At 41.2% G+C, this 134,470-nt stretch overlaps 1 protein-coding gene across 3 annotated transcripts; it reads left to right on the forward strand.

The window, feature by feature from the left end:
• The first annotated feature begins 475 nt into the window (after positions 1-475).
• LBHD2 (LBH domain containing 2) lies at positions 476-79,029 on the forward strand. 3 transcript variants are annotated; one of them, XM_067463014.1, is made up of 5 exons: positions 476-813; positions 53,037-53,143; positions 65,179-65,266; positions 72,127-72,322; positions 74,406-79,029. In XM_067463014.1, exons 3-5 carry the CDS (start codon positions 65,180-65,182, stop codon positions 74,471-74,473), a joined length of 351 nt encoding a protein of 116 aa, XP_067319115.1. In that variant the 5' UTR covers positions 476-813; positions 53,037-53,143; position 65,179; the 3' UTR covers positions 74,474-79,029. The 3 variants fall into 3 exon arrangements, with proteins under 3 accessions (XP_067319115.1, XP_060611092.2, XP_067319116.1); XM_060755109.2 differs by having other exon boundaries at positions 476-769; XM_067463015.1 differs by lacking the exon at positions 476-813 and adding an exon at positions 1,042-1,180.
• The last annotated feature ends 55,441 nt before the right edge of the window (positions 79,030-134,470 follow it).

Below are 134,470 nucleotides of genomic sequence, written 5' to 3' on the forward strand. Positions count from 1 at the left end.
TGGAAGTCCAAAACATCTGGAGGGCCCAAGTTTGACCATGCCTGATCAACCCTGTAGGATCAATGCAGTTTGACAGAACTCTGCCTGCTACTGCTCAGTGAAGTGAGATCCTGGGCGTTGTAGTTTGGTGAGGCACAAGCACTCTTTGGCAGAGAAAGACCTTGTAAACACCACAACACTTGGGGTTCCATAGCATTGAGCCAAGGAAGACTAATGTGGCACCAAACTGCATTGGTTCTCCGTTGTGAGGGGGGTGAGAAGAGTTGTGGGCCATGAGGAAACTTCCAATGGAGAGAAGGGAAACTTCCTTAGGAAGCTTCCCCCTTTCCTAAAGGAGGTACACCCCACGGTGGGCTTCGAAGGGGGCGAAGGGGCGAGGTGGGAAGATCCACTCCCCAGAAGGGGGGGGGGAATCGGGGAGCAGAGAGGGAGGGGTTTGCGCCCTCCGCCCTGGGCTTCCTCTTTCTCTCCTCCTCCTTCCTCTTGGCTTTCCTGGAAGTAGCTGTTTTGCATCGCCGGCGGCGAGGAGGAGGGAGGCAGCCTCAGGTCCGGGAGATCGGCGGCATGAGGCGGCTCTGGTGCGGCTCCTTCTCCTCCTCCTCCTCCTGGTTCTCCTCCTCCTCTTTCTTGGGCTGCACCAGCGACTGAGGTTCCTTCCTTCCTTTCCTTTGCCCTCCTTCCCGTGCATGGGAGCTCCCAGGCTCTGCGCCGGCTCGCACCTCCGCTTCTTCCTTTCGCTCCGGAGCAGAAGCGCCTCCGATTCGGGCAGGTAAAAACTCTCCAGCAGACAAGAGGCAGCCCAGAGTTAGGAAGGTCTGTGCGGACGCTCCGTGGCATCTTTGGGGGCAAGAAGGGGGATATCGGGAGCAAAAGGAGGAGGGTGGGAGGAGAAGAAAGTGGTCAGAGGAAGGGGGGAGGAAGCAGGGGCAGAAAAAGGGATTGGGTGGCTGGGAAAAAGTGGAAAGGACTGAAAAGAAAGGAGAGGAAAAGAGAAAGGAAGGAGAGAGAGGCATTCATTCCTCTGCCTTCAGCAAGGTCCTCGCTCCAAAGGGAAGGAAGGAAGGAAGGAAGGAGGAGAAAGAGGCAGAAGCACGCTTCTCTTGAACCCTACTGTTCCTGACTGTGGAGGTCCCCAGAAACGGGATGGAAGGAGAGAGAGGCACTTGACCACTTTGGGAAGGTAGGAGTCCCATGGGCAGCTTTCCTCCAAAGACAGGGAAGGGAAGGAAGAGAAAGAGGCAGAAGCATGCTTCTCTTGAGCCCATCTGGTCTACTGCTCCTGAATATGGAGATTCCCAGAAACCTCCATAGGAAGAAGAGAGGAGCACTTGGCCACTTTGGGAGGGTAGGAGTCCCATGGGCAGCTTTCCCCCAAAGAGAGGGAAAGACAGATTGAGAAAGAAAGAGAGAGAAAGACTCCAAAGAGAGGGAAGGAAGGAGAAGAAAGAGACAGAAGCACACTCTTGAACCGATTTGGTCTTCTGCTCCTGACTTAGAAAGGTTTCCAGAAACCTCAGTAGGAAGGAGAGAGGGGCACTTTGCCACTTTGGGAGGGTTGTAGTCCCATGGGCAGCTTTCCCTCAAAGAGAGGGAAAGACAGATTGAAAAAGAGAGAGAGACTCCAAAGAGAGGGAAGAAAGGAAGAGAAAGAGGCAGAAGCATGCTTCTTTTGAGCCCACTTGGTCTACTGCTCCTGACTATGGAGATTTCCAGAAACTCTTTCCAGGAAAGAGAGAGGGGCACTTTGCCACTTTGGAAGGGTAGTAGTCCCATGGGCAGCATCCCCTAAAGAGAGAAAGAGAGGGAAAGACAGATTGAGAAAGGGGGGGGGGGAGAGAGAGGAAAAAGAGACTCCAAAGAGAGGGAAGGAAGTAAGAAGGAGAAAGAGACAGAAGCATGCTTCTCTTGGATCCATCTGGTCTACTACTCCTGACTATTGAGGTTCCCAGAAACCTCCATAGGAAGGAGGGAGAGGCACTTGGCCACTTTGGGAGGGTAGAAGTCCCATGGGCAGCTTTCCTCCAAAGAGAGGGAAAGACAGGTTGAAAAAGAGAGAGAGATTGAAAGAGAGAGAGAGAAGTGCACCTTAGCTCTTAACTCATCCTGGTATCCTGCTCCTACCTATGGAAGTTCTGAGGGCCCTTTCACACAGCCATATAATCCAGAATATAAAGGCAGGAAATCCCATATTATCTGCTTTGAACTGGGTTATCGGAGTCCACACTGCCATATATTCCAGTTCAAAGCAGAAAATGTGGGATTTTATTCAGCTGTGTGGTAGGGGCCTCAGTCCACACTCAGACTGTGGGATTTTCAGCCTTGACATTCTGGGATATAGGACTGTGTGGAAGGGCCCTGGGTTATCTGAGTCCACACTGCCATTTATTCCAGTTCAAAGCAGATAATGTGGGATTTTGTTTAGCTGTGTGGAAGTGGCCTGAGAGAAAAGGTAGCCACAGGAATTGATGAGAAGCTTTCAACCCATTTGTTGGTGTATTTGCTCAGAAGTTGGTCCTGTTGATTTCTGTGGAGTGAAGGATGGAAGGAAAGGCAGTGGAAAAGGATGGGGGCAGAAGCGTGCTGGCAATGACTTGTTATGAATGGAAAGGAGAGAGCTTTGGAGATGGGAGGAAGGATGAAGCTGAAAAGCCTAGACAGTGTCGTGCTCGAGTGTAGGAGGACAAAACGGGAGAAATGAAGAGCCTTCTCGGTGTCTTTCATCCAGAAATAGAGTTCTTTGATACCGTCAAAAGATTAACACATTAATTAAGGCATGAAGAACTTAACAGTAGTGTGTAGATGATAAAGTGTTACAACCCATGGATTCAAAAACGGGCAAGAGCAGGATGATGGTGGAAGGAAAAGAATGTGACAAAAGTAGCCATAGTGTTAAGACAGGTAAAAGGAGGAAGGCATCAGGTGGGGGGTTGTAGAATAATAGGGTGCATCTACACCAGGCATGGGTAAACTTTGGCCCTCCAGGTGTTTTGGACTTCAACTCCCACAATTCCTGGCCTCAGGCCCCTTCCTTTTCCCCCTCAGCTGCTTAAGCGGCTGAGGGGGAAAAAGAAGGAGCCTGAGGCCAGGAATTGTGGGAGTTGAAGTCCAAAACACCCGGAGGGCCAAAGCTTCCCCATGCCTGATCTACACTATTAATGCACTTTGACACCACTTGAACTGCCGTGGCTCAATGCTATGGAATCTTAGGAATTGTAGTTTGGGGAGGTACCAGCTCTCTTTGGAAGCAAAGGCTAAAGACCTTGTAAAGCTACAGCTCCTAGCATTCCATAGCCTTGAGCCAAAGCAGTTAAAAGTGGTATAAAACTGCATTAATTTTACAGTGTAGATCAGGCATGGGCAAACTAAGGCCCGGGGGTCGGATGTGGCCCCCTGTGTGCTTACCTCAGGCCCTCCTTATTTTCCTTGTCCTCTTGGCATAAGGACATCCTTATGCCAAAAAGACAAAGGAGGAAGGCACACAGCAGCTGAGAGCCCTCTGGAGTGCTCTCAGCCACCGCGTGTCTCACTCTCCTCCTGGCATCAGGACAGTGCAAGCAGCCCTATTCTTATTTATTTATTTACAAAATTTATATGCCACTCTTCTCACCCCGAAGGGGACTCAGAGCGGCTTACAGTGTGTGTGTGTGTGTGTGTATGTGTACACACACACACAACATTATATTATTAGCATAGTACAATATCAGTATAATATATTACTATATTGTACTATACCATTATGTTGTAATATTATTAGTAATATTACATGTAATATAAATATATATAATTATAATATCATATTATTAGTATTGTATTACATTATGATATTATAAATATTATATTATATTATTAGCAGAGCACAGGAGACAAGGAACTGTCCCCTGGCCCCCTTTCTCTTTACCTATGCCACAAGGGTGGCTTGAAGAAGGCATGTGGCAGCTGAGAGCTTTCCAGAGCACTCTCAGCCGTCGCCTGCTTTGCCCTCCTCCTGGTATGCTGCTAAGTCAGTGGTTCTCAACCTGGGGTCCCCAGATGTTTATGGCCTACAACTCCCAGAAATCCCAGCCAGTTTACAAGCTATTAGGATTTCTGGGAGTTGAAGGCCAAAAAAAAAAAAAACATGTGGACCCCAGGTTGAGAACCACTGTGCTAAGAGAATAGCCTGAGGATCAGGAGAGGAAGATTGAGGCAGTTGCCACATTTCTTGCCTTTCTCCCAGCATAAGGAAGGGGTGAGCAGCCCAATCCTTATGCTTGGAGAACAAGTTGAGGAAGACTTCTGCTCTGCCCTTTCCTGGCCGTCTCCACCCAACATTTGCCCGGCCTCCTTGCCGGGCCGGCAGTGTGACCCCAAGGCAAAAAAGTTTGCTCATGCCTGGTGTAGATGCACCCACAAATTAGGAAAGGACACCAAAATTATCTAGTCAACACTCTGCTAGTCCAAGAACTCACAACTTAAGCCTCTCTTAAGCCGTGGAACCTTGTTTAAAAATCTCCAATAAAGGAGTTTATCTCCATCTAAGGCAGTCTGTTCTGTAGTGTCCAGATTGATGGAAATGTGGAAAGCATTAACAGCAGGAGAAAAACAATGGGAATCCTGGAAACTGAACAAATTCAATAGATTAGAAGACTTGGTGATTTTTTTTTTTGCAGTCAGATTGGAATGTTGTGGGATCTGTTCATTTTCTTCCTCCCAGTGCCTTATCTTTCAAAAAGTTCCCTTTTTCTGATTAAATGTTGGGTTTTGCACTTTTGTGCTAATTTGCCACATAGATTGGTGTGAAGTCAAAAGGTTAGCAGAGAATTACAATTTCACCATTGCTTCTCAAGCACGAATCCATTGGCATGACACTTTCCTTAAGAAAAAGAAATTGAAATCTTATATGCACTAACCTGGGAGTAAGTCCAACTAAAAGCATTGGGACTTGCCTCTGAGTAGACCTACAGAGTGGCATTGCCCTTGGAGGTATAAGAGCCTATGGGAAGTTGACAATTGTGGTGGAGGCTCCTTGAAATTGAAATCTTATATGCACTAACCTGGGAGTAAGTCCAACTAAAAGCATTGGGACTTGCCTCTGAGTAGACCTACAGAGTGGCATTGCCCTTGGAGGTATAAGAGCCTATGGGAAGTTGACAATTGTGGTGGAGGCTCCTTCTTTGGAGGCCTTTAAACAGAGGCTGGATGACCATCTGTTGGGGGTGCTTTGAATGTGATTTTCCTGCTTCTTGGCTGGGGGTTGGACTGGATGGCTCATGAGGTTTCTTCCAACTCTGATTTTATAAAGTGGGAGAGCAAGAATGTAGAAAACTGTACATAAAACACTTGTAGCTTCCATCTCTGGTTTCTGAGTTTATCCTTTCATTCATGGAACTAAAATACATCCATTTTCCTTTGGGTATATATATATATATATATATATATATATATATATATATATATATATGATGGTTTTCTATATCCATCTCTTTTCAGTAGGAGTGCTGTAGTGTTCACATATAACTTAAGTGAATTGTAACCTGAGCTATAATCTGTGGCTTTTCACTCCCACATATGAAACACCCTGTGTATCACACAGAGAAGAAAGAAGAAACAATTTTCAAATCAGAAGAAATCTTTAGCAATGTTAGAGAAAACAAAATAATTATGGCGATATTAAATTATCTGTTGTAAGCGGGGGAGGAAGCAATCACTGCCTATAGGAATCTAGTGAAATGATTGTATGCCTTTGTTTGAACAAGGGTTCCTCTTACATTCATGTATTACGTTTCCATGGCTTTCTTTAATAATCCAGGATATTCATAAACCTGTATGTAGAATCTCTGTTTTCTATTTGTGGGAGCAGGACATCAAGCCAGGAGCCTGTGGTTCACTGGAAACTATGGACAAGAGCTTTATTTATTTATTTATTTATTTCCAATATTTGTATCCCGACCTTCTCATCCCCGGAGGAGTACTCAGGGTGGCTTCACAACAAAATACAATACTGTTTAATGTTGGTTTCCAAATCCTGGCTTGCATAAATTATTATTCCTGGTTCTTAAATAGCAGAATATTACATTTAACAGTGGATCTGTTCAACATCTTTATTAATGACTAAGATAAAGGGTCAGAAGGCATGATCATCAAGTTCACAGATAACACCAAATTGGGAGGGATAGCCAATACTCCAGAAGACAGGAACAGAATTAGAGAGATTGGAGCAGGGGTCCTCAAACTAAGGCCCGGGGGCCGGATGCGGCCCTCCAAGGTCATTTACCCGGCCCTCGCTCAGGGTCAACCTAAGTCTGAAACGACTTGAAAGCACACAACAACAACAACAATCCTATCTCATCAGCCAAAAGCAGGCCCACACTTCCCCTTGAAATACTAATGTTTATATTTGTTAAAATCGTTCATTTTAATTATTGTATTATTTGAAAGTGTTTTTTGCACTACAAATAAGATATGTGCAGCGTGCATAGGAATTCATTCATGCTTTTTTCAAATTATAATCCGGCCCCCCAACAGTTTGAGAGACTGTGACCTGGCCCTCTGTTTAAAAAGTTTGAGGACCCCTGGATTAGAGAGATAAGCCAAAACTAACAAAATGAAGTTCAACAGAGACTAATGCAAAATACTCCACTTAGACAGAAAAAATGAAATGCAAAGATTTAGAATGGGTATGTGTGACTCGAGAGCAGTACGTGTGAAAAAGGTCTTGGGGTTTTCGTAGACAAGAAGGTGAACATGAGCCAACAATGTGATGCGGCGGCAAAAAAAGCCAATGGGATTTTGGCCTGTATAAATAGGCATCTAGTGTCTAGATCAGGGATCCTCAAACTAAGGCCCGGGGACCAGATACGGCCCTCCAAGGTCATTTACCTGACCCTTGCTTAGTGTCAATCTAAGTCTGAAATGACTTGAAAGCACACAACAACAATCCTATCTCATCAGCCAAAAGCAGGCCCACACTTCCCATTGAAATACTAATAAGTTGATATTTGTTAAAATTGTTCTTCATTTTAATTATTGTATTGTTTTAAAGTGTTTTTTGCACTACAAATAAGATATGTACAGTGTGCATAGGAATTCATTAATGTTTTTTTTCAAATTATAATCTGGCCCTCCAACAGTTTAAGGGACTATGACCTGACCCTCTGTTTAAAAAATTTGATGACTCCTGGTCTAGATCCAGGGAAGTCATGATAGCCCTCTATTCTGTCTTGGACAGACCACACCTGGAATACTGTGTCCAATTCTGGGCAACATAATTGAAGGGAGGTGTTGACAAGCTGGAACGTGTCCAGAGAAGGGCGACTAAAATGATCAAGGGTCTGGAGAATAAGCTCTTAAAGAGCTAGGCGTGTTTAGCCTGCAGAAGTGAAGGTTGATAGGAGGCAAGATGGTCATGTATAAATATGTGAGGGGAAGTCATTGGGAGGAGGGAGCAAGCTTGTTTTCTGCTGCCTTGGAGACTAGGATGCAGAACAATGGCTTCAGACTACAGGAAAGGAGATTCCATCTGAACATGAGGAAGAACTTTCTGACTGAGTGAACTTTTCAGCAGTGGAACTCTCTGCCCTGGAGTATGGTGGAGGCTCCTTCTTTGGAGGCTTTTAAACAGAGGCTGGATGGCCATCTGTCAGGGGTGCATTGAATGCAATTTTCCTGCTTCTTGGCAGGAGGTTGGACTGGATGGCCCATGAGATCTCTTCCAACTCTATGATTCCATTATTCTAATGATTTCTATGCTTCCTGGCTTTGCTTGCTTATGCGAAGGGAGAACTGAAATGGAAGCAAAAAAGTTGCCTGTAGGTGTATCTTGGTTTTTAGCCAGCATTTACTAGACCAATATGACAATATGTACTCCTAAACGTAGTTAGCAGTTGCTGTTCCTGGTACCATATACCCAAGCCAAAAAGCTGACAGTTTGCTTAATAGAGTAACCATTAATTAAAGTGTAGAATTATAGAGGCTGAAGAGACCGCAAGGACCATCCAATCCAACTTCCTGCCAGGCAGGAACAAGCATGTAGGAACATAGACTCATGCATTTCCTACGCTGAATTCTGAAACCCAAAATATTCCAAAATTGTCCAGTTGGGATAACATCTTAAGGTATTCTTAGATCTGAAAAAAAAATCACAAACACGTTTCAACCTGTATTCTTGAAGCTGTCTTCTGTTTGAACTATTGCTTAGTACTTGGATCTTGTGAGGATCCTGTCCCACCTTTAACCGTGATTTCGCTGATTCACTTTACTTGGGTTCTAGCTTCTTAGAAGGTGTGCTGTGTTCCTTCTTGTTAGGCATGGATAGGACATTAAGTATAAACAGAATAAATGAAGAGTATTACATCTTGCTTGCAGAAGGAGTGTGGGTAAATAATAATAATGACAACTACTACAACTTTATTTTTGTACTTGGGTGGCTTACACATGGCACAAAGTGCCTAAAACAACACATAAGATAAAATAAACACACAATACAATACAAGATACACCAGTAGTATATGAAACAATAATTTGAACTCAAAACAGCCCCCAATAACTTATAGTGCTGACTGTCATAAAGACATGGTCAAATGTCTTTATGACAAATGTAAACAAGAAGAGGGAAAGGGATAGTGCAAGTTGTAGCTAAGGAAGAAGGGCATGGGATGAAAGTGCTGTGCTGTATCATAATTGCAGACCATTGGGCTAGATATTTTCAAAGCTTTGTCTGAACATCCAACTCCCTCCATAAGGGGAGTGGATTCCAAAGCTGGGGGGCCACCCTCTCTCTCATCCTGATCAACCATACTTGTGTCGGCGGAGGGACCATGAAGAGGGCCTCCCCAGCAGATCTTAACGTTTGCACAGGTACGGGGAGGGGATGTGGTCCTGAAGATAGGCAGGGCCCAAACCATTTAGGGCTTTATAGGTGATTACCTGCACTTTAAATTGGGACTGGAAACTTATTGACAACTAGTGGAGCTGTTTTAATAGGGGGTGTTGTCCGCTCCCTATAATTAGCTCCAGTTAGCAACCTGGCTGCTGACCTTTTCACCAGCTGTAGTTTCCAGGCCATCTTCAAAGGCAGTCCCACATAGAGTACATCACAGTAATCCAGCCTGGATGTAACTAAGACGTGGACCACCGTGGACAAGTCAGCCCTCTAGAGGTACGGTCACAGCTGGTGCACAAGCTTTAACTGCGGACCAGTATATTCAGGGGAAGTGTAACCCCATCGAGCGCAGGTTGCCACTCTATACCCTGATCGGCCTCGCAACTGACCAGGAGGACCTCTGTCTTGTCTGGATTAAGCTTCAGTTTCTTAGCCCTCATCCAGTCCATCACAGTGGCCAGGGACTGGTCCAGGATCTGGAGGGTTTCCTTGGAATCTGGTGGAAAAGAGTAGTAGAGGAGAGTAGTAGGAAGAGGGAATCTTGATTGGAGGTATTGGCATTAAAAGTGGTTATTCTAAGAAAAGAAAAGAAGTAAAATTGGTCACTTGGAGAACCCCAAGTACAAAAATTCCTACAGTGAGTAACCAGAGATGTTTAAAAGGTAGCCTTTTATTATATTTTAATGTTAGGTATCTGAGAAGCCCATCCTTTAATCTTTATCTTTTAAGATTCAATATATCTTTCTCTGGTCACAAAGGGACTATGTGAAATCAAGGATAGTACTCTTTAATGGTTGTCTAGGAGAAATTTCAGCAATTGTTGCTTGTATGACAATTCCCACTTCTACACAGCCATAAAAGAATCAGGAGGCTGTCTCTTATTTTACCTGGCAATCCTAGGTATATTGTCTATCCTTAAAAGCTTTTGGAGTGTCAGTTTACCTTTAAGCAGGTTTCAGGGATCCTTGCAATGTTTTATGAGGGGGAAAAACATGTTTTTCCAAATCAGAAGTGGACCTCCTGAAATGATCTGGCAAAACGGGACTACCAAGGCTCCAATGAAATTGTGGCTCCTCAGTTGTTGCTGAGCTTTCTGGAACAATAAAGGATGCCTGCAATCTATTGTATGAATGCTTATTTACTGAACACCTAGAGGGGACTTCTAAACAGACGTTATGCATATTGAAGGATGCTTGATTGTAATGGGTAGGAAAAGTAATTTGCTCTCCCTCTGAAAGTATCTGCAAGTAGGCAAAATTAATAATAGCATGCTGGCCGAAGTTGAAAAATAGTTCAAGGGTCCTTGTTTCTAGCTCTTTCTAGCTATTTGTGCAACTGCTGTTGGGTCGAAAAATAGGCCCCTGGATCTATTACATTTGTCCTTATAAAGCAGTATTAAATGATAGATTTTGTCATGTTGAGCTAGTTTACATATGTTTACTGTACAATGCTGTGAATGTGTATGTGCAAGGGAATACACATTTTGGGTTTGTGTGTATGTATCTGTGTGTCAGGAGCGACTTGGGAAACTGCAAGTTGCTTCTGGTGTGAGAGAATTGGCTGTCTGCAAGGATGTAGCCCAGGATACACCCAAATATTTGATGTTTTATCATCCTTGTAGGAGGCTTCTCTCATGTCCCGGCATGGGGAGCTGGAGCTGATAGAGGGAGCTTATCTGTGCTCTCCCAGGATTTGAACCTCCAACCTGTTGGTCTTGAGTCCTACCGGCACAAGAGTTTAACCCATTGCACCACTGGGAGCTCCTCACATTTTATTGAAAATGCATCAAAATATATCAGCTCTGACATGCATATTCTATTACACAGCCCAACAACAACAACAAAATGTATTGGTATCTTAGTTTTTAGGTGTGTTCTGGGGTTATTTGGGGCACTGATTCAAAATATTTTCATTGGAGAGATGGCATTAGTTCTAGTTTCTTAGATATGGTTATCATGGTTTTCTATGAGTGAACAGATGGCAACTGATAGATGCCATATGTTCTATATCTCAAAAACCAAAGGTGATAGGTTAAAACTGGTGCCATTTTTGGAATCAGCAGGTCAGATATACCCAGGAAGAGGTCTAACATTTCAGGCACCTAAATGTGAGTTGGCCAGAGTCACACATCACTGGGGAATACAATTTACTTTGTGTTAGATCTTACACTTGTTTTTGACTAATTTGGGCATCTGAACTCTAAAATAGCATCAGTTTTTTTCTGTCACATCAACTTTTTAAGATACAGGGAACCCCCACTTGTCCCAAATATCATACACAATGTACATATAAAATAAAATAAAATATATAGTATTTATTTAGAGTTATTTTATTCACACAAAGGCTACAAGTCATAAAATTCCACTACCAAACATACATATTAAGGTAAAAAATGCACTTATAGCTTTTCCTGGAATGTTTAATCTGTTGACATGAATGGCCAATTGAGACTACACCATATACATTGCCATTGTGGAAGAGGACACACCTCAAGCTCTGCTTTGAGCTATCAATGAACAGTCACCATTCAGTTGCATTACTGATTGGAATTCCCTATTCCTCCATTAAACCATGTGTGTTATAGTAGTACACAAAGCCTCCGTCACTTCAAAAGTACTTCAGAAATGCACATTCTCTTGATGGAAAGTAGGATACCTTCGAAAATAGGATACCTGTTTTCAAGCAATTTTTTCTTGTGAAAAGTTTATGCTAGGAGTTCTGATGCCTTTTTGGATAGTCTCAAATCGTTCAACTCATGCTGATCAAATCCCTTATGAACTGAGCTATCTTCAATTTCAAAATCTTCATTGTTGCTGTCACTTACATTTACGTAAGTACATATGTAAATAAAAAAATAAAGTTTGCTAACTCCTTGTATACAGACAAGGACTCGGAGTACATTTCAGTATACGATTCACTACCTAGAGTGGCACACAACCTCTCACCACACTGTCTCAAGTGTAACCGAATAGCCTAGACAAGAATGAACCTTTTGCTGGTCTCCAAGATAATTGTTTCATTCTAGCACTGGAGCACCCTTTCATTCAGCACCATGCCAGAGTCCAGTAATTCAATATAAGAATGTTTATTAAAGAAAATATATAAAAAGGGGGAAAGGGGCAAATCTGAATAGAAAGTACAAAATAGCAGTCATTCAAAAATATCAAGGAACATAAAGCCAAGGAATTAAAAAAACTGCAGAATTAATCCAAAGTTATATCCATGAACATGAAAACAGAAACTTTCCCAAGGTAACACTCCAAGGAAACTCAGGCATATACAGGGACAGGAAACTTGACAATACTTGAACCAATAATTTGAGAGCAGAAACAGGAGAACCATCTCTTTTAGCAACATTGTCTCCTCTGAAAGGCCTAAAAACAACCCACTTAATTTAACTCCCCCAAGCCACCATGACATCATGTCTAATGCACCTGGATCTCTGGCCCTTATCTCTGAGAACATCTAGTTTGCCTACTGTTCACACCCTTTGTTCTCAGGTCTAATCTATGTTCCTTTGAAACTTCCCTGTTGTCCCAAGAACGTTTCTTCAGGGAACTGGTATTTTCATTTTTCCATTGCCTGGGAATGAGCTGAAGAATCCAAAACATTAGCTTCATCTGCCTGCAGTTCCCTCCAATCACTCACATACTCTGAATTACTTTGAAACTCATCATCCTTGCCCGACTCATCCCCTGAACAGTCAGAACAATCCTCTGATTCTTGCCAGACCTCAACAGTCACCCCCACACTTACCCACTCAAGGGAGGTTTGCTCTCAGCCAATAGGTGGTAAGCACTACTGCTTCCCTCGATCCAGTCTAGAGTGCTCACATCCAAATAAGCTGTAGAAAAAAACCTTGATGTGATAGAAGAAAACTAACTTCAGTTTTGAAATCAGCATGCCTATTTAAGTCTAAAACAGTTGAAAAATTTAATTCAATGGAAATATGTTTAAAAATGTTTCTCAGTAATCTGTCTCTTGTCTTGCTATCTCAGGATCCATCTATATTGCCATATAATGCAGTTTCCAACTGCATTATATGGTCAGTATAGACTTATGTAATACAGCTCCATACAGTTAAACTGCATAATAATAATAATAATAATAATAATAATAATAATCCTTTATTTGTACCCCGCTACCATCTCCCGAAGGACTCGGTGCGGCTTACAAGAGGCCGAGCCCAAATACAACAATAAAACAGCAGCAACAACAACACCACAATAACTCAAAAAACACTGACCTATAAACTAGATTGAACTGCATTATATTCTTACATATATATACATTTACTATATATAAGAGTTCACACAACTAGTTCCTTCTCTCATGCTTAGATGAAATTAGACTTAGGTTCAGTCTGAGATAGTTTTTCATCTGAGAACAATCATAATTGTGTCACTAACTGAACTGCCATAGCACCTATATTTAGTAATAACTTGTTCCAACTTTTCCCAAGTTTCCATTGGAGACTTCAGAGCATCCACATTTCTTTTTGGCATGCTCAAGTTTATCATCACATGCTTCTCTTTGCAGTTAGGCTGGTGGCGTGATAGAACAAGCCTTATTTGTGTGTGAACGTTTGACGTTTTTCCATCAGGTTGGTTAAGATCACACCTACAATTACATTTATAGAAATAATGAATCCATTATGCCTTGTAAAACTGGCACATTGAGCGGAAGGTGTAAAGTTTCCTCCCTGAGTTTTGGAATCTGATTGGCAACCAGAAGCACTGTAAGGATTTTCATGTTGGTGAATGTAGAGATTTATTTGAATATTACTCTCTTTTCATTTCCTTTCTTTTTGCTAAGGAAAAGGGTAGTATTTTTCTTGTGTGGTCACAGATGTAGGGAAGTTAGTAGGTGGGGGATTAAAATTAGTACTTATTAAGAATTAATGAGGATTTGAATTAATTGAATTTAATTGGTAGGATTTAAAATCATTAAAACCAAGTTGCAGCAGTTTAGTTCTGCTTAATTGAAATAATCAGGAACCATTTCTGTTTCTTCAACTAGAGATGGGTGATTTCCCCCCTTTTTGTACAACTGAAAGTAGCATGAATTAGGCATTGCTAAGCATGTTAAGCACACTAATTTCACTAAGATTTAATCCTTGTATTTTCAACCATGTGAGGCCTTAATTAGGGTTGGCGCTTATTGTTTATTTCCTAACACCTTTACAGCAAACAAGTTCAATTGTGACCCTTTCCATGCTGGGAATGACAATGCCAATTAAATTTCACCCCATGGGCCCCATCTACACTGTAGCTGAAGTGCATTGTGTGCATTAGAATTGTGCACGGAACCACTTTCCTTCATTTCACCCATTCTTTCGTTACTTTCGTTACCTTTGGGAACACGTAATGGGAAGCCACCTCCCAGTACAAAAATCAGCTTGACACAAAAGCAAGTGGGAGCCAGACCTGGCTCTTTGCCTGCTTTTTGTAAGCATGTGGTATTCCATGCCTCATTCCTTTGAAAGAGAGTGCATGTGTGTGTGTGGCATGTAGGCCCAGGAAGCTCACACACCTTCCTGCAGCTGAGCACCTCTCCTCTAGACTAAAACATCTTCAATGCCTCAAATGATGGGAAGAGGTGCATGGGAAGCCCCCCTCCCATTATGGACTGATAGAAAACAGATGTTTTGGCATCCCTGAGTGAAAACAGATATCTGCCCTTCCGATTTTAGGAGGCTCCCAAAAAACAGATCGGGGCCGCCACCAAAAGCTTGGACACGAAACAGGTCAAGGTGTACCCCGAAAGCACAACTCTAGTATGCATCTACCCTGACCATATAATGCAGTTTATTTATTTATTTACTGTATTTCTCAGCCAATTGGCGACTCAAGGTGGTTTCCAACAAATCAGTGCACATAAAACATAATATAAAATTAAGACATTAAACAGTATAAAACACCACAAGAGCAATAAAAACAACATTGTTAGCATCTCCTTATTATCAAGCTTTGTCCAGTTTCATTGTCAAGTCATTCGATTTCCTATATTAGCTACTCTGCATTTATGAATGCTTGCTCGAACAGCCATGTTTTTACTTGCCTACGAAATGTTAAGAGTGAGGGAGCAGATCTGATCTCCCTATAATGCAGTTTAAAACTGCATTATATGGCAATGTGAATAATGTCATTGAGAAGCGGTTCATTTCAGGAGTTTTTGGCAGAATTTACCCAATTTTGCAATTTTTTTCATATTCAAGATGGAAAGAACTTGGATTTGGAAAATAAATCTGAATGTAGTTATTAAAATGCTAGAGACAGATTTTCCTGTCCCGAAAATTTAGTGGCTGTCCCACCCAGTGTTTGGTATGTCCCTACCTTATTTGCCATTGCTAAAAATCCACCCTTTAACTAAGCACAATTATATAATGGCTGTTTGGCAGGAGCCAGGAACCCAAAATAACAGTTTTCTCCACTGAAGTGCCTTGGGAGAAGAGGAGGTGGAGGAAAAGAGCAAGGAAGCTTGTGCCTTGCCCACCCACACATAATCTGGACAAAGGCAGTGTTTTATGTCCTTGAGCTTGGCAAGCAGTACATTTTCGCGCTTGGTGGAAAAGGTGGAAAAAGTTTCACACAGTATAACCTTTTAATAACTAATTCCAGTCTTTAAAGGGGGAGAGAGCGAAAGACCTGGAGCTAACTTTAGAGTCAATATTATGGATACAGTGTTAGCTGGCAGTTTGGTGTTAAACAGCTTGATTGGTTTTTTTGCTCCCCAGCTCAATCCAAAAGCTATAGTATGGAGAAACGGCCAATTTAACATGTAGGTTTTTTAAAACATAAAGATATGAGGCTTCATTTATACTCAACTGGGGCATGTCCATATGTATGTGCTGTCAAATTGCCAGTTGACTAAAGGCAACCCCATGAATTTTATAGGATTTTCTTAAGTAAGGAATAGTCAAGCTTTATACAACCTGCAGACCAGAGCTTTCCAGATTGTGTGACACAACATGTTACTGTATCGGCTGCAGTGTGTAGATGTGTTGCACACCCCTGAATCTATGTGAAATAAGCAACAAATCATATATATATATGAAAAGTTTTCATGAGACATTTTATGTCCCCATACATTTCATCATGTGTCTGTATCTCTCAAAGGGGTTTAACTCCCAGTTTGCTTGTGAATCTGAATTACCGTGTCACAAAATGATGCATGTCTAAAAAGTGTGTAAACCAACATAAAATGTTTGGAAAGCTCTGCTGTAGACCTTTATATGATTCAGCATTGTATTCTTTGGCTTCCAGTGGTCCCCAAAAGCATCTTTCTTGAAATTCTTTGGCTTGAAATGCTGGAACTGGGAATTACAAGTGAGGCTTTGCAGGGCGTATGGCCCCATCACTGGTTTGTGAACCCGTCTTCATTTTATCAGGCTTTAAAGGGCCATTAAATCCATGGATGGAGAATCCATGGATACAGAAGGCCAACTAGATTTTTTTTACATAGTGGTTGGCTCTCTTTAGTTTTTACCCAATTTGGACCATCAGATTTTTTGAACAACAACCCCCATCACTGGGTTGTTGTAGGTTTTTTTGGGCTATATGGCCATGGTCTAGAGGCATTTTCTCCTGACGTTTCGCCTGCATCTATGGCAAGCATCCTCAGAGGTAGTGAGGTCTATTGGAACTGGGAAAGTGGGGTTATATATCTGTGGAATGACCAGGGTGGGGCAAAGAACTCTTGTCTGTTGGAGCTAGGTGTGAATGTTTCAACTGACCACCTTGATTAGCATTTGATGGCTTGGCAGTGCTTGGGGCAATCTTTTGTTGAGAGGTGATTAGATGTGCCTGATTGTTTCCCCTCTGTTGTTTTGCTGTTGTAATTCTAGAATTTTTTTAATACTGGTAGCCAGATTTTGTTCATTTTCATGATTTCCTCCTTTCTGTTTGAAATTTCAATTCTGGAATCAAATTCTAAACCAGGTTGAATTACATACTAAAACAAAATTTGATATTAATATGCAAATTTTGTTAATAGAGATTTATGGTGATAGAAGAATTAAGGACCAAGACCAAGAATTAATGATGATGATATTTAGAGCAGTACATGCAGTAATAGCATGTTGGTGGAAAGATAAAAAGAAATGGACACTTGAAAAATGGTATAATTATGTGTGGGACCAAATACAATGGGATATTATAAGAAGCAAAGAAACATAGTCAGACAAACAGAAAAAATTAAAGAAATTTGGACTCCATTTAACAGATGGTTACAGGCTGTTAAACCAGATGATGAAAGCTGGGAGAAATAAATTGGATAGAATTGGAAAGAAGGCTCATGTAACGGGAAACAAAAGGATTAAGTTGTCAACAGAGAAGGGATGGGTGTGAGGAGGGAGAAGGGAATGAAAAAGGAAAAAAAGTATGATAATTATGGTTATGTATTTTTTTTTAAAAAAAAGAATAAATAAAAAACACAAAATGACCCCAAAAAACCTGAAAAAAACCAATAACTGCAATTTGTGTGATGATCTTAAGGTAGTTGCAAGTCTACTGGGTCTGCAGCTTGGTTACACAAAGTATTGCTGTTTCCTTTGCAAGTGGGACAGTCGAGCAAGGGATTTGCATTATATCAGAAAGGCCTGGCCTCCCTGCAATAAATTGGTTCCATGGCAGAAGAATGTTGCACGTGACCCATTGGTTGAGCCAAATAAGATTTTTCTTCCACCTTTACATATCAACCTTAGGCTTAATGAAGAACTTCATTTTTGACGATGAACAAACAAAGTGAAGCCTTAATTTGTTTGCAGCAGATGTTTCCATGCATTAGTGATGTGAAGATAAAAGAATGCGTTTTTGTTGGCCCACAGATCCGAGATATGATGAAGGATAGCCACTTTGATGGTCTTCTATAGGGTGCAGAACATGTTGCATGGACAGCCTTCGAAAATGTTTGTAACTTTCTAGATAGCTACAGCATAAAGCACCAGATTATGTCCAACAGGTTGAAAGTTGGCTTCAGGCATGTTAATCAATGGAGTGCAACATATCACTAAATATACATTTTCTTCATTCCCACATGGACTTCTTTCCAGCCAATCTTGGTGCTGTGGGTGACGAACATGGTAAAAGCTTTCATTAGGACATTGCCAAGATGGAGAATGGTATCAGAGCAAGTGGGATCCATCTATGTTGGGTGACTATCTGGAAGTGTCAGGACAGTGATGACAAATGAAAATTTGCAGCAAAACATTATTATTTTGTTTCCTGATGACATCATTACTGCCATAGTGTATGCCACTATAGACATAATAGTATTGCTTAGGATGTATCACCTTTTTCTGGAAAACTGTACATGTTACAGACATAATAACTACATAGTTGTGCTCAGTGTGTTAAAATCTACTTGGTTCACCCAAAACTGTGGAGGGAAAATTTGTTGACCAATGTAATGTAAGATATCCTGCATTTGAGATTCAGCCTTAAGGCTGCATAAACAACTGTCATCACTTGAGGAAAATTTTGCCCTGTAACTCACATGTGAAATTCCTTCCTATCATTTGCATGGCCACTGTTTTGCCTTATGTTCCTATTGCAGCCTCCCTCTTGGGTTAAACCCTTCAGGAAATTGGCATGAAGCGATGCTTGGAATGCATGAGTTAGAAGTAACTGATCCTGCCAATTTTAAAATCTTAATTATGTTTTATCAGCCTCTCTCACCTTTTACGCCTTCCTTCCTTTGGAGAATTAGCAACCATTGTTGTTACTTAGCTTGGGACAGAAGAATATTGGCTCCAGTTCTCTGTTGTGCATTATATTGCCCATAAAAAAGCTTGGGCAAGTGAGTCCCTTTGGGGAGATAGGGAGGAATATAAATAAAGTTTATTATTTATTTATTATTATTATTAATCCTCTCCTGTAAGTAGGAGTTACCACCCTTCCTAAAGGAGAAAAAAACAATTTCCCAGGCATACTCATTAGCATGTGCTAATTGATTCATATATATATTTCAATTATCTGTTGACCTACAGTGAAGAAAGATGCAGAATAAAGAACAAAAAAAAACCTCTGATAGAATCAGTATAAAACAGTCCAGCTGGAAGCCCAGCAGGGTTTGATTTTCAAAAGAAACATAGAGTGCAGAAGAAAGTCGTATTGAGTTACCAGGCTGGGAGGAGAAGATTATAAGACTGTAGATGTGGTTTAGGTCTAAGTCTTGGTGCTGGTTCTGATCTTTACTGCTCTATACATTTGACTTCTGTATCTACGGTACTTGTAGCTGCAGTTTCATTTATCCATGTCCAACACATGCTCTCTCTAGAAGCATATATATACATATATAGCATATACATTAGACATGTGCATGAAATACATTTCTACCATTTCTACCATTTCTTTCATGTCTTCCATTTCTTCGGAAGCACGAAACGGGAAAAGCCCCCTCCCCACTCAAAAATCTTCTTTCATGTGCATCCAAACTTGCCTCTTTGCCATGGAAAGAGAGTGCCTGTGTGGCAGGGCACGCAGGCAGGCCAACCTGGTGTGCTCCAGACCTCCCTGCATGCCCTGCCACACACGCACTCCCGGAGATTGTGGCGGGGCATGTGTGGCAGGGGATGCAGGCAGGCCCAGAGAGCACCTGCAGCTGAGCATCTCTTACTCTAGAGTAAGAGATGATCAGCTGCAGGCACTGGCAGGCGCGCACGCTTTCTAGGCCTGCCAACACATCCTGCCACATGTACTCTCTTTCAAAGGAGAGTATATGTTTGCCAGGGTGTGCAGGCAGGCCCAGAAAGCATGCACACCCTACCAGTGTCTACAGCTGAGTGCCTCTTACTCTAGAGCAGAAACAGCATATGCCAGTTAAAAAGAACACACGCTGGGAAGCCCCCCCCCCCCCCATAATGGTCTGATTTTTGGGCCTCAAAATGAAAGAACTGAAAATAATCCTCCCAATTTTGGGAGGCTTACAAAAATGGATTGGACCCTCAACAAAAGCCGAGACACAAAATGGGACAAGGTTTACCCTGAATGCACATGTCTAATATATATAGCATATGCATATACTTTGTATATATACAAAGTATGTGCATAGCATATACTATGGTGTTTTAGGTCTGGAAGTTCTTCATTTCAATAAAAGTCACTATTATTCACAGTTTTGTGTATCCATGCAAAGTGCAGGAATGTATCCCCTGCGGATTGTATAATCAATATAAAGGTCCACATAATTGCCTCACTAATCTACTTAAATATTTCCAAAGCATTTTTATAGAAACTGTTTGAATACTTCTTCTATCAGATAGTGATTGGGAAGAAGGATTTTGTATTTCTGACATTCTAGTTTTGTTCCTCTCTCCCTAAAAGAGCACACCTTGTGCCTCCTATGTTACCATGTTCCCAGGAAACATATTTCACTGAAAAGCTCTTAGTATCAGGAAGTTCTTCGTAATGTTTAGGTGGAATCTTTTTCATGCAATCTGAATTTATTGCTCTGCGTCTTAGTCTCCAGAACAGCAGAAAACAAGCTTGTCTCTCCTCAATGTGGCCATAATTTATTCTTATTTTTTTTATTTTGTTTATTTATATCCCACTTTTTCTCTCCATACGGAGACTCAAAGCCACTCACAACTAAAAGCACTTATTAAACAACATTAATATTAAAACAATCCAGGTTAAAACCATAAAAGCATATAAAATCACATCAGAAGATCACAGCAGCCCTTGATGATCTTAAACAACACGCCCTGCTCAGCCTTCTTTTCTCCAAGCTAAACAGACCCAGCTCCCTCAGACATTCCTTATAGGGTTTCGTTTCCAGAGTCAGACCTTTTACCATGTTGGTTGCCCTTCTAGATTGGGCACATTCTAGATTGTCAATATCCTGCTTGAATTCTAGGTGAGGTCTAACCAAAATATACTAGAATTGGACCTTTATTTATTTCCCTTTATTTAAACAACGTTCCTAACATCCCAGAATCATATTGGCTTTTTTTAGCTGCTGCATCCACAGTTGACTCATGTTCAGTTTATGGTCCACTAAGACCCCTGAGTTGGGCCATTTCATGTCTACTGTTGTCAAGTCAAGTGTTACGCATCCTATATCAGATTAGTTCATTTTTTTCCTGTATGTACTACCTTACATTTCTGCTTTTGCTTGGAACAGAAAATGCACTGGATCAGACCAAGGCGTAATTCACTATCCAGGTCTCACATCGAGCAATTAGATTCCTTAGCAAGTAATAGATTGCTTCTGGTGCTGGTGGTAATATATCACTCACTTATGGCCATGAATAGTTCCACTAGACAACTCCAGGTTCTACTATTATGTGATTGTGAATGGTTGGTTGTTATATTTTATTGCTTTTGATCTTTAACTCTCCCTTTGATATATGTTGTAAAGATCCCCGTATAACTCCTTTATATCAATAAAAATGATTTAAATGAATGTTGGGTGGAAGTGAGGAACACGCAGACCATCGTCCCCTATGTGGCAGTACTTTGTCCTGCTGTCATAGCAACGACTTAGCCTCCTTTGCATGGAGCCTATAGGTCTGCGCCATTCAGAAGGACTCATACTGTCGGCATTGTATCTGAGTTGGGCCATTAAGCAAATCCACATCAGATGTGGTTTGTCATATTGAGCATGTGCTTTGGTTTGATTGAATTAGGAAAACCTGAGTGTGTTCTTCAAGGACCTGGGGCTTCCTTCCTCCAGTTTTTTAAAAAATGAAAGCCATGCTGAGATGCCATCTTTCTTGTAAGCTACACATCTTCACCCAAAAGTTACAGAAGGTTGAGGGATGTTGGCTGATGAGGAAGTAACAACAACAACAACATTGTCATTATACACCTCCTTCATCTCTCCGAAGGGACTTGGGGCATCTTACATGGGGCCAAGCCCAATCAACAGAGTTAAAAACATAGCACATTAGAATGCATAACCTCAATTTAAAACAACGTAAACAACATTATAACAAAATATAAAACAAGCATCAAAACCAACAACAATAGTATAATTCAATTCTCAATATGGGTGTTTCTGAAAGCCTAAAGGTGTTATTCCTCTCAATTTTACTTAATTTTCACCTTTCCTTTTTCTTTCTCTCCCCCTCATTTTTTTCCTTTTTATCTCTCCTTTCTTTCTCTCCTTTTTTCTTTGCTCCCTTGCTTCCTCCCTTCCCCTTTCTCCCTTCTCCAGCTCCAAGAGAGCCTTCTTCACAATGTTTCCATGACATCACAGAAGCCTACTTCACCTATTAACAGCCTTTGTAGTACAGTTAGGCATACAAACATACATACTTTGACAGATAGATAGATAGATAGATAGATAGATAGATTGATTGATTGATATTTTGATATCCAACCCTTTTCTGACACAGAAGGTGACACAGAATCAGAATTGGAAATCTCATGGACTGTTGAGTCTCACAGGCTAGTGAATCCAACTCTTTGCTCATTGCAGGATCTCCAGCTAAAGCATCTCGAGGAAGGAGCTGTCCAGCTTCTCTTTGAAGAAGAAATAGAGGCCACCACATCTCTTTGAGAAAATTGGTTCAATTACTGAATCAATATTTCTTCTAAACTTCAATTGAAATCTATTATCCTGTAACTTCAAAACATTCGGCCTGGCCCTACCCTTTGGGGCAGCACAGAGCAGGCCTACCCTATCCTCTCTGTACTAAAAAAGTATGAAGCTGAACATGTCCTGCTCCTTCAACCTTTCCTCATACGTCTTGTTCTCATCGCCTCTTCCCATGGTTGAAACATCATAATGTTTCTGCAGAGGTAGCTGTGCTAGCCATGCAGCAAAATATAGAACAATCTGCATGGGATCCAAAACAGATGACAATAAAGATTGAAACCAAATACAGCTAAAAGCATAATGGTGAAAATGCTATCAAAGCAGCGCTGTAGAATTAATATAGTTGAACACTACTTTAATTGCCTGCCTCAATGCTATGTAATCATGGGAGTTGTAGTTTTACAAGGTATTTTAGCCTTAGTACGTTTGGCGGGGATGAGAGACAGGGCCTTCTCAGTGGTGGCCCCTTAGCTATGGAACACCCTCCCTAGGGAGATTAGATCTGCTCCCTCCCTCTTAACTTTTCGGAGGCAAGTTAAAACATGGCTGTTCGAGCAAGCATTTACAAATGCAGAGTAGCTAATATAGGAAATTGAACTATTTGACAATGGAACTGGACAATGCTTGATAATAGTGAAATGCTAATGATGTTGTTTTTATTGCTTTTGTGGTGTTTTATATTGTTTAATGTTTTAATCTGTATTATGTTTTTATATGTACTGATATATAATCTCGCCGATTGGCTGAGAAAGGCAGTATACAAATACAGTAAATAAATAAATAAATAAATAAATAAATAAATAAGCTGCCAAGGGGTGTTAATGCCTCATCAAACTACATTTCCCAGGATTCCATAGCATTGAGCCATGGTAGTTAAATTCTTTTGAAAGAAAAAAATCACCAATTTGTCTGCAATTAATTCTACAGTTCAGATGCACCCTAAATCCCACTGATGTACAAGTTGAATTCTTCAGCCCCTGGTGATTTGATGCTGGAACATCAAGGGAAGGAAATGGGATGGGATAGTTGGCACTCAGCTATGGTGCTGAACCAACTTCAAAGTAGTTTTGCATATTAAGCAGAATCAGGCCATAGAATAAACCAAAGCTACTGAAAGTGATGCCTGTGTCGGAGCTGTTAACTGGGAAAGAAAATGTGTACACCACTTTAACTGCCACTATTCAATGATATGGAATGATGAGAGCTGTTGCTTTGAAAGGCCTTTAGCCTTCTTTTGCAAACAGTACTGGTGCCTCATCAGACTGCAACTCCCATAATTCCATAGCATTGAGTCATGTAAGTTAAAGTTCACCCCATGTGCTATTCCCTGGTGTACTGGAAAACAATAATTTTTGATCCCCAACATCAAATAGCTAGAGATGCATAGGTACAAAAGTTGCCTTCTCTTTTCTTTTTCTTAACTTCTACTTAAGAGGCCATTTTTGGGGGGGAGCTGTTACAGCTAGGAAGTCAAGGATTACATTTCTCATCTCTGCCTGCTGCTTCCTGCCCTGATCAGGGGCCCATACTTGTTTTTGGGGAAAGAAGAGCAACAATATAGATAACAGCATGTTATGGATCTTGTAAAAAATGAGATTTTATCATAAGGTGGTAAAAACCTGAATTTTGACTACTCCAACTGCAAGGACGTGTGTCATATTTCTGAACGCTTGGAGGCAGACAACTTATTTATTTATTTTATTTATCATGTCATCAGCAACCAGACATTTGTATTATATTTTTAACAAAAACAAACAAACAAACAAAACACAGAATTTGCAAGCTTGGTAGTTGATTAGAAGCGACCAGATGAGGCAGACAACTACAAATAGTCTAGAACAGGCATAGACAAACTTTGGCCCTCCGTGTGTTTTGGACTCCAACTCCCACAATTCCTAACAGTCTCAGGAAAGAAAAGGGCCTGAGGCTGTTAGGAATTGTGGGAGTTAAAGTCCAAAACACCTGGAGAGCAGAAGTTTGCCCATGTCTGGTCTAGAAACTAAAAAGAGGGAAATAGGTGGCTGAGATAGTAATACCCTTTCTTTCTGATGGTTCAATGTACATAATTTTTTGCTTCATGCACAAAATTACTTAAAGTGTGTTGTACTTTCAGACAAGGTGTGTAAGATGTATATGAAACATAAATGAACACCATGTTTTGACTTGAGTCCCATTTCCAAGATCTCTTTTTATGTACCTGCACGTATTCCAAAATCTGAAACGTGGAAGATGGAACACTTCTGCTCTCAAGCATTTCAACTAAGGTAAACTCAACCTGCACTTAGTTGTTTTTTGATGCTAATGTTGCAGCCCTAATTATAGAAAATCTGAATTAAGCCCTGAGATCAGAATAAACATACGAAAGGTTTGCCTGTGTCTTCCACTGGGAGATGATCTTTGCAACTGTTTACTCCCCTTTGACATCCTTTCCTCCCTCCGCTTTCCATATGCTTCAAATGGAGGTGGCAAAAATAGCCTACTCCCTGTTCTGTTGACAGCAGACTCTTCAGGATCATAGATCCCGTGACCAGTGAAGGAATATGATCAGATACAACACATATCCATGAAATCTATAGCTAATTATGTGACAGATGTGCCATTAATTTCAGTGGATTGCAGCCTAACCCATCTGCCACTTCTTCTGTATTACTGTGCAAGCTGAGCCGATGCTACTCCCCCATATTCAATTTTGGTGATGTTGTTGCCAAAAACTTCTGTGTTTTTGGCATTTATGTGTTAGACTGCTCAAAATGTTTGTCCACGTTAGACTGCATTTTGAATTGTACATAGCCAACATTGTCATTGTGATAGACTGCACAATATGATGGCACATCGGTGTCAGTGTGGCTTGCTGTGAGCTGCCTTGACCTGAATACCAGCTGAGCTTTGGGTAAGGAGAGCATTCATTTACGGAACTGTCTCTTTCTATGGCTCTCTTTCAGGCTGTAAATTTCAAAAACAAGTTAGACTTTTTGCTTTGGGTGACTGTAAAAGCCATACTTACTCAGCCCAAAGGCTAGTCCAGCATTCTGTTCCCTTATTCAAAAATCAGATGCCTATGGTACCGCTGGCCACCATCTCCATGGATTCTGTATCCATAAATTCAAGCATGCATGGCTTAAAAATATTCCCATAAAAGAAAATTCTGAAAGGCAAACCTTGGTTTTGCCATTTTATATAAGGAACACCATCTTACTATGCCATTGTATAATGATGCATATCCATGGATTTTGGTATCCGTAGAGGTCCTGGAATGAAATCTCAATGGATACCAAGGGTCCTTTGTATAGTTATTTGCATAGGTATTGGTTATGTCAGTAAGTGGTCACTTCATTCTTCATCCTTGCTCCCAGATTATTTGTGACCATTTGTGGACCTCACTGTCTATGTTCCTTACTGTGAAAATTGTCCATTTATTATACAGCTATAATAATAATAATAATAATAATAATAATAATAATAATAACTTTATTTTTGTATCCCACCTCCATCTCCCCAGAGGGACTCAGGGTGGCTTACATGGAGACGAGTCCGATCAACATAGTTAAAATATAACACATAAAAATACATAAGCAATAGCATAAAACAGAATAAAACAACAACAAAACCTCCTTGAGTCACCTTCAGGCTGAGAAAGGTGGTATATAAATATGGCAAATAAATAAATAAATAAATAAATAAATAAATAACATGATAACAAAATATCAGGGCATGCATCAAACCAACAACCAATGAACCTGCAATAATGATCAATTTCTGGGCATGGGTGGGCGGGCTGATGATGACCCTTCGTATTCAATAATAGATGGCTTGAAAATTTTCCATGCACAAAAATCTTCCAGAGAGCAAACCTTGATTTTGCCATTTTACTACGCTTTTGGATTTTGGTATCCAGGAGAAAAGGGGATCTTGGAACAAAACTCCAACAGATATCAAAGGCCTACTATAATTTCTGTTCTTTAACCTGTCTATAAGAGGATCTGTCTTCTTAAACCAAGACTTGTTTAGAAGTTTTAGGTGAGAAACTTTGTGGGAAGCCTTTTGAAAGTAAACAGTGTGTCAGAATATTGTCAAAGGCTTTCAGTGTGTCAGAATGTTTGCATCCACATGTATTGACACTTTCAAAATAACTCTGAAAGTTTAGCAAGAAGGACTTATTCATGCAGAAACTGTAGTGATTCTTCTTTTGCAAGATTTTTCTTCTTCTATATGCTTGATCATTTTACTTCCAATAAACTTTAATGGAATAGATGTCAATTAGTTAAACTTTTCTAGATCTTCGCAGAACTTTTTTTTTAAAAAAAATCAGCATTAGATTAGCCTTTCTGGTGTGGATCACTCTTTATTTAATCTTAATGTTTCAGATTGTAGTTGTCGTGTTCCTTGAAGTTGTTTTTGACCTGTAACGACCCTAAGGCCATTGCCTTCTTCTGAGGCCAAGAAAGTTCAACTTGCTCAGTCCCCCAGTGGGCTTCATGCCAAGAACTGGATCCCTAGCCCCAGAGTCGTATTCCAATGCTTAAACCAGTACACCACCCTGGCTCTCTAATGTTTGATCTATTTGCTGATTATTTTAAATGAAACAATCATACAAGTGTCTAGTTATTGGGGTTATTTGTCATAGTCACTTAATATCCATAAAAAAATACTGATGCTGCAATGATAGAGTAAGTTTGATGGACAACAATTGGTTTTCCATCTAAGTAGAACCATTTAGGATTGTAAGATTCTAATTGTATGGATACTTACTTGATAGAAAGATTTATTGAACCAAATGGACCTTGTGCTCATCTACATGTACAACTCTGGACTGGCTTCAGGAGCAGCTACATTGCCCATCTCCATCTCTGAGTGGAGGTGAGGTAGAGTCCAGGCCAGGCATGGGCAAACTTTGCCCCTCCAGTGTTTTGGACTTCAACTCTCACAATTCCTAATAGTCTATAGGCTGTTAGGAATTGTGGAAGTTGAAGCACAAAACACCTGGAGGGCCAAGGTTTGTCCATGATTGGTCCAGACTATCTAGCAGGGCTGAAAACAGTTTGCCCTCCTGGGCTATTACAGAAGTATAGGATACTGAAGTTGGAAGAGACCACAAGGGCTTTCCAGTCCAACCCCCGCCATGCAGGAACACACAATCAAAGCACTCCTACACATAGCCATCCAGCCCGATTAAAAACCTCCACAGAAGGAAACTCCATCAGACTCCAAGGCAGTATATTCCACTGTCAAAGAACTCTTACCATTAGAAATTTCTTTCTAATGTTTAGGTGGACTCTTTATTCCTGCAATTTGAATCCATTACTCTATGATCTAGTCTCAAGAGCAGCAAAAAACAAGCCCCCCATCCCCAATGTGACATCTTTTCAAATATTTACACATGGCTATCTTTATTGTATAATGACCAAGTAGCAACAGTATGTACAGATCATGGAACAACAGACTGGTTCTAGATTGGGAAAGGAATATGGCAGGGCTGTATACTCTCACTCTACCTATTCAGCTTGTATGCAGAACACATCATTCGATGTGCAGGGCTTGATGAATCCAAGGCTGGAATTAAAATTGCTGGAAGAAACATTAACAAACTTAGGTATGCAGATGATACCACTTTGATGGCCGAAAGCGAGGAGGAGCTGAGGAGTCTTCTAACCAAGGTGAAAGAAGAAAGTGCAAAAGCTGGGTTGCAGTTAAACATAAAAAACAAGATTATAGTAATCAGACTAATTGATAACTGGCAAATAGAGGGAGAAAATGTGGAAGCAGTGACAAACATTGCAAAGATTACTGCAAATGCAGACTGCAGCCAGAAAATTAGAAGACATTTACTTATTGGGAGGAGAGCAATGACCAATCTCAATGAAATAATTAAGAGTAGAGACATCACACTGACAGCAAAGATCCAGATAGTTAAAGCAATGGTATTCCCCATAGTAACCAATGGATGCGAGAGCTGGACCATAAGGAAGCTTGAGCGAAGGAAGATAGATGCTTTCGGACTGTGGTGTTGAGGAAAATTCTGAGAGTGCCTTGGACCGCAAGAAAATCAAAGAAGTCCATCCTCCAGGAAACAATGCCCAACTGTTCACTGGAGGGAAGGATATTAGAGGAAGAGATTAAGTACTTTGGTCACATAATGAGAAGACAGGAAAGCTTGGAGAAGATAATGATGCAGGGGGAAATGGAAGGAAAAAGGAAGAGGGGCCGACCAAGGGCAAGATGAATGGATGTTATCCTTGAAGTGACTGGCATGAGCTTGAAGGAGCTGGGGGTAGCCATGGCTGACAGGAAGCTCTGACATGGACTGGTCCGTGAGGTCACGAAGACTCAGAAGTGAAACTGAAATAGCTGTTAGTCAATGGATGGTGGCGATCATGTCTCCTCTCAGCCTTCGTTTCTATCTCTAGATGCCATTGCCAATATTAGCAGAGGGGTCCTCACAACTAGGGAGATGAGATGTGTGATTTCCCTCTCATTTTCCCTGGTTGCACAGGCATGTGGTTGTGCAACATCCAGCAATGGCCAGGAGCTCCCTGGAGCTAGCGATCTGCCACAGTGACGTAAGGTCAGTCTGAGCCAAATCTGTCCCCTTTTCCCTGTGCTGACAGAGAGCACCAATCCTGCTGTCCACACTAACCCCAAAGTACATGACACTGGCTAAAACCAGGTTAACCCATTTTACCCCACATCTTAACCCTAACCCTAACCCTGAACATCATTTAGACATCCAGGAGCAAGTTTTGTCACTGTCCTACTGTATGTATTTAATGATCCAAATTTAAGTATTTTCAGGTGCCACTGATTTGATCTGCTCAGCTTGTACTATAAATTAGTTGCATCATGTGTGGGATGAACAAATGGGAACATTCTTTTCTGAAGTTTTCCTGGGAAAGACAGACAGACGGAAACATTTGGGAGTATCTCTCATACTTCTTGCTTTTCCCCAGTTTAACAACTCCCTCCCTCCCTCCACCCGCTGCCGCTGCTGCCGCCACCAATAATTGTCTGGTCTGCTCCTGTTCTGTAAGACTTGCCCACACATCCTTATGTTAGGGGGAAGCCATGTGCAGACATTTGGTAGTCAGTCTTCATGTTCAGTAAAGAACAGCTAGCATGCTTCTCTATTTGACGGATTGGGAACATTCAAATCTAAAACCCTGTCAGGAAAAAATGGGGGGGGGGAGATGAAGTGGGGGAACTGGGTTCATGCCTGCTATCATTTCCCACAGCTACTACAAAATGCAGTACCATCCAAATGAAAGATATAAGACATGACAGGTCAGTGCAGACCTTTATAATGGTATTAGATAGTGAGAGCATTAGTGCAAAAACTCAGCTATCCAATAGAGCTTATATTTATTTTGAAATGCTTAAACACAAAAGCCATATGATCATTTATTTATTTGTTTGTTTACTGCTTTTCTCACTCCTGGGGGACTCATGTGGGAAAACTAATTTTGATGCAGGGCAATTCTATATATATCTACAGTGTGACCCTTGTACCTCCGGAAACCAGTATCTGAGATTTCACCTACCCAAATTTGACAAAATACAACTTCTGTAGTGATTTTCTAGCTCTTGATTCTATATTATTAGGTTCTTGTGGGTTTTTTCGGGCTATAGGGCCATGTTCTAGAGGCATTTCTCCTGACGTTTCGCCTGCATCTATGGCAAGCATCCTCAGAGGTAGTGAGGTCTGTTGGAATTAGGACAATGGGTTTATATATCTGTGGAATGGCTGCGGTGGGCCAAAGAGCTCTTCTCTGCTGGAGCTAGGTGTGAATGTTTCAACTGACCACCTTCATTAGCATTTGAAGGCCTGGCTGAGCCTGGGAAAATCTTTTGTCGAGAGGTGTTAAGATGTGCCTGGTTGTTTCCTCTCTGCTGTTTTGCTGTTGTAATTTTAGAGTTTTTTAATACTGGTAGCCAGATTTTGTTCATTTTCATGGTCTCCTCCTTTCTGTTGAAATTGTCCACATGCTTGTGGATTTCAGTGGCTTCTCTGTGTAGTCTGACATGGTGGTTGTTGGAGTGGTCCAGCATTTCTGTGTTCTCAAATAATATGCTGTGTCCAGGCTGGTTCATCAGGTGCTCTGCTATGGCTGACTTCTCTGGTTGAAGGAGTCTGCAGTGCCTTTCATGTTCCTTGATTCGTGTTTGGGCAATGCTGCGTTTGGTGGTCCCTATGTAGACTTGTCCACAGCTGCATGGTATACAGTTGACTCCTGATGCAGGCGAAACGTCAGGAGAAATGCCTCTAGAATATGGCCCTATAGCCCGAAAAAAACCCACAAGAACCTAGTGATTCCAGCCATGAAAGCCTTTGACAACACATTCTATATTATGCTTCTGCCAGTTACTATATGACTCTATAGAAGTTACTATAGAGTCATATTAGAAGTCCTAGAACACACGTGTCAAACACTTCCTTTTATGTGGCTTTGAGGCTTTCAGTGCCAGGAAAACAAGCTGGAATGTGTTCAGAGGTAGGTGACTAAAATGATCAAGGGTCTGGAGAACAAGACTATGAGGGGCAGCTTAAAAAGCTAGGCATTTTTAGCCTGCAAAAGAGAAGGCCGAGAGGAGACATGATGAGGGCCATGTATGTGAGGGGAAAGTCATAGGGAGGAGGGAGCAAGCTTGGTTTTTGCTTCCCTGGAGACTAGGATGCGGAACAACGGCTTCAAAGTACAGGAAAGGAGATTCCATCTGAACATGAGGAACAATGTCCTAACTGTGAGAGCTGTTCAGCAGTGGAACTCTCTGCCCTGAAGTGTGGTGGAGGCTCCTTCTTTGGAGGCTTTGAAACAGAGGCTGGATGGCCATCTGTCGTGGGTGCTTTGAATGCGATTTTCCTGCTTCTTGGCAGGGAGTTGGACTGGATGGCCCACAAGGTCTCTTCCAGTTCTATGAGTCTATGATTCTATGATAAAATATCCTTCCCTTTATACAGTCTTATAAAAATGGCACTTTGAAGGCAACCATAAGATGGATGTGGTCCTTAGTGAAAATCAGGTTGACACCCTTGACTTAGAATATTCCTAGGGAGGATACTTCTCTAGGAATTTTCTAGGTCCTTCAGGGAGATGCTATGATAACCTCTAGTAAACGTTCAGGAATAGATCCTTTGTGGATACTGTGGCCATACTGTATAAAGCCTTGACATCTTCAATGAGATTTATTTCCAAGTATATATGCATAGAACTGCAAACTTTTATTTGCTTGCTTATTTAATTCAAATATACATTCTGAGCGCATATACCTATAAAAGAGATCTTGTGACCTTGGTGGTAGTGTCTCTTAGAAGAAAAATAGCTGATAACTGATATTTGTCATAATTAGGTGAAAGAAGAATGTTGGTCAATACATACATATCAAACTAGACATCATAATCGTATTGAAGAACAGCAAATGTGGTGATAAAGGTGAAGGTTTGCCTTAACATTAAGTCTAGTCATGTCCGACCCTGGGGGGTGGTGCTCATCTCCATTTTAAAGAGCTGGCATTGTCCATAGACACCTCCTAGGTCATATGACCAGCATGATTGCATGGAGCACCGTTACTTTCCCACAGTACCTATTGATCTCACATTTGAATCTTTTCAAACTGCTAGGTTGGCAGACGCTGGGGCTAACAGTTGGAGCTCAGCCTGCTCCCCAGATTTGAACCGCTGACCTTTTGGTCAGCACGTTCAGTAGCTCAGCGGTTTAACCTGCTGCACCACCCAGTGGCCCCTAATGTGGTGACAAAGCTTCATAAATGATACACTGTTCATGCAAAATACAAGTGTGAGAGCCGTTCAGCAGTGGAACTCTCTGCCCCGGAGTGTGGTGGAGGCTCCTTCTTTGGAAGCTTTTAAGCAGAGGCTGGATGGCCATTTGTCAGGGGTGATTTGAATGCTTCTTGGCAGGGGGTTGGACTGGATGGCCCATGAGGTCTCTTCCAACTCTTTGATTCTATGATTCTATGAAGTGTGATTTAATAGAGCTCAGTTGCTCTTGCATGGGAGAAACATGAAATTAAATAGTCAGACTCACAAGGCTGTGAGCATTTGGAGTTGCTATGAAAGAGGGGAAACGAGGATTACAAAATAGGGACAGTATATCTTCCATAATCCATGCATATGCCAGAGAAAGAAGAGGGAAGATTAGCAGAGCTGCAAAGTGCAGAGAAAATACAGGTATCAAGGGCGGTGAAAGTTACCCCTCCTTGGTCCTGGTGGAATCATGCAAAGACAAGGATGACAAGCTAATCAAGGTCTTCTTTGCCAAATGCAGGACTTTGAGAAAGACAACAAACAAATAAGACTGCTTGACCAAAATTCCAGATTGTAGAAGATCTAATACAGTGGTTCTCAACCTTCCTAATGCCGTGACCACTTAATACAGTTCCTCATGTTGTGGTGACCCCAACCATAAAATTATTTTCGTTGCTACTTCATAACTGAAATTTTGCTACTGTTAACGAATCATAATGTAAATATCTGATATGCAGGATGTATTTTCATTCACTGAACCAAATTTGGCACAAATACCAGATACACCCAGATTTGAATACTGGTTGGGTTGGGGTGGTGGTGGTGCTTTTGTCATTTGGAAGTTGCAGTTCCTGGGATTTATAGTTAACGTACAATCAAAGAGCATTCTGAACTCCGCCAACAATGGAATTGAACCAAACTTGGCACCCCACTCCCATGACCAACAGAAAATACTGGAAGGGTTTGGTGAGTATTGACTTTGAGTTTTGGAGTTGTATTTTACCTACATCCAGAGAGCACTGTGGACTCAAACAATGATGGATCTGGACCTAATTTGGCATGAATCCTCAATATGACCAAATGTGAACACTGGTGGAGTTGGGGAAAATAGACCTTGAGATTGAGGAGTTGTAGTTGATGGGATTTATCGTTCACCTACAATCAAAGAGCATTCTGAACCCCACCAGCAATGGAATTGGGCTAAACTTCCCACACAGAACCCCATGCCAACAGAAAATACTGTTTTCTGATGGTCTTTGGCGACCACTCTGACACCCCCTCGCAACCCCCCTCCCCCCAGGTCCCAACACCCAGGTTGAGAAAAACAGGTCTAAAGAGGAGTTTCAGTTTTAAAGGAGTAGTTGGTGATTAAGCAAGAGACCCCCATCCACCCTACCTTTAGAGCAAACTACCTTTGATGTCTGGGATGTTTTGAAATGAATGTTTTTCATGGTTAAGATTCATTTTACTTTGTGTTTTTCACAATCTTACACCTTCTGAGAATATTGCCTCATTTTGCTTACTAAAGACCACCTGAGGTTATTATTTTATTCTAGTTGGCTGTGAAAGAAGTGTTAAGATGATCAGCCTGAAACCCAAAGGTGCCCTTTCAGATCAGTCCTGTTTCCTATCCATAATGCATTGTTTGCCAACTGCAAGATGCCATATTGAAGAGAGAGGAGCTTGTCTGGGGATATTCAATTGTGCAATCTGTATTCGTGACACCCCAGGTGATGGCATTCATGAATCATATTCTTTCCAAAATGAGTGCTTGACTACAAGACAGTTTTCCAGGATAACCTTTCTCTATCCTTAGCAAAATGGTCAAAAAGTCCCATGTAAGCACACATCAATATATGCGTGTGTTAGGGATTTGTCCTGCCTGAACTAGTGGGATGAATTCAATGGAACAATTCAGTCATTAATAACTTAATTATTTTAGTAACTCTGCTGTGAACAATACTAAAACTAGCTGGATATAACCCAGTTTTTTTTAAAGTATTTGAATCAGGCTCTGTGAGAAACAAACTATACACTCTACTATCCATTTACAGAAATCAGATCATCAGTCAGTTCCTAGTTACAGGCCTTTGTGTGTGTCTTTAACCATCTTTCAAAATAAAAAAGGAGCATGTATGAATTTTCAAATGTTATTTATTTGTTTCGTTAAATTTATATCCCGTGTTTCTATCCAAGTGAGATCCAGTGTGGCATATGTGTGTGTGCGTGTTAGGGTTGGATAGGTTCATTTGGAAGAGCCTAAAAGTCATAAAAAAAACTTCTGACTTTTGACTTTCGAAGTAGTTTTGAACCATGCAGGAAAGGTGGAAGGGGCAAATCCGAATTTGAACTACTTACCTTTTTTTCCAGAAATATTCCATAATGTTCTGATGTCTCCCAAGGCTATTTTAATTTTCACAACCATTAAGCAACTTTGGTAAAGCCTAAAAGTTTTAAATCTCATGCTTTCTATCAGCGAGGCAAGGAGGGATGAGGTGGGCGTGGCTAAGCACAGCCATTGTTGTAGTTTGTGAAGGCCAGGCCCTCAATGGTAGGACTGCAAAAGGCCCTGCTGTTAAACTACATTTCCCACATAGCCTTCCTGCTCATTAGCCAAAATGGCTGAAGGACCCCTATAGTTCAATAGCTGTCTGTAGCAGTCTTCATCTGAATATAAAATAAACTGATTGAATCTACAAAGGTGTCTAAAGAGAAGGCATCAAAGCAATAACTAAATCAAAGCTAAATTAACTAATTTATGAGGCTATAAAAAAGACTCCAGCAAGCACTCCAGAAAAAAAACATGTGGGGAATGTGGAAGTGCTTCATCAGCGTCGCAGATGGACGATGAAAGCAACAGCTCCCCTGGCGGCCAGAAAAAAAGTTAAATAGCCTCTGTCTATGCCTGTATATGTTGTATGTCAAAATTAGCATTGAATGTTTGCCATATATATGTACACTGTGATCCGCCCTGAGTCCCCTGCGGGGTGAGAAGGGCAGAATATAAAAGATGTAAATAATAATAATAATAATAATCATCATCATCATCATCAGCCCTAACAATTTCTTTTTCAGTCATCCCTGCAATAAAAATACGTGTCTACCACAAAACGGGAGCCTCCATGACTCCCCACACCTTCCTTTTTGGTAAAATGTGTTCTTTGCCTCCCCATGCCCATGTTTGCCATTATTTCCCAACATTTGCCATGATTTTTCCTTTTTGCCATTTTTCCCTGGCAGGGATCGAACTCGCGACCTCCCGGTTCTGGGAGCAGTGCACTGTCTCAGGGAGCCACCGACTGCTCTGTAGCAATAGCAATTCGGAACTTATACTTATTCATTCTGTCTTCCAAAGTGATTTGGAAGTTTTGAAAAGTTTTGAAATTTCTTTTCAATAAATTCAGAAGTGACTTTAGAATCAAACCACCAGCACCCTCTACATCCGAAATGAGTTTTGAACCATTTTTTTTAATCAACCAAGCCTAGTGTGTGTGTATGTGTGTGTATGTATGGTAAAGTTTTCCCCTGACATTAAGTCTAGTGGTGTCTGATTCTGGGGGATGGTGCTCATCTCCATTTCTAAGGCGAAGAGCCAGCATTGTCCATAGACACCTCCAAGTTCATGTGGCCAGCATGACTGCATGGCGCCCCATTATATGTGTGTGTGGTGTATGTGCGTATATATCTATTTCATCTCTGGCCCCCTACAAAACTAATCCCATAGTTTTTAAAACAGTTACCAAATTGTTTTAAGTTTGCACAAAGAATTGACTGGGTTCATTTTATCTTGTTCAGTCTTGGATTTGAGCCACGGAGCCACTGAACTAACTAACTGGAAGGTTGGCAGTTCAAATCTGTGAGTTGGGGTGAGCACCTGTTGTTAACCTCAGCTCCTGCTAACTTAGCTGTTTGAAAACATGCAAATGTGAGTAGATCAATAGGTGGGAAGGCAAATAGGCACTCCAAGCAATCATGCCCGGCCAAACGACTAGGAGGTGTCTATGGGAAATGCATGCTCCTCAGCTTCGAAATGGTGATGAAAACCTCCCCCAGAACCAAAGTTGAGCACTGCCTCCAGAAGCCAGAGATGAAAGGTAAAGGTTTCCCCTTTGTCTTTGTGAATTTCTGTCTCACTGTATGAAGGCATTGAATGTTTGCTTGTGTTTGTATGTATATATGGTGTAATCCACTCTGAGTCCCCTTGGGGAGATAGGACATAATATAAATAAAGTGCTGTTGTTGTTGTTGTTGTTGTTGTTGTTGTTGATTTTACCATCATTTATGAAATATTATAAATTCTTTAAGGCAATGCCTGGACATAGTAGAAAAAAAATCTTAATCTTTATTTATGTAAAAAAGTTTTTACATGGTCCCACATTTAAAATTATAGAGAAATATTACCATAGTTTTGTAGTTTAAGATGGTTTTGCAGATTTAGCTCCATTCTTCAGAAACAATGCACTATCAGTGTAGTTTCTGTTTAATTTTGAAAGAGAAATCTTGTTTTCTTATGCTATTGTGCATACAATTTGTATTGTGTTAGGTTTATTTGACATGTTCAAACTGCTATTTCCCTATCGTCTCCAGGGAACGACACAGAATATAAAATCAGTGATGGGCTTGAAATATGTCACATTTATATCTATATTTACATGGTGCATAGCAGAATGCCTCCTCTGTGGAAAAATATGATATTGCCTTTTAAAGGCTTTTTCAGGCCATGAAAGATTTGTAGATTGGTGTAGGGAGAAGCGTTTTATTTATTAATTTATTTTAAGCGGCACGTATTCCAGAAAGAGTAGCTTCCCACTCTTTTTCGCTCTCCAGAGCCTCATGCTGCGTTTCATTCGGAGTTGGCTGAATCTTCGCATCAATAAGTCACTTTATCTCTTTGCCTTTGGAGAGGAATCGACATCCTTGTAACTCGTGAACACATCTATGGAGAGGAAGGCAGCTCCGGGCCCCATGGAGCCGCGGAGAACTCGAGTACAGCGTGGGTGGGAAGAGGCAAGAGCAGATTCTGGAAAGAGAGAACAGAATGGAACTCTCTAATTTGCAGTCTCTGACATGTCTCGCTTTCCTCAGTTGCTTAGGAGAAGCTGGGGGGAAAGAGAAATTTGATTCCAAACAGGAGTGGGTGGTTTTAAGCAGGATCCTCACACACAAGTGCATTTCTCTTTGATGGGTCGTGTTTCAAGAATAATTTCTACATTTTGTGTTATACCACTGTTGATTTCAGAAACACCTCCACATTTGCTAGGTTTAGGGACAGAGGACACCCCTGAGAAAGTAGGGAAAACATGGATTAAAAACTACTTTTTAACCTGAGAGCACACCTCTCTAGGAATCTCTAGGTTCTCCAGTGCAACTGAGTGGTCAGTGTCTGCCAGATGTTTATTTATTATTTATTTATTTAAAACATTTATATTCCGCCCTTCTCAGGGCGCCCAAACATTCAATGCTGGAACAAAAAACCATAAATATATATAAACATTAAAATTACGTATATTCACATTAAACCATCCTCAGGACACCATTTTGCCCCATTGCACTGCCCCAAAGGCTTGGTCCCACAGCCAGGTCTTCATCATCCTTCTGAAGGACAGGAGGGAGGGGGCTGATCTAATATTGCCAGGAAGGGAGTTTCATAATCATGGGGCAATCACTGAGAAGGCCCTGTCTCTTGTCCCCGCCAAATGCACCTGTGATGGTTGCGGGACCGAGAGGAGGGCCTCCCCAGAAGATCTTAGTTTCTGCAGTGGTTTGCAAAGGGAGATGTGTTCAGAAAACTGGGCTGGGGCCGTTTAGGGCTTTATAGGCCAAACCAGCACTTTGAATTGTGCCCGGTGGCAAACAGGCATCCAGTGGAGCTGACGTAACTTGGGAGTTGTGTGCTCCCTGTATGCTGCCCCAGTTATTAACCTGGCTGCCTCTCGTTGGACTATTTGAAGCTTCCAAACCGTCTTTAAAGGCAACCCCACATAGAGCATGTTGCAGTAGTCTATCCTGTTGACCATATAATTGTGCTGGAGGATCTAGAGATGCCTAGAGAGACAATATTAATACAATCCATGAATAATCAAATCTGCAAGAACTACACCTGTAAATGTGGAGAGTTGACTGTGTTCTAGTGGGCTGAAGCCAGTAGTGGCGAGGAGGAGTGGTGGGTGGCCCTTGGGGTTCTTTCCAATTGTATACCTCCAACAACAACAACAACAACAACAACAAGACCTATAATAACTACTATTACTTCTACTACTACTATTACTATTTTCCATTTTTATCAGCCTGATAGACTTGGCAGTCCTGCCTGAAGAAGGGGATTGTTGAATTTCATTCCTGGACTGCACAAGTCTCTTGTGTCATCAAGTCTCCAATCCTCAATGAGTAATGACTAGAGATAGGATTAGAGTGAGGAATTCCTCCCCCCGAATTCATATGCATGCTTCTCCCAAAAAAGGGCTTTGTCTTTACTCTTCCTGCTTGCCACTATCTCCTCCCCCTTTGAAGATTTAGCAATGGAATCTCTGTGAGGTATGAGGTAGCTTTATAGTTATTTTTATTGCGCTGGCTTGGCCATGTGATGATTCTCCATTGTTGGCTCTCTCTGCCTTTGTCTCCCTTCCAGTGAGGATGCATTTTGCCTTTCTCCAGGCAAAATGTGGCTGCATAGATATTTTGACTTTTTATCCTTTTTACCTTCCTTAGAAGATGAGCTTAATAAGAAATGACAATTTCTATCTAGAATGTATTTCTTTTCTTGAATAAGTATTTTGAACCTAAAGTTCTATGTCCACAATCATGTTCCATCCTGTTGAACGGAAGCTTGTCCTGACTCACCACACATAAGTTTCCGATGGTTATGAAGTATGTTTCTAGCACTCCGCTATATTTATGGTAGAATCACCCCAGTGAGGGTTATTTTTTTTGAGCCTTCACAGCTCTGATTTCCAACAAGAACTCATGTGGCCAAGCAACATCAGAGTGTGGGCAAGATGGCAATGGTTATCAATGAGGAGGAACACACAGTTTGCTTTTGCTTGAGTGGACTGGGCAAGATTCCATTCTCTCCTAATCCTCTTGTTCAGTTAAATGAGTTCAAACTACTTTTACACTTCCAACTCATGTACTTCCATACAGACAATACAACCCAGTTGAAAACTGTCCCAGAATTGAGGTGGCTACAAAATGTACACTCTCAAGGCACACTGCATCACATATTCAGACCGAAACAGCATATTTTGAAAAATTCACTGGAATTTCCAGAATAAGCCATAAAATCTGCTGTGGCCAGTCAGTCAGAACTGGACTCAAAACAAAAGAATTTGGAGCACTTGTCAGAACAGGGCTAGCACTGAAGCATGAGGAGAAAAAACAGAAGCACAACTCACCAAAAGGCAAACAACACCTCCCCGCACCAGAAGAAACCACAGCATTCCCATGTAAATGCCTGCTTTCCATCCTTTTGTTGATATTCCCTGCCTTGCTTTAGCACTGCTCCCTACTGGAAATGCTGCTGCCCATCAGTACATCCTACTAGACTAAATGCGAAAAAAATATTCCTGGATTCTGATTGATCCACACTCAACAGATCTTTGTGGCCAACAGCTCACTTTAACCAACATCTTGACTTGACTTGAATGGCTCTGTAGAATGGCTCGTGGTTTGCATTACTTGAAATGCGGAAGAACTTTCTAACTGTGAGAGCTGTTCAGCAGTGGAACTCTCTGCCCCAAAGTGTGGCAGAGGCTCCTTCTTTGAAGGCTTTAAAACAGAGGCTGTATGGCCATCTGTCGGAGGTGCTTTGAATGTGATTTTCCTGCTTCATGGCAGGGGGTTAGACTGGATGGCCCATGAGGTCTCTCCCAACTCTATGATTCTATTATTCTATGAAATAAGCTGAGGAAAAAAGGGAAAGTGGGAAGTGGGAACAAAAATAGGAAGATTTTAAAAGCCTCTGAAAACATAGGATTACAGAAGATTGAAACTGTCCCTAAGAAATCAAAACAATTGGAAATTAACCCTGTATTAGAATTTGCCAATGCTCCAGAGTTTCCCTGAATGTAGACACCTGGACTGGCTTTCAGAATGCAGATTAACTGAATTGAACTGGATTATATGGCAGTGCAGACTCTTATAATCCAGTTCACTGCAGTTCAATCCGCATTATATGAGTCTATACTGACCATTACAATGCAGTTCAAACTGGATTATATAGCAGTGTAGAGGGGGCTTAAGATGGCACAGCTGCAACATAGCTAACACAATATGTCAGGCAACTACGAACTCTCTGCAAGTGTAATGCATCATGCATTCTGGTTTGATCCTTGGATACCAAATCAGTTTTTATGATGCATAAATGCCCATCTGTGAATTTGAACTATTGCTGTAAGTTACAGACCTCTCTAAAGGTACATGCCACAAGGCAAATTCCCCTTTCATTGAAAGGATTTCTAAAGTGTTATGCTAATGTATCCGTATGTTACACAGAGAAATTATTAGCTTCAAGCATTTGAGTTGTGAGTCAGATTCTTGCCATAGAATTTGTTAAAATATCAGATCCTCCTAAAGGCAACCTGAGTAAATCAAGTAATTTTTCCAGGCACTATAACATGAGACAGGCTGGGTACTGCGGAAATATGTTTTATTGAAGAATGTAGAGAGGGCTAATACAATTATCGGCTTTTTCTAAAAAGTATTCTGCTGTAGAATGGAACTAATATTTGCTATCTCTGTTGTATGTGCCTTCAGATTGCTTGTCAACTTTGTCATAAAATGGTGGAACATGCTGCCTCATGATATAGTGAGCTATACCATATTTTGGGTAGCTTTCAAAAGGCATAAAACAAGTGCATGAGAGAATAAGTCTATCAGTGGCTATTAGACATGATGACTGCTGGGGCTTGCATCTGCCTGTGGATACCAAAATTTTTGGATGCTAAAGTCTCATTATATATATAGTGATGTAGTAAAATGGCATCTCTTATATAAAAAAGGAAAATCAAGGTTTCGTTCTGGGAATTTGGGGGGAATGTTTTCAACCTATTGATGGTTGAATCCATAGTAGCAGAATACAGAGGGCCAACTCTGTTTTCCAGAAAGATAGAAAGTATGATGTATTGCACCCCAGGCCTGGAAACACCTATGACACTGCATGACGCAAGAGTGCAGGAATATAAGCAAAAAGTTTATTGTAAAAACATATAAGAAGCATATAAAAATCAGGAATAAGAAAGGAAGATTTATAACCCAAAAAGTTTAAGCAACAGAAGATAACCAGACAATAATCTAAATGTCTCATAAAGTTCCAAAGGTCACAAAGTCCAGGAACAGCCAGAAATCACAGGCACAGCATAAGTCCACAATCCAGTAGGTATAACTAGTAAAACTTGAACAGGAGTACATGAACAGGAACATAAAAAACTTCCAAAATCAAAGCTTGACTTGAACAAGGAACAAGAGAACTCAGGCTTGGTTTCTCACTCTAACACAGTGTTGCCAGAATTGACCTTAAGGTAAACAACTTGTTATCTAATAGACACCCATGAAATCATTCCATTTCCCACGAATTTTCTTCACGACTTTATCATGTAATCTCTCTGAACAATGCACTGTATTTTCTGTTCTTATTTGTAAGTGAAGACTTTTGTTGATTTCCAAAGCTACAAGTGGGTTCTCATGGGAACCCTCCTTATCACTCAGCTCTTAACTCGGTTCCTTATCTGTTGTTGCTGCTTCTGACTCTCCTGAATGCCCTTGAGGCCCTGCACTTTCCGAGCCAGTTTTCTCACAGAGAGAACAATAATTCCCCAGACTTGAGAGCCCATCATTTTGTACCACAGGAATGCTCACAATCCTTTTGAAATCATTGGTTAAACTGTCAGCCTTTGGTTGATCTACAACATGATGCGGATGAAGCATTACGTCTCATTGAAGGCAGTATGTGAGGTATTAATTATGAAGATAATAAAAATCAGAGGAGGTGTTACCTTCGCTCTTTACTTCTGAGATTCCTTAGGGATCTTGACTGGTTTTATTTGGGGTGAGGGGCATGTATATTGTAGAATAAATGACATTTGATACCACTTTAACCACCACGTCTCAGTGCTATGGGATCATGGGAGTTGTAGTTTTACAAGATCTTTAGCCTTCTCTGCCAAAGAGGGCTGATGCCTCTCCAAACTTCAAATCTCAGGATTCCATAGCATTGAGCCATGGCAATTAAAGTGGTATCATCCTGCATTATATAATTAATTAATTATACAGTCAACCCAGGGAAAAAAGGAATTTGGGTTAGATAGATCCTTGTTTTGATCAAGCAGGGATCTTCTCAAAGTTCAGAAAGCAGACATGAAGTTGGAACTCCAGGATGCAGCAGGTTACTTGGAACAGATGGCTAGTAGCAGGCATGTAGCCCGGGGGGGGGGGGGGGGGATCGGGGGGGGGGGCTCCCCTGACATTTTCATGGTGGTTCGCGAAAAGGCCTTATTGGTGCATTATTTAAACTGTTATGTTTATTCATATCATGATCTGATCACCATACTCAATATATCCCATATGCATGGGGGTATTGGGGTAATGATACAAAAGGTTTGCTAGACTAGACCCTCTTTCACTCAGACTCAGCCCCCCCGAAACTCAGCCCCCCCGAAACCCCCCTGAAAAAAAATTAGCCCCCCCCCCCCCCCCGAAACGAAATCCTGGCTACAGGCCTGGCTAGTAGGATCCAACATGAGTTTATCAAGAACAAACCCTGCCAATGTCACCTTTTATCTTATTTTATTGGGTCACCGGTTTAGGAGATGGTGGGAATGCTTTGAATATCATTTATGTGAAATAAGCTTTCCACAAATGGCTAGTTTGGTCAGAAGAAAACTGGGATTTCATTCCCAGTCTGGGCAACTGAGCCAACAAATATCAGCACTATATATGCCCAGAATTCAAAAGACCTTGATAAAGTAGAAAAGGGTGCAGAAATTGATAAAATGAAATTCAGCAGAGACCGATGCAAAATCTTACATTTAGTTTGGAAAAAAACAAATGCACAGGTATAGGTGGGGAATACTTGGCTCAGAGTACTACATGCGAAAAGGACCTTGGAATAATCGCTGATCATAACACGAGCCAGTAGTGTGATTCTGCAGCAAAGAAGGCAAATGCTATTGTACCTTGTATTAATAGAACCATAGTTGGGTTGTTGTAGGTTTTTTCGGGCTATATGGCCATGGTCTAGAGGCATTCTCTCCTGATGTTTTGCCTGCATCTATGGCAAGCATCCTCAGAGGTAGTGAGGTCTGTAGTTTCCAAACTGAAGAAAGTAATAATCCCACTAAGTTTTAAACTTGTCATTTGGAGCAATATACAGTTCCAGGTGCCTCATTTTTAAAAAAGGATATAGACAAGTTGGAGTAGGTTCAGAGAAGGGCAATGAGGATGATAAGTGGTATAGAGAACAAAACATTATGAGGAGTAGTTGAAGAAGTTGGGCATGTTCAGCTTGATGAAGAGGTGACATGATGGTACTCTTTAAGAACCTCAAGGGCTGTCACGGAGAGGAAGGGATAGGACTGATCTGTGCTGTCACAGAACATAGAGCCTTCTCTAATGGTTTGAAGTTTCAGAAGAGTAGATTTCAATTCAACATTAGAAGGACCTTCTTGACATTGATGGCAGTTTGACAGTAGAACCAATTGTCTAGGGAGGTGGCAGGCTTTTCTTCTAGGTATCTTGAAAAAGAAGATTGACAGCTACCTGTTGGGGATACTTTAGCTGGAGATATTGCACTGAGCAAGGAGTTGGACCTGATGACCCATACAGCTCCTTTCAAATCTGTGATTCTGTGACTCAGAGCTTAGAACTAACATGTTGCTGTGGAGAAATGTGGATGTAATGGTATCCTTTTGCAAAACAAACATCATTACCTATTCTTCCTGCATAACAACTACTGTTAATTCATTCATTCTGTGTTGTTTTTTCTCTATGGAGATATTTTTTTCCATATGGGGAATGTCATTTTTTAAAAAAAATATATACTTTTTATATGAAGTAAAAAAAACTAAAAAGCAAGAAAAGTGAAAAGTAATGCAATGAGTAATGAAAAAATTGAGGCATGAATAATAGCGCAAATGGCAGGAGGAATAAACTGGAACATAATATAGGAAGGTTGGTAAAACTTGCAGTTTACTAGGTGCCAAAACTGGTGCTGAGGGAGCCATATGACCTTCTTGGTGGCCGTTCTCATGCTATAGAATTCCCTTCTATAGATGCCTAGGCTGTTTCTCTCTCCTCTTTCTTTTCACCAGCCTTTTTTTGTCTGTCTGTTTGTTTAAGCAAGTATTTGATGATTTATTGAATGTGTAAAGGGATCTTTTTTTGGAGATGTGTGAAGTCTGTCTTCATATCTCATCTACAATGACCATAAAGTGACCCTGCTACATGGATTCCTTGGTGAGATTTTTAAAGAAGAGATTTTTCTTTGCCTTTCTTTGAGGCTGAGAGAGTGTGACTTGCCCAAGGTCACCCAGTCAGTTTTCATGGCTAAGTTGGGATTTGAACCCTGGTCTCCAGAGTCCTAGCCCAACACTCAAATTGCTGTATCACACTGGATCATCTTTATTTTTATTTATAATATTTTGAAACATTTTAATACCTTTTAATTGAATGGCACTTGAATAAGATAACCTGTACCTTGTATGCTAACTAAATATAAATTTAACGAGTAAATAAAACAGGTGTGATAGAGCACACCAAGAACTCAGATCCACTCCATGATGCATCTACACCAGTGATTCCCAAACTTTTTTTGACCAGGGACCACTTGATCAGGGACAATTTTGACCAGGGACCACTCTTCAGCATTAGTACCAAAAGGGTTATGAATCAGTTTTTTTTAGTTTTAGATTTGTTTTGGTTATTTGGGGGTGCTGATTCTGAAAATTGCATTAGATAGACCACATTAGTTCTAGTTTTTGATACAGAACATATGCCATCCAGTAATTTCTATCTGCTCACCCACAGATAATTATATTTAATAATCTAGAGCTGATGTGGTAGTAGTAATTTTTTGTGGGTAGTCAGCCTCTTCCCTCCCAGCATTCTCGTTACCTCGACACTACATGAGGGTTTCGCGAGACCAGTCACTCTCATTGCCTAGTGGTTTCGAGGCAATAATGTAGTAATGATGAGGCTGCAGATCATATTTACATTCTTGTGGACCACAGGTTGGGAACCACTGTTTTAAATGAATGGCACTTGCATAAGATCACTTGTATCCTGTATGTTGACTAGATATAATTTTTAATAAGTAAATAAAACAGGTGAGTGATAGAACAAGCATTTTGCATACCCAGATCTACTCCTTGGTGCAACTACACTGTAGAATTAAAGCAGTCTGATGCCACTTTACATTGCATAGCTCAATACTGTGGAATCCTGCAAGCTCTAATTTTGAAAGGTCTTTTGTCTTCTCTGCCAAAGAGTGCTGGCGCTCCACCAAACTACTGACCCCAGTTTTCCATAGCATTGAGCCATGTCAGTTGAAGGAGTGTCAAAATGCATTAATTCTACAATGTAGAGGCACTCCTTGACATCTCCAGGTAAAGAAGGATTGAGACTCTGAAAATAAATAGCTTTCAACATAATGTTCCTTACCAGGTATCCAATAAACTCAGTTTTATTGGTAGTTGAATGATTGACTACCATAAATAAAGTAGAGCAGAGAGAAAATGCCTGTCCTAAACCTTAGGGACTTAATCTTGTGCATTATTTAGTCTCATTCAGATAGATTATTCCATATATAATAGTTGCTTTGCAACTGCTAATCTCTCCCCCCCTCCCCCCAAGAGTCATATGCAGTAGGCTGGATCAACCAGAATTTTAATGGATGCTGATATCATAAGCAGGGTTTTAGAGGGCAGAGTGATTCTGCTGCTCTTCTTGCTAACATCTCCTTATCACTCACAGAGTATTTTGTCTCACCCCTTTTTCACCATAAATGTGAGCAAATTGAACGGTAAGATGAGTTTCATAAAGATAAAGGATGTCATAGTCGTTGATTTGATAATTGGAGATGAGGATGAAATTGCTTAAAGCTTTCAACCGAAATCCTGGAAGGGATGTGTGTGTGTGTGTGTGTGTGTGTTTCAAAGGAACAGCTTTCATGTTGGCAGAGAAATGCAGAGTTAATTGTCGTGTACCAGAAACGACCCAGAAACCACCTGTGCCCATTCTCTAATTATAATAGCCCCAGGGCTGGTCAGAGAATGAATGTTGGAAGACAAGGGACAATTTTGCCTAATCACTCTTTTTGAATGAAATCAGTGTGTCGTTAATCTACTATTATAAATTCTGGCAGAACGCCTTCCTCAACAAGGTTTGTTTAATCGCTTGGGCTGGGATCCAAGTCACCGGAGGGCAGGCGGCACACATACTGCTGCCATTCACTTTGGTGAAAAACGCCTTTTTCATGTCGGAGGAAATAGCTGTGGCTGGCACAAAAATAAATCTGTGCCGTACCCAGATGTTTACTGACTTCCATCACGGCAATTTCTCAAATGTTTTTGCTAATGCGGACATTCCAGCATAACAGGGCTTTATATATTCCACAGAAGAACCACTGTGGAGTAGTGGGTCTGAGTATTGATTGGACTAGGACTCTAGGGACCAGGGTTTGAATCCCACTTGGCTGTGAAAACCCAGTGGTTGACTTTGGATAAATTATACACCCAGTCTCAAAAGTAGGCCAGAACGAAGCCCTTGTGAACAAATCTTGCCAAGAAAACCCTACAGCAGAGCTTTCCAAACTGTGTGTCGTGGCACATTAGTGTGAAAGCTGTAGTATGTATCTGTGTCATGCAAAAGTGAAGAGAAACTTCTGAGTCTAGGTGAAATAAGCAATAAATCACATATTTAAGAAATTCAAATGAAAGGTTTTTGTGAGATATGTTGTGCATCCCATACATTTTGTTATTACAATTTATATTTATGTCCGTATATCTTGGGTTAACATCCAGTTTGCTAGCAAAACCAAATTACTGGGTCACAAACCGATGTCTAAAAAGTATCACCAATGAGAAGTGTCCCCTCGGGAAGAGAGGGTGGGCTACAAATAAAGTTATTGCTAGGTTGCCGTAAGTTTTTCGGGCTGTATGGCCATGTTCACAACCTTTGTGGATGCCTGCCATAGATGCAGGCGAAACATCAGGAGATAATGCTTCTGGAAAATGGCCATACAGCCCAAAAAACTTACAGCAACCCAGTGATTCTGACCATGAAAGCCTTCGACAATACAATCTTATTGTTATGATTATTATTTTTATTATAAATGTGTGGAAGACTGCCCTACAATAAGTCAGAAATAACTTGAAGGCACACAGTATCAAGGACAACAACAGATGTACTCCCTACTTGTGTTAGGGAGAAATTGAGCATTTTCACTCACCAGAGGTGGGAAGAACCCACTTTACTGCCATGTAATGCTTGCTATGCAAGATGGTGCAGCATTGGGGTTGATTTGAGTAGTGATCCGACATCTGTGTGTTGTGTGTGCTCACATGTACAAACCCACCTTCGATCTCCTCCCTCATATGCAAACACACACACAGACACTGGGGTTCCATAAATTTATTCCCAATGTAAATGCTGGAAGATAGCTGTTTTAAAAGTTGCCTGGGTAGCCACCAAGTTTTTAAAAATATATAGTATTCTTAGAAATGCCATTTATTACCTATATTATAACTTTTCAGCACCAAACATGCTACCTACTTCTTGAAGAGCAGTAGAAATTAATGTATTGTATTGCTCGCTCTAGTTTGGGGTATAGGTTTGCTTTTACACCATCTGCAATTGTTATGTAACTGTGATCCTTCAGCTTTTCTTGTGCTTTTTATCTGACATTTCAGGTTTTATCATTGCTTGGATCTCACAATGCATTATTAAGGTGCTGCAAATGCTTTTTATAGCAGTATCACATCATCTATCCTCATACAGTACAACCTTCTTGTCTGCTGGAATATGTTCTTGGACTTTTGCTTGGATATGTGAAACTGAAAGGAACAAATGAACCCTACTATTTTTAAATAGGATTAGTGACAGAAATACAAAGAAGAGGGTATAACTTGTATGATAGGCCCTAGGTCAATAACTGAATATGTGAAACCATGGATAACTTAAAACACACATAACAGTTTCATAGATATGGGTGTTGTACTATATATTTTATTATTTATTTATTTACAGTATTTGTATACCACTTTTCTCACCTCGAGGGCGACTCAAAGCGGTTTACACATAAGTAATGGCAAAATTCAATCCCAGTACAAACAATTACAATTATACACTACAGTTAGACATAAACCAAATTAAAACAAAACATCCATAAGCAATAAATCAATCATTAAAACAACAAAACAGTCTCGTCCTCAATGTACTCAATGAATAATCTCTCTTCTCACTTGGGTTCTGTAATTCTGTTCACTATGCTGGTTCACCATTGCCCACTAAGGCCCCATCTACATTGCCATGTAATGCAGTTTCAAACAGCATTATATGGGCAGTGTAAACTTATACAATGCAGTTTAATGCAGTTAAAGTGGTTAAATGTAAGGGCAGAAGCTTTGCATGAAGATCAGGAGAGAAGAAGCTTTCATCCTCCAAGGATGATACTTTGTCCAGCATTCCCAAGCATATTTCCTTTCACACAAAGGCTCTATACATATGGAACCAAGTGCAGTCATTCCTTCCGTATCTGATATACAGCCTTTCCCCCCTTTAACTTGTTGGGTGGCAATCTATTTGACTATTGCACTATGGGTAAACTCAAGACTGTGGCATCCATAGCACAATCCACTGTGCAACAGTGGGATCCAGTTATTGTATACAGTATAACCCCCAGTCCTGTGGGACTGATTCCCATGGATTCATTTACTCACATCCAACAAAATATGATCTTTCTAGGAATTTTCTTAGTCCTCTAGGCAATCAGTTCTGGAAGTTACCATAGATTCTCCCTGGAGAACTCCTAGGATACCTCTTTAGGAATTTGCTGAATTCTTGAGGGCAATTCTGTAGTAATTTTTGGTGGAAGTCTTCATTTAAATAGGGTTCACTATTATCCAAGGTTCCCTGTTTCCACAGGAAAGTTTCCACAGGAAAGTTCAGGAATGCCATAGTTATTGTACTGAAAGTATATAGGTTTTTCTCTTCTTCATCTGCAATGTAATAGAAGAAATCCTTATCCTCCATATAATCCTACTAGATAAGTATGTGTGTAGGGCTTTGGAATTGAAATCTAGAGATAAACAGGGTCATGGTCCTCTTGGTCTCAAACACCGGAAATTGTGCATTGATAATCATTTAATGGACTTGATATCATAATAAAGTTTGCCAATTTCAAGTTTGTGCATCAGTGGTGTGCATTGGATCTGACCATGGTGGTACATGCTATTTGGCAGGCATGTAGCTGGGGGGGGGGGGGGGGCTTGGGGGGCTTCAGCACTCCCCGAAATTCTCATGGTGGTCCGTGAGAAGGCCTTACTGGTACATTATTTAAACTGTTATGTTTATTCATATCATGATCTGATCACCATGCTCAATATATCCCATATGCATGGGGGTATTGGGGTAACGATACAAAAGGTTTGCTAGGGTAGACCCTCTTTCACTCAGACTCAGCCCCCCCCCCAAACCAAACTCAGCCCCCCCCCCCCCCGAAACAAAATCCTGGCTACGGACCTGCTGTCTGGACTACAGTAATGTGCTCTTTGTGGGGCAAGATACACAGTTTTTTGGGAAATGGCAGGATACAAATAAATCACATTTATTTAATTGAATCACATTTATACTGGATGATGGGAGTCCTAGCCAGCAGGTAGGCTGTGCCCAAACTATCCATTACTATATATACTTGTGCATGTCGGACTCCTGTATACGTAGTCAAAGTCAGAGTTGGGAGGATGGAATTATACAACCTGTGGATCTTGTAGCAGAGAGGGGAAAGCACCAATGCCAACTCAATAACTTCTTTGTTTAGACATTCAAAAAGTCTAGAGACAGCCCCACGGCAAAGAGAAAGGAAGGGATTGGTGTTTCTTTTAAGTTCTCCCAGGATAAACTACACCCTCACCTTTTGCCACTCTTCTCAGAGAAGGGGATGGTTCCTTTTTCTAAGAGTACTCACATTGACCTATGGAAAATTTGATCCAGGTTTTTGTGGTTGATATTTTTACTAAAATTTCTAGACTTATACATGAGTATTTAGGGTTTGTGCTGTCAATCTCATACTCCAACAAGGTGGTGAGCATCTGCATTCTACACCAGCTGCAGTTTTCAAATCAATCTCAAAATTATCCTCAAATAGAACACATTGCAGTAATCCAGTGTCTACTTTGATTTTGTGTTCTCTTTCAAGCTTATTTCAAGGTAATCTGATGACCTTCTCTCCTATCCAATTCTGGTGGACCACTGAGATAATCTGGAAATCCTCTATTATGTCTCTTAAACCCATGTGAAGTTCAATTGACAGAACAGCAGAGCAGAGACTTTTCACTTGCTCTAACTAGCTTTTGAAACATCTTAACTCTAAAGTTCCATTTGACCCCTGTGTCAGTATTCTGTTGCTTAAGATACTTTTGGGTCAACGTGTAGCCTGATGATTTTAATTCTGCTGACATTCTGGACTGCCCCAGGTATGATGCTTAACAATAGCATCCCTTTTTAGTAATCTGGGATCTACACCAGGCTCCTGTGCTTCTTTCTATTGAAAGCATGAGCGGGCTTTCAATAAAAATGAGTTCTGCTTTGTAGCCCTGGAAGCCTTTGAGTGGATCAGAAGCTCTTAGCATGCAAGCTGAAAAACATTTATATAAAACAATTATCTGGTATGCCGACTAGCAATGCTGTGTTTAAAATGGGAACTCAGGTATCCAGACTAGCCAAAGTTTGCATGGTACAGGAGCTTTGGTACATAACCTACCTTTGGCTGTTTTAAGAATAGTGATTAACATAGATATAAAGGTAATGATTAAAGATTTTAATTCCTAGCAACAAATAAATGTGTGGAACTCAGAAATAAAGAATGAAACCACCAAATTCTGCCTCTGCTTTTAGGTGTAGTTGTTGGAGATCAGCCTGAGACTCCTGAGGCTGAAGTTCACTGATTATTTAGAGAGGATTGTGGGATTGCTTGTGGGATTTCCTGTGGCTTGAAGTGATGAAGATTCAAGTCAGGGGAAGGATGCTTCTCTCTGTGAGAAATCTGTCTTGGAAAGTGCAGTGCTTCAAGGTCATTCAGAGGAGCCAGAAACTGCAACATTAGATAAGGAGTTGCTGAAGAGATAAGTGACACAGAAGCTTCTCATGATACAGAAGGTTCTCCTGGAGTCAGACATCTAGGCGGGGGGGGCTCGGGGGGGGGGGGCTCGGGGGGCTTCAACCCCCCCCCCGAAATTCTCATGGTGGTTCATGAAAAGGCCTTACTGGTGCATTATTTAAACTGTTATGTTTATTCATATCATGATCTGATCACCATACTCAATATATCCCATATGCATGGGGGTATTGGGGTAATGATACAAAAGGTTTGCTAGGCTAGACCCTCTTTCACACAGACTCAGCCCCCCTGAAACTCAGCCCCCCCGAACCCCCCCTGAAAAAAATTCAGCCCCTCCCCCCCCCCCCCCCCGAAACGAAATCCTGGCTACAGGCCTGCCTGGAGTTATGGGGATCAACGAAGGTCTTTGTTTACAGATCAGAGCATAAAATAGGCATTGTAGGTCTGAGCACTTACATGGGTAAGTTGAGGAGAGATTTTGTGGGGGGAAACATGACTTCATGGGTGTCTATTAATTAGCAAGTTGTTTACCTAAGAGTTAGTTCAGGCAACATAATGTTCAAGTCAGAAGCTAGGCCTGAGTTCTCTGGTTCTTGTTTCAAATCAAGCCTTTGGTTTTGGATTTTAGTTTTGGAAGTATTCTATCTTTTTGTTTTCATATTCCTGCTCAAGTTTTACTAAGAAGACCTTTTGCTTGTGGATTTATGCTGTACTTCTGACTTTTTGGCTATTCCTGGACCCTGTTACCTTGGGATCTGCATGAGGCATTTGGATTACTCTCTGGATTATCATCTATTGCTAAACCTTTTTGGATTATACCTTTCTTTATTCCTGCTTTTTTAATGTGTTTCCTCCATAAACTGTTTGCTTACATTCTGGACTCTTGTGTAGTATTGTGGTCATAGAGGTTCTCAGACCTGGAGTGCAACAGTAATGCAGAACTCCCTGATTTAGAATACCACACATCACCCAGAGTTGCTTTAGATGAGGTTTTGTAGATAATGCTAATGATAAGTGCCATCACTGTACATGATGTTTTACAAGTAAAAGGCTTACAATCTAATTATGACATGACACAAAAGGAAAAATGGAGAGTAGTGTGAGAGAGGTTTAAGTCCAGCAGATACTGCCTCTTCTCTTCCTCTGAGACTACAACCAGGGAAGTGGCAGTTAGTACAGAAGAAGGGTCTTTCATCTTCTTCAGGGCCTAGACATGATGGGGTCTGTGTCTGCTTCTTTCCCACAGTGGCAATAATAATAGGATTTCTAGTTATGAAAGAAGTGTCAAGTAAACGAACAGCCTTCAAATGATTTTAGGACCCTAACACCCCTTGTACTTTCACAGGAGAATCTAATTGCTTTTTCCTTTTTCATGAATCAGTACTGGAGTTTTTATTTGGCACTAGAAATGGATGAGACTTCCAACACAGGATTTTGGAGTTTATTTTTTCTTTGCTCTTTCTCCCTCTCTCTTTCTGTCAAGTTTATCATAACTAGTCATCTTCCCACTGTTCGCTGCATCCTCTGATTCACTCCAATGTTGTCTCTTTCAGATACCTTGTGTGTTTGACGCAATTTGCCCAACACTTCCTCCCCAACGTGAACATTGCCAGCAGGCACAGGTTTTTCTGGAGACGACAGCCATTCATGTGCTTAGAAGGTAAATGTGGTATTCATTACATTGTCTCCTTTCCCTTAATTTGTCCCAGCTTGGATGCCACAGCTGGTGTCATGCACTCAGCCTCCTCTTCCTGTTTTGTTAGAAAGATCAAAAGAGGTGGTATATGTGTGTTCATGTGTGCACACATGAGTTTTAATTTTAGATCGGTTTTCATGCCCTCCTGAAATTTCGGCTGTGTTGCTCTCAGAGAGAGTTTGCTCCCAATTGAAATCCTACCTGCTGTGTGTAGAAAAGAAAGAGTGTCTCTTGACTCAGCAACAGAATGAACAAACCCCAGGCATTCATGTCTTCTTGTATGCCTTCAGGTGGTTTCCACCTTATGGTAAACCCATTATAGAGCTTTCTTGGTAAAATGTGTTGCCAGTGTACAAAAACCTGGCAAGCCCAGTTAAGGCGAGTGATGAAACATTAATTTTGTCCATAAATACTCCACTTTCAGAGTGATCGCTACATATCTGTGACTTAAAGGATGTATCCAGAAGAAGGCAGCAGGCATGTAGTCATGATCAGTCTAGTGAAGACAAGATGGAAGTATGCCATGATAGCCCTCTTTAAATATATCTCAAGGGTTGTCACAGAGAGAAGGCTTGTTCTCTCCTGGGTTAAATTACAGGAGGGTAGATGGTAAGAGTGTCTCCACAATGGAATAAATTCATTAAAGAGATGGTGGAGCCTTTTTCTATGGACATCTTCAAAAAGACATTAGACAGCTACTTGCTAAAGATGTTCTAGCTAGATTTCCTGCACTGGGCTGGGCTCAGTGGCCTATTGGACCTCCTCCAACTCTGTGATGCTATAAGGATGATGATCATCATCACTATGTGTGTGCTTCCTTATGTAAACCTTTGTGCAGGGATGTTGGAAGCAAGTTATGTGGGAATCATTTTGGAATCAAGATATTTGGTCTGTATTAATTTATAGTATAAATTCCATACCACTGTATCATATTGTTCCACCAAGCCATTCCCAGCACATCTGATTTTGAAAGCTAAGTATGGGCCTGGTTGGTAGTTGAATGGGAAACCATCAGACAATATCAGGAATCTCCAGGCAAAAAAAGAAGGAAATCTTGCCTGAAATCTTGGAAAATTGATTCTAGTTGGGAGTTGACAATATTGTAATATGGATCAATGGTCTGACTCTATAAAGCACCTTTTTTTGTTCCTATATTGCCTTTGAGTATGACATATAATGCAATGTTAAGCCAATTCAGACCTGTTTTGCTTGCATTGCTATGAGTGGGAAGCATGATGCACAAACAAGGTCAGTGTCAATTGTAATTTCTTGATAAGGCCATTCTGGAAAACATTTAGACATAAGGAGGGCTGGAAAGGGCATAAGTGTTAGGAAAACTGTGACCTGCCAGATCTTTTCGGATCCCAGTTCACATTATCTCCATCTGCTCACTGGAGAGATTGTGAAAGGTAGGAGATCATCAATATATAGAAGGCCGAAGTTCCTCATCACTTGTATATAGATATAAGAAAGTGTTGGATAGGAAGCAAAAGTTCAACTAGTCTGTTTTCTGTTGACATAACTTATTCATTAATTAAAATATTGGGGAACCATTTTCTTCTAGCAAGCAACCACAATGCAATATGTGGCTGCTTGTACTTTCTGTCACATCATTTTCCATTTATAGTGACCCTATGAATGGGAGACCTCCAAGATCCCATGTCAACATATCATATATGATTGTATATATTAAAAAAAGGATCTTAGTAAAACAAACAAAATTCAGAAAAGCACCAACCTATTTCAGGCATCTAGGGACCAAAACAAAACTATTCAGTGCTCATATAGAAGCATGAGATATTTCAGTCTCAATTTGTGGTAAAATTCTCATAAAACTAGATCTGTAAGACTGACCTTGTAACACTATCCTGAAGAGTTGTGAACACACTTTCCAATTTCAACCACTTGCCATACCCAAAGTTTTTTTTACATAAAAGAGCTGGGACAAACCTTGTTTCAGCAAATTTAGAGCACTTTCTCATTGAATACTTTTTTGTCCAGTCACTGGAACTAAACAAAAAAACAAAACAAAAAAACACGAACAAAACCAATTATACCATTAGGTAAAGAATGATGCCAACAGTTAGATGTGACTTGGACCAATGGCATTCTCAGAAAATATTAGAAGTGTACATTAACCCCTCCAGCTAGTCCTAACATTACTTCTTTGCTATTATTACAGCTAACCTTCAGTACATACAAAAAATTCTCTTAAAACTACTGAAAGCTCTGTATTTTTTTAAAATAACAATAAAATCTCAATGGATGATACTGAAAAACCTGTTAGACTCAAGCTCAAAGAAAAAAAGTTTTATGACCTGCTCTAATCGATTCTTGTTAAAGATGTGGCCGTTGAAGGCTTTCATGGCCAAAATCACTTGGCTGCTGTGAGTTGTATGGCCAAGTCCTCACAACCTGAAGATGCCTGTCATAGATGTGGGTGAAACGTCAGGAGGGAATGCTTTTAGAACATGGCCATACAGCTGGGAAAGCTCACAGCAACCCAAAGGTGCCACCTATCAGATCTCTTTGGCTTGCATTTTCCAAAATTGAGTTGCTACAACAGAAAAAGCCTTGTCCCCATTATTAGCATAGGCTGCCTTTGATGTCAGCCACGCAAACAAGGATTCTAAGGAATATCATAAATTATGGACTTGTTCATATGGATGGAGGCAGTTCCTACTATATTTCTTGGTTGGGGATATAAACTAGACAAGGCTAAAAGAACTCAGACAGAAGTTTTCCCCCCACCCAGTAAAGTGAGTTCATTTTTAATGAGAAGATACCAGAAATGGAAGCTGGAACTGCCAAGGTGGAAATCTGTCATTAATTGCATTGCTTGAAATTTAACATACATTTTCATCCTGTTCCTGCTTCCATATCAGGCTATGAGGCAGCATTTTCTTCGCACATGAAAACTGTGCATATACATACACCTTTAATTTTCCATAATATATGCATTTTGATAAGGGTTTTTCCGAAAGACACATTAGGTCTAAATGCTAAAATGCATTTTCAAGCCTTGAAAATGTTTATATTTCCACAGTAAGTTTACTTTGTTCCTTTACCAGTCTCAGGACTTGTCTATACTATCCTTATACCCTGCACCAGACCAGAAGACACTTCTGGATATACAGATGACATCCAGGGACTAGCAGTCTGCAGCACTGGGTAAAGCCAATTAACTCAGTTTTACTCCATATTAGGAAAAGTCAATGAATGCTGCAGAGTTTTGGTGCAACTCTTGTGCCAGTCCAGAGTATTATTGCTCTGAATCGGCCTCAAATTAAGTGGTCTGTGCAGATGAGACCCTAGAACGTATAAGAAATGTGATACCAAACCAATTCCCCTTCCATCCATAGCTTAAGGTTTTTGCAGACAAAACACCATATAGCAAAAAAAGGCACTCGGATTTACTTAGGCTTTCTAGAAATTTCTCATGGTTTCTCTGGTAGAAGAATAAGACAGCACATAAACAACTCATCTGAAAAAGGAGAACTGGTTCCTTTGTTCAGTGAAACATCCTTTATTGCCTCGCTTCCCATTGCTATGGCTACTTGGAGGCATTGACAATATTTGTATGCAAAGTCCATGCGAGAGCCATTTAGAAAAATTGTTATTGAAAAGAAGAAATATTTTATTATGAAACAGCCATTAGAATTCAAACAGAAAAAGTGCTAAAAGAAATAAAAAGCATCTCTAAGCAAAACCCTATTTGTTTTGTCTATACAAGGCTAGGCGAAATCTGCGCACTTTTAAGCCATAAAATTGCAGATTGGAATTTATCTTTGTGATTGATACAGAGAGTGTATTATATTTGTGCTAACATCTTCTTCCAAACCTGCTTACTGGTCCTTTCAAGGATCTTCAATCCCAGGCTGGTTGTGTAGGATAATTTGTTGTTCTTAATTAATTGCCATCAAGTCGAATTTGACTTATGGCAACAAAGTTACTAAGAGTATTGCTATGGTCTTGCAAATTTGAGGCTGTAGTTTTCTTCATGGAGCATCTTTATTTAGAATGTGGTTCTTCCTCTTATTCTCTTATACTCTGGTTTCTCATCAGATCGTATAAATCTTATTCTACTGTATTCAGTTTTATCTCAAAGCAATGTTGTCTCTTCAAATAAGTCGTGTCATTTCAGTCTTTCAAGTAATGTGGCAGGGCACACAGAGTTAACAAGGGAAGGTGAATACTGCAAATCTAAAAGACTCTTTAGTGTGAACATTTTTAGTGTCTCGCATTCTGCAATGCTACTGTGGCACCCCAGCCAGAGTTCACCTTGCCCTTAGCACCAACCAGGAATCCAAAAGCAATAGTAAAACAGTTTATTGGTAAAAAGTACATATAAAAAGGGGAAAATCACCAAAAGAAGTAAGAACAGCAAAATCCAACAGGTAATAATAAATAGTCAATAAATCAAAAGCCCAAGCCAACTGGTGAGGAGTAAAACACTTCAAAGGCAATAATCCATATAATCCAAAAGGTGCATGAAAAGAAGAGTCACAACATGACTATAAATCCAGAAAACAAGGATCAAAACATGAATATAAATCCAGAAAAATCCATAACCAAAACTCCCAAGACCTTAGACTAAAACCATGAACTGGAACAGGACTAGATATCCTCACAGCTTCGCAGTGTTGCCTGATCTGAATTCCCAAAGAAGTTCTCTCTACTTTAAGGACTGCAAAGAAATGAAATCATTTCTTTGATCTTGGCTTTCCGGCTTGTGAAATTTTCTCTGCACTTCCTTCTCAGGAAACCTTGAATTCCTGAGCTTAATGTTTTTCTCCCTAAGATTGACCCGGATGTCCCTGTCTAGCCCAGCTGTTCCCTCAGACAAACTATCTTGGTCTGTTGTTGTTCATTCATTCAGTCGTCTCCGACTCTTCGTGACCTTATGGACCAGCCCACGCCAGAGCTCCCTGTTGGCCGTCACCACCCCCAGCTCCTTCAAGGTCAGTCCAGTCGCTTCAAGGATGCCATCCATCCATCTTGCCCTTGGTCGGCCCCTCTTCCTTTTACCTTCCACCTTCCCCAGCATAATTGTCTTCTCCAGGCTTTGCTGTCTCCTCATGATGTGGCCAAAGTACTTCAAAACCCATCTCACAGACAGAATCTTCCTCTGAAATCCCCTCATTTCCCAAATTGAAAGAACCATCCACCACTCTCCCAGGCTTTCCAGGTTCTCCAATCTCTGGGATCCCAATCTCCTCATTGCCATCTGTCTGAACCACAATAGCTACAAGTGTGGGGACTGAGGGACAAGTTCATTTAGAAAGGCAGGAATTTTATTAAGGGAGCCAGTGACCTCATCCCTCTTCCCATAGGTACATCCATGTGCTAATTTCTACATGCCGATGCAACATTTTTAAAGATTTGCATAATTTGAATGGAATTACAATGCATGAAATCATATGAACTGTGTGCTTGCTAAGGATGCTGTCTAGGGGCTAAGAATGGACAATGTGAAGGTGTCCTCCTTCTGCTTCTTAAGTTTTAAATCAATCTTATCCTTAGCAGCCCAAAATGCATTGAGGTGATAAAGAAAATATGCTTCTAGGTGTATTCAATTTCAGAGTGACTATGGAGCAGCTGTAGTTAACCACCAGTTGTTTAACTTGCAAATAATACAATCATACTATATTGAAATAGTACGAGAGTTTCAAGGAAGAATGGCATTACAATTTTTTAAATCATAGAAGCATAGAATTACAGAGTTGGAAGAGCTTACAAGGGTTATTCAGTCTAACCCCACTCTGCCTCCCAAGAAATACACACAGTCAAAGCCCTCCTGACAGATGGCCATCCAGCTTCTTGTTTAAAAACCTCCGAAACAAATAAACCTCCACTACACATCAAGGCAGCAGCTTCTTTATTTTTTATTCAATTCCCTCATTATAGCTACTTGTATGCATACCACATTTTCTGCTCCTGAAGCAATTAATTTCTTCGTGCCAGTGTCTTGCACCAAAGCACACACCAAGCTGCAACGGTTTGTGTTTTCTGGACATGATGTAAGCCAGAAGCGACTCTTTCCTAAGCTTCCTGCATTTCCACATCCCCTCTTTTCTCCAACGATTCCCACTGCACCCACTCACAGCACCCTCCTGAGCTCATCTTGTGACTGACCCTCACTGTACAACATCACAGTGGCTTCATCCCTTTTCAGTCTCTCCCTCTAGTTCTGAGATCTGGCATTTTAATTCTCCTGTTGATTGACAGTCAGTTGTAAAGAAATCATGATGTGCCTTGAAGCCATTTTTTATCTTTCAGCCACATGAATGGGCAGCTGTACTCTCACTCCCGCCTCTTGGTACTTTATTTCTGCACAGTACTTTTCAGGAGATGCTTAGATATTTAGGCACCACTGCTTTTTGCGGATGGCATTATTTATTCTTGCTTTCTGCCAGTCTTCCCCTCCTCCCATTTCGAGTCAGAGAGCAATTTTAATCCATTTCAGCTCAAATCTGGTTATCTGCCATGTATCTGGTTCTCTGTTCTTTTTCTCTAATGGCATCAAATACGATCTGTCCTGCCACCTTTGTGCCACAAAATTTTCCCTGAGCATGCAATTGATGCGGGTGGGTGAGGGATGTTCTGATTTCATCAGCGTAGAAGCTGATTTATTGTGACATCCATTACTGCTGTCTCCACTTTTTCCCTCTAGCCAGAGCAGTTGTCTTTCTAATGTGGGGCATATCAACACAGGCTGATTCTTAAGGGATGTATCTCCTTACCACAACTGCTCTAGATAGTGTCCCATCATAGGATGCAGTCTTCATTTGTTCTGTTTCTAGGTTCTCTCCTTAGAAAGTTAGTGCCACGTTTCAACCAGTACTAATATCCTCCCCACGGAAGCAATCATCCTCCATTGGAAGGAAATTATTGCTTTCTATGTCATCAGGGGTCCAGAGATAAGGCAAGTTATGTTGCAGCTTCTCTTCTACAAGTCAAGGCCCATAACATGCAAAATCGCGCATATTATTTTTGTTTCTGCCCGGGGCAGAAAATCCTATATAATCTTTGTTTTTCCTGTTGTTGGGAAAAAACTGAACAACAGTAAATTAGAATACTAACAATACCTTGCTATGACACCCCAGCCTGAAGGAACTGTTTCACCCTACCTTATGGAAAAAGTTTTGATGTCTCATCTAACTGAGAATGGTTCTTCTGTTGTATATTGCTTTGTTTGTGCAGCAACTGGTTGCACTCTTTAGGAAACACACAGATAAAAGTATTTATTTATTTATTTACTGTATTTGTATACCGCCTTTCTCAGCCAATTGGCAACTCAAGGCGGTTTCCAACAAATCAGTATACATCAAACATAATATAGATAAAAACATCAAACAGTATAAAACATCACAAAAGCAATAAAAGCAACATTATCAGTTTCTCATTATTCTCAAGCATTGTCCAATTCCATTGTCAGGTCATTCGATTTCCTGTATTAGCTACTCTGTATTTGGAAATGCTTGCTCGAATAGCCACGTTTTAACTTGCCTCCAAAACGTCAAGAGGGAGGGAGCAGATCTGATCTCCCTAGGGAGGGCATTCCATAGCCAAGGGGCCACCACTGAAAAGGCCATGTATCTCGTCCCCACCAAACGTGCTTGTGACGAAGGCAGAACAATGGTTCGTATTTATTATTATTTATTTATTTAGGGAATTTATGTCATCAGTTGGGGGCCCCTCCCCCAGCACCAACTGCTGCTCTGGGCCAGAGTGAAGGTGTGGGGGGAGAGGACAGTTCCATCTTGTCTCCTGTGCTATTCTAATAATATAATATAATGCAATGTAATGTAATGTAATATAATATTTATAATAGTATAATGTAATGCAATATAATAATATGATATTATAATTATATATTTATATTACATGTAATATTACTAATAATATTACAATATAATGGTATAGTACAATATAGTAATATTTAATACTAATATTGTACTATGCTAATCATATAATGCAATGTGTGTGTGTGTGTTTATATATATATATATATATATATATATATATATATATATATATGTTGTAAGCTGGTCTGAGTCCCTTTAGGGGTGAGAAGGGTGGCATATAAATGTCGTAAATAAATAAATAAATAAATTTATATGCCGTCCTATCTCACCTCCGCAGAGGGACTGAGGCCAGCTAACAACCGGCACAGCACAGTGCCCACAACATCAGTTTTAGGTCGGTTTAGTGTACATTTAAAATGTCCTTTCAGATTCAGAACCAGGTTAATTTAGAGATTAATCTGCATCTACCTCAGCTTTCCCTTACAATGTACAAACTGAGGGGGGAAATGGGGATGCTGGGGAGCAGGAAGGCACTGCCATCCCACCTCCTTGTGTTGCCTGAGCCCAGGGAGTGTGGGATTGCTGTGTGGATGTGATCATGGATATTGAAAATCATAGAATCATAGAATCATAGAATCAAAGAGTTGGAAGAGACCTCATGGGCCATCCAGTCCAACCGCCTGCCAAGAAGCAGGAATATTGCATTCAAATCACCCCTGACAGATGGCCATCCAGCCTCTGCTTAAAAGCTTCCAAAGAAGGAGCCTCCACCACACTCCAGGGCAGAGAGTTCTACTGCTGAACGGCTCTCACAGTCAGGAAGTTCTTCCTAATGTTCAGATGGAGATAATGATAATCCTCACCAGGGTTGCCTGATGTCCTGGATTATAAGGGACAGTCCTGTATTTGAATGAAATGTCCCACATCCCATTACATTCTTTCCCAGGGTGTCAATGCCGTATTTCCACCAGCCTTCCCCACTTCCCCTCCCTCCTTCCCTTCCCAGAGTGGAAAAAGCACAATCCAAATGGCACAAAAGGCAGCTGTGGCAGCATCAGAAGCAACACGTTTACATATTTGGAGGTCTCTTTAAGGACTGGAGTCCCTTCAGAACCCAGACTCTCTGCTCTCCCTCTGAATGAGCTCCACCCCAATAGACGCTACCAGGGGGCTGCCCTCTATACCTCACCTTGCCTTGGACTTCAGATGTTTGCAGTTACAACTTTCAGTTCCATTCTGCACCTGTCTCTTATTTTCATCTTCTACATCCGGCAATCCTGATACCTACTGTTGAACCATCAGGAAAGGTCTGGATCTTCCTGGATGATTTGGACTTTTCTTGGTGTTGTAGTAGTAGTTGTTGTTATTTTGACACAAAAACACAGTATGTCACAGGAAATAGGATCTATATGCTGGATTTCATTTCACAAAATCTCCAGTCGAACACTTCTCAACGTCTAGGACTGTGTGATGTATTTTTGAAAGATGTGTGCAGATCCAAGTAAGGTGGCCTTTTGTAGGTGACAGATCATGATTTTGTCAATCTTTATTATTTCCAAATGCCGGCTGAGATCTTTTGGCATCCTGGGTTCAATTGTATTAGCCTGTATGCACCATGATTATTAGGCAGTGCAGATGGGGCCAATGGGAATAGCCAGGAATCGGTCTCCAGAAATCCTGGCTAGGAATTTGCTAAGTCTTCTACAGCAACTCCATGCTAATATTCAGGGGAAAGAATATCATGAAATTACCAGGAAGACCTAATAAATTCTTAAAGAGACTGTATTCCGCCAGGTATGTGTAAGTGAAGCTGTGAATAAGCATTCTATGCTTATGGGAGTCTTATTGTACAAATAATAGTGTAAGATAATAAAATGGAATGTTTATTCTGAAGCAAACTCAAAGACTTCCAAGGGATTTATGCAGAGGGTCTACATAGGGCTGCTACCTCAGTTATTCAGCTTTCATGACAGTGGAGACCCAGGTTCTAGATTAAAAGAGAAAGAGAGAAAGGTCTACTAGATATGCTCCACAAGAGTCAGCAGTGATGAGTAGATGCATATTATTTACACAGTGACTATCCCAGTAGGCATGGCAGCAAGTATTCTTCCTATTAAAAACAGTTTGCCATTGGAATGGAAATGGAAGAATTTTACAAATGCAGAGTGTTGCTTGGGAGACTAAAGGCATTGACTGGCTTGTGGGGGTGAGGTGAGGAGAGAAGAGAATGTAGTGTGTGGCTGTCAGTAACAATTTGACTATGGGTACACAAGAGCGTCTGTTGTTTTGGTGATGACGGAGGGACATCTTGAGGCTTTCAGGGATGAAGGGGGTGGTTGTCTTACCATCTGGGGTCTGGATTCCTGCTGTTCAGTGATAACTGGGAGATTTCGGTGCATCCCTGGCAAGACTCCCAATTTGAAGTAAGAAAGAAAAATTCGGTCTCTCGGTTCTACCTTGTTTCCCTAAATCAAAAAAGGAAGTAGAAGAGTTTATTTGTGAAAAGGGAAGTTGTGGTGCTAGCAAAGGAAGAAAAAAAGTGAAAGCAAAAGGATAAAGAAACTGGGATCACTGCTCTGCAAAGAAAAGCTACTGCGTTTGAGGCTCTTTAGAAGAAAAGTAAGGTGAGACATGATAGAAATATATAAAATTGTGCACAGTGAATGGAGTTAATAAGGAACCTTTTCTCCTTCTCTCTTAGCATTTGAAGTTGGGTTCATCCTCTAAAGAAAAATCATAGATGATTTTGAACAGATAAAAGGGCGGTAATCAATTAAACTGGGCTTGGCCATGATCTGGTCACAAAGTGAAGGCCACCAACTTGTTTGATTTTTAAGAATTGGACAAGTTCATTGAAAATGGATGCTTATTCTGTCCAGTATCAGAGGCAGAAGACCTTTGGAGATCAGTGCAGGAAAGGACAAGATAGTGAAATTGCATTCTCACTCTCCTTGTGGGATTCTTATAGGCAGTTACAGGTTGCTGGACTACTAGTATTTGATCCTTGAATGGCTGAGGGAGCTGGGCATGTTTAGCATGATGGAGAGGGGACATAATAGCCTTGTTTCAATATCTGAAAAGACATCACATTGAGGAGGGGGCAAGTTTGTTTTCTGTTGCTCTGGAAACTAGGACATGGAGCAATGGATCCAACTTGAAGGAAAAAATATTCCACCTAAACATTAGGAAGAACTTCCTGACAGTAAGAGAGGTTCGGCAGTGGAATCTGCTGCCTTGGAGTGTAATAGAGTCTCCACTGGAGGCTTTTAAGAAAAGGGTGAATAGCCATCTGTTGGGAGTGGTTTGATTTTGTGTTCCTACATGGAAGAGGGTTGAACTGGATGGCCCTTGTATTTTTTCCCAACTTTATGATTCTAACTTCTAACGACTTCTTGCTGCAACTAGATCAATAATTGAAGTGTGCATGCCTATTGACATAGGTGTTGGGATGGCCATGTCCTACATTAAAGAGGGTGGCTCTCTGAACCAAAACTTGGAAAAGCTCAAAACAGCCTAGACTAGATAACTATTCAAAACCTGCACTGTAACCAGGGTGTCCTTAAGGTTATTCATACAACATTATCCATATTCATACAACATTATCCATACTTAAGGTTATACATACAACATTATCCATACAACATTATCCATACTGAGAGAAAACTGGTTAAAATAATTAATAATGAAAATAATGAAGCTAGGTTAAGTCTTTTTACAACATTCCAATAAATGAGTACAGTAAGATTGCCATATCAATATTCCTGGCTGGACTGAAGTTACCTGAAGGAACAGATATATCTGAACAACACTGAATTTTCTGAGTTGCATTGGAGGCCCTAGAGATTTCTAAATAAGTATCTTTTCTAGGCATTTGCTGGGGCCTCCAACACAATTCTTGGTAATGTCCAGGGGAAACATACCGTAAAGTCAAATGGAGGACTAAGAAAATGTCAAAGCAGGCATGAACAAACTTTGGCTCTCCAAGTGTTTTGGACTTCAACTCTCACAATTCCTAGCAGGCTATCAGCTGTTAGGAATTGTGGGAGCTGAAATCAAAAACACCTGGAGGGCCAAAGTTTGTCCAAGCCTGGTCTAGAGAGACCATTTCCCCCTGGTCTCAGGTAAGTAAAACCATGGATATGAGTTCTGCAGTTATGGAAGTCTTACTGTATGTTGCTTGAATATTTGCAGCATGACGGAGGTGATGAATACGCGTGAGCCTGTTATGGAGGAATTTACCTTGAGCCAGCCTGAAGAAGAAGGAGGCACTTCCAGCCAGGTAAATTAGACACAGTGACAAACTTTGTCTCCTTGTATGTGTCAACATGATTCCTTTTCTTAGAGAAAATAAGAGTAACTATATATTAAGTTAGTTTATGCATATATAGCTTGGTGCATGTATAAAGAGAACTGGGAGGAAGGCTTGATCTGTTTTCTTTTACCATGAATTCCACAGACTCATCTATGTCTCAATATTTATGATTTCTGTGAAAACCTGGACAGCTAACAAAGCTGAGAGAAAGAGAATGCATCTACCACTATCCATCTACCACTGTGGCATTGCTAGCAAGCAGCACTCTCCCAGAAGCTTTCTGACAATGTCATATTTCTGGTGATGTGATTGCTATTGCTGAGCCATATGAGCAGAATCTTTTCTGGTAGCTGTAGATAGATCCTTATGGGAATGATAAAAGCACTCACAACAGTTATGTATGTATTAACATTTCAGCTTGGATTTTGAAGTGCTCTCGCTGAGTGCCACTCAGGTGTGGAAGATTCACATCCTAACTGTTCAAACAGGGAAAGGATTTTTGTCATTTTGAGTGTTAAGCAGGCTTTTTAAAAAGTGTGATTTTGTACTTATTCATTGGTCCTGAGGCTGAGAATTACTATCATTGCTGCTTAACAGGTGGTGAGATAGTCTATATACACAGTTGTTTAGATTGGGCTAGGGCTAAGAATGCATTTGATGCTTTTGAGACATATGAAATGAGGCATCCTGCCTCTATCAGAGCTGGGTACATTTTCCAATTTAACATGATCTGACAAGTGAGAGTGAAAGCAAAAAGTGGAACAAAGCCAAAAAGTGGAACATAGAGATATACAGTGGTGCTTACTAGTGTGACAACTTGGTCTCTCTGCTTTTGAATAGGAATGAGTGCAAAATCCATTTTATCCAATTTTTTAGGTGATTTAACAAATTGGCCTCTTGCAAGGCAGTAAGTCAGAACAGAACTAATCACTGAAATTTGCACTTTCTGGAGCACTGCTTGGTTCTGGGTAGCTCATTTTAGAAAAGATATAAACAAGTTGGCGTGGAAGCTAAGATAAAAAGAACAAATCATGAGAAAAGGTTGAAGGCACTGGGCATTTTTTGCTTGATGGGAAAAAGACAGGAGTGACAAGTTTGTGCTCTTTAAGTATCTCAAGGCCTGTCACTGAGGAGAGGAGACTGGTCTGTTCTCTGCTGCCTTGGAGGATAGGACAAAGTCTAATGGTTTTAAGTCACAGAGGATAGATTTTGATTTAACATTAGAAGGAACCTCTTGACAGCGAGAGCAGTTCAACAATGAAACAGTTCCCTAGAGAGATGACAGGGTCTCCTCTTCTGAACATCTTCAAAAAGAGGCTGGACAACTACCTGCCAGGAATTCTTGCTCTCAGACAAGATCTTATAGGTAGACAGAGATGTCTCCATCATCCTACCGCTGGCAACTTATAATTGAGAAGTTCTGGTATTTTCATGCATTAGAGTTTCTCTGTGTCTGAAAGCAGTTAAAGAGACAGAGTAGCAAAGTGTAAATATATTGTAGTTGGCCCTTCATCCCACAGATTCTGTATCTACAGATTTAACCTACTATGATTTGAAAATATTTTGTGGGGGCTGGGGGGATTCCAAATAGCAAACCTGATCTTGCCATTTTATACAAGGGACACAATTTTACTATGTCATTGTAGACAATGAGACTTGAGAATTCACAGATTTTGGGACCCATAGGGCAGTGGTTCCCAACCTGTGGTCCATGGACCACCAATGGTACCCAAGAACTAAAATATGGTTCACAGCCTCAACGGTCCTACACTGTTGCAATAAGAGTGACTGGTCTCGTGAAACCCTCTTATAGTGCCGAAGCAATGGGGATGTCTGAGGGGGGAGGCTGACTATCCATGAAAGGCAAGACAACAAGCCTCCTGACTGCTGCTTCCCCTCCTCCCTCCCCCTGAGTGGAGCTGTTCCACGTGGTGCCTGGAAGTGGGGGTGCCTTGATGTCTTCATTTTAGATCTGTTCCTAGGATCAGGCCCGTAGCCAGGATTTCGTTTCGGAGGGGGGGGGGGTGTGAATTTTTTTCAGGGGGAGTTTCAGGGGGGCTGAGTTTCGGGGGGGGGGGATGAGTCTGAGTGAAAGAGGGTCTAGCCTAGCAAACCTTTTGTATCATTACCCCAATACCCCCATACATATGGGATATATTGAGTATGGTGATCAGATCATGATATGAATAAACATAACAGTTTAAATAATGCACCAGTAAAGCCTTTTCGCGAACCACCATGAAAATTTCGGGGGGGGGGGGGATGAAGCCCCCTGAGCGCCCCCCCCCCCCCGGCTACATGCCTGCCTAGGATTATTTGGGATTCCAAAAATTGTATTGGATAGACCACATCAGCCACATCAGCTCTAGATTATCAAATATGGTTTTCTGTGGGCAAGCAGATGATGACTACTGGATGGCATATGTTCTGTATCAGAAACTAGAGCTGATTTGGTCTATCCAATGCAGTTTTCTGAATCAGCACCCCAAATAACCAAACCGAATCTGAAGTTGACCAAAAACCAATTCATAACTCTTTTGGTAGTATGGAGTTATTAACCATAGATCTTTTACATAATAAGATTGGGGGGGGGGGGGGTAGTGTTTATTAAGGGATACATTTCTTTGCATGTAATCTGTCAAGGGCTGTTTCTGGCACCAGGCAGATTTTTAAGAGAATAAGCATACACTCACCCCACCTCCTCTTAAACCTCCTCTTCAGTATTTTCTCTCTTTCTGTTCTCCTTTTCCCTTTCCTCCCTTCTGCCATCTCCCCCTCCTCCTCTACCCAGCAATTTACTATGAAATGGATGGACCGCTCTTTCCAGTTCAGATTGATTAAAGTCAGACCGAGGACTTTTGTATTTTCAAAGCCTAGCCCTGCTGGAAATCTTTGTGTTTTCTTAAAGTTTCACCCCACTTAGGACTTTTCATTGAACTCATCTTGAAAAGTGTTGTCAACTGAAATTGGTAGTGCTTTTCCAAAGCTTCAAGTTTTCTATAGGTTGATCTTGTCCATTTTCTGCCCTCTAAATGGAGACACTCAACCCTGAACCTGAAAGCACTTCGACCAGACTTGACATTTCTTCCTTTAAAAACCCACACAATTTACAGTTTTAAGCTCACTTCATTCTGCAGAATATTTTTGTCAATTGAACACAATACATTGACACTGTTCTGTGGGTTGGGATTGTATCCCATTTTCACAGCAGGTTATTAAATATTGGATTTTTGCATTGCACAATATTATTCATCAGAATGATGAGGCGTAAATAACAACATGTCATGGCAAATCACTGTCTTTTCCAAAGACATCCTGAACAAACCTCAGCCCAGCAGTGCCAGTGAAACACAAAGATTTGAAAATGAAGGTTTTGATTTAGTCCCATAAATGTTATCTTTTGTTTTCAGAAATCGACTGTGTTAAACCATTATTCTTTTTTCACTTGCGACCATAGCAACCACATCTGATCGACAACTTCTTTAACCAGCAGCCCATGTTAAGGAGGCAGCGAATAAAGAGGAATCAAGTTCCCACTATACCCGTGTACAGTCATCCCTCCACTTTTGCAGGTTTCACATTCAGAAATAGACATTGAGGAATAAAAGGAGCAGGCCCTGAGTGCCACTTCATTTGCCTGTGAATCGGCCTCCTTTTGCTGTGTGGCACGAGTCTCTGTTTCATCCAAGCAAAGAAAGGGAGGTTAGCCAGCAGAACAGAAATATCTGGTACAGAGGAATTGTAACAGGAGCCAGGATCTGTAGGGTAAATATTGCTATAGGCATGTGCAGGCCCACTTGCTATCACTCTTCCTATGTGCCATGTGTTTCTATTTTCCCTGGTACCTTCCTTCCTTCCTTTCCCCAAGTGAAACAGAAATTCATGGCAAAAAGGGAAAGGGAAAGGAGCTCAGATCTATAGGGTAAGTGAAGTGGCCTGTTTTGCCAGCTGCTCCTCTTTCCCTGGGACTGTGGCAGGAGTGACCCCATTCATCTCCAGAGATATTATTGGTTTTCCCACTTTTAACTGCCCCAAAAGTGGAGGGACAGCTGCCAAGTGTTTTCAAATCTAATAAATGCTCATTTTAAAACCTTGGTTTCTCTAAGGGCCCTTCTACACATGCAGTAAAACCCAGAAGTAACTGGGTTAAAAGGTGGTGGCTAAATGATGTTTGGGGAAAGTTAACAACTGAAAAGCATGTATTTAAAAGGTGTGCTTAAAATCCGATTCTTCCCAAAATGCACACCTTCAAATGACTGTATATCCCTCCAGTCATGCAAAACATGTAACTTCCTTCCCATCCCCCTGTGTGGACTGCTCCAGCACACGCATTTTAAAAGCCTGAAACAGCTGAGAGGGCTATTGACAACTGGAGCCATGGACACACAGGTGGCTAAAGGGAAGCACAATTGGAAATCAACCATTCCTTTTTTTTCTTATAATATTAAACACAGCTTGAAGAGAGAGAATAAGAAATCTGTTTGTGTGTACATTGTAATCTCAGCATGTGCAGATTGGAGACCCACCACATCTCAAAGAGATTTTAAGAACTTCTTCTGGATGTCCTCCACCCCCATCCCCCATCTTGCAGACTTGTAAAATCTTCTTCAAAGGAAGGTGTGAGGACCTGGGGGGAGGGGGGATTTCCCAGGGCTGACAGGTCTGTGTGTTGACCTGCTGTCAGGTCCTGGGATTTTTTTCCCTCCCCACTTTTAAAACCTGCATTATAAAAGTGGCTGACTAGAAGCACCCTAAGACACATGCAAAACAAGGAAAGCTTTATTTCCCTGTAAAGAAAAAAAAAGTCAAAGACTCATCTTAATAAATAATAATAATAATAATAATAATGTCATTATTGTCTTCATTTTAAAATTTATTTTAATTTTGTTGATTCTTTAGTTATATTTTAACTTTCCTATCTTCTTAGTGTATGAGAGCTATGCTTTTGTAACTGAACTCAGAATTAGAATTGGTCAGTTTTGTAACGTCCCAATCCAGTAGAGAGCTGCAGTTATGTTAGTATGTAGCAAAGCTGTCAAAGTTCCCAATGTGCCTTGTGCATCAATTGACATCACAGACCAATGTATATTTCACACTAATGCACATTGGGACATTCTCACCAAGGTCCCAGTACACATAGTTATAATTCAATAACAGAGTTTCTTAGCACCTGTTTTGGTATTGGGAGGTGTAGTGAAATCTACCTTTTAGGCGAACAGGCCGAAGCCTGAATATCAGTAGCTGTCATCTTGGAAGACAGGCAGGAGCAGGAGGAGAAGTCAAGCCGACTCCTGATTGGGTAGAGCAATTAGGGGAGGAGTCGGTTGAGAGAGGGAAAAAGGCTGTCAGCTTGTGACACAGAGAGAGAAGTGTCTTGACATCAGACACAGAAGGATAGGATTTTAGGAGAGGAAGCTAGATAGAGTTCTGACAGGGAAGAAGAGTTTTTAAAGTGAGCCTTAAGGTTAGGGAATAAGGTTGAGAAAAGGCTAGGGTTTTACCGAGTTTAGAGGAACAGTAAAAGAGAGTTTTGTCTTATTAAACTTAGGAGAAGTTTAAGATATCTTATTGCCCTGTGGGAGAGACAGATAGGAGTCTGTTCTCCAAGTGATACTGTTTCTAAGGATAGAGCAGTGTGTTTAAGGAAACTCACAGTTAATAAAAGCTTTATTTGTCAGTAGATCTGTTTAATCCAAATAAGTCTCTACATCTGAATTACGCTTCTGTACCTCTCATTCTATGAGTAGATGTTTGTTTAAAGCTCAATAAACTTTTTCTAGTTCACTTTTAGCTGGTGTAAGCTTCAGTCTGTCAAGCACTTTTAAAGTCCAGTCAGCCAGTGAAGAAACAATAGAAGAACCAAGAGGGCAGACACACTTTACCTACAACACATTCACACCTTTGGTTCCTCAGACCAATAAAGCTGAGGTGGTGACAGCTAATACTACCAATAACATCGGTCATTTATAATACCTTTTCATCCCTTGCTTTGGTGGCAGAGTTGGGATTGTTTGACCACCCTGCCCAAGCTGTGGCTCTTTAATTTTACTATACTGGTGGCAGCGGTGGGATTGTTTGTCCCCCCTGCCTCAGATATCCTTTAATTTCATTATAGGAGGTATTTCAGACTTCCAGATAAGGGAGACTCAACCTTGTATAGGCATCGCAGAACTAGTATGCTCCTGTTGCTTCTGCCCCTCACATTATCTTTATCCCCTTCCGCCTTCTGCTGTGTTCATTATTGGGTAATTAAAAAAACATTTAAAAATGCAAATCAGCAACAACAGCAGTAGCAGCAGTTTAGCAGATCAGAAGCTTCTTAAGCATAGCAGTAGAGCTAATGTTAAGCAATACAGGAGCAGAGTCAAGCTTTAAAAGTCAGAAGACATTTTTCAAAGAACTAAATTACGATGTAGGAAAGTTAGGGCCTAGGTATTTAACTTTCTCTAAGCAGACATATTGTCTCCATTCTCACAGGAGAGAGGGAGGTTGAGAAAGGCGGTATACAAATACAGTAAGTAAATAAATAAATAAATAAATAAATAAATAAGAGAGCAATGCGGGAAGGACTTATTCTGCTAGCTAACTCGGTGATTTTCTTGTTGAGGACTATAAACTTGTGCAGGATGTGGTTGAGTTCCAAGACCGACAACTATGTCAGTGTTAATGCTACTTCTTTCACTGCTACCAGTGGTGTCACTACATTAGCAAACCCATACAGATTCCAGACTTTAGTTTCTAGGTATTATCTTTTTACTTCTTTTAAAGTACTTTTATTGTATTGTTCATTGAGAAATATTGAAAATAATAAATAAATGTCCCCTTAGGCTTTTCCAGAAGCGCATGAAAAGTACCCAAAGCTGTCAAAAAGATTGCCATCTATTGTGGTGGAGCCATCCGAGACGGGAGATGTTGAAAGCGGAGAGCTTCGTTGGCCACCAGACGATCTGAAATCGCTGGAGGATAAGAAGGCTCTGGCTGCTCAGAGAGCTTGTGCTCAACAGCAGCAAATGGATCTTGAAAGTATGCATTCTTCCAATTAACTCTTGCATGGGGAAGAGAACTACATGTTCAGAAAACTGTTAGCTAATGATATTCACTATTTTGTAACATTTCCTGAAAACTATGTGACCCAGTGGATATTTGTACAAGCTATTTCAAAATACCCTGTTACCCTCATGTGTAGGAATATTAACACCCAGTCAAAATGATGTTCCTCTTCTGGGACCTTTTCACACTACACATTTAACAGCACCATGATTCCACTTTGCCATAGCAATATTCTATGGAATCATGGGATTTTCAGTTGAGAGAGCAATCTCTAAAATTCCCACCAGACTGCAACCAGCAGCATTCCATAGGATGCAAGCGCAACAGTTCAAGTAGGTGCTATAATTGTATCAGGTAGAAGGATTCCTAGTCACTGAGATGGACGTCACCAGCTGTAACTGTCTTTTGGTTTAATCCAATTGACAGTCAGGTCTTATGTTTTTTTGTATTCATACATACCTGGACTGCATCTTTCATGAAGCAAAATGAAGCAAAAAGGCAATGCATTGAAAGGGTGAGGGGATGTTGTATGTGTAATTGTCATTGATCAATGGGAAAGAACATGGAAAGACATGGCGAAGTTTACGTATTCTAGTAATTTAAAAGAAAATTGCTATAAAGTCCGCTATCTATGGCAGTGGTTCTTAACCTGTGGGTCCCCAGGTGTTTTGGCCTACAACTCCCAGAAATCCCAGCCAGTTTACCAGCTGTTAGGCCAAAAACATCTGGGGACCCCAGGTTGAGAACCACTGATCTTTGGTATTTAACTTCAGAGAGTTAAAATTTATAAAACCAGGGAAAATTTATGTTGGAAATGTAAGAAGGAGAAAAACACCCTCTACCATATGTTGTGGAAATGCAAAAGCATTAAGAATTATTGGGAAAAGATGCATAATACAATAATTTACAGTACTTATATTCGACCCTTTTCACCCTGACGGGGACTCAGCATGGATCACAGAACAAACATTCAATGCCAACTATACAATGACAAGACAGACAACAGATAGTGGTGTATTTAGTCTTTTTCTCATCATTCGGCATCTTTTGGACTCTGTGCTCAGTTCGAGCCACAGTGCGGTGCTGTTGCTCCATCTCCTTGCCGAAGAGCTTTCTTTATTCGTAAACTTTACTCCAAAATGCTGTGCTTAAAATACCTCCCCGCTTAATGTGGTTCCTATTCATCTACTAACATTGCTGTTTTTGATCTGCTAGGTGGGCAGGGGAGCTGGGCTGAAGGTTAGGAGCTCACCCTGACCCAGCTTCCAACTGTCAACCTTTTGGATTGCAAGATTTATTGCAACTGCAGCTGGTGATTAACCTGATGTGCTAAAGCTGGCCCTAATAGTATCTTACAATTAGAACTAGAATTTACACCACAGCTGTATCTTCTCAACATGATAGATGAATGAATTAATCAACCTACAAAAAGAATAATCATGTATATGATTACAACAGCAAGGACAGTACTAGCAAAATGTGGGAAACAACTGAAATATCTTCCATCCATGACTGGCAACTGAAATTAAGAGAAGCAATGGAAATGGACAAAATAGCTAGGATAATGAAGGGAAGTTAGCTAAACAAGGTGCAGCAAGAGTGGGAGAAAGTGGAGAAATATTTTAAGGAGTATGTCTTGCAACAAGAAGGGTAGAACATTTCTACCAATAAATAAAACATGAATGGGGAATTTATGGGAACAATGAGTAACTATATAAAAAGAATGACTCGAAAAGTCTTCAAAGCTTCAAAGTCTGAGGAAATAAGGAAGCAGTAGTCGTCTCTCTGAACAAAAATAGACATTGTTTAAGTTTTCTTTTCACCAAATGGAATGCAAGGAGGTTAAGGAAGAGCCTCTATTTCAAAGGGAGGGAAGGAAGTCTAGACAAGACACTGAAGTAGACAGGATGAAGGGATGAATTTAAGAAGGCTTTAATTGATTTCTTGATATTGGAGTCAGTGTTGACCATAGTCAGAAGGAGGGGTGGTTGGGTTTTGATTCAGGCACTGAAAAGGCTCTATGAAAGTAAACATGCAGGGAATTCTTTCTCTCCAGGTGCTCCACCACACCAAGACATAGGAGGCAGCACAGAGCCCACCGAAACCAGAATCGAGGATGACTAAAGGATTGCTTTCAACAGACCAGGAGTCAATGTTTCGGCAAGAAGCTACCTGGAAAGCTAGAACATTCCGAAGACGTGTCAAAGCGATCTATTTTAAAACCTGAAAAGGTTTTAGTTTTCTTTTCCTGATTACGTTAGCAAGGACGAGGAGTTCATGGGCTTTAGAACTGTTCCTTTCAAGCGTTTACCTTTTTCAGGCTGGGATTCATATCATTTAAATTTCCTTTTTTGGGGGGAAAGCGGAAGATCTTAGGAGGCACACTCTGGCTCCTTCCGTGAAAGCCACAAAGGAAAACAAACCAGTAATCAAGAGCACATTCAATTGGTCGCAATTAGTACTTTTAATTAAAATCGTCATAGTCACAGTTAAGGCTGCCATCAGGTATCAGCAACAATGTAAAGGGTTTGCTTTGCTATAGAACACCTAAAATCAATAACCTCTCTTGTTTTAGCCATTTAAAAAAACTAGCACTGTGATACTATCGATAATAGATGTAATATAACGTCACCATCTGACTTTGTATCTTTTTTTGTATAGAGACACAAGTTTAACTTTTGAATCCGGGCTCTTTGGGAATTTAAGATTGCCTTTTAGTGGTGCAGAACAGAACCTCTTTGCCCTCTCTCTCTCTCTTTTTGTGCAAATTTAAATGAACCAGCCTTCTATTAACGCAATGCTTTCTCAAGACAGCAAGTCAGAGTTTAAGGATCTCTTTTACTGATGTATATTTCTTGGACAGAAGTAACAATTAATTATTGTTTGTGAATCAAGTCAGTTTTGTGTAACTTTGGCTGGGCTTTGCTTACATTTGTACACACAAGTCAATGGTCCAGATTCCACCCTGGTATAAATAAAGAGAGAGACACTCTTTATATCAAGGCTGAATTTGCACCAAAGCATTAATATTGTCGCTATTTTTATGACATTCAAAGATATAGATATATATATATATATGCCCTGCTGTATTTTTTACATATAGTTTTTGGGTCTGAAGTCTGGGCAAAACTGGCTGGAACAGATATGGGGTGCCTTTTTTTGCTTAATATTGCTTCCCATTGCTTTGATCATTCATTATCTGAGGCAGAAGCAAAGATGCTCCAAATGTTGGTAGCATCGTCTACATTATAAGCTTTAACTAGAAAAACAAATACTTATCTGTCCAGGGGACACTAGCAGTTCTGTGTAATTTTTTGAGTTCAGGTTATGGATAGATCATGCTCTAAGTGTCATACTGCAAACTGAACTACCATTCCCAGAGTTTTGTGGAAGAAGCCATTGTGATGCAAGTGGTAGGAAGCCAAAAGTGGTTTGTATGGTACAGTATATATTTCAACAGTTGGCTCTAGTTAACCTGATTCTAGCGCTAGTTTTCGTGTCTCAGGGTGACTTTCCCCTGCTGTTTTGGTACAAAGAATACTATATATTCTTCTGAATGTAATTTAATTGCTGTAGTATCTCAAATCCCACTGAAAATTAACGTTCTTCGGGTCATAGTTGGAACTAATGGGTTTTTAAAAAAGCTTATTTTCTTATTGAAATTTCTGTGCTGACTTGAACATTTCTAGATTCTTAAGCTAAGACATTCAAGTCCTTGTGGGGGCACAGGTCATGGTAATTTTGACATTTATTCAAACTTTGTGCCATACACTCATGCCCTTAATATCTGAGACCAGAAAAACCACAAATATCAACATACTGAACAGAGCATCCAAGTTTTACTTTAAGACAGTAACTCCTTGAACCTTGCTGCTACAATGCTGGCCATGGCATTAAGGAGCTTTGGTCTAAAATGCACCTTTTTTCAAACTTTGATGCTAAGCTTAATCTGGTTGTTGAAGCTGAGCATCCAGATGAAGCTGAATCCATAGGTCATTTATCTCAATCTTAACATGGAAGTGTTCTGGAGTTTTTAATGCAACTGTGCTGTTGACCAAGTGTATAAATTCTTAATATGACCAGAATGCAAGAAATTAATGTGATACTCTCATATTCTTCCTGAAAATGTCCCAAGGCCAGGGACATGCATACTTCCAGATATGGGCATAGGAAGATGCCTTATACTGAGTCACACCATTGGTCCATCTACCCCAGTTTTAGCTACAATTATTAGCAACAGGTCTTCAAAGTTTCAAAGATTTTTGCTCCAGAGTTAACTTGGATCTGACAAGGAATAACAACAACTACAATAATGATGAATTTATTACCTGCCTCATCCTGTGGCATGAGGTGCAATTAAATTGGGACCCAGAGCACTGATAGAGCAATGGCTGAAAGACAGTGTAGGCCATGTTGGGAAAGAATGATGCTCACAGGGGCTAATGGGTCTCTACCAAAGATCTTCTCTTGCTCTATAAGCTTCCTTGCACAAGTTTACAAACTAGTGTGAGTACTACTGGCCCAGAGTTTGCTTTTACTGCCACTGGATGGAGGATCTATTTATTCCAGTGGGAAGGAGTGGACAAACATGCTTCTAGAACATGGCCATACAGCCGGAAAAACCTACAACAACCCAGTTGACAAACAGCTTTCCTGTGTTTTTTCAAGGGGCAATAAGGGTAATGAAGGAGGGTCTGAAGCCAAGCCTTATATGGGGCATTTAGGGAGAAAAGCCCTACACAGATTCTAGTTAGCCTAATGCATTTCCATGCTGAGGCTTGGAGCTGCCTAGTTTTCTTGAAAGGGATATCCCTAAAACTTTCCAACTCTCCCCGTGCCTTTCTCCCTTCTAGCCTCCCTGTGACACTTGAGCATCCAAGAAGGCCTAAGAATTGCTTTGGGAAAGGAAGCATTTGCCAGATTAATCACTTCTGTCTCTGGTCCCCTTAAAATGGATTGTGACTAACATCCATGTTTATCTAGAGCAGTAGTTCTCAACCAGTGGGTCCCTAGGTGTTTTGACCTACAACTCCAGCTATTGGGATTTCTGAGAGGTGAAGGCGAAAACATCTGGGGACCCACAGGTTGAGAACCAATGATCTAGAAGAGTGATTATCAACCTGTGGGCCCCCAGATGTTTTGACCTACAATTCCCAGAAATCCCAGCCAGTTTACCAGCTGTTGGGATTTCTGGGAGTTGAAGGCCAAAACATCTGAGGACCCACAGGTTGAGAATCACTGATCTAGAGCAAAGCTCCATTCATTAAGTAGAACTTTCTTTCGGGTCAACATGCATAGGATTGCAGCCCAGTTCTTATTGAAACCCATAAGAATTTATTGAGCAGAATGTAAGACAATCACGAGTAGACAGCTGAATCTGACAATATCTTTTCATACAGTTCCCTGTGTATAGTAGGGAATGCCTTACGTCCCTTCCTGTCAGGCACCTTGAAGGATGAGTGAGAACAACATTTCAGTTATTTTTTAAATGAGAATTTGCCAAAACCATAAGCATTCTTATATTTGAGATGGAAGATACTTGAGATGTGAAAAATTCAAATATGAGAGAAACCAAATCAGACAGTATCATCTATCCAGGCCTAGGGCTTTGAATGCTTAACTCTTAAATACTTGGACTCGAATCCCAGTCAATTCAAGCATGTTAGAATTGCAGCTCTTTGTTATAAGATTGTCCTAAATAAGAGACAATTATAGTCTACTCCATTTGGGAGAAGAGCCATCTCTATTGGGATTAGCCAGAATAGCTGCCAGACAAATTGGTTAGATTTTGAAGAATTGAACAATTTGCCAGTTTCTTCATATTTGGGAGGGAAAGAACTTGAGGTCTTATAAATCTGAAAGTGGTATAGAGGAGAAATGAGAGATCTCACTATCCATACCCACCTCCAATCCTGCTAGATGTTTGTTCAGGTATATAGCTTTTGAATGGAGCCCAGGCTTGTACTATCCATCGCAAATAAGCTCAGTTCGCTTGGTTGATTTGCCAAAATCAATCTTGAGTCATTGCTAGGCTCTAGGATCAGTTGACTTTAATGTGTGTGCATGTGTTTCTCTTGACAATGCATGGGTATTGGAACCATTTTTACACACTTTTCTATGTTCAAGATGGCACAGTTTATATTTTATCCCTCTAGCACCACAGTTTATATAACGATGCTGGATTAGTTAAACGTTTTATAACTAAACTACTTTTTTGCTCCCTCTTAGTGGCAAACAGCTTTGAGTTTGCAAAGTGGCAAATAGCATGCAAAAGTGAGAAAGAAATGAGGGAACACTATTTTTTTAGGAAAACAGACCTGCATATCTACGTATATCATCCTATCCTATCTATGTAAAGCGGTGTTGTTTTGTCTAATAAACCCTATGGTGGTTTGTGTATTTCTTTTGTTATGGGTTAAAATGCTTTTGTAAAAAATGAGAAGGCTGTAGGGTGAGTACATCCCCAAGATGGCTGATCATATTTCTGTTGTATATTACATGCTGTGAGTAGCAAGAGAGCAGTGGACCGATTTTATGGAATAATATATTGTTGAATGGATTCTTCTCCTTTGTAGTTCTTTCATTTTGGGGGTAAATTACCTTCTGTATATAACCTTTAATTACTGTATGTCCTGTAGATGTATCTAGTCAATTAAAAGCCTATGATGGACCTAACTGGATCAGATGGTATATTTAATATTTCTTTTTGAAATGTCTTTCCTGTTCTCAAAATACAAATTATTAATTCCGGGTGTTCAAAGTGCTGTTGTATGTTAAACAAAGTGTTATGTACCTAAACCAGACGTGGCCAACTGTGGGAGGTTGGGGTGGGGGGTGGGGACAATGTCCTGCAAAAAAGGGATTTTTTAAATCTTCAAATGCTTCCAAAACACCTCCTGGAGACCCTTCCACACACAACCCTATATCCCAGACTAGCAAGGCAGAAAATCCCACAATAACTGCTTTGAACTGGGTTATCTGAGTCCACACTTAGATAATGTGGGATTTTCTGCCTTGATATTCTGGGATATAGGGCTGTTTGGAAGGGCCCTCAGATAATTTGGGATTTTCTTCCTTTATATTCTGGGATATAGGGCTGTGTGAAAGGGCCCTGAGAATGTGGAGGGGATTTTCATTGTGTATTTTTCACCCAGTACATTTTAGCTCACTGCATATTTTAGAAAATGGGGTCTCATGGGCATAAAATGGCCCCAGAATGAATTTGGACGGGAAACATACTTTTAACTTTTTTTAACCTTTGGGGACCTTGGTGGTCATAAAAACAGCCCAAGAGGCTGTATGTAATTCATAGGGTGAACTCTGGACAGCTCTTTCCTAAACGTATTTATTCACTCAAAGCAGGCAGAAGGCAAAGCAAGGCATCTCTTGTTTTTGGAAATATGAATTTCCATAACCATTTGGGAAATGGGATTTATAACCTTCACTGGTCAGTGGAAAGGCATGACCTTGTCAGAAGTCTCAACCTTTTGAAAAATGATGTTCACCAGTATTCATGCAAGGCAACTCTCAGTTGTTAAACTGAGGTATGTCTCCGAACTGTCAGGGACAGAGACATGCCAATGCACACGACACATATTTATTCAGCAAAGTTTCAGAAGTGTTTCTTTTTAGTTTCCCCAAAACATCTACTCTCCCTTAAAATATATTTGCCTTTAAAATATGCTCTCAAGAGACAAAATAATCAGTCTTGTTAAAAGTTACAGAGTTGGTTTATGCACAAAACTTCATGTATACAGCATACAGGCACTTTGCATATGAATCTAGTTACAATAGGATTTAAAGTAGTTTCTCTGTGTAGGTAACACAGGGCATCTTCCTTAGAAGCATATGTTTTACGTCTAAACTGTACAGTTTCTGCAGTCTTCTAAAGCAAACAGGTGGCTTCTATCCTCTCTAAGAGTCTAATGGCTTCTATCTCCACTGAAGTCTAAAGCAAACACTGATTTAAAATGGAGTCTCAGGTCCTGAACATGTCCAGACCTAATCACATGGCCAGCAGCCCCTTCCACAACAAAGAAGTTAGGTAAAATTGCAAACCAATGCACATACAATACAGTAAGCAATTATATACATAAAAAACAACTAGTGGAGGTTTGCAAAGGTTGCTATTTCCAACACCTGTAACTTGGCACATCTTTGTTTCAGAGGATCTCCTGACCCTTACTCCTCCTGCTAGGAATTTTTAGCCTTTGAAATGGGAAATGTTTAGCCTTTCAGATGTTGCTGGCAGCTCCCACAATGCGCTTATGATTCAAGACAAAATACAAGCTATCTTGAGGCCAAAATCCCTCAATTCCTCAAGTAGTGTGTTGAAAACGGGAATATGGATTTCTGCCATAGAACCCTGGATGGCCTTGGACAAGTCACACACTTTTAGATTCAGATTCAGACTTATGAAGAAAACCCCAGGGCATGATTTTTTATAATTTAGAATTGACTTGAAAACATAACAACAGTATTTAAAGATACAGCCATTTAATATCAGTATAATGTATCCTTGGCATCTGTTGAGGTTTGGTTCTAGCCTCCCCGTCCATCAAATGGATGCAAGAATCTGCAAATGTTCAAGTCCCATTGTTTAAAATTGCATAGTAAAATGGTCTCCCTCAAGTAAAACCAACATCTGAATTTTTTTAAAAAAAATTGAAAGATTTGTAGAAGTGCAGACATATTTGGGAGGAAAACAATCCTTTAGAAAAGAAAGATTAAAGCAGTCTGGTGAGAATTGATCCTATTCAGTGGCCAGAGAATCCTATCCATTGAGGTAAATGAAGAAAAGAACGAAACCAAAGTGGGAATTTTACTGTATGACCTGAATCTTGAACGTAACACCCACACTGCAATATCACCCTGTCAACAAGTGAAAACACAATTGCTGGTTTTATCTGCTACACTTGCAATAATGGTACCTCTAGAAGGGAATTTTGGCTGGCATTCAAAATTGCCGTTATGAATTCATAACCTAGAGTTATGGATCTGTAACTAACTACTCTGTATTTAGAAAGATTGTGTAGTGTTACTTTAAATCTTCATGCATACCTTCCTCAGTTCACCTTAACAACCAGCAGCTGGATTGGGAAAATGAAGTATGTTCAGCCGGCCTGAAGGTCAGGGTTTTGAATCCACGAGACGGGGCGAGTTCCCATCTGCCGGTTCCAGCTTCCCATAAGGGGATATGAAAGAAGTCTCCCACAGGATGGAAAACATCCGGGCATCCCCTGGGCAACATCCCTGCAGACGGCCAATTCTCTCACACCAGAAGTGACTTGCAGTCGCTCCTGACATTGTAACAATAAAAATTAAAAAGCTGGCCAGTGTTATTACATTACACTTCTTTGCAATTCAATATCAAGGTTTCCTAGCCCCTCTGCTAGGTATATGTAAAATTACTCAACACAAACAAATTCCAGACTATGTTCCAAACAACAACAACAACAAAACCCAACAACAACCCAATGCTAGAATTACATTGGCTTTTGGGAACATCACATCACACTGTTTACCTTGTCTACTAAGACCTTTAGATCAATTTCCCTTATACTGTTGTAAGTCAAATGCTGCCCAACCTATAGTAGTGTATTTCCTTTTTGGTAACTAAATGTAGTGCCTTACATTCACCCAGGGTAAAGTTCACTCTGTAGGTTCTGGCCTAGCAGTCCAGTCCTGATCCTGTTCTCTTTGGCTGCATCTAGACCAGGCACAGGCAAGTTGGGCAGTTCAGGTGTTTGGGACTTCAACTCCCATCATTCCAAACAGTTCATAGGCTGTTAGGAATTGTGGAAATTGAAGTCCAAAATACCAAGAGGGCCAAAGTTTGCCCATGCCTGGTCCACACCATCTAGAATGGCTGAAAACAGTTTGGCCCACTGGACTATTACAAAAGCATAGGATCCTCAAGCTGGAAGAGACCACAAGGGCTTTCCAGTCCAACCCCCTGCCATGCAGAAACACACAATCAAAGCTCCCCTACACATAGCCATCCAGCCTGTTTAAAAACCTCCACAGAAGGAGACTCCATCAGACTCCAAGGCAATGTATTCCACTGCCAAAGAACTCTTACTATCAGGAAGTTATTTCTAGGGTTTAGGTGGACTCTTCTTTCCTGCAATTTGAATCCATTACTCTGTGACTCTCCAGAGCAGCAATAAACAAGCCCCCCCCCCCCGCCCCAATGTGACGTCCTTTGAAATATTTAAACATGGCTATGTTTGTATTGTTGAAGGCTTTCCTGGCTGGAATCACTGGGTTGTTGTAGGTTTTTTGGGGCTATGTGGCCATGTTCTAGAGGCATTCTCTCCTGACGTTTCGCCTGCATCTATGGCAAGCATCTTCAGAGGTAGTGAGGTCTACTACCTGAAGTCTACTAGTGAGGTGACCTCACTACCTCTGAGGATGCTTGCCATAGATGCAGGTGAAATGTCAGAAGAGAATGCCTCTAAAACATGGCCATATAGCCCCAAAAAATCCTACAACAACCCAAGGATATCTTTACTATATAACAACCAAGTAGCAACAGTAAGAACAGACCACGAAACAACAGACTGGTTCTAGACTGGGAAAGGAGTACAGCGGGGCTGTATACTCTCACCCTACCTATTCAACTTGTATGCAGAGCACATCCTACATTGTGTGGGGTTTGATGAATCCAAGGCTGGAGTTTAAACTACTGGAAGAAACATTAACAACCTTAGATATGCAGATGATACCACTTTGATGGCTGAAAGTGAGGAGGAGCTGAGGAACCTTACAATAGAGGTGAAAGTGCAAAAGCTGGGTTGCAGTTAAACATAAAAAACAAGATTATAGCAACCAGACCGATTGATAACTATCAAAGGGCCTGGGGCTGTTAGGGGAAGGGCCTGAGGCTGTTAGGAATGGTGGGAGTTGAAGTCCAAAACAGGTGGACGGCCCAAGTTTGCCCATGCCTGGTCTTCACATAAATACACAATAACCCATATTCAGGGTTGTTGTAGGGTTTTTTTTTGGGCTATATGGCAGAGGCATTCTCTCTTGACGTTTTGCCTGTATCTATGACAAGCATCCTCAGAGGTTATGAGGTGACCTCTGAGGATGCTTGCCATAGATGCAGGCAAAACGTCAGGAGAAAATGCCTCTAGAACATGGCCATATAGCCCCCAAAAACCTACAACAACCCAGTGATTCTGGCCATGAAAGCCTTCGACAATACATCCCATACTCACTCTGGATCTAACGCTGGAAGACACACTGAGACTTCCAGTATTTGAAGTTTCTAGCCCTTAAGCCAATACAGTTACATTTTCCCCTTTCCCCGATACAGAGGCTCAAGTTAGTTTACAAAATATTAAAACGAATACTGATTGAAATGCAAAAAAAGAAGGAAGGGGAGGAGGGGAAAAGAGGAATGAATTCTTAGACTCGTATGCCTCTGAGAGACTGCGAGAGCATGTCCCTTCCATCATAAAGGACATGTGCCTATTTTTAAACCATTCAAAATTAGCACACTATATGAGATTGTGCCAGTGTATCAGGAAGTCTATTAAATTCTGACAGCCCATGAAAGGAAGCCAAATCTTGGCTTTCTGTCTTTTAAAAAAAATATCAAATTGGAACAGACTTGGCTCCCCCTTTTTTAATGAATGAACTGGCAATTTAATTTATGATTCATGTAAAATATCAACCAGTTGCCTCCATATTGTTAGACATATGTATTGCATTTGGATGTTGCTTATGAATATGTCAAATTTTTAAAATAAATTGTAGATACGTGAAAGGGTATTGTGCTCCGCTCATAATTATTTTGAGTCCAGAACATAGAATCATAGAGTTGGAAGAGACCTCGTGGTCTGTCCAGTCCAACCCCCTGCAGAGAAATCGAATTCAAAGCACACCCAACAGATGGCCACCCAGCCTCTGTTTAAAAGTCACCAAAGAAAGAGCCTCTGTGGTGCTAAGCGTATTTCAGTCAAGTCCAATGCAGAAGACAATAACATTGCACCCAGGCAAGAGGAAAAAGGCAGAAAAACTTTACTCTTATCAGCAGACTTAAAACATAAACTTGCAATGTTACAAACAGTGCAACAAACTTACATGGTCTTTGTAAGCAATACAGAATAAGGCTTCTTCTTCATAATCCAAATGAGAGAGCAGTAGAAATGGTTGAGCAAAATGCCTGAGCAAAGACTCCTCAGAGCAAAAGCTGAACTGTATTCTAAAAACCATAGTTATACCCCACCGTGTGTGGTCCAAACTTACTAGTTGACCTATGTTAGCAGCTGCACATAATGATTAACAGCATAAGATTTTATTTAACACACACACACACATACTTGATCCGATTACAACTTACTGTAACAGCCTCCACAAGGATATTTTTTTCCTGTTCTTCTCAATTAATACCAATAGAACTGTCTTGTGGATAAGGTAGCATTTTCTATACTTCTTTGAATCTTTTGACTGCCGAGAACAAAGAATAAAGGAAAAGTAGTATTATGGTAAATTTTGTACTACATCATGACAATTCCAGTACCTATTGACCTCCAATAGCCAGATGACTGTATTGATCTATACATATTTTTTTTAAAAAAATAATCCCCATCAAAAAAGCTATTTTTCAAAGGTAATGGATCTTGCTCACTCAAGACACAGTGTCCTCCCAAAATACTATGGATTGCAGTAAGGATACCTCATAACTATATATTATAACTCACAAACCACATTTTAGATTGCAGCTGATCTCGTAGAGGAAAGGAAAGGTAAAAGGGGGATGCAGTTGCTCCCATAGCCCTTGATAATCCCAAAAGTCCTGTGACCCTGGACCTTGTGGGTCTTGGCTCTATGATACCACTGTAGAAAAATATAGGAAACTGCTATGTACTAATAGGAAGCACCAAAGAAACCATATGCATGTATAAGGGGCTTGCAAGGAGTCTGAAATTTAATTGAGGCATATTTAGGAAAAGGTGAAGAATGGCAAATCGTCAGGGAAGAGTATAAACAAATTTAGGGAGAGAAGATGTCAAGAGCTCAAGCTCAAAATGAGCTTAAACTTGCAAGGGAGGCTAAAAATAATGAAAAGAAGTCCAAATCCTGGTTGTTGAGAGCACATGTGGTGTAGTAGTTGGGGTATGGCACTGGAAACTAGGAATCAGTCCTTGCTCTGCCATGGAAACCTACTGAGAAACATCGGGCAAGTCACACTCTCTCACCCTCAGAAGAAGGCACAGGATTTGCCTTAATGTCACCATAAGTCAGAAATGACGTGAAGGCACACAACAATGAAACAAAAATGGTTATTGAAAGTGATAAGGAGCTTTCAACTCTTTTACTAACTTCTCCAACTGTATTCATGGACTACAGCTGAAAACCTCTGATTTACTCAGTGATTGCTAATTATCTTTGGGTTTCTGGAATCCTATTTTGATTATTTCCCCCTCCTTTTATTCTCCAAACGTCATAATCACGCAGACTCCAGCCAACAACCTCTTTGTGCTGATACAGCAGATTGTGCCCTAGACTTCCTTTTGAATCACTTTGGGAACAAAATGGGGGGGGGGGGGGAACGACTTTGCTCTGCAGCAGCGAAGGAGGGGGAGCGGCTTGAGACACGTGCCTCTTTGTCCTCTCTGGAACTCATCTAGAATCTCAATGATGAATAAGCCACTTCATTTAACTGACTAAAAATAGGCACATGATTCTTAGACATTATTTAATTTACAGGGCCCAACTGACACATTTCTCAGTTTTACTGCCTTCCCTTCTCATATTAGAATTAAAATATGAGCACATGTAAAGAGACAAGGGGCTATTTGAAGACTTGTTTAATATGGTGGTTGTTACACATTCTTCTCCTCTAGGTAGACCTCCCACGTTGCCTTGGGTTTAGAAATGGCCCAGGATAAAATGCTGCTTGAAGTGAAGAGGCAAGATATCACTCCATCTTCTGTGTACAAAAAGCTAAATACTAAGGACACTGGCCCACTTTTCCTAATTGGAGAGCCAACCCTCATTTGGGGTTGAAGAGACTTTTGGGGCATGTCCATTGTTTTGCAACTGATGCATAAGAACAGTGACCAGGAACCACTTTGACCAGGAATCACTTTGACCAGGGACTACCCCTCAACATTAGTACCAAAAGGGTTATGAATCAGTTTTTGGTCAACTTTAGATTTGGTTTTGATATTTGGGGTGCTGATTCAGAAAATTGCATTGGATAGACCACAGCAGCTCTAATTTCTGATACAAAACATATGCCATCTAGTAGTTGCCACCTGCTCACTCACAAAAACCATATTTAATAATCTAGAGCTGATGTGGTAGTAGGACTCTTTCGTGGGTAGTCGGCCACTCCCCACCCGACATCTCTGTTGCCTCAGCACTATAAGATAGTTTCATGAGACCAGTCAATCTGGTTGCTGCATGGTTTCGAGGCAACAGTGTAGTAATGGTGAAGTCATGGACCATATTTTTGTTTTTGTGGACCACTGGTGGCCTATGGACCACAGTTTGGGAACTACTGCATAAGAAGACAAATAAAGCAGGGCTGCAAAATGACTAACCTGAGGTAATTGCACTTTGAGATGATAGGACTCACTGAAAAAGACAAAAATGTTTGGTAAAGGCAAGAGAAAAAGGGGAAGACCACATTCCAAACATATTGACTCCATCAAGAAAGCCAGTGTCCTCATCTTAGGTGATGATAATGATCATTATGATGATGATTGTTTATATAGCCAGGACTCAATGAGGTCTCTCATTCATCATTATAGTTATGAATTCTCATTTATATAGTTTTCATTTAGGGCAGTGGCAAAAGCAGAAATAGGTCTTCATGTGCTTATTGATATTTGTATATTATTCTTCAAACAATTTTTGTTTCACTGTTTTATAAGAAGCCCAGTGCATTTTGACCCTTATATTAATGACCTCTTTTATTGTCCAGCATATGGAGAGGGATTTTCAACAGATCCAGAAATTTCTGCTGTTAGACAGAATTTGTAGTCCCCGAGGAAGACCAATTGATGATATAAGGGACAAAAAGCATTGGGCTTTTTATAAAGCATGATAACAAAAATGTGTTTAAAGAATAAAATTCAGCCATCGGTAAGCATATTGAGACCTGTTTCTTTTTTTACCTGCGGATCCTTTCCAGTGCCAGACTGTAATTTGATTTAGGGCAACCCTATGAATCCAAGACATCTTGTTATTAAAATGTAACATAATTCCAGACTAAGCCCCTGTGTGAGTATGTTATGGGGATGGGAAATATTATTCTATCATTGAGATATCATTAAGGGGAAAAGACATCTGGGTAAACTGTCTTCTGTTTCGGTGTCCTGGATTTGGGGTGTGGTGGGGGGTCTCAATCTGTTTTTGAAGAGTCTCCCAAATTCAGGAGGAGTTTTTGATCTGGAAAGCTGAAAGATTCGTTTTCTATCCAGCTCATTATTGGGGGGGGGGGGGTTCCCAGACTTCCGTTCCCATCATTTTGTCCTTATAGCCTTCATTAAGACCTGGATTAAAAGCATCAGAGTTCCTTTCCCTTCTGTCTGTAGAGGAGACAGGTTTAATGCTTAGTTAAAGCTACTTCTACTCTAGAGGAGACAGGCGCTGCAGGTACACACTCTCTCCCTGCATCATGCAGCTTTCCAAGGCATTTCAAAGGGGCTTCCCTACTTCCCAAGGAAGGAGCTATCCTACCCTGGAGTTCCTTTAAAAAGCCCTCTCTTTCCTCTTGATTTGCAGCCCTGGAGTGGTGCCCCCCCCCCATGCTTTTCCTTCTAGCAGCTACCTCCCTCCCGCACTCCACTTGTAATGGGTTTTCCACAGCCACTGTTCTGTTGCGGCTGAAAAAAACTTGGAGGCTGAGGCCTAGCCATAATGGCCAACCAAACAAGCTGGACCAGCCAGATTAACCGAAGAGAACCGCCAAAATGAATCAGTGCACAAGTCTAAAAGGCATGTCTATTGCAGTCGAATAAAACACCTCTAACAAAGAAAACAATTCAAAATACAAGATGATTAAACACTGTTAAAAAAATTCTAAAGGCTTTAGAATAACAAGGATGTTTAAAATTGAGATTTAAAAACAACAACAAAAGGAGCCATTCCAGGGTTATTGGGCAACAAGCGAAAAAGGATGAAGAAGAGGAGCCCTGTAGCAGAGTGAGAATGGCTTCACATCTACCCCATGCTTATAGTAACAAACATAGGCCACAGCTCCGAGGATATTCAGAGGTCAAACAGAGAAATCCAACCTTGAAATGAAAACATTAGTTTGCTTCATTAACATCCACTTTATTTTAAATTTTGTTGAGGCTGTAAGTTATGTCTTCCCCACTCTGCCCTAAAGCCATGGTTGGTAGTGGAGTAATCCTCCATCTATTTCCTTAGTAAAAAGTTAAAACGTTGCCTGAGGACTTATGCTGAGCAATTCCACATGTAATCATTTTATATACGTCTATGTATAGAGGCCAAGATGAAGTATTTTGGCCACATCATGTGAAAAAAAGGAAAGCTTAGAGAAGACAATTATACTGGGGAAAATGGAAGGAAAAAGGAAGAGGGGCCAACCAAGGGCAAGATGGATGGATGGCATCCTTGAAGTGACTGGACTGACCTTGAAGGAGGTGGTGACGGCCGACAGGGAGCTCTGGTGTGGGCTGGTCCATGAGGTCACGAAGAGTCAGAAACAACTGAATGAATGAACAACAACAACATGTATTTGAATACATAGCTCCAGGACAAGTTAGGGAGCGAGTTTGCATAAGGTTGTGTTCCTTTCAAAAAAGAAATTTAGTAAAGAGTTTTTATTTTGTTTTCGTCATCAAAGTTCTAGAAACAATCTGAAACTTTAGCAAAGAAACGATGTAGGACTGAGAGCATATTCAGGGGTAGCGGTTTTCGCCATACAGCGGAACACAGCTACTAAAGAATGGTAACTTTATTTTGGCCAACCAAAATGAAAAAAAAACCCACTTTGTGCAGTTTTTTGAAGTTTCACTGGCTTCATCAGACAAAAAGTTTTAAAAACAATACAGAAGAAAGTAAAAGTGAAGATGTTCTGAGTGGTAAGGTAAAGGTTTCCCCTTGACATCAACTCTAGTCAAGTCCAGCTCTGAGGGGTGGTGCTCATCTCCATTTCTAAGGCAAAGAGACTGGTTGCCCATAGATGCCTCCTAGGTCACACGGCCAGCATGACTGCATAGGCGGTACCTATTGATCTACTCAGATTTGCATGTTTTCAAACTGCTAGATTGACAGAAGCTGGGTTTACCATTTGTAGCTCACCCCTTCTTGTGGATTTGAACTGCTGACCTTCTGGTCAGCAAGTGTTGTATGTCAGCCTGTTCAGTCTGTGATTGTGTCTGATGGTCATTATGAGAATGATGTTCCTGAAGATGATGATGGGTCTGGGGATGAGGGTTTGCTTGGGCCTGAGTTAAGATCAGAAGATAGGCCTGAGCTGCCTCGGGAAGATTCACAAGATCACATTCTTGGGAGAGGCCCTTCACCGCTTTTCTCAGAACAATTGTCTGAAGATGATTTGTCAGGTGCAGAAGTTAATGAGAGAGGAGATAATGAAAGCTTGGCCAGAAAGCAAAGTTTTAGGAAACAGAAGCAAAGTCTTCAGAGACTGAGACAATCAGTTCAGCTACAGCAAAAGAGAGATAACAAGTCTTTATCTGGTGGGAAGGTCAAGAAAAATGCTTTCCTTTCAGTTTTAAGATCTGAAAAATCTTTACAATGATTCATGGGAGAGAGATGCCTCAGTCGTTATAACACGTTGTTATTTATCACAGTCTTCAAGTGCTCTGAGTTTCATGTACCAAGTTTTTGCCAAGCTTAAGATTTGTCTAAGAGATTTTCCTACTGTCTTGTGTCATGGATTCAAGTGGCCAGTTTCATGGATTCTATGTAATCGCAGATCTTGTTTTCCTTTGAAGCTTATCGACAATTTCATATATTCTTCATTAACCTGCTTGCTGATTTTACCAAGCTAATGCGGTGTTTAAGGTCAGAGTGCTAGTGTACAACAGCAAGTTCTGCAGCTTAGTGGTTTAACCAGTTGCACCACCATGGCTCTTCTCTGAGTGGTAGTCCTGTATTTTATGGTAGATAATATTGTAGGAGAAGGTACACTTTAGAATTTGTGAGAAATATCCATCCCCGAAGGAGCCATTCAGGGAGCTTGGAAAACCTCTGATAACAGAGGACTAAAAATTAAATTCTCTTCCCATTATTTCTGCAAAACCAATTAATTATCAAGCTCCCCTGCTCCCCAATTCAGGCTATTTGAATTTTTCAGACTTGAAAATTTAACATGTCAAGTCTTAGGAATGCAAGAACACATGACTTTGAGTTGAATAAATCAAAAATTGAGGCACAGCTGTGTACAGATGATGAACATTTGATAGGTAAGATGTATAAACTTTCATTAAAAATTAAATTGGAAAAGGATCAAGCTAAAGATTGTATGATAAAACATGCTCAGAATTTTAGGCATATTACACAGATGGAACAATGGGGGAAATGTCACAGGGATTGGAATTAACTATGCTATGTTCTTAAGGAGAATTTTTATAAGATGAAGTATTGTTGGTATTTGACACCAGAAGAATTTGCCAAAATACATAGAGATGTTTCCAATCTCTGCTGGAAGTGTGAGAAACAGATTGGCAGATCTTTTTTATCCTGTGTGGTGGACTTGTAGGATTGCCAAAAATAAAATAAAACCTGGACTCAAATGCGTAGTATGATACAAAAAAATGTTGAAAGTCTATGTGTAATTGAAACCTGAACTGATTTTGCTGAGTTTTGTAGATGATCAGATGGAGAAGATAAGAAATGAGTATGAAATAGGACCACTGTGATGAGGTCCATATAATCTGCTTTGAATTTAAATATATGGCAGTGTGGACTCAGATATCCCAGTTCAAAACATATCTTGTGGGATTTTCTGCTTGATATTCTGGGTTATATGGCTGTGTGGAAGGGCTCTTAGTAGATCACAAACACACTATTGAACATTAGTCAACAGTGTGATGTGGCAGATAAAAAGCCAATGTGTCTCAATAGGAGTATAGTATCAAGATCAGGGGAGTCAGTCCTGCTCCATTCTGCTTTGGTCAGACTGACTTGAGCAAAGCAGATTCTGGGCACCACAAGAAGGATATTGACAAGCTAGAACATGTCCAGAGAAGGGAGACCAAAATTATCAAAGTTTTGGCATCCAAGCCCTATGAAGAGTGGTTGAGGGAGCTAGGTATGTTTAGCTTGGAGAAAAGAAGATTGAGATATAGCTCTTACTGAGATACAGCTCATCTTCTTTAGGTGGAACCTCTGTTTTCAACATCATGTTTAAATATTTTAAAGACTGCCACATTGAGGAGGGGGGCAATCTAGTTTTCTGCTGATCTGTGGACTAGGTCATGGAGCAATTAATTCAAATTGCAGGAAAAAAAAGATTCCACCTAAACATTACGAAGAACCACCTGACGGTAAGAGCAGTTTGGCAGTGGAATATGCTGCCTCCAAGTGTGGTGGAGTCTCCTTTTTTGAAGGTTTTCAAGCAAAGACTGGATGGCCATCTGTCAGGGATGCTTTGATTGTTCCTGCATGGCAAGGGGTTGGACTGGTTGGTCTCTACCAACTCTATGATTCTTTGACTCAATTTTCAAGAAAAGAGATTTAATTTTAGGAGGAACTTTTTACTGATCTGTTAGACAATGGTTATGAGCACTCTCCTTGGTGGTCTTTAAGGAGAGTTTGGGTGGACATCTTTCAGGAGTAGCTGTGCATTTCTGCACTGTATGGCTTAGGACCAGATGGCCTTTGTGGCCCTTGGCAACTCGGGATTCTATGTTTCTATCTCGCCACCATTCACCATTCAGTATTCCTTACCGTTGGCACTGCCTGAATATCAAACAAAAAGTGGGCGCTAGAAACAATATCATAGGAAAGCTGACTGGCACAACCTGGGGATCACAACCAGATACAGTGAAGACATCTGCCATTGCGCTTTGCTACTCTACTGCTGAGTATGCATGCCCAGTGTGGAACACATCTCACCATGCTATAACAGTGGATGTGCTGCTCAATGAGACATGCCACATTATCATGGGGTGTTTGTTCCCTACACCTCTGGAGAAATTACACTGTTTAGCCAGTATTGCACCACCTGACATCCACCGGGAAGTAGCAACCAATAGTAAAAGGACCAAGGCAGTGACATCTCCGGCCCATTCCCTGTTTGGATATCAGCCAGCATGCCAATGACTTAAATCAAGAAATAGTTTTCTAAGATCTACAGAGACACTCTCTGGAACACCTCAGCAAGGGAGAGTCCAAAAGTGGCAGGCTAAAACCCAGAACCTCAATCAATGGCTGAAACCAAATGAGAGACTCCCTCCTGGGCAACTTGGAAGGTGCTGAACAGACTGCGCTCTGGCACCACAAGATGCAGAGCCAACCTTAAGAAATGGGGCTACAAAGTGGAATCCATGACATGCGAGTGTGGAGAAGAGCAAATCAAAGACCATCTATTACAATGCAGTCTGAGTCCTGCCACATGCACAATGGAGGACCTTCTTATAGCAACACCAGAGGCACTCCAAGTAACCAGCTACTGATCAAAGGACATTTGCCAAAACACCAAGTTTGCAAACTTTGAGTTTTTTGGTTTTTTTTAAAAAATACAATACAACCGTTTGGTTCACCCCTGACACGATAAATAAATAAACTGTTGACCATCTTGACTAGGCTGCTGGGAGTATCAGTTTGATGACATCAGGAAGAATTAATGTTCCTGCCACTGAGATAATGAAATGCTGCATCCAAATAGTACATGATGGACCTTTTCGACCAAAGTAATGGAGAGAACAGGTTAACAGAGACCATGACATTTTCACTTGCAGTGAAGGATTGTGGTTCTGAAGTGCTAAATCCACTTTCAATTTGAGGAGTTTTTTCAGTTGTATAACCCTACCCCCCAAATGGGCTCAGCACTGCAGGTGGCTCCTTTAAAGTCTGGACTAAAGTCCAAAGCAGATTTCCCTTGCCAATGACACCAAAGGCCTTGGTCTCCGTAGCTCCCTGACTAATGAGGCTCTTTTCAAATATTCATGGTCTTCTTTTTACAATTTACAAAGTTCACACAGAATCAGACCGGCAAAGAAAATGCCAGCAAAATTTCTATGCTCCCCAGGACCTCAACTTCCTTGCAAGTCTTAATAAAAATAGCAGGCTCATGCTGTGCAAGATGCTTTTTAGAAAGCGGTGTCATCTAGGACCTTCCTTTGTGAAACTTTAATATGTGTACCTTTAACATTGGTTGTGTTAAAATAAAGTATGAGCCAGGAAAAGCCTTTGCTACAAATTAGTATTTTGGAAAGCTTGAAATTTTTACTCTTAAGTTACACTTCCCTGTTGAGTAGCCTAAAAAAGTAAATTTGCCAAACTGGCAAAATATTGACTAGAATCATGTAGCAGCTACTTAGTTAAATATACCAAGTACTTAGGATACTTTGGACAAGGGTTGTGTGCTTATGATCATGGTAGTAGTGTCACAGTAATGACAGTATGGAGCAATTACCTAGATTTCCACATCAATAGCCATTTTGTATTTGCTATCACTATGAGCCCCAAATGGTGCAGCAGGTTAAACTGCTGAGCTGCTGAACTTGGTGGTTTGAATTTGGGGAGCAGGGTGAGTTCCCACTGTTAGCCACAGCTTCTGCCAACCTAGCAGTTGGAAAACATGCAAATGTGAGTAGATCAATAGGTTCCGCTTCTGTGGAAAGGTAACGGTGTTCCAAGCAGTCATGCCAGCCACATGACCTTGGAGGCATTTACGGACAATGCTGCCTCTTCGGTTTAGAAATGGAGATGAGCACCAACCCCCAGTCGGACATGACTAGACTTAATGTCAAGGGGAAAACCTTTACCTTTACCTATCACTACTTAGTTACAATTTATACTTTTGTCATGATCATAATTCCTGTCCCCTTTTTTCTGCAGGGTAAGAGGAGGGCTATTCTGTTGGCCACCAGAGAACAACCGAATGACATTATTATGAGGTTTGAAGTTAGGAGAAGTTACTTAGTTAAGTATATTTATTTAAGTAGATGGTAGAGGATTCATGAAAAAAGTGCCTGTTGATGGAGTTTACTGCACAGTGTCACAGATGTCACATAGTCTAATGGTGCTTGATTCATTTTTGTATCGTCTCTTTTCATTAATTTTTTTTAAAAACGTATTAATAAATCCAATATTGCTGTTATTCCTTTGTTCTTCACTGTATGATAATCTCCTTCTGCTACAATTCCATTATTGCGAAGCTTAGGAAGGACGTGTGGGAACACTAAAAATGCACAACTACACAACTGCACAATAAAACAAAGAAAAATTAAACTGATCTTGAGAATTGGTATCGACAAAGTGCAAGCATTGTGCAAATGTGCCAAGATTGGAAAGAGATTGTCCCAATAATAGGATGTTTGTGTTTGCTTAAACAATGCAATCGTGACAAGGCAACAGGCTGGTGAGTGGGTGCTTGACAATTGCTCTCGTTTTTCAATCTCCTACAGAGATATGACCTGGCTCTTTTGTTTATAAGGAGCATGAAAAAGCAAACAATACTTAAAAATCACCGTCAGGAAGAAACTGAAGAAAACACTATATTTAATTGCATTACTCTTCCTTTTGCAACCTTAAGCTAAGCAGCAGTGGGTTTTGTGCATCCGTTTAAAAAAATTAATAGACCTACACAGAGCAATCCCTGTAATGACTAGATAATGTGACATGGAACATTGCCACTTTGCAAATTAGGCAGAGTCATTAAAGGTGATGTAGGAATAAGTTCACAATGGGAGCATTATTACCTGTGATTCTCACAAAAGACAAAAAGGCAGTTTTAAAGAACAAGATGTACTTGGCAGACTAATTAATATGACTAATGTTTTCTAAACCATACCAATAGTGTTTGTAGATCTTCACTTCAAAACATTTGTTGTGGTTGTGCTTCCTAGTAGAAAATCACAAATGGGTGTCTGTTCACATGAAAATTTATTTCTTTAGAAAGAAGACTGAATTATTTCAAATATATTCTATTCAAATCAGTATGAACAGAATCCAACAGAAATAAAAAAAATCATGGAATTACTGAAATGGAAGAGATTAGAAGGATGATATAATCCAGCCCCCAGTCACACAAGGACCTACAAACTCTAGTGCACACAACTTGATGAAACATTTGCAACCCTATGTTTTGTAAAAACAAAAAAATGAGGTTTGGTTTGGAGAGGCTTGAGGGAACCATTTGGATCTTTGATGATGATTTTGATGGCTCTAGCAGAGTGGTAAATGGAGTGAAGATGGTGGGATCCATTGTGCTTCTGGAGTTTTGATACAGAGGGAAGGGGAAACTAAAAGAAGTCAGACATGTATTCTAGATTTTAGTAGAGCCGACTTCAGAAAATATAGGGAAATGTTGAGCGTGCCCTGGAGTGTGGCGGAGGATCCTTCTTTGGAGGCCTTTAAGCAGAGGCTGGATGGCCATCTGTTGGGAGTGTTTTGAATGTGATTTTCCTGCTTTTTGGCAGGGGTTGGACTGGATGGCCCATGAGGTCTCTTCTAACTCTATGATTCTATGATCCCATGGATAGGACTGTGTTGATGAGAAGGGAATTAATGATGGATAGGAGTTTCTTAAAAGTGAGATACTAAAGACATAAATGCAAACAGTGCCAATGAGGAGAGAAAAAACAGAAGTCTAAAGAAACCAGAATGGATGTCCAAAGATCTTTCAACTAAGCTCAAACTTAAAAGGGACATGTACAAGAAATAGAAAGGAAGGGAAACAATCAAAGAGGAATTCAAACAAAATAACAAGCTTGCCAGAGAGATTAAAACACTAAAAAGAAACTATTTGGTTATATCAGTAGAAAAGGGAAGAAAAATGAAATGATAGGGCCTCTGTGTGGAGAAGGGAGGAGGGAGCAGGCTTGTTTTCTGCTGCCCTGCGGAACAATGGTTTCAAACTACAGGAAAGGCGATTCCACCTGAATACGAGGAAGAACTTCCTAACTGAAAGGAGAGCTGGTCAGCAGTGGAACTCTCTGCCCTGGAGTGTGGTGAAGGCTCCTTCATTTGGAAGCTTTTAAACAGAAACTGGATGGCCATCTGTCAGGGATGCTCTGAATGCAATATTCCTGCTTCTTGGCAGGAGGTTGGATTGGATGGCCCACGAGGTGTCTTCCAACTCTATGATTCTATGATTCTTCTCCATGTTGAGCACTACTCAACAGTGTAGTGTACTGAACTATCGCCCAGATGACCATCTCATTGCTTGCCCCCTGACAGTGGAAAGACCAATTAGAAGAAATCTGATAGCTAAATGAGGTATTGGAATTTAAAATGCAATTAAAGACCAATCTTTTCCGGCAGGCCTATCCAGTCAACTTTGAATCATGGGCTTTGATTTGAATTCTATTATGTAGCTGTATTTGCTATAAGTTTTCATAGGGAAGGACCATAGGGAAGGCTGAGCGACGGAAGATAGATGCTTGTGAACTGGGTGTTGGAGGAAAGTTCTGAGAGTGCTTTGGACCTCCAGAAGATCAAATCAGTCCATACTTCAGGAAATAAAGCCAGACTGCTCATTGGAGGGAAGGATAGTAGAGGCAAAGATGAAGTACTTTGGCCACATCATGAGAAGAAAGGAAAGCTTGGAGAAGAGAGTGATACTGGGGAAAATGGAAGGAAAAAGGAAGAGGGGCCGGCCAAGGGCAAGATGGATGGAGTGACTGGCATGACCTTGAAGGACCTGGGGGTGATGACGGCCAACAGAGAGCTCTGGCGTGGGCTGGTCCATGAGGTCACAAAGAGTCAGAAACAACTGATCAAATGAACAACAACAACTACACACACACACACACACACACACATATTGAGAGAGGGAGGGAGGGAGAAAGTTATTTATTTATGAAATTTTATATTGTATTTTTATGTTCATTTGTTTTTCAATTTGATGTACCCCACCATGGACCGTCAGAAAAGGCAGGTAATAAATAAAAAGTGTTAGTATTATTATTACTCATTCAGTTGCCCCTTTTTTTGAGGCCAGATCTACAGTTCAGGTTGTATATTCATCATCTGAAATGCCTGGGTCTGGCAATGTTCCTTATTTTGACATTTTCTCCCCAGATTTTGGAATAGAATACATTACAGGGAGCCATATGTAAAATGGCATAAAATACCATCTGTGCACAAGTGACCGCTCCCTCCTTGTTATTCCTATAGTTGCTACACATAGTTACTACCAAATCTAATGATGCTGCTGCACCCTGGGACCCAAATTGAGGGAAAGGTGTGATGCAAGTTAAATAAATAAATAACTATAAGTGCATCTATTTCTAATCTCGGTTGCATGCTAAGTTTACTCTAGAGTCTTTAGTGAAAAACTTCATCAAAAGCCAGAGGAAGAAAATCATTAAATGAAGCCTTTCCTATTGATCTAGTGCTCAAGTGAGAAGAAACCATCACTCTTTGTACGCCTGGCAATACCTGCTTTTTCAAGCGGAGTTTATAAATATCATCTCATATTTTGTCATGGGCATTTTCATAGGCGCCTAGGTAGTCGTTTTTCCTGCTTTTTTCACAGTTTGGATAATTATACACTGCACTGAACAAAGTCATTTGAAATGTGTTGATGGCACAGAAATAGCAGTTTGTTTCTAATAGGGTGCTTGCAACAGGGAGAGGGAGAAGAAGAGAAGGGGGAAAGCCAATAATAGCTGTAAGACGGCTGGGCTTCAAGTGGTGCTGACCTTTCAGTCAGATGTAGTGGAAATAGTTAGCACAGAGATATTTCTACGGAAGGTACCTGGTGCTTCCTGCAATTTCCAGAAATGGTCTCTTAGGACCTCATCACATTGAGGTCCACAGAGCAGGCAGTAGCAGGAGGATTTGCCAGGCAGCATAATAATAATATGATATAATAAGTTTATTTTTATACCGCGCCACCATCTCCCCAAAGGGACTCAGGGCGGCTTACAAGGGGCAAGCCCGAAAATACAGATTAAAATAAAATAAATATTTTATTTCACAATAAAATAAATCAACAACAAACATCAGAAAAACATTACAATCATGGTACACATTTTAAAAACAGTATAATGGCTGAAATATTAAGTGCTGAGTGCAGAGGGATCAAGGAATATGCAACTGTTCCTAGATAAAGCCAAGGGAAAGTGCAAGATTTGCTTCAAATTCAATTGAAGTCAGAGCTGGCAGGGTAATGTCCATTAGGCATTTACAATAACATGATTACAGGTGGGATGGCCAACTAAAGTGCAAAGAACTATGATGAGATCAATCCAATTCTCTGGTGAACTGCGTAATCAAATGCACAGTGGAACGTCCAAGTTTTTAAGTCCTTGCCGAAAATGGACTGGATAGATGCCAATCTGATCTCCTTAGGTAGAGAGTTCCAGAGCCGAGGGGCCACCACCACCACCGAGAAAACCCTCTCCCTCGTTCCCACCAGCCACATTTGAGATGGCTGTGAAACGAGAGTAGAGCCTCCCCAGATGATCTTAAAGTATGTACTGGTTTGTAAGAGAAAATGTGAAGCAGCAGAGGAATCCGCTTGGTTTCCCCCCACACTTGCCCCGTTCTTGTCTATGAGAAGACAGGAAACCTCCAATGTTCTCTGGACAGTGTCCTATGACACTTTTAGGACTCTAGAAGTAGTCCTGCGTCATCTGATGGGCTCCAGCTGGCTCTGCTCTCCCAGCATTCTGGAAGCATCCTAGGAGGTTGAAAAACCTCAATGTGATGTGGTTCTGAGTTGCCTCTGCAAATACCTTCAGCTGTCAACCCTTGTGCTTCAGAAGGGAGCAACCTGAGGCTTCTTGGATTATTGGGGGAGTGGGAGAAGTGAAAGATAGAAGTGGATCCTTCAAGCAGAGTAATCAATTCACTAGGCAGAAGATGAGCAGTTAAAGTAAGGAAAGGGACAAAATGTTACCAGGAGTGTTGGATCTCATTTAGATAAGCTCTAAGTAAACTTCATCGTATTCTGCAACTGTCCTCCTTTGTAGCAGGGATAGTACTGATTACTCCCCTGTTATCTGACAGCTGCTTTTCAAAGATCCTAGTTTCTACCTCCTCTCTAGGGAGCTCTTCCTGCCTTTCCCCCACTTGTTGACAACAATTATAGCAAACTGAATTCAAAGAGTAAAAGTGCAGGAGCGAGAGGAGAAGAAAGAGCAGACTATCTCCCTTCTTAGAGTGCTTCCACACAGGGCTTAAACCTATGATAAAGTGGGTTAAAGAAACCCACTTCTTTGTGGGCTTAAGTTCTCATGCCCAAAGGAAAACCCAGGCTTTCCTGGGAGAGGGGCTTTTCCCCATGCCTACACGGTAACTACCATGCTAGAATGGGGCCACCCCAACACCCCCCCCCCCAAAAAGGCCTTAAAATTTTTTAAAAAACCTTACCAGGTTGCCATGAGACTGCTTTGGCAGCCCTCCTGGTGCATCATTACTCCTGTCAGATAACAGAGGAGTAATCAGTACAATTCCTGCTACAAGTCCGTTCCCCCCCGCCTCCTGGCACATCATTTTTATACACCAGGAGGGCTGCCAGAGCAGCCTCATGGTGATCCGGTAATTTAAAAAATAAAATAAGGCTTTGGGGGGGGGGAGTGGGCGCCTTCTTGCATCTTTGGGACAAGAGGGGTGAGAGGACTGACCCGTGGGAGTACCAAAGGCTCCTTCTTTGGAAGCTTTTAAACAGAGGCTGGATGTTGGGGTGCTTTGAATGCAGCCTTCCTGCTTTTTGGCAGGGGGTTGGACTGGATGGCCCATGAGGTCTCTTCCAACTCTATGATTCTATGATTCTACCCAGGAGTCAGTTCCCACAGGAATCATACTCCATTAGACCTTGGCCTTTCAGGAAGGCCCAGACCCAATGGAGTATCTAATTAATTTGGGACAAATCTGAAGCATTGTTTGGACACCTCAGGTAAAAGTCCGACAGGGCAAAAGTAAACTTTCAGTTTCTGTACTGTCCTTCATTAATAACTTTTGTCACTCTATTCTGCTTTGGTCAGACCTCACCTAGAATATTGCAACCAGTTCTGGGCAGCAGAATTCAAGAAGGAATGTGTTCAGAGAAGGATGACCAAACAATCAAAGGTTTGCAAGTCAAGCCCTATGAGGAATGGCTTAAGGAGCTGGGCATGTTTAGCTCAGAGAACAGAAGGTTGAAGGGTGACATGATAGACAGGTTAAAATATTTGAAAGGATGTCACATTAAAGAAGAGGCAAGCTTCTTTTCTGCTGCTCTAGAGACTAGTATACAATAGAGCAGGGGTCCCCAAACTTTTTGAACAGAGGGCCAGGTCACAGTCTCTCAAACTGTTGGAGGGCCGGATTATAATTTGAAAAAAAACATGAATGAATTCCTATGCACACCACACATATCTTATCTGTAGTGCAAAAAACCCACAACCCCCCCCCCCAAACCCACACTTCTATATAAATAAAAATGTAATGTTCGTTTGTGGGATAACAGAACTCAAAAACCACTGGATGAATTGACACCAATTTTGGACACAAGACACCTAACAATCCCATGTATGTTCTTCACTCAAAAAATTGATTTTATCATTTGGGAGTTGTAGTTGCTGGGATTGCTCTCAACCTCCATACCCCGCGGGCTGGATAAATGCCCTCGGGGGGCCGCATCCAGCCCGCGGGCCTTAGTTTGGGGACCCCTGCAATAGAGCAATGGATTCAAATTGCAGGAAAAAAGATTCCACCAAAAAATTAAAAATATCTTCCTGATGGTAAAGAGCTGTTTGACTATAGAATTTGCTGCTTCAGAACACAATGGAACCCCCTTCTCTGGAGGTTTTTAAGCAGAGGCTGGGTGGCCATCTGTCAGGGATGCTTTGAGTGTGTATTCCTGCATGTCAGGGTTCTCTTCCAATTCCATGATTTCCAGAAGTAAAGACAGCAGCAACCAAGACTATATCTCCCACAGATATATTCACATTCTAAAACAAAATGAAAATAAGACTGATATCAGGGTGAGAAATATGTGTATTTCCAGATTCTGCAGGCCTGTGATTCACAGCATTCCAGAGGTTGGAAGGCCATCTATCTGGAGTTCTTTGATGGTGTCTTCCCTCATGGCAGGGGGTTGGACTGGATGGCCCTTCTGGCCTCCTACAATTCTCTTATTCTAATGTTGCCTGGCCACATGCACCCCTATTTTTATCTGTGAAATGTAGGGGGCATGAGATATTCTCCACTGTATACCAGTGTCCCTTCATTTTAAAAGCAGCTAGACAGCAGTGGATTAATTGGAGCTCCCTTGTCCAAAGTGGGACACTTGGAAGATATATATTGTCAAGGAGACTCACAACGATCCAATGATTCTAGCCATGAAAGCCTTCAACAATACATAATTCATAGTGGGTTGCTGTAGGTTTTTCAGGCTGTATGGCCATGTTCTAGAAGCATTCCCTCCTGACGTTTCACCTGCATCTATGGCAGGCATCCTCAGAGGTTATTATGTTACACTTTCTCTCAACCTTCAAACTGCTAATAGGATAATATGTGTTGTTGTGTGTCTTCAAGTCATTTCCAACATATTCACAACCCTATAACAAAACTGTCTAAGGGTTTTCTTGGCAGCTTCCTTCGAGGTTGAGAGAATGTGACTTACCTAAGGTAAAGTGGGTTTCCATAAATGAACAAGGATTTTAAACCTGGTCTCCAGAGTTATAGGGTGCATCAGTACAGAGGAATTAATGCATTTTGACACCACTTTCACTGCTATAGTTCAGTGCTATAGAATCATGGACCCTGTCATCCCATAATTAAAGAGGAGTCAAACTGCATTAATTCTACCCTATAGATCCATCCACAGTTCTGTGTTCAAATCACTAACACCACAGTGGCTCTCGGAGTAATATGGAACTATAACAATCATGACATATTTGTGAGAGTCTTTTCATTTTATGAAAAACCGTGATCTCTATTGAGTCTTTATGTGGATTACATCCAACATTTCAGCCTTTCTTCTCTTATTTCCTGTATGGCAAGATAATTCTGAAGCGAGATTGCAGGAGCTCAAGAGCTAAGCCTTTTGAGGACACACATGTGCAAACGGCAACCGAAACCAGGTTGATATTTAAACAAAAAGCACTCAGGAGATGAATAAAGACTGACAGGGTTGTGTCACTGTGGCAACAACTTCTTATGATTAGCAGGATCAAATGCAGAGAGTGCATCGTGAAAATAATGAGTTTCTAATCAAGAGATACGTGCACCATTTCCCCCAACTTTATCTCTCACACTGAAGAAGGGCTTGGATTTCCACAAACCCAGAGAGATTTCAAAGAAAAGTACACAACGGACATATAAAATCAGCAGTGGGCATGCAAAATCTTATCTTATGAAGGCTGTTTCGTTTCCAGATGGGCTAGTAAGATTTTCAGTAAGGGCTGTTATATTTACACTATATATTATATATATCCCATTTCAAACATTTCCTGTTTGACACAACATCCCAAACTCAATTTGTCTAGCACCCCATGAAGTCAGATGGGTTTGTCAAGTGATTGGAAGCTTAGAGTTGTGAATCCATTCACAATACACTGTTACAGCACAATGATTCCACTTTAAATGGCATGCTCCTATCCTATGACATTCTGGTATTTGTAGTATATGGAAAAGCATTTAGAATTCTCAATAGGGAGTTTCAGTTATTTACCAAACAACAAAACCCAGGATTCCATAGGACATAGCAGTTAAAATGGAACGAAAGCCTTATATTTATGTAGTGTGAAAGGACCCACATATGCGGATCTTGGGTGCATCTATACCAGGTATGGGCAAACCCAGACCCAGGGGTCGGATGCGGCCCCTTGGCTCTTTTCTCAGGCCTTCCTCTCTCTCACCATCCTATCCTTCCTTCCTTCTCTCTTTCCTTCCCCCTTCTCTCCCTCCATTCCTTCTTTACCTCCCTCTTTCTTTCTCTCTCCCTCCTTCCTTTCCTTCTACCTTTTCATCCTTCCTTCCATCTTTCCTCCCACCTTCTCTCTCTCTCTCTCTCTCCCTTCCTTCCTTCCTTCCTTCCTTCCTTTGTATTTTCCTCCTTGTGTATGCTGGGAGAGGAGATGGTAGAGAGGGAACATGAGAATCATGTTTCAAGATTTAAAAGGGTGTCCCATTGAGGAGGAGGGGGGGGGGACTGACTTTCTGCTGCTCTAGAGACCAGGGCACAAGGGAGCAATAGTTTCAAATGGCAGGGGAAAAGATTCAACTGAAAAGATTAGGAAGAACTTCCTGAGAGTAAAAGTTGTCAAAGAGTGGCATAGGCTGCCTTGGAGTGTGGTGGAGTCTCCTTCTCTGGCAGCTTTTCTACCGAAGCTATCCATCGAGAGCGCTTTGATTGTTCCTTCTTGCTTGGTAGGGCACTGGACTGGATGGCTCTTGGGGGTCTCTTCCAGCTCTAGGATTCTAAGATTCTATATCAGGAGTAGGCAATGCAGGGTCTAATGTATACACTTTTTCTCTCTCATCCACCATCCCATCCTGACCAAGACAAAACCTTTTGGGATCCAAACATTTCCTGTCTTTGCTTCACTTTCTGCTTCCAAAAGAGAAAAGGAAGGGGAGGAAAGGGCAGGGAGGGTGCCTTCTGGCCTGCTCATCCAGCTCCAGCCCCCCATGTGGCCCCCCAGGTTAGAAAGTTTGCCCATCCCTGATCTATACTGTAGAATTAATACAGCTTGAGACCACTTTACCTTCCATGGCTCAATGCTATGGAAATATAGGTGTTGCATTTTTATAAGTTTCTGTCACATTATTTTAATTAAGCATTAAATCTATTCTTAAACTTTACCCATAGTAGGCCCTCTGCTTTCACTGGATTTAGAGGCCCAGGTCCCATGCAAAAACTGTGAATTAAAAAACACAAATTTTATTTACCTGGGAGAACACTTCTCTAGGAATTTCTAGGTCCTCCAGTACATACTGATGGAAATTGGTCACAGAATCAAATTGGAGAACCTCAAGATTCCTTGAAACACCATACTAATCAAACCCACAAATAATTAAGTCTGCAAAGGTTAGATCTACAAATATGGAGAGTGGATTGTATACGTTTTTAAAAGAAAGCAATGTTAAGGAGCAGGATTCTCCTCCTCTCCCCACTCCTCCTAAAAGCTGAAATAGTGAAATTGCTCTAATTTTTTTTAAAAAAATTAAGGAATAGCTGTAGTATAAGAAGGCAGGTTTACGAGAGTATGTGAAGTACTATTTCAGAATTATGAATTTGTGCAATTGCACGACTGAAGAAACATCAGATACTCAAACAGCTCTGTATCTGTGGGTTGTAGGTTTTTCCGGGCTATATGGCCATGTTCTGGAGGCAATTTTTCTCCTGACGTTTCGCCTGCATCTATGGCAAGCATCCTCAGAGGTAATGAGGTCTGTTGGGACTAGGAAAAATGAGTTTATATATCTGTGGAATGACCAGGGTGAGACAAAGGACTTTTGTTTGCTGGGGCTAGCTGTGAACAAAAGTCCTTTGTCTCACCCTGGTCATTCCACAGATATATAAACCCATTTTTCCTAGTCCCAACAGACCTCATTACCTCTGAGGATGCTTGCCATAGATGCAAGCATCCGTCAGGAGAAAAATTGCCTCCAGAACATGGCCATATAGCCCGGAAAAACCTACAACAACCCATGGATTCCGGCCATGAAAGCCTTCGACAATACACAGCTCTGTATCTATCATCAATAGGGCAACTGTAGTGAAATAGCTTTGTCCATGCAAGTCCTAAAATAACGAGTTTTATTATACAAGCTTTTCAGCATCAGATTAGAACTTCACACTGTTTGGTTTTATGGGTGCGTAAAGCAGCTCTATGAAACCCATCCTCTGGTGAAAAGAAAAGACAAAATGTAATACTTTAATCATAGAGCAGGAACAGCCTTCAAACAAACCCTTTCAACATTTGCTAACTACTGATGTAACTGTAAATAATCATTTTGCCTTTACACACTATTGACACAGCTGCTGTCCTTTATGTTTTGGCCTTTGCGATTGCAATTTAAATATGAAAAGAATGTTCTTTAGCTCTTTCATTTGGTAAAAAAACCCTCATAACCTCAATACACTGAAACAATTTCAACTTAGATCATAGAATGACAGTGCTGAGCAGTGTGCCAGGGGTCATCCAGCTCCTCTTCATCAAGTTGCTCAGTCCTCAAAAGAAGATAAAGGAGAAGCAGATAACTTTGGCTGCATTTACACATATCTTCTTGATGACTTTGGTACTGAATTTAGAGCAGGAAGTACGCCTTCTGCTTCCAAGTATGCAAGCGCCTTTTTCTAGGGACTTTACTGTAACAAGCTGCTATTATATCACATTTTCGCGAACTTAACGGTATGGCCACCCTCTTTATTGCACCACCGCTGGTCTCGCTCAACTGTGACATGTTGGCAAAACAATACCCTCCAGCTTCATTTCTAGGTGGGCTGTGTAATTCTGCCCTCCCATTATGCCAATTCTGCCTTTAATTTTTTTAAAAATACATGAAGTGTAATTATTAAATAAATCCTTCTTTCTCAATGAGAAGAGAGTGGAGTAGAGGTGGATTATCCCTTGACACAGAATCATAGAATCCTAGAGTTGTGGGCACAAGGGTCATCCAGTACAACCATCTGCCATGCAGGAACACACAATCAAAGCACTCCCGACAGATGGAATACTTTAAAGCCTCTATGGCTATCATGTCCACTCTCAGCCTTCATTTCTCCAAACTAAATATACCCAGCTCCCTATTCATCACCAGTATTCTGTCACAGAAGGGCCTAGATCCAATTGCATGCATTAAGTGCCATGACCAAGGTGTAATCAGTGGCTATTGATGTCTATCAATAACTAGGAATAGCTTCATTGCAGCAGACCAGAAATGAATATTACAACGTACTGTGCTTCTATGCTGATCTGCTGCCTCTTGTGTAATATAGTTTAGGATATCCTGTGCAATATAGTCTAGGATATCCTAACAGGCTTCTACAATCCAGAAAAACCTTGACCCGTTTCATGTTCCAGCTTTCGGTTGGGGCCACAATCTGTTATTTGGGAGCCTCCCGTAATTGGGAGGGCAGATATCTGTTTTCGCTCTGCGGTGCTGAAAGATCAATTTTCTATCCGTCCATCATGGCGGAGGGAGGGGGAGGTTCCAGGCTTCCCTTCATTTCAGGCATTTAAGCTGTTTCTACTCTAGGGGAGAGGTGCTCAGCTGCAAACAGGCACTCTGAGGAGGCTGCTTGGCTGTTTCTCTAGAGGAAGTGCTTGGCTGCAGGCAGGCACCTGCGCTTTCTGGACCTTCATGCTACACATGCACTTTTTCCAAGGCAAGGAGGCAAGTTCTGCTTCTTACTCTGGAGGAGGTGCTCCGCTGCAGGCAGGTGCACACACTTTATGAGCCTGCACACCACACATGCACTCTTTCCAAGGCAAAGAGGCTGCTCACAAAAAGGAGGCGAGGAGCAGCTCCTGCTTGCTTTCGTGTCGAGCTGATTTTCATATTGGGAGGGATCTTCCCATTATGTGCTCCTGAATATAACGAAAATAATGAAAGAACAAATGTATAAAAGGAAAATGGATCTGTGTGCAACCCTAATATATGTCTTTTCAAGACTTATAAATTCATTGTTTCTCCTCTCCCAGTCTGGTCATCCATGTCCCTCTGCTCTTCAGCTTCATTTCTCATTATTTTTCTTTCTTGTTCTCTCTCTCTGCTTCCACTACATTTAAATTCTCCTTTTCTTCACTCTGCTCCAACAAAGAAGAACAACAATGTGATCTTCTCATTTTTTGTGTGTTTTTTTTAAACTTAGACTGTATTCACACTATATAAATACAACAGTTTGACAACACATTAACTGCTATAGCTCAATTCTATAGAATTCAGGAAATGCTGGATCAAGAAATTTCAATTCCTTGAAATTTCATCTAGCACCTGGAGATCTGAAAATCAGTTACAGTGGACTTTAATTATCCATTATGGTTTGTTTCAAGGACCTTCTGAGGTATCAAAATCCAGATACTTAAATCTTATACAATGGCATCACTAAATGGCCTCTTTCATATAAAATGGTGAATAGCATAAATGAATGCTGGAGGGTTGCTTTCTTCTGAATATTTTCTACCTGCAGTTGGTTGCATCTGTGAATGCACAGCCAATGGATAAAGAGGACTGAATGTACCTATATTGGCCATTGTTGATACTAACTGGCAGTGATTCTCCAAGTTTCTGGTGAGATTATGTCTTAACTCTACCAGGAGAGGCTGGGGACTGAGCACAAAACTTTCTGCATACAAAGCATGCTCCTGTTACAAGGCTACTTATAAACCACCATATTAATTTTATTTATCTGTGCAAATGTTATTCCTAGAGGTAGGATATACTCATAGTCTGTGGCATCAACGCTTTGTAGTTTGGTACTGAATTTGAAAGACTCTGTGCTCATACAGACCTGTACCCACCTGCTCAGACATAGATCATTTACACTACCATAATGACAGCCGAATCTGTCCTGCTAATGCAGTCCCTTTTCCTCATCAATTTGAGACTCAGAAGCAAAATGAAAAGTCTTCTCTCCAAGCGCCATGTGCTCCCCTGACTTCTTCTTTTGTTGTGCAGACCAAAAAGGATTGAAGATGAGTGTATAAATAGGAGTCCAACACAATAGAGCAGAGCATCTAAAATAAATGCTTAGCGACAGTAGAGAGAGATCTCATCCCATCAGAGGGCTGGCAGTGTCTTCTGCATCTATACGACTCAGATGTTGGCTTTTTACCACTTTTCATGCTGTTCTCTGTACCTCACCAAGCCACACAAGGGGCTAAATTTAAAAAGCCAGCGGTCTAGCAGCAGCAAAGGATCATACTGGATTAATATTAATTATTTGTAAAGGGCAAACGTGAAGATTAAAAAAAACCTGAATAGCAAGCTTTTCATAGTCATCACAAGATAAAGATGAACAGAGCATGGTCACATCCTTAATTCCTATCAAGACAACCAACAGGTTTAACTCTTTCTTCTCTTTCTGTCATTCTGACGAAAGTCATCCCTGAATCCTCTGGCCAGGTTATGATGCTACATATGTGGCTAACATCACTTTAAGTATCCTACAAGTATATTTGTGTGTGTGATGAAGAAAGATTGTGGTGGGTATGGTGAACCTGTTGGGAGATTTGAGAAATAGTAGTGCATTGCACATCTAGAGTAGTTAAGACACTGAGCAACAGCCAGTTCCACACTTCCACCGTCATCACTGTACATGGTTTAGAACAGGCATGGGCAAACTTGGGCCCTCCAGGTGTTTTGGACTACAACTCCCACAATTCCTAACAGCCTCTAGGCTGTGGGAATTGAAGTACAAAACACCTGGAAGGTCCACATTTGCCCATGCCTGATTTAGAATTATTATTATTATTTCCGTCACTTTTACCCCGCCCTTCTCACCCCCGGGGGGGGGGGGGGGGGGGACTCAGGGCGGCTTACAGAGGAAGGCACAATTCGATGCCTTTATCACATATACATACATATATAAACAAATTAAACAATTACAAATTAAAAATTTAAAAACATCAATACACATTAATACAATAACACAGCAGTAGGTTAATCCTGAGTTCAGCGTTCGAAGTTTCATAAGTCCATTCCATCTCGACAAGTTCCATCTCGTCATTAGGTTTTTCTTTAGCTGCCCGGGTGTCCAAATGCCTGGTCCCATATCCAGGTTTTCAATTTTTTCCTAAATGAAAGAAGGGACGTTGCCGATCTAATTTCCCCGGGGAGGGAGTTCCATAGGTGGGGGGCCACCACCGAGAAGGCCCTGATCCTCGTCCCGGCCAACCTCACTTGTGATAAAGGCGGGGTCGAGAGCAGGGCCTCCCCAGAAGATCTTAGGTTCCGAGGTGGGACGTAGAGGGAGATCCGTTCGGACAGATACACTGGGCCGGAACCGTATAGGGTTTTATAGGTCAAAACCAGCACTTTGAATTGTGCTCGGAATTGGATCGGCAGCCAGTGGAGCTGACACAACAGGGGGGTGGTGTGCTCCCTGTATTTCGCTCCGGTGAGCAATCTGGCTGCCTCCCGTTGGACCAGTTGGAGTTTCCGAGCAGTCTTCAAAGGCAGCCCCACGTAGAGTGCGTTGCAGTAATCCAGTCGGGATGTAACAAGAGCGTGGACCACCGTGGCCAAGTCCGACTTCCCAAGGTACGGGCGCAGCTGGTGCACAAGTTTTAGTTGTGCAAAAGCTCTCCCGGCCACCGCCGAGACCTGGGGTTCCAGGCTCAGCGATGAGTCCAGGATCACTCCCAAGCTGCGAACCTGCGTCTTCAGGGGGAGTGTAACCCCGTCTAACACAGGCTGTAACCCTATACCCTGTTCGGCCTTACGACTGACCAGTAGGACCTCTGTCTTGTCTGGATTCAATTTCAATTTGTTAGCTCTCATCCAGTCCGACACAGCAGCCAGACACCGATTCAAGGTCTGGACAGCCTCCTTGGTGACAGGTGAGAAGGAGTGACAGATTTGGATGTCATCTGCATAGAGATAACATCTCATTCCGAAACTCCGAATGATCTCCCCCAGCGGCTTCATGTAGATGTTAAATAACATCGGGGACAAGATTGAACCCTGTGGGACTCCACACAACAATGGTTGCGGAGCCGAACAGGTGTCACCCAATAACACCTTCTGAGTCCGTCCCTCAAGGAAGGATCGGAGCCACCGCAGGGCAGTGCCTCCGAGCCCCATCTCCATGAGGCGCCCCAGAAGGATACCGTGATCGACGGTATCGAAGGCCGCTGAGAGGTCCAGCAGAACTAACAGGGACACACTCCCCCTGTCCAGCTCCCTGCGAAGATCATCTACCAAGGCGACCAAGGCTGTCTCAGTTCCATGCCCCGGCCTAAAGCCAGACTGTGCCGGGTCTAGATAATCAGTGTCTACCAGAAACCCCTGGAGTTGTGTTGCCACCACACGTTCCATGACTTTGCCCAAATAGGGGAGATTGGAAACTGGCCGATAGTTGTCGAATTGAGTGGGATCCAGTGATGGTTTCTTCAACAGCGGTTTTATCACAGCCTGTTTTAGGCTCGCTGGAAATTTTCCTTCCTGTAAGGAGGCATTAACCATCACCTTCACCCACTCCGCCAAACCCCCTCTGGCTTCCTTGACCAGCCAGGATGGGCAGGGGTCTAGGATGCATGTGGTGGGTCGCATCTCTCCAAGGATCCTGTCCACATCCTCAAGCTGAACCAATTGAAACGAATCCAACAAAACTGGACAAGCAGATGTTCTCGTTACATCCCAGGAGACTGCCGTTAACATGATGTCAAAGCCTGACCGAATCCGCTCAATTTTATCCGTAAAGAATCGAGCAAATGCTTCACAGCGGGCCACCGAGTTATCCGAGGCCTCGCATTTTGGCGGATTTAACAGGCCCCTGACAACTCGGAAAAGCTCAGCCGGACGATTCTTCGCGGATGCAATATTGGCTGTAATAGATGTTTTTTGAGCTGCCGCTATTGCCACACCGTAGGACCTTAAAAAGGCATTCAGGTGTGTTTGGGCTGGATTGGTGGGATTCTGGTGCCACACGCACTCTAGCCTCCTCTTCTTTCGCTTCATCGCTGCCAGCTCCTCGGTAAACCAAGAGGCTGGTTTAGCTCGGTTACTTGAGAGGGGACGTTCCGGAGCGATTGTGTCAATTGCCCTGGTCAACTCACTGTCCCAGCGAGAGACCAGAGCATCGACAGAGTCGCCAGCCAAGGAGGTGGAGAAATCCCCAAGAGCCGTCAGAAAGCCATTTGGATCCATAAGTCTCCTGGGGCGGACCATTCTAATGGGTCCACCACCCCTGCGGAGGTTGGAAGGCACAGTTAGTCTAAATCTGATCAGATGGTGATCGGTCCATGGCAATGGAGCGATGGTCAGCTCCTCCACTCCGTCACCCTCATCCCATCCCTGCGCAAAAACCAAATCCAAAGTGTGCCCGGCACTATGGGTGGGACCAGATATTAGTTGGGACAGGCCCATGGTTGCCATGGCGGCCATGAAGTCCTGAGCCGCTCCTGAGAGAGAGGCCTCGGCATGGACATTGAAATCTCCCAGGACTAAAAGCCTTTGGGAGTTCAAAGCCATGTCCGAGACCACTCCTGCTAGCTCAGGTAGGGAGACTGTAGTGCAGCGGGGTGGTCGGTACACTAACAGAATCCCTATCCTGTCCCGGTCACCTATCCTAAAGCCGGCACATTCAAACGAAGATGTTTGTGGGATGGGACGTCTGATCAGAGGGATAAATTCCTTATAGACCACTGCAACTCCTCCTCCCCGCCCTCCAAGCCTTGGTTGGTGCTGAACAGAGTAGCCTGGTGGACAGAGTTGGGAGAGGTTAACCCCTCCCCCTTCGTCCAGCCAGGTCTCCGTTATACAAGCCAGGTCGGCTTGTTCTTCTTGGATTAGATCTTGAATAATAGCCGATTTTCCATTTACCGACCTGGCATTGAACAGCACCACCTTTAACCTGGAGGGTCCACCATCCTGGGACCTCAGTTGTATCTTGTCAGGAGGATGTTTTGAAGCTGCCAATCTGTTTTTGCTAATTTCAGGCCGAATTGTAGTCTCAATTTTTGGAATTGCAAATGTTCTGTTATAAATTTTTGGCCGAATTTGATTATTCCTTGGGTTGTTAACATTTTTGGAGGTTGCCAATCTGTTATTGTGAATTTTGGGCCGGAATAAATAATTTGCTCTCCCTTTCCCGTATCTCCCTCTGCCTGTCACCACCCCTATGGCGGCGCCCCCACTCGTGGACCCACCCCTTCCCTCGGGGACATGTCCTTCATTTCCATCTATTGTTGTTCCATATGTTAATGCTTGATGATAAGTGTAGTCACATATAATTAGGTCTTGATGTTCCCTCCCCTTGAGCATGCCTGCTCCTCCCAGTGTATTAAAAATGGTAAAGTGCACTAGTATCGATAGCAGCAGGATTGGAGTTAATGGTAACATAGGAGTAGGGTAATTGATAGACCACAATATTTGTGATCAGTTCCAAAGTGACTGTGCAAAACCCTGAGCAGTTGTTTAAAGTGCGACACAATTGATCACAATTAATCACAGTTAATCACAATTAATCAGTCAATCACTTGATCATGGATCTAGGATTTGGGACCAGTTTGCTATTGGCAAGAGTTCTGGCAGAATTAGAGATCTAAAGTGCTCAATATAAAGTGGTATAGTGCTATGATAGTTCTAAAGTGCAAAGTTAGTGCCTTCTGGACTAAATCCACAATCAACCTTCAATCAGGACAGTCAGTTCAAACAATAGGAACCCAGTACTCTAGGCCCGTGGAGAGCAAGCCGGCACCCATTGGCCGGGTCCCTAGTTCTTCTTGGCCAACCTCAGAAGGACATGCCCAGTTCACGGGATGATGGTAGCCCGGAAATTGAAGACAACAGTTATTTAACATTGGTTACCAGCACAGATTCTAAACTGCATTGAATGATGTTACTTGCACCGTTTGGGTTGAACCATAGAGGGCAGTATAGAGTGGTTTGCTGACTAATTCTCTGGAAAGGACAACAAACGCTGAGTCATGGACGCCCAGTAGCCCACACTAAACTAAGACACTAAATTAACCCAAAAATAAACTAACAATAAAAATAAAATAAAAGTAAAAAATAAGAATAAGAATAAGAAGAAATAACATAGGGCTAGAAATAACATAGAAGAAATAACATAGGGCTATACTTCTTTGCAAAAGCATATGAAGTAGGTTTACTTATAAATACAAATAGTACCATAACATTCATGCTGAGAGGCCATGTTATGTGTGCTCTGCAAATATGGGAGAGATGAAAGAGACAGAGAGAAAAGTACAGATTACAAAAATTGAAGAAACCCAGAATAATTGAAGACTAGCTGATCAGGAAGAAAGAACCCATGCACAAAGATCAGCTATGGTTGGATCTACATTGCTGAATAATGCAGCTCAGTCCAGATCAAACTCCATTATATGGGTCTACACCAGTGGTTTTCAACCTGTGGGTCTCCAGATGTTTTGGCTTTCAAATCCCAGAAATCCTAACAGCTGGTAAACTGGCTGGGATTTCTAAGAGTTGAAGGCCAAAACATCTGGAGACCCACAGGCTGAAAGCCACCAATCTACACTGGACATATAATGCAGCTCAAACTGCATTATTTGACTGTGTTGATCCAGTCTAAAACAAGAAAAATATAAAGGTAAAGGTTGTCCCCTGACATTAAGTCCAGCTGTGTCCGACTTTGGAGGTTGGTGCTCATCTCCATTTTAAGCCAAAGAGCTGGCATTATCCGTAGACACCTTCAAGGTCACATGGCCAGCATGACTGCATGGAGCGCCGTTCCTTTCCCACCGGAGTGATACCTATTGATCTACTCACATTTGCATGTTTCCAAAATTCTAGGTTGGCAGAAACTGGGGCTAACAGCGGGAGTTCATGCCTCTCCCTGGATTTGAACCTGCAACCTTTCAATCAGCAAGTTCAGCAGCTCAACGGTTTAACCTGCTGCACCACAGGGGGCTCAAAAAAACAACAACAACAACATGTTGTCCCTAAATTCTTAGTCCCCATCTACACTGCAGTTCAAGGATAGCTTCAAAGCACCATGATTAGACAACAAACTCTTACAAAAGCGTGTTCCTTAGTGTGCACCTGTGTTCTGTGGTTTGCATAATCAACATCCCATCTAGGCCTCAAACTGGTTTCAAAATTTCCTGTGTAATCATTTGTACAGTGAAACAATTTGAAAATGACTTAAGTGCTCAGTATAGATGTGCCCTTAGAAAAGCCTGCAAACTTGCAGCTACTGATTATAGGCACATGAATAATGTTACCATCAACAGAAATAGGATCTTCTCTTGTGTGAATGACTTCTAGTGTATTCTTTAATAAGTGTGTAGGCTTCATAATGAAATGTGGTTGGCAAGGAGTGTGGATAGTGAAGGAGAATAGAATTATTAATGAGATTCCTTCACTTATGCTCTTAATATGCTTTTCTATCATAATTTCCTTGAATTTTATGGCAGAGTGATGACTTCAGCTTTCGTTCAGCAAGGGGCAAATATGCACACCTTTCCTGTTTCAGTAACCAAAGGTACATGCTCAATATCTCATTCCAGTCAGGAATTGTTCCAGGTGACTGTGAAAAAGAGGAGTATGGACCTCTCTTTAGACTCAACAGAGATGACAGTCCTTAATCTGAACATCAAAAGCCTGACTTATGATGCCATAATAGGATGCCACTTTAAATAAATGAATTGTTTTATTCATTAATAGTCCTCTTTTTGCATGCTTCTACCAGTCCAGTTTTTAAGAGCCGAAATGAATGAATGCAACATTGCTACATCTCATTAGCCTCACAATACAACACATAAGTATTAGAATCAGACAGGTAGAGAGAGCAATGACGTTGTTCGATGTGAGATGTTTAAAACTAAAGATGACACAAACTGAATTAAAAAAACTCTGGCTTCTGCATGCAAAACATTGTGCTCTATCCCAATCTTTGCAGGTTGTGCTTATTGATTGGGAGAGGGGGAGGCAGAAAAAAAATGCTCTGTCTGTGTTTAGAAGCTCTCAAATCATTTCTGACTAAGAATTCTACCTTCTTGATTCACCAAGCGATCTTTGCATCTATCTATTCATTGCTGTACTTGTGGTGGATCAGTGTCCTTGAACTGAAATGAATCATTTCTTATTAATCTTTAACAAACAAGGCATTTGAAGAATGAGGGAAATGTGCATGCTGGTGGGGGTAAAAAGAAAGACAGAGGCTCAGATAAGTTATGCATTGAATTGATTATAAAATGAGTTGCTATGCCTTTTCCTACTCGACCGTTATCAGATATGTTGGCCTCCCAGGCAACAATCATATTATTGGCTTTGTAGTCCTTCCAGCCTAGAGAAGACAATTATGCTGAGGAAAGTGGAAGGCAAAAGGAAGAGGGGCCGACCAAGGGCAAGATGGACGGATGGCATCCTTGAAGTGACTGGACTGACCTTGAAGGAGCTGGGGGTGGTGACGGCCGACAGGGAGCTCTGGTGTGGACTGGTCCATGAGGTCATGAAGAGTCGGAGACGACTGAACGAATGAACAACAAAGTCCTTCCAGGAAAAGAAAATTCAAAGCTTGAGATTTTAAAAGAACCCCAAACAGTCCTTTTGAACCCAAATGTACTTTGGTGTCATTTTTCCGAGGGTCCATCTATGCTGTAGAATGAATGCAGTTTGACACCACTTTAACTGCCATGGCTCAATGTTCTGGAATCATGGGTGTTTTTGTCTGGTGAGGCAACAACACTATTTAGCAGAGAAGACTAAGGACCTTGTAAAACTACAACTTCCATAGCATGGATCCATGGCTGGGTGCCATTCTGCATTTGCAGTGTACAATGCACACCAGCAATGTGAAATAAGAACCACTGTTATATGAGCCACTCTGTTATTAGAGTACATCCAATATGCTTACATGCCCAGCACAACTGTCTGTCACTTAATTACTTAGGCGATCCCCTGTTGTCCGAGTAGGATTGACTTCCAAGACTGGTGTACTCACGGTGGTTCTGTAGGTGACTGTGGAGCCCTATTCTTGGTCTGCATGTTCTCCTGCAGTGAGGGCATTGATTTCCAGGTGGAAGGTGGTCCCGGTGGGGGTTGGCTTGATGCACCTTCCTCTTGGAACATTTCTCTCTTTCACCCTCCATTCATGCCTCTTCAAATTGTACAGCACTGTTGGTCACAGCTGACCTCCAGCTGGAGCACTCAAGAACCAGGGCTTCCCAGTTTTCAGTGTCTATGCCAGAGTTTTTAAGGTTGGCTTTGAGCCCATCTTTAAATCTCTTTTCCTGCCCACCAACATTCCATTTTCCATATGTCACTAATGGGATATTAGTCCATGATTCCACCTCAACCACCATGACTGCAACCTATTTAATCGTAAAGTTTGTAGTTTGGTGAAACAGCTGAGCTTTCTGGCTGAGATAGGGATGGAAAGGCTGTCTGAATGTTTGAGGAAATGAAAAAGACCTGGCTTTCTGAAAGTTCAAAAACTCCTACAAAGACTCAAATGTTATTATCCCATGAGAAAATATCTCCTTGGACCATGTTTCTTGTTGTTGTTTTTGTTGTTGTTATTCTTGTTGTCACACCCCTCAATTTGACTCTAACTTAGGGCAAACTTTATCCCAGTGGTTCGCAATCTGTGGGTCCCCTGGTGTTTTGGCCTACAACTCCCAGAAATCCTGGCCAGTTTACCAGCTGTTAGGGTTTCTGGGAGTTAAAGGTCAAAACATCTGGAGACCCACAGGTTGAGAACCACTGCTTTATCCTAAGGTTTTCAGGGCAAGATTGATTCAGTAGAGGGTTGCCATTGCCAATGGATTTTCATGGCTGAGTGAGAATTCAAACCCCGGTCTCTTACGGTCATTATCCAATATTCAATCTGCTATGCCAATCTTGCTCTCAATGCATGTCAAGTGTATTCCCCCTCACATTGAGGCCACTGTGACCAACATGACTCAAGCACATCTATATTGTTGGAATGGGGAAATGCTTCCTTAGGATTGACTGGTAACATCCATGGAGAATAGAGCTATCACAGAACCCTCCCACCTCCATTTCAGACAAATTGAATTCTGTTTCTTGTACTCGTCAAATGCCTTGTGAACTTGACAGCACAAAAGGTACAAAAGCTTCTACTCAAACAACTGGCACTGGGGAATAAGAGGGTAAGAAGGGTGGCTGTTTTGAGGACTCCTACAGAGCCATATTTTGTGAGCAAAATATCCATTTTTGTCACTTTGCTAAATGTCACCTTCTTCAGTTTCCCCTATTAAACTAGCTCAGCAGAGCTCACCATGATTTTTTAATGCATCCAATTACCCATGGCCTGATCCTGGCAAGTCTTCTCCGTGCCTGCGGTCTTTCCTTTTTTAAGGTATGCCTCAGTTACTGAAATAGATGGGTTCCTGGACTTAACTTCTTTAACAGAAAATTTGGTGCCAGAGGCAGAAATCATTTGGGAAGAATAGGGCCAGATTCCTACACCACAAAAACAGTTCAACATGGTTCAGCAAAGTTTTTATTCAAAACTAACTATACATGTAGGTAAAGTGAAACAAGACAATCCTCACATATGTAAAGAAAAGAATTTCAAATCTTCTAGAGGTCACTTGAAGGCTTCTTTAAAAGGCCTCTGGACACATCCAGACAGCCCCTTTAACACGGGTCTTCCTGCAATTAATGGGGAGCTGTCCAGATGATGACCTGGACAAACCCGAATTAATTTGCCACATATTGGGAAAATACTGGTTTGTGGCGAATTAATTTGTTGGTGCATTCATTCCACGCTTTCTTGGAAGGAGCAGGATAAACCCACTAATTTTTGCTGTCTGGACTGCTCCCCCAAAACTTCTGGACTTTTAAGGGAGCAGTCCAGACAGGGTTCCTGTGGTTTTCTGGGCTAAATTAGCCCAGAAAACCATGATACCATCAACTTTCTCCCCAAAAGTCCCCAAAAGCCTATTTAAAAACAAAATAACTTGCCTGGTCTCTATTAGAGGGCTGCTAGTGCTCTCCTGCCACGTAGAAATGATGTGTCAGGAGAAAGAGGGGGAGGAGGAAAATCACTAGGTAAGTTCTTTTTTAAGGGGGTTTGGGGGCTTTTGTGGAGGGGGTTAGAGTGTCTGGGTGTTCTCCCAGAAAGTTCTGGAAGAATATCAGGACATCTTCCCCAGAAAGCATGCACTTTCTGGGGTGTGTGTTCCCAGGATAAATGCCTATCTAGAAGTGCCCTCTCTCTTAATAGCTGTTTTTCTTACCTGTTGTAGGCAGACTATCACAGGTCCATACCCTCCATGGGGAAAGGCATCTCAAATGTACCCACTTGCATGACCTCTTAAACATACTTAAAGACACCCCTCAGCTCCTTAGAGAAGAGGAGATGGCTTCAATTACACAGCACGTGTCTCAGTAAGTACTGTGTATAACAGGTATAAGCAAACTTCAGCCCTCCAGGTGTTTTGGACTTCAACGCTCACAATTCCAAACAGCTGATCAATTTAAAAGCCCTGTGTTGACTTATCCATGTGCCAATTTGAAAACTGAATTTTTATTCTTTTTTTTAAAGGAACCATCCCCTTCTCTGTAAAGAGTGGTGGTAAGCAAGTCCTTTGACCATCTTGGGAGACTCTAAAAGGCACATCAATCCCCTCTACTCTCTCCATCATGCTGTCTTTCGGAATACCTGGGCAGGGAAATTGTGGTAGTCAATAGAGTTGGATGCCCTCTGAGAAAGTAATAGTGCTTTCCCACATCCATGGGATCTATAGTATAGTACAATACTTAGAATTCTCCTTGTTAGATGGAGGGTGTAGTTGCATTTATGTACTACTCTTATGGGCATCTCTTTAGCCACCAAATTTTGCATTGCTTAAGCTTTTGGTCCAATTCAACATGGCTCTTCCTTTGTTCCTATTATGGACACCTTCCATTCAGAAGTTACTTTTGGAAGCATTACACAAACAGCACAAAAGCTATTTTTTCTTTTTACAGGTTCCTTTTCAAGGTTGACATCACTCTTTTCAATCCCCTTTGCTTGTCAACTAATGACATTGACGTTGTTATGTAAGTTGCCCTTGCTGACTCCCACCCCCATTCTAAAACTCTGAACACTTACACGGCCTTTATGACTAAAATGTCAAATTCAAAAGAAAGATATTGCACAGGTTCTTTTGCTGCCAGGGTCCTCTTGTGGATTTTATTCCATTCATCTTCCTAAAGTGGTATTTGCAGTTTTATAACATTCATATCCTTGGGGGAAAGACTCCATTTTGCACTCTACTTTGACCTCTTTGGTTAGATCTCCCTGAAGCACCAATGGTAAAAGAGTGTGTGTATTGTGTGTGTGTGAATATATATATATATATATATATATATATATATATATATATAGAATAAGAAAGAAGGTTCTTCAATTCTATTCGCTCTTCACAATCTGCTAACACCAACTGTTGCTAGGCTCATGAAGTTTCAATGAACTAGAAATGATAGAGATTTCTTTCCTCACCCTTGGAGGACAAAAACTTCACAGCAGACCACACACATCCTCACTGAGCTGGCAAAAAAGTGAAGAAGTATTTCTCTGTATTCTGGGCGGATGAAATGATATTCTAAATGAGGGAAGTCATAGCTCCCTCCCCCCATTCTGCTTTGGTCCAACTTTACCTGGAATATTATGCCCAGTTCTGGGCATCACAATTCAAGAAGGATATTGACAAGCTAGAACATGTCCAGTCAGAGAATGGCAACCAAAATAGTTAAAGATCTGGAAGCCAAGCTCTATGAGGAGTGGCTCAGGGAGATAGGTATGCTTAGCTTAGAGAAGAGGAGACATGATAGTTGTGTTTAAATGTTTAAAGGAAGTAATATTGAAGATGGAACCATCTTGTTTTCTGCTTCTCCTGAAACATGGTGCACCAAATTTAACCTATAAGAAAAGAGATTCCACTCAAACATTAGGAAGAAGTTTCTGCTAGTAAGAAGGATTTGACCGAGGAATATGCTGCCTGGGAACGTGATGGAGTCTCCTTCGTAGAGGATGTTAAGCAGAGACTGGATGGCCATCTGTGTGGAGTACTTTGATTGTATGTTCCTGCATGGCAGAGGATGACATTGGCCAAAGTAGTTTTCCAACTCTGTAATTCCAACTCACGATTCTATAATTCTAAGGATCATGACAGCAAAGGGTATCTTATATATGAAGAACAACATGGAAATCTGCAAAATTATTACTGTCTCGAATCATATTCGGACAAGACTGTTAGAAGGGGAAAACTCCAATGCAACAAGTTAAACTTTTCTTGTTTTCCATTCACAGTGGTGTCGACATTCAGGCTCCAGATGTTTATTTGGCGAGTAAGGACTTTTGTCCTCTGCCCAACCTGTGATACCTTTGTCAAGTTACAGCCAAGTAAGCTACTCTCTTCATTGGTCCCAGAAAGTCTAGTGGCCCATCCACACAGTACCTTTATCCCAGGAGTTCCCACAACAAAATGGAGGGTGGTCCAACACCATTCCCTGAAAACACAGGAGCAATTGCTATAAATGGCAAAAATGTGAGATTTTCAGGTGCAGGATTATCCCAGTTCTGGCCCAAAATGCACATCTTTGAATGTCTGTATGTCCCTACACACAGAAAATATGGGATTTTTTATGTTGGTTTGTCCCTGGGTTATACATATCGGTTCCTGATTGGTTGTATCAAAAAAACATGGCAACAGTTGACTAGAATCATAGAATCAAAGAGTTGGAAGAGACCTCATGGGCCATCCAGTCCAACCCCCTGCCAAAAAGCAGGAATATTGCATTCGAGGGCAAAAACTTTATCCTGGCAAAAGAAACTTTGTCCTCCACAAGTCTAAATCCTGTAACAAAGTAGCAAGTGTGGATGATGGAGGCAGAAATCCTGGGACGAACAGGTCTGTATGTAGACCTGCTCTGAGGTCCCAGTTTTTTGGTTTTGTTTTGTTTTGTTTGTTTGTTTGTTTGTTTTTTGCCTCAGACTAAAACCCGCAATTTACTGCTGTCTGAAAGTGCCCTAGCTCCTTGTTTCTCAACTGGAGCTCCATGTTTATATAACTCCTCTAAAGCATTCAGAAGTTTTACTACCTTCACAAAAATGGACTATTTCATAGAGTGACTGTCTCCTGCAGAAACCATGGCTGTTGTTCCTAAATCCAACCTGATCCTAATATTATTAACCTTTTGATTTCTTAGATGGAAGCCAATGTTCTACAAGCTATGTTGCCCAAGACAATAGCAGGATCCCATTATCACAGAAAGTAGCCCAAGTGATACAATAAGAAAAGACAAGGGGCATCATTCAAACCAAAGTTAAGCCTGTTTAAGTGCTGTAATTTTCAATGTGTGAGTAGGTGAGTGATGGTTTCCCAGGTAATATAGATGATATAGATCACAGGTTGACAAATCTTAGTGTTTGCTTTAACAACAACCCTAAGAGGATAAAAATAACTACACTTGGTAAGGCAAATACTACTCTAGCTTTGTGCTTGAATGGTGACTGTGCAGGATCCCACGATCACAGAAAGTAGCCAAGTGATACAACAAGAAAAGACAAGGGGCATCATTCACTCATGAAATTCTATGGGTACTTCTTATTCAACCAAAAACATTAGGTTGCTGTTTTTGTTTTTGCATGTCTTCAAGTACATATGTGTCTTCAACTTCTGGCTGCCCTATCATGGGGTTTTCTTGGCAAGATGTGTTCAGAGAGCTGTTGCCTATGGCCCAATCTACACTGCATTAACTGTATTCTATGAATCTGCACTGACCATTCAAGGCAGTTTCAAACTGTCTTATATGTCAGTGTAGATGGAATCTTTGCCATCGTCCAAGACTGAAAGAGTGTGATTTGCCCAGAAATCACCTAGTGGGATTCCATGGTTGAGTTGGGATTCAAACCTTGGTCTGTAGAACTGTATTCCAATACTCAAATCACTACACTGTGCTTGACCCAGCTCAAGATATATCTTACTGAAAGCCAGTCAAGATATCTGGTCACATGAGGCAGAAAATCCTACAAGATCTCCCCACATCCTTAGCAGTAAAAATAAGATAATGCTAAATTAAATAACTATTTCATGTGCTCTCATAACAGCAAAACTCTGCTGCTTGAGGGCAGTCAGTTCATTCTACATGATTTTGCAATTGGCCTTGGTGCACGAAGATCTGATAAAACTATCTTCACATTCTGGGCTCTTTATTATGGTGGGTTACTCATACACCATTTCCCCCCAATTTCTGCATGAAACTGTTTGTACCTTTTACAAAGCTGAGTTTTTATGTTCTTCTCTGAGTGAAAGGACTGGTGGGAATTTGCCACCTTGAGCCCTTTTGCTACTAGATAGAGTAGATGAATACACTCACTCACAAAGGCTGAAATATTGTAATGCAAACCAGAAACATTTCTGAATTCTCTGGGGTGCATGATTCACTTATGCCACTCCTATAATGGGCCAGGGTTTTATTATCTGGAGCCTAGTTATGTGTTTTCAGGGTTAAAAACAATTGCCACCATGAATGGCATTCCAAAATGATAACAATTTGTATTGAAAAAGTACAAATCAAAACATAAAAATAAATTAAAACCGCAATACATATCAAGGACAGAAGAAAAGGAAGGCAAAGTTAAGTTTCCTTTGAATACATCTTGTCAAGAAAAGGCTAGGATAAGGCCATTAGAATTTGGTATCAACTTAAGGAAACAAGAGCAAAGACAAGGAAAGTAACACCCTTGAGCTCTACTTTAGTAGCTCTTCAGTTGTCTAAATAATTGAAATTGGTTTTCTCCAAAATGCACTAAAATGTCCCAAAATTGTATGCAAATGTAGTAATCTGCATTCTCTACATCTCCAGAATACCTCACTCTCTGGCCATACAGACACACACAATGGCCTTCAGGTGTGCCCAACTCTGTAGGTGCAACCGATGATGAATTGGGAGGAAATAAAAGTTATTTTCTCCTCCCTACCCCTACCCTACAGAGTAACAAACATGTTTTGAATTTCTTCGAAAATCCACATTGTTTCATCAGATTTGGATATCCAAAGTCTTGCTCCAAGTCCAGAGTTTTGCTAGATTGAAGTGACAACTCCAGTATATTTTTGGCCAGGCGTGACCCATTTAGATCATCTCCCCAGAAAAGCAGCTCTGGCAGTACCCATCCTGAAATAGAAGCCTGGCTGTCAAATTGTGATAGATAGATAAGCATGGGCTGGACAGAGTGCAAATAGCCTTCTCGGTTCTCTGTCCTTCAGCCAAATTAATGCCATCCGCACCTCACACCATTTGGGATTGGAGAATAGGCACCAGGTTGTATCATAATTAAGAAATTATGATATTCTTAAGTACAGAAAACTGTACTGAGTTAGGACTGGGCAGCTATGGTGGGCATGACGCTCGTCTTTTTTGCCCTTGCTTTACTCTGGCAGGTTCTGTGTGGCTGTGTACACATCTTCAAGTTGCTTGTTGACTTATGGCAGGCAACACTATGAATTTCATAGCATTTTCCTAGGCAAGGTATGCTCAGAGGTGATTTTCCTCTTAAACATAAGCTACAGCATCTGATATTTGTTGGTGGTCTCCCAGCTAAGTACTAATCACAATGCACAATATATTATCATGGAGTTGGGACTAAGCAATGGGATTCAGGCCCACACCTGCACACAGGCAGACAAACATAATTTGTATTATATCTTGTTTTTATTTAATTTGGTGCAAAGTGGCTTGGCTTGTTTTGATTTGTTTTGGTCTTACCTTCTTGGAACCCTTGTTTGTTTATTTATTTATGGTATTTCTTCCCCGTCTCTTCTCTACCCCCGAAGGGGGACTCTGGACAGCTTACATTTGGCAACAATTTGATGCCGCTACATATAAACAATTACAATAATACAACAATAATTAAAATACATAAAGTATTAATTAAAACAGTACATAAAGCACTAATTTTCTTGAAATGGAAGAGCATTCAGCTCCAGTCCCATAGAAATGAGATGGGGATTACCTTTGCTGTCTGCCTGTGGAGCATGGGGCAAAAGCTAGCCATAGTTGCCCACCTATGAATCAGAGAGATCTGCAGCAACATTGGGGTGATATGTCTGTAGCTTCGGGCACCACATTCTTCTCTCTTACAATCCAACCTATCTTCCCCTCTACTTGCTTATTATGATGCAAACAGTTTTGTTTGCTCCAACAAGAAGGTTTCATTCTGGAAAAGGAAAGCACATCGAGGAGACATATTAACCACAGAGTCCTTTGTGTCATCTATATTCACTTAGTGCAGTGCTTCTCAAACTTTTTTTGACCAGGGACCACTTGACCAGGGACATTAGTCCAAAAGGGTTACGAATCAGATTTTGGTCAACTTTAGATTTGGTTTGGTTATATGGTGGTGCTGATTCAGAAAATTACATTGGATAGACCACCTCAGCTCTAGTTTCTGATACAGAACATATGCCATCTAGTAGTCGCCATCTGCTCGCCCACAGAAAACCTTATTTAATAATCTAGAGCTGATGTGGTAGCAGTAATTTTTCCTAGGTAGTCAACCTCTCCCCTCCTGACAGCCCCGTTGCCTTGGCACTATAAGAGGATTTTGCAAGACCAGTCGTTCTTGTTGCCACATGGTTTCGAGGCAACAGTGTAGTAATGGTGAGGCCGCGGACCATATTTTAATTTTTTTGGACTACTGGTGGTCTACAGACTACAGGTTAGGAACCACTGACTCAGTGTGATCAAAATAGTGCAATCATTATACAATGTATTGCACCATTTTAATCTCATTAGGTGAATATATGGAATGAAATGGTCCAATCCTGGTGCAAGAGGAAAGCATTTCCAGCCAGTAAAAACTCCAAAGTTTGTAAAAGTTAAACAAAACAAAACATTACGGTCTGAGAGAGGAGTTGGGGAGACCCAAACACCCCAATAGCATGTTCCATAGTCAAAGGAATAGTCTTTCTAACTACTGAAATGGAAAATCTGGAAGGCAAAAGGGAATGAAACAGACTATCCCAGAGAAGAGCAAAGCAAACCTGATGGCTGGCAGTTTATTTATTACTTACTATATTTGTATACCACTCTTCTCAGCCCTCAGGGTGACTCAGAGTGGTTAACAAAGCAAATACAATACTTAAACATGATAAAAACAGTTAAAAACAAGTTTATAACAATCAATAAACATCAATAAACATATGTTGTCTACTATTTGTGTTCAAACAGTTTGAACACAAGTAGTCGACAATATAACACTTTGTGTTACAGTGGGTTTTTTTCTAATATATTGCTAATAGGTTTATCAATGTGATGTGTTAGACTAGGTAGACCAGAGTTTAAACCCCTGCTCAGCTATGGAAATGTGCTATGCGTTATCAAAGAGGTCACACTGTCTCAGCTTTAGAAGAAAGCAACGGCAAATTTCATATGAATAGATCTGGCCAAGAAAATGCTTTTGTGTGTTAACCAAGGAGAGAGAGCCAGCATACCATAGTGTTTTAAACGTTGGACCAGAATTCTGAGTTACCAGGATTTGAATTCCTGCTCAGCCGTGGAAACCCATTAGGTTGCCTTGAGCAAGTCACTCAGCCTCAGGGGAAAGCAATGGCATATTTCTTCTGCATAAATATTTCTAAGAAAACCCTAGGATAGGGTTGCTAATTCAGCATTGACGGGAAGGTACATAACAACTCTAGTTAATAAAACAACCCTAACTGATTCTCACTGAGAATGTTTTGAATGTGGATAGTATGCAGAACATGCCCATCTTTTTTGCTCTTAACCCAAGAACCCTGATTCAGAGAGCTGCTCCTGTTTGAAGAAGCAACCATTTCTTCCTCAAATTTCCTCCTCCACCTTTCTTCTTGCAATAAGTATTATTAGCAGGTACCTTTTTCTTATAACATTTCTCAGCTATAGTCTTGCGGCTGGCATCTTTGGCAGCTAAGTGGATCAGGGTCTTTGCCACACCTAAGTCACTCCACAGGAGTCCTTGAAACCTTCCCGCTTCTGCACCACACGGTGCCGTGGGAGGGTGGCCTTGCCCACCACGTTCTTTGCGGTCTAGTCCCTGGTGCTTTGAAATGGAATAATCACTGAAGTCGAGAGAAAGGCAAGTGGGCTTTTGTTTGCCTCCCACATGATCGCTTTGAATCACCATCTGGTTGGCGCATCATGCCTTTTAGTCCTCTAATGACACACCAAGTCCTGGGAGTTAAATAGGATTAAATGCACACCATTCAGAACTGGCAGGAGGAGGCTCCATTAATCAGATGAATCACAAGGGGGGAAAGAAAAAGCACTCTCTTTCCTTGTATGGTTCACGCAAAATAGAGAGAGAATAAAAAGAATAAACTGGCCTTTCGTTTATTACCCCCCACAAAGTTCCCTATAGTCATTTCTCCAAGGAGACAAAAGCCCACACAGGCTGCAGGTTCTCCATCTCCTCTTCAATCCAGCCCCATTTCCATATGTACATAATGAATTCGGAAAGCAATACAGCTGAAAGGATTGGGCTGGGGTACAATTTCTTCATCTATTGGTTTGTATGTACAATGATGCCATTGATCTGCAATTCAAGGCCATTGCCTCCTGCAAGTCTTTTGTCCTCGTGCTGGAAGTAAAAGCGGCAGCATCCTTTACAAGCAGAAGCAAATGCCACATAATTGATGATGTTGATGCAGCAGCTGAAAGTAAGACTTGACAAGCTTGCTCAGAAAACTTTAAGTGGGAATAATTTGTAAAGTGTAATGTAATCCTTAAAGCACACACACACACAGTCTACATTAGCCAAATTCTGCACCTAATCAATTGGAGTCTGCAACCTGTATGCAAATGAAACACATTTGCAATTAGATATACATAATCCAGTTGCTTTTGGGACAGAAAACATGGAGTCCTATATCTCTTTAGACCAGCTTGAATTTTGAGTATAGTTCCAATATCTTCAAGACCTATAGGAGGCATTCCAATGCACATGAGTCGCAATTCCTCTGTACGTATTTTGCAGAACTTTAGAGGCTCAGTTGCTAGTCCTCACTGTTATAATCAAGGATTAAGTCAAAATTCACCATACAAAACTAAGGCAGTCTCATTTATGCTTGAAAGCCACTAACCTACTTGTTCACATAGAGTGCTTACACAAAGCCCTTTATCCCAGGAGCATCCACATTTTAAAAACGTGGCTGTTCCTGAGCCCCTATCCACCCACCCCAGAAAGCACATATTTTCTGTGGTGGGTGACCAGATGATCCTCCAGAACTTTCCAGGAGAACACCGGACACTCTAATCCCCTCCCCAAAAGCACTGTAAAAAAAAGAACCCAAAAGAACCTACCCAGCCTCTGTTAGAGGGCTGCCAGAGCTCTCCTGGCATGTGAAATGATGTGCAAGGAGAGCTCCAGCAGCCCTCTAATGGAGGCCGGGTAAGTTTTTTTTTTTTTTACGGTTCTTTGGGGGACTTTTGGTGAAGGAGTTGGTGTGGGAATATTGTCTGGAGTGCAGTCCAGACACCGGAAGTAGTGAGTTTATTCTGTGCCTTCCAAGAAGGCACAGAATAAACCCACTAACAAATTAATTCTCCACAAACCAGGGTTTTTCCGGTTTGTGGTGAATTAATTCAGGTTTCTCTAGGACATCATCTGGACAGCCCCCTTTTTATTATGGTAACTCCTGCATTAAAAAGGCTGTCTTGATTCGCCCATAGTTCAATTGATCCCACCTGCTGGCCAAAGTTTAGAGTCAGTGGCCACACCTGTTTTCAAGTCATATCTACAGACAATTGCATAGTATCACCTGCCTGTCCTAGACATATGAGAGTCCAAAGTCCTACCACCCTGAATTAAATAAACAAAGCAAAGCAAGAAAGTACAATGGTTTTACTTGCCCAAGATGCATGTTTTGTTTTTTTGTCGTGTCAGGAGCGACCTGAGAAACTGCAAGTCATTTCTGGTGTGAGAGAATTGGCCGTCTGCAAGGACGTTGCCCAGGGGACGCCCGGATGATTTGATGTTTTATTATCCTTGTGGGAGGCTTCTCTCATGTCCCTGCATGAAGAGCTGGAGCTGATAGAGGGAGCTCATCCGCCTCTCTCCGGATTCGAACCTGCGACCTGTCGGTCTTCAGTCCTGCTGGCACAGGGGTTTAACCCACTGAGCCACCGGTGACTTGGACAAAGAAGGAAATGGAGCATGTTATCCTAACTCCTTGTTACAATGGTCTGAATGTTATTGGTATCTTCTACATAGTGGAAGTGTTTGGATGTGGCTTATGCATATGGTGTCATGGTGTATAGCTGACCATGTATATTGTGTATGGATATCAAAGTGTCCCATCCCTTTCTTTCCAGAGAACCCCCATCTGGAGACAACTCTTTCCCATTAGTTCTTTCAATTTCATGAAGCCCACTTTCCCTGCATTTTCATCAACAGTTTTGCTCACACATATTATGTTTTGTAATGTCAGCTTACTTTTCTCCCATGTAAAGATTTTGCTGATTATATATATATATATATATATATATATATATATATATGGAACAAAATAATAGTTGTAGACCTTTTCACTAAGAAACTCAGAACTACAGCTGTTAAAAGTAGAGGTATACTTCAGTTAACAAAGCACATATGTTCCTTGTGTATTATTTCTTCAAGTACAGAGACAAAACCCGGTTGTACCTATTTCAGCAAAGTTTTTTTAATTCACAACTAAATAATATGCACATATGAAATGAGGCAACCATTATGAACCTTCTAGAGACAGCTTGAAGCATTCTTTCAAAATGCATCCAAGTATATTTTTTATCCTTTGTTATGATTTCCATTTTGTTGGCTAAATCTATAGATCTATTTTTTCATTTATTATTTATTTATTTCGGTCATTTATACCCCGCCTTTCTCACCCCCTGTTCTGGCAGTGTGTGGGCAGTCTGCTTTCCCGTTTTCTCTGTTTTGCTGTTACACATGTTCAGTAAGGGATTTTGGAGGCAGGTGTTATTGGCTGAAGTAAATCCTTAAATTGCATTTAATTCCATTTTTACAGTAATATGCTGCCGTAATCCAACATCAGTGCTCCCTTAGCTCTTGTTCATCATCTTCCCATTGTCGATGTTGCTAAAACCTCCAGCTAGGCCAAGGAAATGGAGAAAAACAAGGGACTATATGACTGCTGAGAGACTTTGTAGAAAGGATCTCCTTTGTCAGAGGTTTTGTGAATTAACATATGACCGTACAGAGAAGATTATACCTGCTTACTATGTAGCACTTAAAAGGAGGACCAGGTTAGCAAAAAGAGGCAGTGATCCTAATTTGGTTCAATGTGGTTGAGTAGGCAGAAACTGAAAGACCATTTTTTCAATACAGCATTTGATCTATGTTAATCATTAATTTCTGTATGTATGTTTGTATTTTTATCTTTTACAATTTAGCTTGTAAATTGTCTAGAGCATCTCAGATGGAGGGCGATTAATAAGTAATTAAATATGATGATGATGGTATTATTTATTTATTTATTTAAATAAATAATGATGATGGTGATCTTAAAGGAGTTAGAATCATAGAATCATAGAATCAACGAGTTGGAAGAGACCTCATGGGCCATCCAGTCCAACCCCATTCTGCCAAGAAGCAGGAATATTGCATTCAAATCATCCCTGACAGATGGCCATCCAGCCCCTGTTTAAAAGCTTCCAAAGAAGGAGCCTCCACCACACTCCTGTCAGAGAGTTCCACTGCTGAACGGCTCTCACAGTCAGAAAGTTCTTCCTCATGTTCAGATGGAATCTCCTCTCTTGTAGTTTGAAGCCATTGTTCCGCGTCCTAGTCTCCAAGGAAGCAGAAAACAAGCTTGCTCCCTCCTCCCTGTGGCTTCCTCTCACATATTTATACATGGCTATCATGTCTCCTCTCAGCCTTCTCTTCTTCAGGCTAAACATGCCCAGCTCCTTAAGCCACTCCTCATAGGGCTTGTTCTCCAGACCCTTGATCATTTTAGTCGCTCTCCTCTGGACACATTCCAGCTTGTCAATATCTCTCTTGAATTGTGGTGCCCAGAATTGGACACAATATTCCAGATGTGGTCTAACCAGAGCAGAATAGAGGGGTAGCATGACTTCCCTAGATCTAGACACTATGCTCCTATTAATGCAGGCCAAAGTCCCATTGGCTTTTTTTGCTGCCACATCACATTGTTGGCTCATGTTAAACTTGTTGTCCACGAGGACTCCAAGATCTTTTTCACACGTACTGCTCTCGAGCCAGGCATCCCCCATTCTGTATCTTTGCATTTCATTTTTCCTGCCAAAGTGGAGTATCTTGCATTTGTCACTGTTGAACTTCATTTTGTTAGAGTTCAAGCACTCTCGCTGTTGGTTCATTTCTTGGTTTTGCTAAAAAACAAACAAACCAAAAACTACTGCCCATCAAATTAATGAAGGAATGATGTTTATCTTCCTCAAAGTAATGTTTAATTATGAATGTCGAAAGTACTATTACATATGGATGTATCACCGTACCTACACTACACATGATGAAAGTATTCTTGGAGGGAGGGGACCATGCCCTTCATCAACCAGACATGGTTCAAGGGTTTTGTATCACACTATACACTACAAGAGTTGCTATCCCACTTTAAATCCTGTGGTGGCCACCTGTAAAATTCTGAGGTTAGTAGTTTAGTGAGGTCCAGGCCTTCTCTGACTGAGCAGTTAAAAGGTCCCTCCTGAAACTACAAACCCCAGAATTCTGAAACAGGCAGCCATAAGATTTAAAGTGCATAGACACTCTAGTGTGGTGAGGTGGGCATTGGCTGCTTAATATGGAACCAGTTTGGAGCATTCTGCTCTGGACTAATGCTGGAATGCCTGTGATGGCAGTCACATGCATCGGACCAAACTCTCTTTGGCATCATTTAGTTTCTGGCTACTGGATTATACCCTTGTTATCCATATCACTGCTACTGGCCCTCACTGGCCAAATAACTTTTTTCAGGTGCCAAGGCCATCATGGTTGCTGCTGAGATTATAACAGGATACCCATGCAAACAGCAAGGATGTGGTACAACTAATCTATCTTTCTTGCTGATCACATATCCATCCCATTCTGACCTCAACTGATGTGTTTTCAATGGCCAAGAACTTGCAGGAAGTTCTGTGGCCAGTGAGAAGCAGTGATGACAACCATCCCCTTCCCTGCACAGATCAGTGTGGAGGAAGGATGATGGTGGTAGTGTCTGTAGAGACAATGTATCAGGCTGAAATGGAGCAAAGTCAGGTTATGGGCTAAAACCCCAGAAGCCCCTGTGCATCATGAAGATGGCTAGCACCTTATTTGGGATGAATGGTTTTGTGTGTGTGTGTGTGTGTGTTCTGTCGCGCGCTGGGCCTGTAAAGAATTGTCTTTAAATTAGGACGTGCAACTTGAGCCCAGTGGGAAGCCAGGGCCCCCCGAGGAGAAGTTCTCAGAGATTTTCCACCACAAATGGTCTTTAGATAGCTTGTGAAGTATAACAAAGTCCTTTATTAATGAACAATCAAACATAAACTTTTCTTATCTTCAACAAAGTTAAACAAATGCTTCCAGGCTTTTATGCAACTGGTGGCTTCCTAAACTTACCCACGAAGGACAGGCAACTGTCTTCAATAACATCTTCTTTACTTTAAAGGAGAATCCCTTTTTAACTTCTCCCAGGCTGACTGTAATCTAAACCTTACTGATGTGGGCTCTGCTACCGGGTTGAACTGTGTCTCGAAGCACCGAGCGGACCTACCAGTAAGGCCAGTAGATTCTCCAGCTGGAGTTCTTTCATCTTCCAAACTGTTTACCCTCTGAAATTCTTCAAAGCTTTAGGGCTGTTTCCCTGGAAATCTTTAGAATCTTTGGAGGCTCTTAAGATTGTTCTCCCCCGGAAAGTCTTAAGGGTTGAAGCTTTTGTACAGGGGAAGCTTTGCACACGTCCTCTACATTAGCTTTCCTTGCTGAGACTAACTAAAAATGGCTCCCTTCCCTTCCCAATTGCCCTGAGTAAGGGGTGGGACCAAAACTTAATGATGATGGACAGGTGACTTGACCTATGACTGCAACCAAAGGAAGCCACCAATCTGCAGAGTCCCTGAAACCTTGGACTGCAAGCAAACATTTAATACAAAGCAAATAAAGTTGGAGCTCCTGGTACAGCCATACCAGCACAATGTGTGTGTGTTTAGACATTAGAAGTGTACAATTTAGCCAAAAGGCATGCCATTTTGGGGTCCATTGTCAGCTGTCCCCTCGTTCTGTTTACCGGGAAGTTACTCAAATGGGGAGAGGTTTGCTGTTTTTTCATCTGGCAAAAATATGGCCCATTGGCTACAATGGGAAACTTTAAAGGCTCAATCCTCAGCCATTTTAAGATCTATCTGCATGAAACCTACGCCAGTTATATAGTCCATTTACAACTGCAAGCATGTCAAGTTTTGAAACAATTCACCAATCTATTGATTTTTTAGAATTATTTTAATTTTTAATCATAACATTTTTAAAAATAAGACAGACCACAAGGGAGGCTTTTGGGAATTGTAGTCAGCCAATAAGAGCATGGACAGCACCAGGCTTTTTATTGGCTGAGAAACAGAGAGAGAAAGAGACTTCAACTCCCATCATGCTTCGAGAGGAAGGATGATGCCCGCCTCTATGCAAGTGCCACTAGAAAAGCATGTTCCCAGGGCCCTCTCTGGAGGAGGAGTGAACTTTCCAAGAAAAAATGGACAGAGGCTGCTTCTGCTGGGAAAGAGAAAAGACATGACAGATCTCTGCCTCATGTATATTGCAGACTTAATTCCTTCCTCTCTAGAACCGATACAATCTGGCTCTTTTAATCCATTTTGCTTGTGCTTTTTGTCTTGCTCCTCCCCATTCTGTTTTTCAATCAATCACTCAATCTATATATATATAAATGCTCTGTGCATAATGAGTACCTTTAAAACAAAAGAACCAGTGAACGAAATCACACCAAATTTGGCAGCAAAACGTCTCACAACACAAGGAGTGACCATCACTCAAAAAATTATGATTTTGTCATTTAGGAGTTGTAGTTGCTGGGATTTATTGTTCACCTACAATCAAAGAGCATTCTGAACTCCATCGACAATGGAATTGAAACAAACTTGGCACACAGCACTCCCATGATGAACAGCAAATACTGGAAGGGTTTGGTGGACATTGGCCTTGGGTTTTGGAGTTGTAGTTCACCTACATCCAGAGAGCACTGTGGATTCAAACAATGATGGACCAAACTTGGCACAAGCACTCAATACACCCAAATATGAACACAGATGGAGTTTGAGAGTTGTAGTTACTGGGATTCAAAGTTTACCTACAATCAAAGAGCATTCTGAACCCCACCAATGACAGAATTGGGGCAAACTTCCCACATAGAACCCCCATGACCAACCGAAAATACTTAAGGCCATCCAGTCCAACTTTCTTCATCAGGGCAAAAAAACGTCATCAAAGCCCTACTGACAAAGAGACATCCAGCCATAGATATAGATAGGTAGATAGATAGATAGATAGATAGATAGATAGATAGATAGATGATAGATAGGATTCACACACACACAGATATAGTATCATAGATTTGAAAGAGACCCTTAAAAGAAGGACAATAATATGTTGCATGTTCCAGAGTGGGCAAACCAGACACTCTCCACATCAAGACTGACAAAGAAACAGCAAGAAATACTGTTGACCCACAAGCACACTAGTAGACATGGCCTTTTACCATCAGCACGGAACATCCCATAAATGGTGTCTCACTCCACGTGTTCATTTTGGTCAAAATGAAAGGAATATTTTTAAACACAACAATTTTCACACATTTTGACATGGTAATTGCTGATCAGGACTTTCATTCTATACACCAGTAGCAACGTAGCAATAGTAAGTTACCATGCCAACTCACCGGCTACCTCTGAGAGAGTGTGTGTGCACAAGAGCTGGCAGTATTCCCTTGAGGAAAGGTAAAGACATAGAATATCCCTGCCAAGTCTCAGTGCATTTCTTCTTTTGCTAGCAACAAGGGACAAGTGCCCATTTTTACGGGCAAACATGGGCCCTACAGTTCATTCTTACCAAAAGCTATAGCAACTGCTCCTTTTAGTGTTTTTTCAATGATTTGACATCAAAAGCTGCATCATTCTAAAAATTGCAGTGTTGGTGGACTTTAGATGTATGCAAAGTTTGGACAGAGTGTGACATTTGGATCTATGCATGGGTGAAAGGGGGGGGGGAGAGGAGAATGGGAGCAAGAAATAAGGAATTGTATGTGAAGGAGTGTGTGTGAATGACAGAATGGAAAAGGTATTTCTGACCTTGAGCATGCCTGCCTCTATCCCTGAAAAACATGTGGCTGAGCT

This window comes from Anolis sagrei, chromosome 1 (genome assembly GCF_037176765.1).
Source record: "Anolis sagrei isolate rAnoSag1 chromosome 1, rAnoSag1.mat, whole genome shotgun sequence".
NCBI lineage: Eukaryota > Metazoa > Chordata > Lepidosauria > Squamata > Dactyloidae > Anolis > Anolis sagrei.

What these genes read in the sequence shown, in the direction of transcription:
- LBHD2 (XM_067463014.1), top strand. Translation starts at nt 65,180, where the DNA reads ATGACGGAGGTGATGAATACGCGTGAGCCTGTTATGGAGGAATTTACC. An exon ending in AAGGAGGCACTTCCAGCCAG is followed by an intron (nt 65,267 to 72,126) that starts GTAAATTAGACA and finishes ATGTCCCCTTAG; the next exon opens with GCTTTTCCAGAAGCGCATGA. An exon ending in GCAGCAAATGGATCTTGAAA is followed by an intron (nt 72,323 to 74,405) that starts GTATGCATTCTT and finishes CTTTCTCTCCAG; the next exon opens with GTGCTCCACCACACCAAGAC.